The 141,514-nt window shown below is 55.7% G+C and overlaps 2 protein-coding genes and 1 pseudogene across 2 annotated transcripts; 2 read left to right on the top strand and 1 right to left on the bottom strand.

Annotated features, from left to right (window-relative positions):
* Window positions 1-1,741: 1,741 nt before the first annotated feature.
* Window positions 1,742-18,667, top strand: LOC139604541 (Fc receptor-like protein 3; annotated as a pseudogene).
* A 42,940-nt stretch (window positions 18,668-61,607) lies between these two features.
* LOC139604540 (low affinity immunoglobulin gamma Fc region receptor II-like) lies at window positions 61,608-63,962 on the top strand. Its single transcript, XM_071455673.1, has 6 exons — window positions 61,608-61,656; window positions 62,179-62,199; window positions 62,288-62,518; window positions 62,762-63,032; window positions 63,688-63,767; window positions 63,853-63,962. Exons 1-6 carry the CDS (start codon window positions 61,608-61,610, stop codon window positions 63,960-63,962), a joined length of 762 nt encoding a protein of 253 aa, XP_071311774.1.
* A 16,555-nt stretch (window positions 63,963-80,517) lies between these two features.
* On the bottom strand, window positions 80,518-135,225 carry LOC139604539 (Fc receptor-like protein 4). Its single transcript, XM_071455671.1, is given in 12 exon segments — window positions 80,518-80,521; window positions 80,992-81,119; window positions 81,121-81,230; window positions 81,517-81,543; window positions 81,661-81,747; window positions 81,826-81,991; window positions 132,872-133,008; window positions 133,097-133,366; window positions 134,118-134,372; window positions 134,581-134,811; window positions 134,900-134,920; window positions 135,195-135,225. Coding segments are annotated over 12 exon segments (1,467 nt in total).
* Between the last annotated feature and the right edge of the window lie 6,289 nt (window positions 135,226-141,514).

Genomic DNA, 141,514 nt, shown 5'->3' with positions numbered 1-141,514 from the left:
TTAACAGACAGGAACGCGCAGCATTCCATGTCTCCCGTTCTTCTAATGCTTTGCGTAGGGCTGCTTCTGCCTTCCCCCACGCTTTCAGGCTTTTGCTGCTGCCTGTGGCTTTTGTGTCCTCTGCTAGCGCGACAGTACATTTCTGCCACACCTCAGAGTGCAATATATCTATGGGTCAAGAAATGACCCCAAGCTCTAGGAGTCTCGTTAAAGCGAGATTAAAATTCCTGAGTTCACATTTGATTCCCCATTGCATATGTATCAAACTTACGACCTTCGCTATCGCTTCCATACGAATCGCGGGTCCCGGGGCGTCCCCCTGTTCCGGGGCTGTGAATGCTGTCCCCTGGCCAGGAGTACTCCCGTCGCCCGGACTTGCGTCGCTCCCGGTTTTCGGCACCACTATGTTGCCTTCTTGCGAAGGCCACGGCGACCTGGTTTCGGAGTCCAGCACTGCGATCTCCTCCTTGGGATCCTTCGTGACCAATAACAGACGCTAACACCAATGTGGTGGACGGTTAAAGGTGTTTATTGAGGGGTCTCGAGGGTATTTATGGACTAAGGGGTTTCTCTACGTCAGAAAGGGGTTTGGCTATACATTCTAGGGTTAGTATGGAGTGGAAAGTTACTGGCATCCATAGGTTAGGGGGGGCTACCTGTTTGGCTACATTCCAAGGATGATCCTTATCTATGGGGAGAGGGGCAGAAGGATTCCTGTAATTTTCCGTCACAGCCCGAAATCTTCCGAACACCTGTCTCTTACTACTACAAAACTCCTTCTAACAAACATACCCTTTGCCTTCCTGGTTATCCAGTAAGACTGGCTCAGCAATTCTTTTCTTCTATATAAAAACTTGTTCAGACTCTACATGTAAAAATCTTTCTGCTAAGCACACATATCTGTGAGACTTTCTGTCAAACTTTCATCCTTCCTAACACCAAGGTGTCCATGCCAAATGGATGTGGTGCATGGGTGGCTGTGACACAGACATGTCCCCCTGCCTCTCCAAATCATTTGGGGACCATCCAGACACACTTTCTCACAAGAACTGCTCTCCCCACGGGGACAGTTTTTGGGGACAGCCACCACATCCTGTACCCCGGGTGCCTTCCCTGTAGTGCCATCCTCACCCAGCCCTGTCCCTTCTCCCTTCCAGCCCAGACCCTCGGCCTCACTGGTGAGTCCTCAGGGGATGCTATGGCCCCACCCCGCTGTCCCCAGCCCCACGCTGTCCCTGGCAGGCTGGTGTCCCCTGTCACCCTCAGGTGCCCAGACCACCCAGCTCCTGGTAGAGCCCCCCTGGAGGCCGGCGGTGCTGTGGGACCGGGTGACACTGACCTGCTAGGGCTCGGGGACCACCAGTGCCACCACCTGATTCAAGGCTGTGCATCAATGGGGGCAGGAGGGATGTGACAACCTCAATGTCACTGGGAGAGGCACCTACATGTGTGACAGACCCGTCAGTGGTCTCAGCCCCCGCTGTGACAGTCTTAGATGCTGAGGGGGGATCTTTAATGATCAGGGTGGCCCCTGAGAGGTCAGGGTGGGCTCCACTCCCTGGGTGGCCTCACACCTCTCATGTGGCGAGAGCCTTTGCCCTGCCCAGAGGGACATCCCAGTGCACCCAGATGTCCCCGGTGCCATGGGGAAACACCTCGGACCTGTCTCGAGCCCCTCAGTGAGATGGGAACCTCCTGTCCATTAGATGAGCTGGTGCTGCAGGTGCCAGCATGGGCGCTGATGGAGTGGGACATGGTGACACTGCGCTGCTGGGGCCAGCAGGACAACATGGTCACCAGGGTGTGATGTTACAAGGGTGAGAAGGATCTGAGGGGGTCTGTCAATGGGACTGATCTGTCCCTGTCCCCCCTGCAGCTGCACCACAGTGGCTGCTACAGCTGCGGGGGCTTGGTGGAGTCCTTTATGCAATGGTCAGCAGCAGTGACAGTGCACGGTGAGCACCCGCGCGGCTGGAACTCCAATCTCCTGACACCTCCAAAGCCACTTCCCACCGTACTTAGAGTCACAGTCCTCACTTCCCTCTCCTTCCCAGAGCTCTTCCCAGAGCTCTTGTTGGTGCCAGTGCTGGAGGTTCCCCCTGAGCCCACCGAGGGGTCCTCCCTGACTCTCAGCTGCCTCAGCACCCCCAGCCCCCTGCAGCCCCGAGCCCCCCTCCTGCACATGTTCTACCAGTATGGCCAGGTGGTGGGGGGCCCACAGGGGTCCCCGCAGCTGCTGGTGCCCACCGTGTGGGTCTCCCACTCGGGGAACTACAGCTGCCAGCTGCACTCCAAGGCGGGGGGGGGAAGTGCGGAAGAGCGGTGCCTGGCTCCGCGTCACGGTGCACAGTGAGTGCGGGGATGGGCATGGGGAGCCCCCAAAGCCTCCTCAGGTGCCTTGCCTGGATATGTCCATGTCCCCCTGACACCTTTCTTGGGTCCTTTCATCACTCCCCTTGTCCCTGCACCCCTCCGTGTTGTGACCCCCGGGGGGGATGGTGACCCTGATGTGTCCCCCTCTGTTTCTTGCAGTGGCCACAGGAGTCGGTGGGGCCCTTTTGCTCCTGCTCCTGCTCGTGGCTGTCATTGTGGCCTGGCACTGGTGGAACTGTGTGTGTGGGTGACAATGGGGGGATGCGGGCCCCAGGGAGCTGGAGAGGCCCCCAGAGTTGGGGAACCATAGGGTGGCACCCACAGCCTCAGAATTGTGACCTTGGTTTGGGGTCCTGTAGGGATTGGAGAGGTGCTAGAGGGTCCTGTAGGGATGTTGCAGGTATATTCAGGGGACCTGGGGGTGTTAGGGGGATCTCTGTGCCTGCCTGGCTTTGGGTTTTTGAGGCTGAGGTGGTCCGGGGCACTGGGGAGGTTCATGAACTCTGGGGGACTCCAGGGGCACTTCGGAATCTTGAGGAGAATTGAGGGTCTGGTGGACCTTCAGGAATCCTGAGAGAGGTCATGGCCCAGGGACCCCACAGTCTCCCCGCCCCTCTTTCCTTTGAAGCTGCCAGGAAGCAGCAGGAAAGGTGAGTGGGGAGCTCAAACCAACCGCTCTCCTTTTACCCCAACCCCCAGAGACCTCCCATTCCCTCCCCACATCCCCTTTATTCCCTCAGTCGCCCCCGCATCCCCCGGCATCCCCAGAGGAGGGGGAGGTGCTGTACACCCATGTCATGGTCACCAAGAGGGCAGGGGGTGAGTACAGGGGGGACACACGCAGAGGGACACGTCACCCACCAGTGTCACCCCACCCAGATCCCACAGCCCGTGTCTCTCGCAGCGTCCCCCCGTGCCACCACCCTCCAGGATCCCCAGGTGACCAACGCGGAGCTGTGGGGACCCCAGGGGCGACCACGGGAACCCGGTGACATCTACGGGAATGTGCTGTGACACTGGGGGGAACTGGGGGCACTGGGGGTCCCCACCCATGGGCACCCACTCGTGTCTGTGCTGCCACTAAAAACTGCCCCAATCCCTCCCCATGGGGACACAAAGATCCCAAAGGGCTGAAAGAAAAACAATTTGCTGAAACAGCAATGAGAGAGAATAAAACCAACAGCAACAGCAACAAGGTTCAGAGTCCAAATGGTCACAAAAGGAGCAATTTCCAGGGAAAGGCCTGAAAAGGAACAGACCTCATACCTTTCCCCCAGACTGGCAGGGCCGTGAACCTTCCTTGACCTGATGGCAAAAGCAGCCTTCAGGAGGCTCTGGATTCTCTGGTCCTCTGTCCCTAACTCCTTCTCTGCTGTGTTCCCCACACGATGTTGTCACAAATGCCCTGTGGGGGTTCTGGAGCCTCCCCCTTTTCCAGAGCAGTCTTGATCACGCCATGGCACAGGGTGGTGTGTCAGAGACAGGAAAAGTTTGATGTCTGGAGACATTTTGGATCACCTGTGTGCAGCAGGGGTGGGTTAGTCCTTACTTTTCATGAGACAGGGCCCCATCTGTCCGACTGTCTTCCAGCCATGGCACACTGGGGACAGTGTGATACTCTGCCAAAGCCAGCTCCTGAGTGGCCGGGTTTCCAGAAGTGCAACATGGGGAGAGGACCCTTGCTGGCCCAACTGGCTTAAAAGGTAGAGCATGAGGTGGCCACTTCCATGACCCGGGCTCCTCTTGTGGTGTCTGTCCCATCGATGCTGGAACCCAGGAGTTGGCAACTCATTTAAATGGGCAATATCTGCCAAAGAAAGTGGGAACGTTCCTGGAATGGAAAGAAGACCCATGTCTAAAACTCTTTTTTCATTTCAAAAATGATTTGGCTTTCAGACCAAAATGTAGGAAAAGGAATAACAGCTCTTTACTGAGAAATTAATAAATCAGAACAGAACAAACAACACAAACCCAGAACTTTCCCTCCCGCTCAGCGCTGTTGGTTTTTGTGGCAGTTATAACCGCAGCCAGCAGGGGCCGCTGCAGGGAGCACTCCCGGCCAGCAGGGGGCGCCCCGCTCCAGCTCCATCCCCTCAGGGGCCGTGGCGGCCTCGGGTGGGAGGGAGGAGGGGAAATCGCTCCTTTTGCAAACTCACGGCCACCAATCGGTCCTGGCACCACCACCGGCAGCAGGCAGAAGCCGCCAAGGCAGCAGGTTGGATCCCAGTGCCCACTGGCAGCGTAGCAGTGTCCCGGGGCCAGGCACACGCCCTGCACAACACCCGTGACCGCTCTCCATGATGCCAAATGGAAGGAAGGTAGCGCCTGACCCCAGGCAGGTCTTGGGTCCACAGCAGCACCTCTGGTGGCTTTAAACCACAATTCCTGCAAACCCTCAGCCTTTCACTCAGGTGAGAAATGCAGGGATGGAGCAGCTTTGGGGACACCTGGAATCCAGACAGGGACACTCCCCAAAGCCCCACCATGGCCACGGGCAGAACCACTGAATGATATTTCCACACATTTCTGACTTATCTGGTGGCCACAATCCAAATTCAAGCATTCTTTCCATGAGGTTCCTGAAGGCCACTGGTTTTGTTCAAGAAGGAGGGTCCAAGTCAGGTTGTTGAGCAGATGGCTGTTCTCTTTGCAGTAGCTCTGGGGCTCTGTTAGTCCCTTACAAGGAGGAACAAATGATCAATTGCTGAACTGGTTCCCCCATAGCGGTCCCTGCGGTTGGCCTTTCCAGCTAGCCCTTCTCTGAAAACCAATAAAGTCCCTCACAGAGCCACTGCTTGGGTTCCTTTTGGTTTTGTGCTTGTTGCAGGGCTGAGCAAACCACAGGCAGGGCCTTTTCCCCCCACAGAATTCTCACCTCTGCAGCAGCTCTAAAGCTGCCAGAATCATAGCCAAGGGGGCAGGGGGGACCCTCAGGTCCTGGCTGCCCCCTGGGGCTGGGCAGAGCAGGGCTGGGCAATGGCCATCCCTGTGCAGTGGGGCTGGGTCATGGCTGGGCCCCACCCTTAGATGGCCACTGGCTTCAAGGAGCAGGAGTTTGGGAGCTCCTTCCTGCCTGGGGCTCCATTCCCAAGCTGCTCTTGATGGCTCAGATCCTGCAGGGTTTGAGCAAGAATGGAGAAGTCTGGAATCCCCCGGAGCTTCCATCGGCCAGACAGGAGACCCTTGTCCAGCATGTGCCCCCCCTGGGAAAGGATCCCCACAGGACAGGAGCCCCCCTTGATGTACCCCCCCAGGACAGAACCGGCCCCTAGTGTGACAAAGGTGTCAAACGGCCTCTTCCTTCTGCTGCAGGAGAGAGAAAGTGAAAGTGTTGGTGGGGGCACAGCCGGACACCCCCATCCCCCACAGCCTCCCCAGCCCTCCCTGCAGACCCCTCACCCCTGCTTCCCCCACCCTGGGCTTCCCCCAACCCATTTCCCCCTCAGGTGCCCCCAAGGACCATCAAGGCACGAACTGGGGGCTTGTGAAATTGAGGGGTAAAATGATGGAAATAGAAATAAAGAGAGGGAAAAGTCACTGCGAGCTGGGGCGGCACAGACCCAGAGCCCCATGAAATCTTTCTGGGGTGACCCCAGGCCACTGGCACCTTGTGGGGGCTGTGCTGGCTCTGGGTCACCCAAAAATATGAAGCACCCAGGGAAGGAGCTGCAGCTCATGGGCTCACCCAGCCACTGTCCATCCCTGGCACCCTCATTCCCCTGGGAACCAAAACATGGGACCCCCATTCCTTATGTCCCACCCTCTCTGTGGCCCCATTCCCAGTACTGACATTCCCAGTATCTCCATGGCCCAGGACCCCATTCCCAAGGAACCCTGTCCCATTCATTCCATCCCCTGAAATCCTCCTAGGACCCACCATTGCCCCATCCCATGAACTCAAATCCCTGGAGCCCACATTCCCCTGGGACTCCCATCCCTGAGTCCCCTTAGCTCTGGGGATGTTCATTCCCATGGCACCCCCATTGCCAGATATTCCCCCTCCTCACCACCGCCATTTCCCAGTGACCCCATTCCTGCCTCCCCAAACCCACCGAGCCCCCCACTTCAGGGAACCCAATGTCCCACTTTGTCCCACCCACCCATGTCCCCAGCCTGTCCCCACCCTGCGGCCACCAAGGGCCACCTACACATGAGGGTGAGATGTGACCTCGCTTCCTTCCCCTTCATCCGAAGAGCCGCCAGTAAGGGGAGCGGTGGCCACAGCAGCGAGTGACAGCCAGTGCACATGGCTGGGGACACCGGGATGGCCGGGAAGGTGGCGCTGCTCCTGTGGGGTGAGTGCCCTGGGCACGGGCCTGACACCCCAGGGATAGGGAGGGGAGGGGGCACAGGGGGCTGTGGGGTTCCCTGAGGTCCCCAATGCCAGCAGTGCCAGTCCATGTTACCCACAGTGGACCTTGGTGGGACTGGGGATGTAGGGTGGCTTTGGGAACAGGAACAGGGGGCAGGAATGGGGGGCAGGAATTTGGGGATGGGGATGTGGGAACAGGAATGTGGGGACTGGCACCTTTGGGCTCAGGTAGCTCTGGGCATAGGAACAAGGGAACTGGGATACAGGGACAGAAGGGGACAAGTACGGTGAGAATGTGGCCATGGGGATGGGATCATGGGGAGGGGATCATGAGCTGGTGGGGGCGACCTGGGCCAGCATGGGCTGTGTCTGTGGTGTCCTTAGGCCTGGGGTGTCCACAGTGTCCCCATGCTCTGCCCCAGCCCAGGGTGGCCACGGTGTCCCTATTCCCAAGGTGTGTGGTGCATGGGTGGCTGTGACACAGACATGTCCCCCTGCCTCTCCAAATCTTTTGGGGACCACCCCCATGCACTTTCTCACAAGAACTGCTGTCCCCATGGGGACAGTTTGGGAACAGCCCCCACACCCTGCACCCCAGATGGTGCTGTCCCCATGGTGCCACCCTCACCCAGCCCTGTCCTTTCTCATTCCAGCCCAGACCCTTGGCCTCGCTGGTGAGTCCTCAGGGGATGCTATGGCCCCACCCCGCTGTCCCCAGCCCCACACTGGCCCTGGCAGGCTGGTGTCCCCTGTCACCCTCAGGTGCCCAGACCACCCAGCTCCTGGTGGAGCCCCCCTGGAGGCCGGCAGTGCTGTGGGACCGGGTGACACTGACCTGCCAGGGCTCAGGGACTGCCGGTGCCACCACCTGGTACAAGGACGGGCAGCGCTGGAGGCAGCAGGGACCCAGCCACGTCTCTGTCACCGAGAGAGGCACCTACACATGTGACAGACCCGGCACTGGGCTCAGCCCCCCTGTGACAGTCTCAGATGGTGAGGGGGGATCTTTAATGATCAGGGTGGCCCCCAACAGGGCTGGGTGGGCTCCACTCCCTGGGTGGCCTCACACCCATCGTGTGGTGAGAGCCTCTCTCCAGGACACCTGGACGTCCCACTGCACCCCAGTCCAGCCACATGTCCTCAGTGCCATGGACATCCACCTCACTTGTCTTGAGCCCCTCAGTGAGATGGGACCCTCCTGTCCCATAGATCATCTGGTGCTGCAGGTGCCAGCACGGGCACTGCTGGAGGGGGACACGGTGACACTGCGCTGCCGGGGCTGGCAGAACAACCCTGTCGCCGGGGTGCGATTTTACCGGGACAAGAAGGATCTGAGGGGGTTCATCAATGGGACTGAGCTGTCCCTGTCCCCCCTGCAGCTGCACCACAGTGGCCGCTACAGCTGTGGGGGCTTGGTGAGGTCTTTTATGTCACAGTCAGCAGCAGTGAAAGTGACAGTTCACGGTGAGCACCTGCACGGCTGGAACTCCAATCTCCTGACACCCCCAAAGCCCCTTCCTAGTGGACTCAGAGTCACAGTCCTCTCCTCCCCTTTCCTGCCCTGAGCTCTTCTCGGTGCTGGTGCTGGAGGGTCCCCCCGTGCCCACTGAGGGGGTCCCTCCTGACTCTCAGCTGCCTCAGCACCCCCAGTCCCCTGTGGCCCTGAGCCCCCCTCCTGCACGTGTTCTACTGGGATGGGCAGGTGGGGGGAGGCGGGGGGGGGGGGTGTGCAGGTGTCCCCACAGCTTCTGTTGACCATCGTGGGGGTCTCCCATTCGGGGAATTATGGCTGTGAGGTGCATTCCAAGGGGGGGCCGTGCAGAAGAGCAGCACCCGGCTCCCCGTCACAGTGTGCAGTGAGTGCGGGGATGGCATGGGGAGCCCCCATAGCCTGCTCGGGTCTCCTGGTTGGGCATCTCCATGTCCCCCAGACACCATTCCCAGGTCCTTCCATCACTCCCCTTGTCCCCTCGTCACACCCCCATGGTGTGACCTCATCCCCGACATCCCCCCTCACACCCGTCCCCCACTGTGCCTATCCCCCCACACCGGCTGCCAGCCCCTCCCAGTGCTCTCAGCCCTGTCTCTGTCCCCACAGTGCCCGTGGCCAATGCCACCATCACCCCCGGTCCCCTGTCACACCAGGTGCGTGCAGGTGACAACGTGACCCTGCACTGCTCAGTGCAGGTGGGCTCAGCCCCTGTCACCTTCACCTGGCTGCACAATGGGCAGGAGGTGGCCCAGGGTCCCCTCCTGGAGCTCGGGACCGTTGATGTGGGACATGTGGGCACCTACCAGTGCGTGGCCACCAACCAGCTGGGACAGGACAGGCACCGCGTGTTCCAGGCACTCAGCCCTGAGCTGGCCCTGGAGGTGATACCACAGAACAAAGGGGCACAGAGGGACACAGGTGGGGGTCACACGGGGTAACTGTGGGGTGCAGGACCCCTGGGGTGATGGGTGACCCTGATGTGTGCCCTTCTGTTTCTTGCAGTAGCCGCAGGGGTCGGTGGGGCCCTTTTGTTCCTCCTCCTGCTCGTGGCTGTCATTGTGGCCTGGCACTGCTGGCATCATATGGGTGGGTGACAATGGGGAGACAGGCGTCCCACGGAGCTGTAGAGGCCCTCAGAGTTGGGAAGTGATAGGGAAGCATCCAAGCCTCAGAATTGTGACCTTGTCTGCGGGTCCTGTAGAGTTTGGGGAGGTGCTGGAGGATTGTGCAGGGATGTTGGGCGTTCTTTAAGGAGCCCTGGGGGTGTTTGAGGACTCTCTGTCCTTGGCAGGCTTTGGGTTTTTGAGGCTGAGTTGGTTGGGGGCACTGATGAGGTGCATAAGTTCTGGGGGGCTTCAGGGATACTTTGGGTCCTTATGGGAGTTCAGGAATCCTGACAGGCTTCAGGGCCCAGGGACCCCACAGTTACTCCTCCCCTGCTTCCATTGCAGTGGCTAGGAAGAACCAGGAAAGGTGAGTGGGAGGCTCAAACCACACTCTCCCCTTTTACCCCAACCCCCAGAGACCTCCCATTCCCTCCCCTACATCCCCTTTGTTCCCTCAGGGCCCCCCCCGGATCCCCTGGCCACCCCAGAGGAGGGGGAGGTGCTGTACACCCACATCGTGGTCACCAAGAGGGCAGGGGGTGAGTACGGGGGGGACACATGCAGAGGGACACGTCACCCACGAGTGTCACCCCACCCAGATCCCACAGCCCGTGTCTCTCACAGCGTCCCCCCATTCCACCACCCTCCAGGATCCCCAGGTGACCAACGCGGAGCTGTGGGGACCCCAGGGGCGACCACGGGAACCCGGTGACATCTACGGGAATGTGCTGTGACACTGGGGGGAACTGGGGGCACTGGGGGTCCCCACCCATGGGCACCCACTCGTGTGTGTGCTGCCACTAAAAACTGTCCCAATCCCTCCCTGTGGGGGCACAAAGATCCCAAAAACCTGCGAGAAGAACAATTTCCTGAAACAGCAGAGAGAGAATAAAACCAACAGCAACAGCAACAAGGTTCTGAGTCCAAATGGTCACACAAGGAACGATTTCCAGGGAAAACCCCCAAAAAGGAACAAACCCCAGACATTTCTCCCAGCACGTTTCCTCCACCAGAGGAACCTGGCAGGGCCTCAACCTTCCTTGCTCTGATGCCCGAAGTGGCCTTCAGGGGGCTCTGCATTCTCTTGTTCCCTGTCCCAAACTCATCCTCTGCAGTGTTCCCCACACAAGGATGTCACAAAAGCCCCATGGGGGTTCTGGAGCCTCCCGCTTTTCCAGGGCAGTTGGGATCAGGCCATGGCACAGGGTGGGGTGTCAGAGGCAGGAAAAGTTTGATGTCTGGAGACATTTTGGAACACCTGCGTGTGGCAGGGGTGGGTCACACTTTGCTATTGGTGAGACAGAGCCCCGTCTGTCCATCAGTCTGTTAACCATAGCATATTGGGGACAGCATGCCACTCTGCCAAAGCCAGCTCCTGAGTGTCCACGTGACTAGAAGTGGGCTCTTGGTGGCCCAACTGGCTTATAATGCAGAGCATGAGGTAGCCAAGTCCCTGACCCTGTCGCCTCTTGGGGTGTCTGTCCCATCCACACTGGAACCCAGGAGTTGGCAACTTGTTGAAACGAGAAATATCCGCCAAGGTAAATGGGAGCGTTCCTGGAATGGAAAGAAAACACATGTCTAAAACTTTTTTTAATTTCAAAAATGATGGGGCTTCCAGGCAAAAGTGTAGGAAAGGGAATACAGATGTTTCCTAGGAAATTAATAAAGCAGGACAGAAAAACAACACAAACCCAGAACTTTCCCTCCCACTCAGCGCTGTTGGTTTTTGTGGCAGTTATAACCACGGCCAGCAGGGGCTGCTGCAGGGAGCACTCCCGGCCAGCAGGGGGCGCCCCGCTCCAGCTCCATCCCCTCAGGGCCCCTGGTGGCCTCGGGCGGGAGGGAGGAGGGGAAATCGGTCCTTTTGCAAACTCACAGCCACCAATCGGTCCTGGCACCACCACCGGCAGCGGGCAGAAGCCGCCAAGGCAGCAGGTTGGATCCCAGTGCCCACTGGCAGCGTAGCAGTGTCCTGGGGCCAGGCACATGCCCTGCACAACACCTTCAACCACTCTCTATGATCCCAAATGGAAGGAAAGCTGCACCTGACCCCAGGCAGGTCTTGAATCCACAGCAGCACTTCTGGTGGTTTTGTGCCCCAATTCCTGCAAACCTCAGCCTTTCACTCAGATGAGGAGGGCAAGGATGGAGCAGCTTTGGGGACACCTGGAATCCAGACAAGGGACACTCCCCAGAAAGCCACTATGGCCACGGGCAGAGCCACTGACTGATATATCCACACATTTTTCTCTTATCTGGTGGCCAGAATCCGAATCCAAGCATTATTTCCATGAGGTTCCTGAAGGTTGCCGGTTTTGTTCAAGAAGAACGGTCAAGCTTAGGTTATTGAGCGGATTATTGTTGTCTTTGCAGTTGTTCTTGGGTCTCTCATTTCCTTACCAAGATGAACAAATTATTATCTCATGGACTGGCTCCCTCAAAACGGCCCCTGCAGAGGGGGTTTCCAGCTAGCCCCACTCTGAAAAACCATCAAAAGCCCTCTCATGTTGTCATCTTATTGCAAAGGTTCCCATACCTTCTTGGTGATTTCTTATGGGCAATTCCTAGCAGCACTGAATCTTTCATCTTCACAGCATAGCTAAAAAACACCAACTCTCTTTATCCAGCTAACTCACTCTTTTGTAGCACTCGTCTTCTCATTGGACACAGCTGTGGCCTGTTAAGGGCAGGCTTGTTCTTAATCTTTGGTGATTAGTACAGCTGCAACTCTTCAGGTGTGAGGCTACTTTCTGCACTATCTTTATTTTCTTACATTCTATCCTTCCACACTCTCAGAGCCACTGCTTGGGCTCCCTTGGGGTTTTGTGCTTCTTGCAGGGCTGAGCAAACCACAGACAGGTCTTTTTCCACCCACAGAATTCTCACCTCTGCAGCAGCTCTAAAGCTGCCAGAATTATAGCCAAGGAGGCAGGGGGGACTCTCAGGTGCTGGCTGCCCCCTGGGGCTGGGCAGAGCAGAGCTGGGCAATGGCCATCCCTGTGCAGTGGGGCTGGGCCATGGCTGGACCCCACCCTTGGATCGCCACTGGCTTCAAGGAGCAGGAGTTTGGGAGCTCCTTCCTGCCTGGGGCTCCATTCCCCAGCTGCTCTTGCTGGCTCAGATCCTGCAGGGGACGAGCAAGAATGGAGAAGTCTGGAGTCCCCCAGAGCTGCCATGCCCAAGGACAGGACACCCTTGTCCAGCCCGTGTCCCCTCTGGGAAAGGATCCCTACAGGACAGGAGCCCCCTGGATGTTCCCCCCAGAAGAGAACCCACCCCTGTGTGAGAAAGGTGTCAAACGGCCTCCTCCTTCTGCAGGAGAGAAAAAGTGAAAGTTGGGGAGGGGGTAAAAGCTGGACCTCCCCATCCCCCACAGCCTCCCCAGACCTCCCTGCAGACCCCTCACGCCTGCTTCCCCCACCCTGGCCTTCCCCAGCCCATTCCCTGCTCAGGTGCCCCTGAGGACCATCAAGGCATGAACTTGGGGTTGTGAAATTGAGGAGTAAAATGGTGAAACTGGAAATAAAGAGAGGGAAAAGTCACTGCGGGCTGGGGGAGCACAGACCCAGAGCCCCTTGAAATCTGTCTGGGGTGACCCCCAGGCCACTGGCACCTCGTGGGGGCTGTGCTGGCTCTGGGTCACCCAAAAATATGAAGCACCCAGGGAAGGAGCTGCAACCCATGGGCTCACCCAGCCACTTCCTATCCCTGGCACCCTCATTCCCCAGGAACCAAAACATGGGACCCCCATTCCTCATGTTCCACCCTCTCTGCAGCCCCATTCCCATTACTGACATTCCCCAGTATCTCCATGGCCCAGGACCCCATTCCCAAGGAACCCTCTCCTGTTCATTCCATCCCATGAAATCCTCCTAGGACCCACCATTGCCCCATCCCATGAACTCAAATCCCTGGAGCCCACATTCCCCTGAGACTCCCATCCCTGAGTCCCCCCATGTTGTGGTTTGTTATGTTAGTATGTTCAGTTCCCCCACTGTTGAGCTGTAATGGTTCTGCCCAGGTTCTCCTCCCCTCTTCAGTTATATGTCAATCACCCAGCTCCTCCCTTGTTACCCCGGTTACTGTTGTATCCCCTTCAAACCCCACCCCCAGCTGCCTATCAGTCACGCGGCACTCCTGCCTCCTTCTCTAGAACCTTCTAACAAGGGTGTCGGGTGATTGGCTAAGGGGCCAGGGTCCCTCCCTTGATTCCCCGCTGTTGGTTCTCCCCTCGTGCCAATCTTTTGTGTGTTACCCCTCCCTGGACTCCCATTTGTTCCCAAACTGTTACCACCCCTACCGCCCACTCCCTTTATAACATGATGTATCCCCACCCTCGGGGCTCTTCAGTTCTTGGCCTCTTTGGGGCTCTAATAAACCTGAACTTGCCACCAACTAAGAGTCCCCTCTTCTTTTCTCACGGATCGAAGCTTGTCTACGGCCACGTCTTATCTGAAGGAAGAGCTGTCACCGCAGCGTGAAGCACTAGCCTTAGGCGCTGTGCCCGACGCGTGAGTCGGGAGAGTGCCCTCACGGCTGCAAGCGGGCTGGCCAGCTAGCCGGGACATTCTCCACCAGCCAACCAGCTTCACCCCCAGCTATGGGGACGCTCATTCCAACGGCACCCCCATTGCCGGACATTCCCCCTCCTCACCACCTCCATTTCCCAGTGACCCCATTCCTGCCTCCCCAAACCCACCGAGCCCCCCACCCCTGGGAACCCCATGTCCTACTTTGTCCCACCCACCCGTGTCCCCAGCCTGTCCCCACCCTTCCCCTATCAAGGGCCACCTACACATGAGGGTGAGATGTGACCTCGCTTCCTTCCCCTTCATCCGAAGAGCCGCCAGTAAGGGGAGCGGTGGCCACAGCAGCGAGTGACAGCCAGTGCACATGGCTGGGGACACCGGGATGGCCGGGAAGGTGGCGCTGCTCCTGTGGGGTGAGTGCCCCGGGCATGGGCCTGACACCCCAGGGATGGGGAGGGAAGGGGGCACAGGGGGGCTGTGGGGTCCCCTGAGGTCCCCCATGCCAGCAGTGCCAGTCCATGTTACCCACAGTGGACCTTGGTGGGACTGGGGATGTAGGGTGGCTCTGGGGACAGGAATATGGAGGCAGGAGTTTGGGGATGGGGATGTGGGAACAGGAATGTGGGGACTGGCACCTTTGGGCTCAGGTAGCTCTGGGGATAGGGACAAGGGAACTGGGATGCAGGGACAGAAGGGAACAAGAGCGGTGAGGATGTGGCCATGGGGATGGGATCACAGGGATGGGACCATGAGCTAGTGGGGTGACCTGGGCCAGCATGGGCTGTGTCTGTGGTATACTTGTGCCCAGGGTGTCCACAGTGTCCCCATGTTCTGCCTCAGCCCAGGGTGGCCTAGGTGTCCCAGATCCCCAGGTATCTGTGCCACAGGGATGCAGTGCATGGGTGGCTGTGACATAGACATGTCCCCCTGCCTCTCCAAATCTTTTTGAGACCACCCACACACACTTTCCCACAAGAAATGCTGTCCCCACAGGGACAGTTTTTGGGGACAGCCACCACACCCTGTACCCTGGTGCCTCCTTGCCTGCAGTGCCACTCTTACCCGCCCTATCCCTTTTCCCTTCCAGCCCAGACCCTCGGCCTCGCTGGTGAGTCCTCAGGGGATCCCATGGCCCCACCCCACTGTCCCCAGCCCCACACTGGCCCTGGCAGGCTGGTGTCCCCTGTCACCTGAAGGTGCCCAGACCACCCAGCTCCTGGTGGAGCCCCACTGGAGGCCGGCAGTGCTGTGGGATCGGGTGACACTGACTTGCCTGGGCTCGGGGACCGCCGGTGCCAACACCTGGTACAAGGATGGGCAGCGCAGGGGGCTGGAGGGACAGGACCGCCTCAGTGTCACCAAGAGAGGCACCTACACATGTGACAGTCCCAGAACTGGGTGCAGACCCCCTGTGACAGTCTTTGATGGTGAGGGTGGATCTTTAATGATCAGGGTGGCCCCTGAGAGGTCAGGGTGGGCTCCACTCCATGGGTGGCCTCACACCCCTCCTGTGGTGAGAGCCTGTGCACTGTACACAGGGAAATCCCAGTGCAGCCCAGTGCACTCCAGAGCACCCAGATGTCCCTGGTGCTATGGGCACCCACCTCAGAATGGTCTCATCAGTAAAATGTGACCTTCCTGTCCCACAGACCCACTGGTGCTGCAGGTGCCAGCACGGGCACTGCTGGAGGGGGACACGATGACACTGCGCTGCCGGGGCCGGCAGGAAAACCATCTCAGCAGGATGCGATTTTACCGGGAGGAGAAGGATCTTGGGGGTCCCTCAGGGGAACCCATCTGTCCCTGTCCCCCCTGCAGCTGCACCACAGCAGCCACTACCAATGTGAGGGCTTGGTGGGGTCCTGGCAGCCACGGTCAGCAGCAGTGACAGTGACAGTGACAGTGCACAGTGAGCAACCCCACAGCTGGAACTCCAATATCTTGACAAACCCAAAGTCACTTCCCAGCAGATTCAGAGCCATAGTCCTCACCTCCTCTCTCCTTCCCAGACCTCTTCATGGTGCCAGTGCTGGAGGCTCCCCCCACACCCACCCTGGGGTCCCCCCTGACTCTCAGCTGCCTCAGCAGCCCCAGCCCCCTGTGGCCCTGAGCCCCCCTCCTGCACATGTTCTACCGGGACGGGCAGGTGGTGGGGGGCCCACAGGGGTCCCCGCAGCTGCTGGTGCCCGCCCTGGGGGTCTCCCACTCGGGGAATTATGGCTGTGAGGTGCACTCCCAGGGTGGGGCCGTGAGGAAGAGCAGCGCCCGGCTCCGCGTCATGGTGCATAGTGAGTGCGGGGATGGGCATGGGGAGCCCCCACAGCCTCCTTGGATCCCCCACACTGCCTGGCATCGCCCATCCCTCCCTGATGCCTGCTCTGGGGTATTCAACCTTTCCCGGATCCCTCCCTGTCTCTCACCATCCTTTCTTGGGTCCCTCACCAGGTTCCCCAGCCCCTACATGGGTACCCCCATGCTTCCCTGGCACTGTTTCCGTGTCCTGCCATTGCTGCCCCGGGTCCCTCCCCAGGTCCCCCCATTCCTGGCTCGTGTTTCCCTCCATCCCACACTGGGTCCCCTCACCCCTCCCTGGGTCCCATCCCCCTTCTCTGAGTTCTCTGCACACCCCCCAGGTCACACCATCCCCTCCCTGAGTCCCCATACCTGCCCTGGTGTTGCCCACCTCCCTCTCCAGGTGTTCCCTCCCTGACACCCCCAGCATCCCTCAAGGTTCCTTTCCAAGCACCCCCCCCAATGCCATCTCTGCGCCCGGTCTCCATCACTGGAGTTCCCCTGCCCCTCCATGAACCCCTTGGGTCCCTCACTGTCCCCTGGTTTCCCCCTCTCCTGCAGGGGCCCCGCCCTCGGCGGTGTCCCTGTCAGTTCAGCCCCCTGGGGCACAGGTGGCACTCGGGACCGCCTGGTGCTGAACTGCGCAGTGGCCATGGGGACAGGTCCCCTGTTCTTCTCCTGGCACCGGGAGGGCTCGGGGGCACTGCCTGGCACCAGCCCCCACCTGGAGCTTCACCACGTTGGCGACAATGACAGCAGCCAGTACCGGTGCCAGGTCAGCGATGGGGACAGCGTGGCTGAGAGTGACCCCTGAATGTCACCATCCTGATTGAGCAGGACCCTCGGGCTGGGGATGACCCAACCCAGAGCACTCCCATCCCACCCTGCCAGGTGCCAGCCCTGTCTGTGTCCCCACAGTGCCCGTGGCCAATGCCACCATCACCCCTGGTCCCCTGTCACACCAGGTGCGTGCAGGTGACCCCGTGACCCTGCACTGCTCAGTGCAGGTGGGCTCAGCCCCTGTCACCTTCACCTGGCTGCACAACGGGCAGGAGGTGGCCCAGGGTCCCCTCCTGGAACTCAGTAACATTGAAGTGGGACATTCGGGCACCTACCAGTGCGTTGCCACCAACCAGCTGGGACAGGACGGGCACCGCATGTTTCAGGCATTCAGCCCTGAGCTGGCCCTGGAGGTGACACCTGGCTCACCCTGGGTCACAGGTAGGGTCACACAGGTGGGGTCACCAGGGAGTACAGGATCCTTGGGGGATGAGGGACCCTGATGTGTCCCCCTCTGTTTCTTGCAGGGGCCCCAGGGGTTGGTGGGGCCCTTTCCTTCCTGCTCCTCCTCATGGCTGTCATTGTGACCTGGCACTGGTGGCATCGTGTGTGTGGGTGACAATGGGTGGATGGGGGGTCCCAGGGAGCTTTAGAGGCCCACAGAATTGGGGAACCATAGGGAACGACCCACATATCCACAATTGTGACTTTTGCTGAGGGTCCTGTAGGGTTCAGGGAGGTGCTGGAGGGTCCTGCAGGGATGCTGGGGGTTCTTTCAGGGGCCCTGGGGGTGTTTGGGCGTCTCTGTCCCTGCTGGGCTTTGGCTTCTTGAGGGTGATTTGTTTGGGGCCACTGGGGAGGTTCATGAATTCTGGAGGTGTGACCGTGGTCACAAGGATTTTCAGGATGAAGAAGAGACGAGAATGTTGACTCCATGATCAGAAGGCTTGATTTATTATTTTATGATATATGTTACATTAAGACTATACTAAAAAGAAATAGAAAGGAAAAGGTTTCTTCAGAAGCTAGCTAAGCTAAGAATAGACAAGAATGAATAACAAAGATCTGTGTCTCAGACAGAGAGCAAGAGCCAGCTCTGCCATGAGTGGTCAGTAAATCCAAACATCCACAGGAGACCAATCACAGGTCTGCCTGTTGCATTCCACAGCAGCAGATAACCATTGTTTACTTTTGGTTGCTGAAACTGCAGCTTCTCACAAGGAAAAATCCTAAGAAAGGATTTTTCATGAAAGATGTCTGCGACAGAGGGGCTTCAGGGATGCTTGGGGGTCCTGAGGGGAATTGAGGGCCCCATGGGGATACAGGATTCCTAAGAGGGTTCAGGGCTCTGGGGACTCCTCAATCACCCCTCCCCTCTTTCCTTTGCAGCTGCAAGGAAGCACCAGGAAAGGTGAGAAGGGGACTCAAACCTCACTCTTCCCTTTTAGCCGAAACCCCAGAGACCTCCCACGCCACCCCCCCACATCCCTGTTATTCCCTCAGGGCCCCCCCGGATCCTCCGGCCCCCCCAGAGGAGGGAGAGGTGCTGTACACCCACATCATGGTCACCAAGAGGGCAGGGGGTGAGTACAGGGGGGACACACGCAGAGGGACACGTCACCCACGAGTGTCACCCCACCCAGATCCCACAGCCCGTGTCTCTCGCAGCGTCCCCCCGTGCCACCACCCTCCAGGATCCCCAGGTGACCAACGCGGAGCTGCGGGGACCCCAGGGGCGACCACGGGAACCCGGTGACATCTACGGGAATGTGCTGTGACACTGGGGGGAACTGGGGGCACTGGGGGTCCCCACCCATGGGCACCGACTTGTGTCTGTGCTGCCACTAAAAACTGCCCCTCTTGCACCCCACTGAGGCACAAAGATGCCAAAGGGCTGAGAGAAGATCAATTTCCTGAAACAGCAACGAGAGAGGATAAAACCAACAGCAACAAGGTTCAGAGTCCAAATGGTCACTCAAGGACCGATTTCCAGGGAAAGCCACAACAAGGAACAAACCCCAGATATTTCCCTCAGCATGTTTCTCCACCAGAGGAACTGGCAAGGCCCTGGACCTCTCTTGCTCTGGTGGCCAAAGCGACCTTCAGGAGGCTCTGGATTCTCTTGTTCCTTGTCCTAAACTCATCCTCTGCTGTGTTCCCCTCACGAGGATGCGACAAAGGCCCTGTGGGTGTTCTGGAGCCTCCCCCTTTTCCAGGGCAGTCGGGATCAAGCCATGGCACAGAGTGGTGTGTCAGAGACAGGAGAAGTTTGATGTCTGGAGACATTTTGGAACACCTGTGTGTGGCAGGGGTGGGTCAGGACTTGCTTTTGGTGAGACAGGGCCCTGTCTGTCCATCAGTCTGTCAGCCATGGCACACTGGGGGCAGTGTGATGCTCTGCCAATGCCACCTCCTGAGTGGCCGCGTGACCAGAAGTGCCAGGTGGCGAGAGGGCCCTTGGTGGCCCAACTGGTTTAAGAGGCAGAGCATGAGGTGATGAAGTCCCTGACCGTGTCTTCTCTTGAGGGGTCGGTCCCATCCACACTGGAACTCAGGACTCAGCAACTCGTTTAAATGAGAAATGTCTGCCAAGGAAATGTCTACGCTGGGAACATTCCTGGAATGGAAAGAAGACCCATGTCTAAAACTCTTTTTTCATTTCAAAAATGATTTGGCTTTCAGACCAAAATGTAGGAAAAGGAATAACAGCTCTTTACTGAGAAATTAATAAATCAGAACAGAACTAACAACACAAACCCAGAACTTTCCCTCCCGCTCAGCGCTGTTGGTTTTTGTGGCAGTTATAACCGCAGCCAGCAGGGGCCGCTGCAGGGAGCACTCCCGGCCAGCAGGGGGCGCCCCGCTCCAGCTCCATCCCCTCAGGGGCCGTGGCGGCCTCGGGTGGGAGGGAGGAGGGGAAATCGCTCCTTTTGCAAACTCACGGCCACCAATCGGTCCCGGCACCACCACCGGCAGTGGGCAGAAGCCGCCAAGGCAGCAGGTTGGATCCCAGTGCCCACTGGCAGCGTAGCAGTGTCCCGGGGCCTGGCACACGCCCTGCACAACACCCGCGACCGCTCTCAATGATCCCAAATCAAAGGAAGGCAGCACCTGACCCCAGGCAGTTCTTAGGTCCACAGCAGCACATCTTGTGCGCAATTCCTGCAAATCGTCAGCTTTTCTCTCCCTTTTCCTCTTTCAGCCCTGTCATAGCCAATCTGGAAATGTTGAATTGATGCAGTGCGGTTTCCTGTTTGACCTGTCCCATCCCCCTCAGGTGCGCCAACCTTTGCCCCTCCCACTTTTGCCCTCCTGCCTAAGAGCTGTCCATCAATCTTAACCTTCCAACAAGGCATCGTGTGATTGGCAGATGCCCCCCAGGCCTGGGCTCATTGGTTTGTCCTAGTGTCCACATCCCTTGACCCCTCCCCTGCTCACACCTGGTTGGCCCTCACCTGTCCCTCCCCTCCCCCTGTCCCCGGGGCTTAAAAGGACACGAGACCATGCGGCCAGGTGTCTGTCTGGGAGCTGTTACCACATTCAGAACTCTACCATGCTGAAATAAAACTCTGGATTTAAGCTCTACGGCAGAACCTGCTCCTTTTCTCTTCACCGTTGCCTGAACCTTTTCCACCAAAGGTAAACGGAGTTCCTATTTTGCCTGGATTTGTTGTGAGTGCCCAGCTGCAGCACCCAGCCGGCCAAAGGTATCTCTGCGGTGAAAACACCACAGCTGCAGCCTTTGGTCCAGCAGCGAGGCCAGACGAAGCCAGGTAGGACACACCCGGAAGCATTTTGGGTCCAATATTTAATACTGAATTGCTCTGGAATGTTGAGGAAAGCTGATGTTCAGTGCTGACTCTGCCCGGGCTCCTCAGGGGGCTCCAGAGCACATTTGGAGTTCCTGCTCTTCCTGGGCCACTGCTGCTCCCAACACAGCATCTGCAGGGAAAGGAAGAGCAGATGGAGAGCAGAGCCACAATTCCAAGGGCTCTGCAGCTGCCGCTGGAGCACAGGGACAACAGCCCTGGCCGGGAGCAGTGCCTTGGGAGGGAAAAATGGGGAGAAATTGGATCTGGTTGTGCTAATGCCCCTGTTCTGCTCAGGGACTGGAAGAGCTTTAAGGAGGTGTTATAATTAGTTCTGGAGTTCCTAAAGTACAGCCATGCTCCTAAAATATCTCTGTGCACAAACACAGGGTTCTGGTGCCTCTCCTGGGGATTTTGGGATCCTGCGGCTGAGGCAGCAGCAGCTGGAGCAAGTGGGCCACTGGAACAGCACCTGGCCATGGAGAGGAGCAGGAGTGCCGGGAATTCCACAAGGTGCTCAGACGAGGGCCACAGGGCACCACTTGCCATTCCTGATCCCCCCAGATTTTGGGACAAAGAAGTGACACTCATCAGGCTCCCAAACCCCTCAGGGCTCGGGCACAGCCTCACAGGAGGTCCCAGCCCAGGCCTCGGGAATGATTTGGGAGTGCTCGGGCTCGTTCCCGACAAAGGGCAGCGCTCCGGGAGTGGTCGGCACATCCCAAAGGAGCAGCCCGGGGCTGCTGGAGCCCGAGTGCTGCGGGCAAGGACGGCGTGAGGGAGCCGGGCCCCGCTCAGCCGGCGCTGCCCCAGGAACGTCTCATCCTGCAGGAGCTCGGCAGCCTCTGCCAGTGCCGGCCCCGGGGCTGTCGGGGGGCGCGGCCGGAGGGGCCGGGGGGCAGCGGGTGGGAGGGGCCAGGATGGAGGGACCGGGACCCCCCTGGGGAGCCCCGAGCGTGGAGGGAGCGAAACGGCGGAGGGGAGACCCCGGGACAGGGGGGAGCAGAGACCCTGCGGTGGGGTCTGCGGAAAGGAGGGACCGAAATGGTGGTCCCAGAGCACTGGGAAGGGGCCCAGCTGCCATCACGCTGCGAGTGCCGGGACGGTCACGGGGTGTCCCAACCGACTGTGGCAGCGTGTCCGAAGCCACTGTCGCGATGTGTCGGGACCGAGCGTTGCCAGGGTAAGGCCCCAACAGCTCCGGGAAGTGGAGGGGTACCCTGGAAGGGGCGGGGCAGGGGCAGGGCAGAGCCCTGTCTATTCCCTGTGCCCTGTGCAGGTGAGGAGGGCAGGGATGGAGCAGCTTTGGGAACACCTGGAATCCAGACAGGGTCACTCCCCACTGCCCCGCCAAGGCTGCGGGCAGAGGCACTGCTCTGCATTCCCTCACTTTTCCCTCTTGTCTGGCAGCCAAGCCAGAACTCAAATATTCTTCCTGGGCTGTTCCAAAGGGCTGCAGGTTTGAGACAGGAAGGAGGACAGACCCGATCAGGTTGTTGTGCAGAACATTATTGTCTTTACAGGGATGTTGGGGCTCTCAGACCCTTGCTGCAACGACAAATGATCAATTGCTGCATTTCTGGGTGGGTTGCCTTGCAGCTGCCCTGGTGGGGGCAGGGAAGCATCAAAGGTGCTTGCAGAGCCACTGCTTGGGCTCCTTTTGAGTTTTGTGCTTCTTGAAGGGCTGAGCAAACCACAGGCAGGCCAGCCATTTTCCTCCACAGAATTCTCACCTCTGCAGCACTTCCACAGACCCAGAGCCCCTCAGAATCTGTCTGGGGTGACCCACAGGCTGCTGGCACCTTACAGGGCCTGTGCTGGCTCTGGGTCACCCCAAAATCTGAAGCACCCAGGGAAGGAGCTGAGACCCACAGGTCCATCCAGCCACTGCCCATCCCTGGGACCTCTATTCCCCTGGAAATCAAATCATGGGACCCTCATTCCTTAGGTTCTTCTCTCTCTGCAACACCTATCCCAGTACTCCCATTCCTCAGGATCTCCATGGCCCAGTACTCCATCCCCAAGGAACCCTCTGAGCCCCTAGAACCCAAGCCTGGCAAGGAGAGGCACCCTGAAAATCCCCAGGACCCCAAAAAGATCCCCCAACATCCCTGTACAGCCCTCCAGGAGCTCCCCAAACCCTCCGGGAGCTCCCAGTGCCAGCCCAATGTTCCTCAAAGCACAGCCAGGGATGGCCCTGGAGCCCAACCAAATTCTTCCCAAATCCCCCAGGATCCCCAGCTGAGGTCACTGTGGGCTCAATTTCCCCCAGCTCAGGGGCCCTGGGTGCTGCTGATCTCTGCCCCCACTCTGGGGGCTTCCCCTCACTCCAGGACCCCCATCCCCCCCATTGTCACCCATGCTGGTGTTGCCACCAGTGACAGATTTATTATAGCAACATGTTGCTTTTATGGTTTTTCAAGATATTTACATTTACTTAAGAGACACATTCACTGCCCATTGGTCATAAGAGAGAAACAAATTCTCAATAGGTGAACAAGGAGCCACATCATTCTGTGAGCCAGCTAGAGTTCGTATCTTTTAACTTTCTCTCCTTCGTCCTGTCTCCATGGTGACAGCCTTGGTGTCTTCCTCAGGAGAGATATGGGGCTTTCCTTATCTTTAGGAAGCCTTTGCTGGCTCACAAGAACAGCACAAAATGCCTGTCCTACAATTCCCCCTTTTTGTATTTGACCCACAAACACAACTGCTAAGGACTTTTGAAGGATCCTTGCAAAAATTCAAGCAGACAGAGGATCCATCCTTCATTCACTTACAGATAACCAACTTCTACCAACTCTACAACACACACCCTCACAATCCTAACATTCATATACAAACAAGGCACATAAAAACAGATCTTCAAATACCATTACAGACCTCGCAATTTCCAGATGACACATTTGTAGCAGAATGACACCTTCACCTCTAATCAAATAACTTTCTCCTACACAGAATCAGAGACCAAGTCATCTGCCTAGTCACCACTTAGAACCAAGTAGCATCCACTTAACTTTACAACTGGTTGCTGCTATCATAACTAACCTAGTTGCTCAAAGTGTGGACTTCAGCTACTAATTCAACCCCTATGCAAAGGCAACACTTCTCCTTAAGGTACATCAAATTCCCCTATATTAAATATTAGACCCCGATGTTTCCAGGTGTGGGGTGCCTAATTCTTCTGGCCATTGCTGCTGGACCAAAGGTGGCAGCTGTGGTGTTTTTCACCCCAGAGATACCTTTGGCCAGCTGGATGCTGCAGCTGGGCACTTGGAACAAATCCAGGCAAAGTAGGAACTCAGTTTACTTTTGGCGGAAAAGGTTCAAACGGCAGTGAAGAGAAAAGAAGCGGTTTCTGTCGTAGAGTCTTAGTCCAGAGTTTTATTGCAGCATGGTAGACCTCTCAACGTGGTAACAGCTCACAGACAGACACCCCGGCCGCATGGCGTCGTGTCCTTTTAAGCCCCGGGGACAGGGGGAGGGGAGGGACAGGTGAGGGCCAACCAGGTGTGAGGAGGGGAAGGCTCCAGGGATACAGACACTTGGACAAGCCAATGAGCCCAGACCTGAGGAGCATCTGCCAACCACACGATGCCCTGCTGGAATGTTAAGATTGATGGACAGCTCTTAGGCAGGAGGGCAAAAGGGGGAGGGGGAAATGTTGGCACACCTGAGGGGGTTGGGATGGGTGAAACAGGAAATCACACTGCAACACCCCTCTTTTTGGGATTGTCGGTGCCCTGCAAAAGGAAATGGTACAAGACACATTTCAGTACTACCAACCTCTCTATAAAAGAATTCAAAGAAAAGAAACAAAAGTAACATCCACTAACTTAAATTTTGGATTTTCAGCTAAAGCCTATAACTCCCTTTACTCTTTCTTGAATTACCATCTTTACCCCACATTCCTTTAGGATCCATGCTTCCATCCACCTAATAGCCAATGCAATTACCTACTCATTTTGCTTCCACTGTAGAATCACCTATCCTGCCCTTTTCTGTGTGCTCCAAATAAGGTTTAACACAATGGGCAGAGACCCAATGAGGTCCATTTTCTGTTAAAAGGCATGCATGTTACCATGTTACTAATTCCACTGGGCCAGTCCACCTTTCTGTGATTAAGTCTTTTACCCATACCTTAATACCTTTCTTAAAGTTTGGCTGTTTTGAATTCAAAGATGAAAAAGGATATAATATAGGAGACACTTGTAAGTCAGGTAAAGGATGCAGAAAGTTTAGGACATAGACGGCTTTGTCTAATCTCATTTGAGGCGATTCCCTCTGCATTCCCCCTTCTTGTTTTTGTAACTGGCGCTTCAACACATCATGATTATGTCCAATAATTGCTTGGCCTGTTGAGGCATGAGGAATACCAGTGGAATGATCAACACCCCAGACACAAAAAACCACCTGCAATTTGTTTGAAACATATGCCGGGCTGTTATCTGTCTTTACATGTGATGGAATGCCTAAGATGGAAAAGGCGTGGCAAAAATGATGAATAACATCCCGAGCTGTTTCACCTGCCAACGCTGAGGCAACCATGGCATGAGAAAAGGTGTCAATTGTAACATGAACATACTTTAGGTGGCCAAATTCAGGCATTTTTTGTAACATCTGTTTGCCATTCTTCCAAAGGGAGTAAGCCTCTAGGATTAGTACCGTAATGTTGTGAAACATGAGACATATGACGATCAGGGCAAGAAGAAATAATTGACTTTGCTTCACTATGTGATAATTTAAATTGCTGCTGTAGTGCCTGAGCACCCTGATGAAAAAATTGGTGAGATAGAACAGCTTGCTGTAACACATTAGGCACCGTTTTTACTGCTGAGGCAACCACAAGGGAATTCTCATAGGCGTTACCTTCAACAAAGAATCCAGGTAGCGATGTATGGCTATGAATATGCATAATAAAATAAGAATGCTTTTGATTACCAATAACAATCCACAATTTCAACAACATAACAAATAATGGTTTCTCCTTTACATTATACAACACAGCTTGATCCAACTATATTACTAAATTAGCAACATGAACAGAATCAGTAACTATATTTACGGAAGTAGGAAATAAGGTAAAGGCCAAGAGTACGGCACAAAGTTCAATTAACTGAGGAGACCCTTGTTAAACCATTACTTCCTATTCCTAGCGGCCATCTTTCTTCCAGGCTACAGCAGCTTTTCTAGTTCTTCCTGATCCATCTGTAAAAACTGTCTCACCTTCCACTGGCACAGAAGAGCAAAGTTGTTTCCCTTGAAAAGGAATCCTCTTAACAAAATCAAAATAGATGAGAAGGTAAATGATAGGCTATTTGACCTGTAAAGGAAGATAAAGCAGATTGTAGCTCATGATTGTTTTGGAAACACCACTCAAAATACCATTGTTGTACCAGTATGACAATAGTTACAGGATCATGGCCTAAGGTTTCATGGCAGTGTCTGTGACCTTTGATAATGATGTCTGCAAAAAACTCATACAGACCTGGAGCTGTTTTTTGGGACCTGAAAGATAAAAATATCCCCTCCAAAATATGCAATTTATTTTCCCATTTATCATTCTGTTGACACAACAATCTGCATGATATTTCATCATCTCTCAAAATAAAGAATTGCACACCAACAGAAACATCTACCCTGGTAACAAATTCAGATGTCAAGGCCAATTCAACTTCTTCTACAGCCTTTTTTGCTGCAGCGGTCAAATGTCTCTCATCAGTAGAGGAAGTTATCCCTGATAGTAAGTCATACAAAGGTTGCAGTTGGTGATTAGTTATCCCCAAGTATGGCCTAAACCAACCTATTGCAACAACCAATTTCTGTACGTCAGCAGCGGTTTTAATTTCAATGTCCAGTTTTACAGGTTGAGGCACAATTTGTGTATTGGCGATTATCAACCCCAAATATTTCCAAGGCATCTGTCTTTGAACTTCCTCTGGGGCAATAACCAAACCAACTTGAGTGTACACATCGTCCAGCAGTTTGAGGGCATTGGGTCTTCACATGCCCTGATTCTTCACGAGAAGAACATCTGGGTGAGGACTTCATGACTTTTGCCAAAGCAGCCATTTCATGTACAACCAAACAAACTTTTGAGCAAGCAACTACAAGATCAGACAGCAAGGGATCTCCCAGTAAAGAATCAATAATTCCCCTGCAATCATCGTTTGCATTTTCCCATGCTAGCTGTCTGCATAAAATTTACCTCAACTTATCATCTTCTACTTGCTTCTCAAGGGCTGCAGCAACCCTCTCCAAAAACTGCAGAAAAAGTTCCTTCACCCCTTGCTGGATGGTAATATAACTTGGTTAGGAGCTGCCATCTCCATTGTTTTAAGTAAGGCACTCATACCCAGCTGCTGGGCCTGTGCCAGAGCCAGGGGGTCCCATCTTGCCTGCAAATCTGGGTTAGAGAACGGTCCATTGCCCAGCAAGGCATCAACTCCCACAGTGTGACGTGGATCCTGCTGAGGTAACTGCATATTGTCCAAAGCTACTATTTCAACCATTTGTTTCCAAGTAGCCTGAAATACACCATACTGCACTGCCTGAAACAGAATCGTAGCAAGGTGAACAATTATCATAAGGTGCAAATACATCAGCATTTAGAACATGAATCACTTGCATCACCTGTGAAGAGTTAACACCATACTGATCTACTTTTGACTGAAGGTCCTGTACAACCCTCCCTGCAAAAACCTGATGACTATCTTGTTGTCCTGAATTAGGAGCAGCTTTGAAAACAGGAAAAGCCACAGGCCCAACAGAAGCAGCAGCAGCAGCCATCTCCATCCTTTTAGGTGGACCTATTTTCTCTAACAAATTCCAATCTCCCACTTCAGCTGCTTTCATTCTCACATGCTCCCAAAATTGCAAAGGATGTTGAGGAGTCACAGCCACCTGGCAGGGAGGCAGAGTCCAAGAAACAGCTGGCCTGGATCTGCTATGATGTCTAACAGATTCCTGTGTCTTTTTAGGTGTACTTATAACCGGCAGTTCATTGTCAGAACTATCACTAGATGAAGGACACAATGTTAAGGATTGCATTTGTTCAACCAGTTCAGGAGGGAGGAGGGGGGCAGATGGCTCAACAGGGGATTGGGCAGGGGCAGACGACTTGAAGGGGGGCAGAGAAGGGGTGGATGGCTCTAGGGAATATGGAGAGGAGGCAGACAACTCAAAGGAGGGCAGAGGAAGGGTGGACAGCTCAAGGGAAAGGAAAGCAAGGAGAGGGGGGAGCAGCTGACCGAGGGGAGGGTGAGGGGGGAGCAGATGGCCCAGGGAGAGACAAAAGGGCCGATGACCCAGCCTGTTTTTCACTTTGCTTCTTCTGTAACTTCATTTTTGCTAACTGCTGTGCAGGTGTAAGATACTTTGGTTTCGTACTCAGTTCAACTAACCACTGAGCAGGCGAAGTATACACAGGTTTAACATGGTCTTTTGGAGATAAACACCAAGCAACAGTCTTAGCCTGTTGTTTGATTCTCACAATAGCAAACCCTGGGACAACCTCCACAGCAGCTGCAGCAGCCTCCTCAGGGGGAGATACATTGACAGGCTCAGCCTCATCTTCTTCCTGTTCCTCTACTTCAGTTTTTTGCTCTAATTCCTGCTCCTCCAATTCCTCCCCTCTATCTTGTTCTGCTTTCCATTCCTTCAATGCCTCATACAACAGTCTCCAGGTAGTAGCCAAATTGACAACCGTCTTATCCCCCTTAGATATCACTTCCTATAGTCCCTTCCCAACCTTTTTCCATGCCCGGACACTGAAGGCAGTGTCGGCATCAGCTTCAAAGTCCTGTGATTTACACCATATCAGTAAACTACGAAGAGCATAATCAGAAGCTTGAACATTTTTCCTTTTCAATAAAGTTTTCCACATGGACAAAATAGTCTTTGCCTCGTTTGATAAATTATGTCCCATTATTTTTCCCAATTGCTCACCTCGGATCAGATGTCTGAATTAGGTCTGGACCTCTGCAGCGTCCTTGCTGCCTTCACTCATTTTTCGGGTACCCTTCAACTTTTTTCTCTCTTTTTTCTTTCCCTTTTTTACAGTCCAGTTGCAATCACGGCGGGCGGGCACCAGATGTTGCTGTAGAGCGCGACACAGCGCAAAACACCACGACTCCATCAGAAAGGAGTAAAAGAAAGATTTATTATAACAACATGTTGCTTTTATGTTTTTTCAAGATATTTACATTCACTTAAGGGACACATTCACTGCCCATTGGTTATGAGAAAGAAACAAAGTTCTCAGTGGGTGACCAAGGAACCACGTCATTCTGTGAGCCAGCTAGAGTCTGTATCTCTTAACTTCCTCTCTTTCATCACGTCTCCATGGTGACAGCCATAGTGTCTTCCTCAGAAAAGATATGGGGCTTTCCTTATCATCAGGAAGCCTTTGCTGGCTCACAAGAAGAGCACAGAATGTCTTTCCTATACTAAATTATAATATATTTATCACAATAAAATATATTTTCTAAACAGGGATTAGGGTAAAAAGGCTGACAATTTGTAGTGTATCAAAAGCAATTAAAAAGTGATTACAAACTGTATTATATCAAAATAATTAGCAAAAGCCAATATAATAGTGAAAGCCAATAGTCCTTCATAACAGGGACAAGGTGTATTGAAGGGTTTATTTGACTTGTTCTTATCCTGCTCTGATTTTGTCAGCAATAAATTCAAGTCATATATCTAAATCCAAGGCACTTGTACCCATGACAGGATTTGATGAGTGATCTTTCCTGGTCCTTGTCTCAACCCAGGAACCTTTCATTCAATTTTCTCTCCCCATCCAGGTGTGGAGGGCAGTGAGAGAGCGGCTGTGGTGGGTGCGGGGCATCCGGGCACTGTCCATCCACGGCAAGGCAGGGAGGAGGAGGAGGGTCCAGGTCAGGTTGTTGAGCAGAGTGTTGTGAGATTTGCAGTAGATCTGGGGCTCTTTCAGTCCCTTGGGGACAGGGACAAAGTGATCAATTGCTGCATTTCCAGAGTGGTTGCCCCAAAGCTGCCCCTGCAGGGGGGGTTTCCAGCCAGCCCTGCTCTGAAAACCATCAGAGGCCCTCACAGAGCCACTGCTTTGGCTCCCTTTGGGGTTTTGTGCTTCTTGCAGGGCTGAGCAAACCACAGGCAGGGCCTTTTTCCACCCACAGAATTCTCACCTCTGCAGCAGCTCTAAAGCTGCCAGAATCAAAGCCAAGGGGGCAGGGGGGACCCTCAGGGCCTGGCTGCCACCTGGGGCTGGGCAGAGCAGGGCTGGGCAATGGCCATCCCTGTGCAGTGGGGCTGGGCCATGGCTGGGCCCCACCCTTGCATTGACAGGGGTCCCCAGGATGTGCCACCCCTGGGACAGGCACTGGGCCAGGAATGTGCAGGGACATTTCCCGAACTGCCACCGACTGGGACAGGAGCCCCCATGCCAGGATGTGTCACCCCCTGGGACAGGATCCTCCCAGGACAGGAACTCCCTGGATGTGCCCCCCCCGGACAGAACCCCCCCTTTCCCATCTGACTCTCAGCACAAACGGCCTCTTCCTTCTTGTCCAGGAAAAAGAAAGTGTTGAGGGGGCACAGCCCAACACCTCCATCCCCCCCAGCCTCCCCACCCTTCCCTGCACCCCCTGCTCCGCATTTTCCCCCTCCCCTGTCTCCCCCCAACCCATTCCCTGCTCAGGTGCTCCCTGGGATTGCTGAGCCAGGAACGGGGGGGGAGGGGACCTGGCACAAAAGTAAGGAAAATAAGGAGAAAACAAGGGAAAAACAGAAATAAAGAGAGGAAAAAGTCAAGGGCAGGGGAGGGCACAGAGGCAGAGCTACCCATGACGCCCATGTGATGCTTTCCCAGGAAATCAGCACCCCAGGGGGGCAGTGCCGGGCTCTGGGTCACCACAAAATCTGAGGCACCCCATGAAGGAGCTGTGACCCCCGTGCCCACCCAGCCACTGCCCATCCCTGGCACTCCCATTCCCCTGGGAACCCAACCATGGGACCCCCATTGCCTTGGTCTCTCCTCCCTGGAGACCCCCAACCCAGGACTGCCATCCCCCAGCACCACCATTGCCTTGATCCCATCCCATGGGCTCTTTCTTCCCCCAAAACCCCTATTCCCCTGGTCCCCTTTTTCCCCTTGCACCCCCAACCCTGAATGCCCCCAGGCATGGAAACCCCAATTCCCCTGGAGCCCCATTCTGTTGGACACCCATCCTTGGTTCCCCACATCCCTGGAGCCCCCCCACTCCTGGCAACAGCATCCCCCACCATGTCCCCCGGTCATCCCATCCTGTGCCCAGCTTGTGGCCACCCTTCCCCCACCAAGGGCCACCTACACATGGGGACGGACATGACCTCGCTTCCTTCCCCTTCATCCAAAGAGCCACCAGCGGGGAGCGGTGGACATAGCAGGAAGTGACAGCCAGCGCACATGGCTGGGGACACCGGGATGGCCGGGAAGGTGGCGCTGCTCCTGTGGGGTGAGTGCCCCGGGCATGGGCCTGACACCCCAGGGATGGGGAGGGAAGGGGGCACAGGGGGGCTGTGGGGTCCCCTGAGGTCCCCAATGCCAGCCAGTCCATGTTACCCACAGTGGACCTTGGTGGGACTGGGGATGTAGGGTGGCTCTGGGGACAGGAATATGGAGGCAGGAGTTTGGGGATGGGGATGTGGGGACAGGAATGTGGGGACTGGCACCTTTGGGCTCAGGTAGCTCTGGGGATAAGGACAAGGGAACTGGGATGCAGGGACAGAAGGGAACAAGAGCGGTGAGGATGTGGCCATGGGGATGGGATCATGGGGTTGGGATCATGAGCTGGTGGGGGTGACCTGGGCCAGCATGGGTTGTGCCCATGGTGTTCTTGTGCCTCGGGTGTCCACAGTGTCCCCATGTTCTGCCCCGAGCCTGGGGTGGCCTCAGTGTCCCAGTTCCCAAGGTGTCTGTGCCACATGGGTGTGGTGCATGGGTGGCTGTGAAACAGACATGTCCCCCTGCCTCTCCAAATCTTTCGGGAACCACTCAAACACACTTTCTCACAAGAACTGCTGTCCCCATGGGGAGAGTTTGGGAACAGCCCCCACACCCTGTGGGGGGACACAGTGACACTGCACTGCAGGAGCTGGCAAGAAAACCCAATCACATCGGTGTCCTTCTACTGTGAGAAGACAGAACTGGGGGTGTTCCCAAAAGGCACTGACCTGTCCCTGTCCCCTCTTCACCTGAGCCACAGTGGCCACTACAGCTGCAGGTGCCAGGTGGGATCCTGGGGGTGGAAGATTCAGTGCCGGTGACAGTGACAGTGCACAGTGAGCACCCCCCTGCCCCCACCCTGACACGCCCACAGTCCCTCCCAAGGGAATTGGGCTCACAAACCCCCTCCTCTCTCCCTCCCAGAGCTCTTCACTGTGCCGGTGCTGGAGGGTACCCCCGAGCCCACCCTGGGGTCCCCCCTGACTCTCAACTGCCTCAGCACCCCCAACCCCCTGTGGCCCCGAGCCCCTCTCCTGCACATGTTCTTCCAGGACAGGCAGGTTGTGAGGGGCCCACAGGGGTCTCTGCAGTTGCTGGTGCCCACTGTGGGGGTCTCCCACTTGGGGAATTACAGCTGCAAGGTGCACTCCAAGTGGGGGGACCGTGTGGAAGAGCAGTGCCTGGCTCCATGTCACGGTGCACAGTAAGTGCGGTGATGGGCACAGGGAGCCCCTACAGCCTCCTCGGGTCCCCTGTCTGAGCACTTCCATGTCCCCCAGACACCTTTCTTGTGTCCCTCCCCCTCTGCCCTGTATCCCCTCAACACTCTGCGGTGTGACCCCATCCCCGACAGCCCCAATACACCCATCCCTCCTCCCTATCCCCCCACACCGGCTGCCAGCCCCTCCCTGTGGCCTCAGCACTGTCTCTGTCCCGGCAGTGCCCATGGCCAATGCCACCATCACCCCTGGTCCCCTGTCACACCAGGTGCGCACAGGTGACAATGTGACCCTATACTGCTAAGTGCAGGTGGGCTCAGCCCCTGTCACCTTCACCTGGCTGCACAATGGGCAGGAGGTGGCCCGGGGTCCCCTCCTGGAGCTCAGGGCCATCGATGTGGGACATTCAGGCACCTATCAGTCTGTGGCCACCAACCAGCTGGGACATGACAGGCACCACGTATTCCAGGCACTTAGCCCAGAGCTGGCCTTGGATTTGACACCTGGCTCACCCTGGGTCACAGGTGGGGTCCCGTGGGGTCACCAGGGTATGCAGGGCCCCTGGGATGATGGATGACCCTGATGTGTCCCCCTCTGTTTCTTGCAGGGGCCCCAGGGGTTGGTGGGGCCCTTTTGTTCCTGCTCCTGCTCGTGGGTGTCATTGTGGCCTGGCACTGGTAGCACCACCTGAGTGGGTGACAATGGGAGGATGAGGGTCCCAAGGAGCTGTAGAGGCCCCCAGAGTTAAGGAGCGATAAGGCTGCACAAACAGCCCCAAAATTGTGACCTTGACAGGGAGTCCTGCAGTGTTTGGGAAGACACTGGAGGGTCCTGCAGAGATATTGGGGGTTCTTTCAGGGGCCCTGGGGGTGTTTAGGTGTCTCTGTCCCTACAGGGCATTAGGTACTTCAGGCTGAGTTGGTCAGGGCCACTGGGGAGTGAATTCTGGGGGGCCTCATGAATTCTGGGGGGCTTCAGGGATGCTTGGAGGTCCTGAGGGGAATTGAGGGTTCCTTGGGTGTTCAGGAACCCTGAGAAAGTTCAGGGCCCTGGGACCTCACAGTCACCGCTCCCCTCTTTCCTCTGCAGCTGCCAGAGAGAGGGGACTCAAGCCACACTCTCCCCTTTTACCCACCCCCAAGATCTCCCATTCCCTCCCCCACATCCTCTTTATTCCCTCAGGGCCCCCCCGGATCCCCCGGCCCCCCCAGAGGAGGGGGAGGTGCTGTACACCCATGTCGTGGTCACCAAGAGGGCAGGGGGTGCGTACGGGGGGGACACACGCAGAGGGACACGTCACCCACAAGTGTCACCCCACCCAGATCCCACAGCCCATGTCTCTCGCAGCGTCCCCCCGTGCCACCACCCTCCAGGATCCCCAGGTGACCAACGCGGAGCTGTGGGGACCCCAGGGGCGACTGCGGGAACCCGGTGACATCTACGGGAATGTGCTGTGACACTGGGGGGAACTGGGGGCACTGGGGGTCCCCACCCATGGGCACCGACTTGTGTCTGTGCTGCCACTAAAAACTGCCCCTCTTGCACCCCACTGAGGCACAAAGATGCCAAAGGGCTGAGAGAAGATCAATTTCCTGAAACAGCAACGAGAGAGGATAAAACCAACAGCAACAGCAACAACGTTCAGAGTCCAAATTGTCAAAAAAGGAACAATTTCCTTGGAAAACCACAACAATGAATAAACCACACACATTTTCCCCAGCACATTCCCTCCACCAGAGGAACCTGGAAGGTCCCTGAACCTTCCTTTCTCTGATGGTCAAAGTGGCCTTCAGGAGGCTCTGGATTCTCTTCTCTCTTGTCCCAAACCCTTCCTCTGCCCTGTTCCCCACACGAGGATGTCACAAAGGCCCTGTGGGTGTTCCAGAGCTTCCCCCTTTTCCAGGGCAGTAAGGATCAGGCCATGGCACAGGGCAGGGTGTCAGAGACAGGAAAAGTTTGCTGTCTGGAGACATTTTGGAACACCTGTGTGTGGCAGGGGTGGGTCAGTCCTTGCTTTGGGCACAACAGGGCCCTGTCTGTCCATCAGCCTGTCAGCCATGGCACACTGGGGACAGTGTGATGCTCTGCCAATGCCAGCTCCTGAGTGGCCACACGACCAGAACTTGCACCTGGGGAGAGGGCCCTTGGTGGTCCTACTGACTTAAAAGGCAGAGCATGAGGTGGTAAAGTCCCTGACCGTGTCTGCTCTTGGGGCGTCTATCCCAGGCACTCTGGGACCAATGAGCTGGCAATTCATTTAAATAAGAAATATCTGCCAAGGAAAGTGGGAACATTCCTTGAATGGAAAGAGGACCCTTGTCTAATACTATTTTTAACTTCAAAGATTATGGGGCTTCTAGGCCAAAGTTCAGGAAAAGGAATAACAGCTCTTTACTGGGAAATTTATAAAGCAGAAGAGAACAAACAACACAAACCCAGAACTTTCCCTCCCGCTCAGCGCTGTTGGTTTTTGTGGCAGTTATAACCGCGGCCAGCAGGGGCCGCTGCAGGGAGCACTCCCGGCCAGCAGGGGGCGCCCCGCTCCAGCTCCATCCCCTCAGGGGCCATGGCGGCCTCGGGCGGGAGGGAGGAGGGGAAATCGCTCCTTTTGCAAACTCACAGCCACCAATTGGTCCCGGCACCACCACCGGCAGAAGCCGCCAAGGCAGCCCTCAGCAATGCAGCCAGCAGCAGACAGGCAGGAGGACACCGATGGCCCTTCCTGCCTGGCACAGGGCTTGTGGCCATCTCCAGGCACTGCTCTGGCAGGGATCCCTGCAGCTCTGGCCCCTGCCCAGCCGCTCTGTCAGCAGCACAAAGGCTTCAGCAGAATCACCAAAGGCCAAGGTGCTTCTGGCCATTTTTCCTGCAACACTGCATGCCTAGGCAGCTGGCTGAGCACAAGCACCCTTTTCCTCCTCTTCTCCTATGCCCTATGGACCCTGTGCAGGAAAAGAAAGATCCTGGGACTCTGTGTATCGTAAGATATTCTATATTTACATACTCAACAACAAGGAAAATACAAAGACAAAAATCTTGAAGAAGAAAAAGAAAATCCCTGCTGGCTCAAATGGCCCCAGCAGACAGAGTCTTTCAGATCATCTCTCCGGGGCAGCTGCAGCAGAACAGCAAGGCAGTGCCGAACAGACGAGGCTGTTTCTTCCATGCACTGCGGAACTGATCTTGCAGCTTACGCCATGGGGAGTAGGGAGCTCTCTGTACGGCCGGAGAAATAAACAAGATTCAATTGCAGTATTTCTGATTGCAGGACTGCTGTCATATGCCATTTCTTCAAGGGTTGCAAGAGAGCCCTTGGGAGTTCTTTCAGGGACCCTGGGGGTGTTTGGGCGTCTCTGTCCCTGCCGGGCATTCGGTACTTGAGGCTGAGTTGGTCAGGGCCACTGGGGAGGTTCAGAGGAACAGAGCCAAGGTCAGATCCCGGATGTGCAGGGAGCTGAGGAGAGCCCCCTGCCAGGGCCATCCTGGCCAGCTCTGGCCATGGCCTGCAGGGAGCAGGGAGCAAGGGGATCAGCCTGAAGCTACTGGCCACGAATGCCACACATGGCCCTGAAATCTCTGTGTGCTCTGCCCACAGGAGCAGAGCCCTCCACAGCCGGGGCAGGGCTTGCAGCTGCCCCTGCCAGCCCCTGTGGTCAGCCCGCTGCCCTGACTCACTCACCAGTGCAGATCAGCTGCAGCTCTTGCTGCTGCCCCCTCAGGTGCCGCCCGGCCATGCCTGTGAACACAGTGCCTGTCACGGCCCCAGCGGCACAGCTCCCTGCCGGCGCTGTGGCCACATGGGCTGCTGGCCCGGCAGGGCTCAGCCCAGGCCCTTGCACACGCTGCCGCCCCAGGGCACGACTGCCAGAGGGCGGCAGCAGCGCCCAGCCTGGCCGGGGCTCCACGGCGCCGGGCCCGGCCGGCGCTGCCAGGGCAGCAGGCAGGGCCCAGGCCGAGCTGCGGCGGCCCGGGGAGAGAGCTCGGGATGTGAGATGCAAAGCTGTGTTTTCTGTCAGGTACAAACAGGCGAAGTGTGTACCTACAAATGCAAAATGTGTGGATATCGACAATGGGATAGTTGCGAATTCTAATAATAACTGATGAAAATAAAGCATGGAAAAAGGCCTTTGAACCTATCTTTTGTTTGCAATTAACCCTGGTTGATTTAGGAGCATTGGAATTAAGGTGTTAAGCATGTTGCTTTTTGCTTGCATTTAATCCATAAAAAAGCTCTGCCTTTTGAAGTATAATTTTAGAATATTACTTGTATCCTTGAAACTATAGCTTTAGAATATATATAGGAAATATGCTTATCTCACGCCTTATTGAAGCAGAGAAAAACAGTTTGAGAAAGGAAGATGAACATCACCTCAAGGATTTATGGTTTCGACCAAAGGGAAGCTGGACATCACTGTTAGGAGATTTATAGCCTCTGCAATTAAAAGGTGGACACATCTGGGGAGCTGAACTCCACCAGATGGGATTAGTCTTTCTTCTTTTGGAAACTGCACCATCACCATCGGGGGATACTCCTTTGAAAATACAACCTGAGAAATTAAAATTACAATAGTGTATAGAATTGTGATGTAATAATTTGGAAATAGAAACTGTTGAAAAAACTGATGAGTACCCCTATAAATACCGGTAACCATCAATTATCGGCGTGCAGTTGGAGGGAAACTTCCCCCTCTGTACCCAGCGCTGTATTGCTCATATTTTACCATATTAAATAATAAATTGATTGCTGCTTGAATATTGGCCTAGTCAAGCTTTTTATTCTTAACAGGGACTCACCGATGATCCTGACGGCCGCCTCTTGCAGGGGCTCCTGTGGGCTCTGCAGGTAGCGCAGGGCCCCGCGCAGGTGCTCGGCCGCTCGGCTCCTGTCCTCTGCCAGCTGCAGAGAGCGGCAGGAGGGAAGTGTTGGCGCGGGCTCAGTCCCTGGGCCGGGCGCTGCCTGTGCCCAACCCCGGCCTCCCCTGCCTGCACCACCCTGAGGCGCGGCCACAGCAGCCACCGGCCAAGGGCTCCCGAGGGGAGGGGGCTCCCCTGCTGCCCGGGGAGCCGCCGTGCCGCCCCGCAGCCCCGCCGGGCCGGGGCTCCATGGGCACCAGCCTCGGGCCCACGGGAGCCTGGAGAAGAGCCCACGCGGCCTCTGGCTGCAGCAGGGGCCACAGCTGCCAGCCCCGCACCCTGAGCACTGCCCTCAGGGGCCTTCTCCAGGCTAAGGCTGGGGGTTCTCGGCTGCTCTTACCAGGCACTCGCCAAAGCTCTGATCCACGTGTAGCATTTGTTCGATATCCCTCCTCTTCAGGAATCGGGCTGAAGAATGCAGCGTTTCCCAGGAGGCCTGGAGAGCAGCAGAGAGGCACAGATGGCCCCACAGGCCAGGGCACAGGAGCATCCCAGTGCCACAGGCTGGAGGAGGCTGCAGCCCGCAAGGTGCCAGGGCAGGAGACAGCCCAAGCCCCTTCCAGGGGGACAGCAGCTGGTCACAATTCCTCACCTCAGCAACAATCTGATTCTCATCATGGCAGTGGAAGTAGAGTGGGAGCAGGCTCTGGCACACGTGGGACTTCAGGGCCTTTCTTCCCTCTTCTGTTAATATGTCCAGCATCTCTTGAAAGACAGACATGGAGCTCAGCTGCACCTGGATATCATCCTGTATGAAAGGAAAGGGCAAAAGACTTGAGCATCAGCTGCTTCAGGGCCCCTGGGGCACAGGCCTGCATCTGCACAGGGCACCAAGTGTCCGGGCAGCAGCCAGTGGCCGTGGCTGTGGGCACAGAGTCTTATGCGGTCAAAGAGTGGCAGGAGCGCCTCAGCCAGCTGCAGGGCCATGGGGGTGGCTATTGGGGCACCATTATGCAGGAGCAAATATCTGAGTAGAAGAATGGTCATCCTGATCATGTCATTATCATTTTCGCCCAGGAGCTCCACAAGACTTTCAGTCAGGCTCCGCATTTTTTGGGCCTGTGCGGAACACGACTTTGTGAAAGGCCGCACTGCTGCCGCAGGGCCCAGAGGCCAAAGGCCTGTCCCGAAGCGCTGGGGCAGCTGAAGCGGGAGGCAGGGGAACTGGGAGCAGCTGCCCCAGCGCCCAAAGCCCAGCCAAGGCCAAGTGACTGCGTTGCCCAGCCCCGGGCTGCCTGCACGGCTTCAGCCACTGCACCCTCCTCACCATCAAGGGATTCTTGCCCAGCACTACAAGGCCTCAGAGTGCCAAGTAACGCCTGGCCATGTGCTCACTCTGCAGGTTCTGTGCCAGGATCTCCAGAACACTGTCACTGCATTCCCTCAAGTCCAGGCACTCGAGGACCTGAAAGGCACTGGGCAGTGACAGGGAGGGGAGCCGGCCGGCAGGAGCCCAGAAGCGCACAGGGCCGGGCCCAGTCAGCAGCACAGGGCACGGGCACTATCCTGGCAGCCGTGGCTACGAGAGGCCAGAGAGCTGGGAGGCAGCTCAGCCAAGGAGCGCTGGCCTTGAGGCTCACCTCCACAAGGAATGCCAGGGCAGGGAAATCCCAATATGGCATCACTTTGCCGAGCAGGGCGAGCAGGTAGAATGCAACCACAGAACAAAAGTGGATGGCTAAGTGGCGAATTTCTCTGAAGAGGGGAAAAAGGAAACAAGACCCTGAGCCAGTGGGGCAAACCTCTCCCAGGAGTGACTCACCCAGTTCTCATCTTTCCCCAGCACCCTTCCAGCAAGGGGACGTGGGCCATTTGGGAGTTGGTTGCTCATGGGCACCCTCCTCTCCCAGTATTTTCCAGTCTGCTTGGCCATCCCTCAGTGACAAGGCCCTCTGGCCCATGACCACGGGCACTTTGTGGGGCACCTGGGCACAGAGCACCGATGTCAGAGACAGTGGGGAGACAGAGGTCTCACCTGGCAAGCAGAGCCACAGCAAAGTGGTAAGTGTTAACAGAGAGCAGGGTGTCCCAGGCACACCTGCCTTCCATTGCCACCTCCACATCCTCGCAACGGAGAAGGCAGAGCAGGGACTTCAGGGTCTGCACTGCAAAGCTGTGTGCAGAGCAAAGCCCAGGTCACACCGGCAGCACTGGCTCCTTGGCGGGCCACGTGGCAGGGACAGGAGGACTGGCACGGAGCACCTGTTGCGGCTGGTGGCAAGGCCATGCTCTTCCTGGCATCCGTTCCAGAAGGCATCGACCTCCTCCGGCATATCCAGAGTCCTGAAGAACACTTGGAAGAGCAGATGTACAAATAAGCTGGGGAAATACTCCTTCAATATCCGTGGGAGACAGGGCACCTGCGGGATCTTCCACATCACCACGGTTGCCTGCAAAGGACAAAGCCCCCCGAGACAGTGCTCAGTGTCGAGGTGTCCCTGTTGCAGGGCCCAAGCCTGGCAGGGAGAGGCCAGGAGAGACCTTGGCAGGGGGAGCGCGGGGCCTGGTGGCCCTGAAGCTGCCCCTGGGCCAGGTTTCAGGCCAGCGCCTGAGGCAGGCAGATGCAGTGGGGGAAGGAGGATGGAGAGCTGCTGGAGAGGCAGCCTTGGGGCCAGCAAAGGCCACTTGCAGAAACTCACAGCCAGGGCAAAGACACCCGTTTGGTCCCCATTGGAGGTGCAGGCGCTGTGCTCTGGCCAGCTCCCCAGCACATCCAGGAGGATCAGCTGCGCCAGCTCCGCAGTCCTGGCTGAGCCCATGATGGTCTTCCACATGGCCATGGCAGCTCTGCGGAGTTAGAGCTGTGTCTCAGGGGGTCTCAGACACAGCAGCGGGGGGAGCTGAGCTGGCTGCCAGTTCTGCCTGTGCCCACTGCCCACCTGCCAGCAGCAGCCAGACAGCCCAGCCCTGTGGGGACAGAGCCCTGAGAGGCAGCAAGGGAGCATGGCAGCAGGCTCAGGGGCTGACATGCCAGGGCTGGGAAAGGGAGCAGCCCAGAGGGCCCTGGAAGTCTCTGTTGCTCAGACACCTGGGGCAGGCTGTACAGGGTGATGGGCTGGGGAGGCCTGAGCCCTCTGGGCAGGTGGGCCCCATACCTGTCACAGGACGGGGCCAGATGCAGCAGCGTCATGACTGAGTCATTTGGCTGTGCTTCGGTGAGATCCAGCAGAGTCTTGTCCAGCCTGTGCTCAGCAGAATCATTGGCCAGGAGCCACTGGTGGATGTAGCTGACCATGGCAGGCACCTGGAGAAGGCACGGGGAGACTTGGAAAGCTGCCAGAGGGAGCAATGTTCCCAGCTTCCCCAGAGAAGTGCTTCCCTTGCCACCACACTGCCATGGGGCCTGAAAGGCTCACAGCAACCAGCATGCATGGCTTGGGAGGCCAAGCAATTGCTGGGAGGATCAAAGCCTGGCCACAGGCTGCTTACTTGCTTTGGATTGTAAAAATCTTCCTCTACAAGCATAGACAGCAGGGCAGCACTGTTCTTCCTTTGGAAGATGGGCGAGTATGGTCTGAGGCCTGAGCCCATGGCGATGGCATCTTCCTCCTCCATTCTCTTGAGGAAGTTGGAAACGAACTGTAGGAGAAAGGCAAGAAGCTGGGGATGTTGCATGGAGTGCTCCATACGCGGTGCTGGGCTGAGCAGGGACAGCAGGCCCAGCCCAGCTGGGGGTGGCTGCAGGTACCTGCGCTGTCCTGTGGAAGTGGCCGCGGCTGTACTCCTGCTCTTGTGTCTTCTCCAGGGCTGCACCTGGCAAAGAGCGAGCGCAGCCAGAGCTGAGGGGCTGCGGGAGAGGCCAGAGAACACAGCCCAGCCCTGCGCTCCCCAGGCAGAGAGAGCCCCGGCATGCCCCAGGGGATGGAGCACGGCCACTGCGGGGTGTCTGCTCTGCCCCTCTTCCGTCCTGTCCGTGGGCATGTCCCCAGGAGATAGCATGGCACAGCATGGCACGGCACAGCACGGCATGGCGTGGGGCCAAGCTGGCAGCAGGCACCAGTCCTGTGGCCCAGCTCTGCCACTCACCCTCCTGCGGTGGCTGGAAGGGCACCACCTCTTCAGTCTGCTGTGCCGGGGCAGCTCCAGGGCCTTTCTCCTCCTCCTCCACCCAGGCCAGCTTGGGCACTCTCGGGGGTCTCTGCTCCATGTCTCTGACTGGATTTGTGGCAATTTGCAGGAGAGATGCCTTGGAAAATCTCCAAGTCACCAAGTCGTGCAGTCGTGCCTGGAAGGCACCTTCAATAAAGAAGCCTCAGGAAGAGTACAGGACAGCAGGTCGTGCACTTGTTCTCCTGCCACAAGGACAGGAGACTCCTGTCAAGGACTGTGGTCTGGCCTCGAGCTCAGCTGCAGGAACAACGCCTCCGAAAAGCTCCAGGTGGGACACGAACGAGTGCGCTGTGCAGGGGCTCCTCACGGCACCGCTCTGTCCCGTCCTGTCCTGTCGCGTGCTCCGAGCACTGTGGCATGCTCTTGTCACCACCAGCTCCTATGCCACCACGTGTCGCAAAGGGCCCTTGGACACCTGGTTCCATTCCGTGCCAGGGTGACCGAGCTGCACCGTGTCACCAAGGGCCCTTGCACAAACTGCCGCCTGCCTTGGGGCCGCCCCCAGCCCAGCCAAAGTGGCCCAGGTTGGAAGGAATGCCTGGCCCCAGGTGTCTAAGGCAGGCTGACAGGATCTTTAGGAAGGGCTCGGAGCATCAGCAAACGCTGCCCTGCTCTGCCCATCTCCTGCCCCAGAGAACTGTGCCCCCGGGGGGCTTCTGTGCCAGAAGGAGCCAAAGCTCACGTGCCTTGGGGGCTGTGCTCCTTCCTGCGGGGGCTGATGGCAGCAGCACCTGGAGCAAGTGCTGGCACACTTGGTCTCTGTCAGATGATGTTGCTCCTTCCTGAAATGAATTTTTCTCATGGAAGGCATTGGCAGTAGCACCAGAGCAACATTCATTGCTGAGTTTTCCAGGGCAATTAGATTGCAAAGTAACAGTCTGAAATTTCCTTGTGCTTTACTCACTCTCTTTCCCGCATTCTGAAAAAAACAAAATCTGCCCAGCCTCTGCTGTTCTCGGCTTCAGTTGCTGCATATCTTGCTCTGGCAGCTCATGTCCAAACAAAACTGTGTCCCTGCTGAGCACAGCAATGAGCGGCCACAAAGTGGCAAGTTCCCCAGTGAACATCAAGGCAGAGACGTGGAAGTGCGGAGGATAAGGATAACTCTGGGAGGAGAAGCTGTTCTGTGTCTCTGATGGTGGTGCCCACACCCTGAAGCAGCAGCCAAGAGAAGCGCTGGAAGCAGACGGGCGCAGTTTTGGGCGGCACAATAAAAAAAGATATGAAGCCATTAGCCAGAATGCAAAGGAGGATTGCAAGGATGGAGTGTGGTCTGGAGGGGAAGCCCTAGATGCAGCTGAGGCCACTTTGTTCAGCCTGGAGGAGAGGAAAGGGCGTCATTGTGGTCTTCAACATCCTCCTGAGGGGAACCAGAGAGGCTGCTGCAGCTCTCGTCACTGTTGGGACCAGTGACAGGACTCAAGGATGTTGCCGTTACGGCGTAGCGACCTGGTTCGGGAGGTCCGGCACGGTGACCCAAGGCCCAGGGTCACTCGGTCCAATGCTACATACACCAATGTGGTGGACAGCAAATGGCATTTATTGAGGGGTCTCAGGGGTATTTATGGACTGGGCAGTCTGTGTCACTTCCCTCTGCTCATGTCCGGCCGGGTGTGGCCGGGTACGGAGCAACGGTCAGACTGCAGGGTGAGGGGGGCCTTCTTATCTACCCGTACAGCCCGAGATCTTCCGCACGCAGGTCCCTAGCTCTCCACATTTCCCCCCCCCCCCCCCCCATGATTAGTAAAAATCTTATAAAATGTAAAGGTTACAAAATTTCATGGGTTAGTAGAATTAGCATAAAATCGTAAGTGTGTTAGTAAGTGGCACGCCTTAAATTAATTGTCGGCGCTCGAGAAACAAAATGCTAGCCGTTTCCAAACGCTTTTTAACAAATAGCACCAGTTTGTTTAATATGCAAGGCCCGAAGATTAGGGTTAGTAAGATTATAGTGACTGGGCCTATTAGGGTAGAAATCAGGGTGGTGAGCCATGGAGATCAATTGAACCAGGATTCGAACCAGCCCTGTTGGGCTTCCCTGTCTTTCTGTCTCTGAGCCAGTCTGTTTCGGAGTTCTGCCATGGAGTCTCTAACGACTCCGGTGTGGTCTGCATAAAAGCAGCATTCCTCTTTCAAGGCAGCACACAGGCCCCCTTGCTGCATGAATAAGAGGTCCAGTCATCTCCTGTTTTGGAGGACAACCTCTGAGAGTGAGGAAAGGGATTTTTCCAGGGAAGAGATGGATTTCTCGATCCTTTGCAAGTCCTCATCAACTGTCATCTGCAGTTGTGCCAGTCCCTGATGTTGTGTTGCAAGGGCTGAGATGCCTGTGGCAGCGCCGGTAGCCCCTAAACCAAGGAGCATTGCGATGGTGGCGCCTGTTATCACCTCTCGTTTGTAGTGCTGGTTGGGTTCCTCGAACAAGCGGTACACCTCTTCTTCTTGGCGATACAGGACTCTGGGGACAATTAGAACTTGGACACAAAAGTCAGTAGAATGGTCGAATTTGTCAAGGAGTACACATGGGCTTACCCCGGATCCGTGACAGACCCACATTCCCAATGCAGCTGGGATCACCCACTGGAACTTCCCTCCCTTAAGTTTGACGAATTCCTTGCAGACGTTGCCCATCTGCTTTGCCAAGGTTGCATTGCCAAAGCATTTGCCCTGGCCCGTAACCTGACTTAGGGTGATACCTCTCCGGGGGGTGTCCTATCTGCATTGGCGTGGATTGTTTGACTTAGAGAAGATGAATGGGAGATGGAAGGCAACACCTTCGTAAAAAGGGGGTTGTGCATCATAGAACCTGAACTCGAAAGATGGGATGTTGGCTGTAACAATTTCTTTGATGACCCCCTCACCTGAGAGATGGCGTAGAACCCACCTGAATGGCTGGTGAGGGTAATGTTTTGTGTCTGCTTGTCCTCCACCTGCTAACCCTAGAAACAAGATTACACAGAGATACCATTGCTGCTTTAATTTTGATGGCGCGAGCTTCTCAGGTGATGTCGGGTTGCTCGATGGCCTCTCTCTCTTTCCCAGTAGTGGGGCATATGAGTTTCGGGGATGTCCAATGATCCAGTCCTGCAAACAAAGTCTCACAATTCTCATGAGTTTCCCTGTGAAGGTCTGGTTTGATAGATTTGAGTGGACACCATTTAATGTCTTTTTTAACGGCCGCATATCCCCACCCCGTGAGCACTAATCTCCAACCCTGTTCCCACTCCCCTAGTTCATTTTTGATCACCACCCGTGGGCCTTCCTCTAGCGCCTGAGTGGCCCAGTGTCTCTGAGCAGGACTGTTTGTTTCGTCCCCCCTAGGGAATTGATTTAACGCTAGCAGCGCAGTTGCCAGCATGCACGCCTGGTCACCTGGGGGAATGGCATTGGTGAAGCCTTCTGCCTTTGCTAGCACTTCCAGCTTAGTTTTCAGAGTCTGGTTTGCTCTTTTGACGATGGCTTGCCCGGTGCTGTTGTATGGGATGCCATGCACCAAGGCGATGTTCCATTTCGAGGCGAATGCTTGGACTACCTTTGAGATGAAGTTTGGGCTGTTATCTGTTTTGATCTGTTTTGGAACTCCAAGTCATGCCATGGCTGTTAGCCAATGTTGGATGGTCGCTTTGGAATCGGTCTTGAGATGCTGTGTGGCCACAATCATGCCGCTGTACGTATCTACGGTAACCGCGAGCCACGCTCGGGGTTTCAACAGCTGGCATTGTGTAAAGTCTGTTTGCCATATTTCTGAGGCTTTGAGGCCTCTGGGGTTGACGCCACTCGACCACAGTGGCGACTTCTGGCAGTGGGGGCATGTAGCGACGACGTGCTTTGCGTCCACGGTAGAAATCCCGCACCTTTTCACAAGCGCTTTAGCTCCGATGTGAAGGGATTCGTGCAACTGACGAGCTTCTTTCAGTGTCTATACGCCCTTTGCGGCGGCGTCAGCTTTGTCGTTGCTTATTTGGTAGAATCTTTTGACTGGGTCGTGGCTGTTGATGTGGATGACTGATATGGTGCCTTTCCGTGAATAGAGTGCTTCCTCCATTGGAAGCGTAGGTTGGGCCGCTGGCTGTTTGGGAAGACGATGGAGAAGGCGAAACGCTTCTTGTCGTCTTCGTGCAGGGAAATAGAAAAGAAGCAGTCTTTGATGTCGAGCACTGCACAGGGTTGTCTTTTTGGTATCACAGAGTTCATGGGCAGTGAAGTTTGCACAGGGCCCATAGGCTGGATTCTCTTGTTCACTTCTCGCAAGTCGTGCAGGAGTTGAAAGCCTTCACCAGACCGCTTAGGTATTACGAAGATAAGAGTGTTCCATGGACTCGTGGAGGGTTCTATATGATTCTTGTGTAATTCACAGCTAACTAACTCAATGAGGGCAGTCATTCGAGGCGTTGACAAGGGCCACTGTTTGACCCACACTGGGTCGGCTGATTTCAAAGTCAACTTGATGGGCAATGGCGGGTACGCGACAGTGGCCCTTAGAATAAATTTGTCACCCTAACATCCAGCAGGGCTAGGGCATCCCTCCCTAGCAAGGGTGGGCAGTCCGACATCACATATGCAGTGAGGGTGATAGTTCTTCCTGGTCCTCTCTCGGTGCAGAGGGTTATTGCCACTGGTTGGGTGCTCTTGCAGGCTCGGGACAGCCCTCCAACTCCGCCCACCATGGGGGCTACTTCTAGCTTCCATGGTCGAGGCCAATGTATGTCTGGGATGACGGTGACATCTGACCCTGTGTCCACCCAAAAGGGAAGGCAGATGGCCGAGTTGTCGGAGCTGTTGTGGAGACGACACACTGCCCACACGATCAGTGGGTGTTTCCCCACCTTCGCGGCGAAGGCCACCCATGGGTCCTGTTCCCATGCTTTCATGGCCAAAGCCACCCAGGGGCCTCGGCCCCAGGGAGCTGTTCTTGGTATTCCTGAGGTGTAGATGGGTTCGATCGAGCCATTGGCTGGGCGACAAAGTTGGTCATTCCCTGAGAGGGTGGAGGTGGTGTGCATGAAAGCCCTGTGCCCCATTGGGGGTTGCTGTAGCTGGGCCGCTGCATGTTCCAGGTGGGAGGGGGCTGGATACGGCCCGGCTGCCCCCTCCCTCTCCCGTTTCCCTGATGCCTGGATCTGCATTCCTTAGCTAAATGCCCTTTCTTTCCACATGCCCAGCATGGTCCCCTAGGTCTCCCCTGGCGTGGTGGAGCAGCTGCTGGTGGGTGCCCTGACTGGGGGCAGTTTGTTGCCATGTGCCCAGCTTGGCCACACTTAAAGCATGCCATGACACTCATTATTGCAGTGTGAACTGCTGCCTGAATGGGAGCTAGGTGTTCTTCCTTTGCAACGTGTCTGATCATGGCAGCTAGATTAGACCCTTGCGGCAGTGATCTTAAAATGTCTTTGGTGGCTGAGTTGCATTGCTGGCGTAGGCACTCTGCCAGCACAGGACCCTTTGCCTCTGAGGGTAATGTTGAGGAGTCCAAGGCAGCCTGTAAACGATCCACAAACTGAGTGAAGCTTTCACTCTCACTTTGCTTTATTGTGGACCAAGGCGACGGTTTGGCTATTACTTTGGAAGCAACACGGATGGTTTCTCGGGCAGCACGGGTTGTTGTCATAACCTCATGTGCCCGCAAGCCCTCAGCCTGTGCCTGGGGGGTGATCATTGTAGGGTCTGTGCCCATTAGCCTCTGTATGCTGGAGCCGTGCAGTGGATGGTCTGCCCCTGTTACCAGGGCCAGCTGCTTAATACAGTTATCCTCCCATTCCTGCTTAAAAACGATCATTCCTGCCCCATCAAAAATCATTCTGCAAGTCTGCTTAATATCAAAAGGTGACATGTCATCCCCTCCAAAAACGCTGTCAATGAGTGTGGAAACCATGGCAGAATTAATTCCCCTATCTGCAATTGCTTTAATAATTGCCTGCACGTCTTTCGGGTTTACCGGGGAATAGGTCCTTTGATTCCCGCCGGCTCCCCCCACCCGAACGGGGAACACTAGTTTCGCCGACGGAGTCCATTCAGCACACGCTATTTTTATTTTCTGCCAGTCTGTAAGCGGAGTTCGATCTTTCTCCAATATCCCCTTCACCCATGCAGGAGCGCTGTGGCTAGTGACCTTGTATGCCGCTGCTCTCCTTCTGTTAAAACCCGAATCCGAGTCAGAACTCCCCGATCCCCTCTCGAGCTCGGAGCTCGAGTCCGAGTCCGAGCCGGAAGTCGACTGTCCGGACTTTTCCGGGCTGCTCTGCCTTTTTCTCGGGCTCCGACCCCGCCCCTTCTTGCGGGGGTCGGGCTGTTCCTTCCCCCTGGGGTCCCCCCGCCTCCTGCTTGGGGAGGTCCTTGCCCTATAAGGACCTAAAGTGAACTGAGCGCTCTGATTGGCCTTACGCTCCTCCGGGGGGGCCGCCCCGTTCCCCCGCTCGCCCGCGCATGCGTTGTTAAGCAGGCTGACTGCATTTCCGCCCCCCGTGTTTCCCTTTCTGCCCTGAACACGCGGTTCGGCGCCATTTTCAAATGGATATGGAGGGGGTGCGCTTTTATCCACCCCTTCGGGGTCTGGCAATTTCACCGCCTCTCGCGCTTCCTCCATTAACCCTCGCCAAAACGCCCGCGCGTGTTCCCCCTCCTCTGATGGTGAAGCGGTCTGCTCGGGGGAATCCGGCACTCGCGGTTCCGCGGTGCCGATCTGATCGAAGCCCTGCGCGGTCTGCGTTGCCGCGCCCACCCCCAACTGCAGCGTGGCTAATAACGAAGCCTGCGCGGCTTTCCAGATCTCCTGCTCTTCTCTAGCTTTCTGCAGAGCCTGCACGACTCTGCCCCATGACTTTAGAGCTTTCCCTGAGCCTGAGGACATAGTCTCCTCAGCTAAAACCTTTATACAAGTATCCCATATCTCCGAATGGAGAATATCCACTGGGCTGTCTATCGCCCCCAGCTTAATAAGTCTCGGTATAGCAAGACATAAATCTTTTAGCTTACAATCAATCCCCCATTGAGCATGCATCTGACTTACGACCTTCGCTATGGCTTCCATGGTCCACGCTGGTCCGGGGGCGTCCCCCCCGCTGCACTATGCTTGCTGTGCAGCCGCCGGTCCCCTGTCGAGGCGAAATCCCGAACTCCGGGCGCTGCGATTTTCCCGGGTTTCGGCACCAGATGTTGCCGTTACGGCGTAGCGACCTGGTTCGGGAGGTCCGGCATGGTGACCCAAGGCCCAGGGTCACTCGGTCCAATGCTACATACACCAATGTGGTGGACAGCAAATGGCATTTATTGAGGGGTCTCAGGGGTATTTATGGACTGGGCAGTCTGTGTCACTTCCCTCTGCTCACATCTGGCCGGGTGTGGCCGGGTACGGAGCAACGGTCAGACTGCAGGGTGAGGGGGAGCTTCTTATCTACCCGTACAGCCCGAGATCTTCCGCACGCAGGTCCCTAGCTCTCCACACGAGGAAAGGGCAGGGAGCTGAGACAGTGCAAGTTTCATTTCCATAGCAGGAAAAGGATTTTCACCCAGAGCACGGTTGGGCACTGGGACGGGTTCCCCATTGATGCAGCCCAGCGGAGCCATCTTTCCCAAGATGGCTCTTGGGAAAACTGCGGCACTGCGCCAGGAGCGGGGAACGGCCAAGGCGTGGGATCTGCCTGCGGCTGAACCTGCTGAGCTACTGCTCAGTGGTTCAGGATCTACTAACTGTGGCACGGAGCAGGCAAAAGAGAAGGAGGAGGCTTCTCGACTGTGAGCTTCTACAGCCAAAGGGTTATCCCAAGGGAAGGATTCAGCAGCAAAGAGCCGCCAGCACTTCTGTGCACGGGATTGCATCAGGGTGCAACTCAGGGGGTGGATACAAACGATTGACAATAAGGAATCTGCAGGGGAGGAGCGAGGGGATTACATCCCTTGCTTGGGACTAATTAGGACAGATGGGAGCAGAGGGTGGGTCACATGGGCCAGTGGGGCTTCCAGCAATCGGGGAATTCCTAAGGGGTGGTGCAGACAGGGATTGGTCCAAGGCAAAAGTGACAGGGAAGGTTCAGGAAGAAAGAACTGGATTATACTGACAGGCAGGGAAGGAGCTGGAACAAAGAGTGGGGAATGGCATGAGGGACAGCTTTGAGGGAGGGCAAAACCTAGGGGTAAACCAACTTGGGGAAAACACAGGGTACATGAAAACAAACCATGATACGATAACTGATAAATAAACATGAACCAGAACGCCCCAGGGAAATGGGCACAGCACCAAGCCCGTCTGAGTTTGAGAAGTGTTTGAACAACATTGAGCAGTCACCCAAGCTTTTAGACACTACATCAAAAGTCAAGGGTTGTGACGTCTAGGTTTACATGAGTATATACTCCTGAGTATGACTTTAGGCAGTGTTTTATGAAACTCGTTTTATGTCCGATCATACCCCAATTCCTTGTAGACCAGGGGTCCCCAATTCCAAGATGGGGTTCTCCACTCAGGGATGCTCTGGGATGTCCCCAGAGCAGGGGACAGGCTCTGGTTACACAGGAGGAAACCCATGGAGTGGAGGCTACCCAGAGCCAGAGGTCCCTGTGGGTGCCAGCCTGGGGACACCCAAATCCCCCTCACGGTCTGTGACTTTCACAGGGGGGCTGAGCCCGGTACTGGATCTGTCACACATGTAGGTGCCTTTCACAATGACACTGAGGTGGTCCTGTCCCTCCTGCCACAAGCGCTGCCCATCCTTGTACCAGGTGGTGACACCGGCGGTCCCCGAGCCCTGGCAGGTCAGTGTCACCCAGTCCCACCATAATGCCAGCATCCAGGGGGGCTCTACCAGGAGCTGGGTGGTCTGGGCACCTGTGGGTGACAGGGGACACCAACCTGCCAGGGCCAGTTTTCGGCAGGGGACAGCGGGGTGGGGCCATGGCATCCCCTGAGGACTCATCAGCAAGGCCGAGGGTCTGGGCTAGAAGGGAGCAGGGACAGGGCCGGGTGGGGGTGGCACCATGGGGACAGCAGCATGAGGGCATGGGTTGTGGTGGCTGTCCCCGAACTGCCCCCATGGGGACAGCAGTTCTTGTGAGAAACTGTGTCTTGGTGGTTCCCAAAAGATTTGGAGAGGCAGGGGGACATGTCTGTGTCACAGCCACCCATGCACCACACCCATGTGGCACAGACACCTTGGGAACAGGGACACTGAGGCCAGCCTGGGCTGAGGCAGAACATGGGGACATTGTGGACACCCCGGGCACAAGGACACCACAGACACAGCCCATGCTGGCCCAGGTGACCCCCACCAGCTCATGATCCCATCCCTATGATCCCATCCCCATGGCCACATCCTCATGGTTCTTGTCACTTTATGTCCCTGCATCCCAGTTCCCTTGTCCCTACCCCAAGAGCTACCTGAGCCCAAAGGTGCCAGTCCCCACATTCCTGTTCCCACATCCCCATCCCCAAATTCCTTCCCCCTGTTCCTGTCCCCAAAGCCACCCTAAATCCCCAGTCCCACCAAGGTCCACTGTGGGTACCATGGACTGGTTCTGCTGGCATTGGTGACCTCAGGGGACCCCAGAACCCCCCTGTGCCCCCTCCCCTCCCCATCTCAGGTGTGTCAGGCCCATGCAGCCCGGGGGCACTCACCCCACAGGAGCAGCGCCACCTTCCCGGCCATCCCGGTGTCCCCAGCCATGTGCACTGGCTGTCACTCACTGCCGGGGGTGGCTGTCCCCTGGGTGGTGGCTCTTTGGCCAAAGGGGAAGGAAGCGAGGTCAGGTCTTGCCCTCATGTGTAGGTGGCACCTGGTGGGTGTAGGGTGCCCACAAGCTGGGCACAGGCTGTGAGCAGGGTGGGGACAGGATGGGGACAAGGCTGGGTGGGACACAGTGGGACATGGGGTTGCCAGGAAAGGCAGGGGAGCTCAGGCGTGTTTGGGGACACAGGGAGGCGGGTTCAGGGGAATGGGGTTCCCTTGGGAATGGGGCTCCTAAAGAGGGGATGTCACTGGGGATGGGTGTGCCATGGGAATGGGGTGCCAAGGGCTGGAGGGACTCAGGGATGGGAGTCCCCGGAGAGTGTGGGCTCCAGGGATTTGGGGTCATGGGATGGGGATGCTGGGAGAAAGGGGGGTCCCATGGGAATGGGGGTCCTGGGAGAATCAAGGTCCTTGGGGAAGGAGGATTGCAGGGAATGAAATGAACAGGAGAGTGTTCCTTGGGAATGGGGTCCTGGGCCGTGGAGATCCTGGGGAACGTCAGTATTGGAATAGGAGTTCCACAGAGGAGGGGACATAAGGAATGGGGGTCCCATTATTTGATGTCCAGGAGAATGCAGGTCTCAGGGAGGGGCAGTGACTGGGTGGGCCAGTGGGTCTCAGCTCCTTCCCTGGATGCCTCAGATTTTGGGGTGATCCAGGGTGCAGCACAGCCCCCAAAAGGTGCCAGCAGCCTGGGGGTCACCCTTGACAGATTCCAAGGAGCTCTGTGCCTGTGGAGCTGCTGCAGAGCTGAGAATTCTGTTGGTTGAAAAAGGCCTGCCTGTGGTTTGCTCAGCTCTGCAAGAAGCACAAACCCTAAAGGGAGCCCAAGCAGTGGCTCTGGGAGGGCCTTTGATGGTTTTCAGAGCAAGCTGGCTGAAAAACCACCCTCTGCAGGGGCAGCTGTGAGGGAACCAGTCCAGAAATGCAGCAATTGATCATTTTGTCCCTTTGCCCAAGGGACTGAGAGAGCCCCAGAACTACTGCAAAGACAACAACAATCTGCTCAAAACACTGACCTGGACCCTCCTTCTTGAACAAAACCTGCAGCCTTCTGGAAAACCTCATGGAAAGAATGTTTGGGTTCAGTCGGTCACCAGATAAGAGGGAAAAGTGTGGAAATACTGAGCAGGAGCTCTGCCCACTGTCATGGTGGGGCAGTGAGGTGTGACCCTGTTTGGATTCCAGGTGTCTCCAAAGCTGCTCCATCCCTGCCCTCCTCACCTGAATGAAAGGCTCAGTGTTTGCAGGAATTGTGATGTAAAGCCACCAGACATGCTGCTGTGGACCCGACACCTGCCTGGGGTTCGGGCACTGCCTTCCTTCCATTCAGGATCATGGAGAGCGGTTGCGGGTATTGTGCTGGATGTGTGCCTGGCCCCAGGACACTGCTATGCTGCCAGTGGGCACTGGGAACCAACCTGCTGCCTTGGCGGCTTCTGCCCGCTGCCGGTGGTGGTGCCGGGACCGATTGGCGGCCGTGAGTTTGCAAAAGGAGCGATTCCCCTCCTGCCTCCCGCCCGAGGCCGCCATGGCCCCTGAGGGGATGGAGCTGGAGCGGGGCGCCCCCTGCTGGCCGGGAGTGCTCCCTGCCACAAAAACCAACAGCGCTGAGCAGGAGGGAAAGTTCTGGGTTTGTGTTGTTTCTTCTGTTCTGGTTTATAATTTTCCCAGTAAAGAGCTGCTATTCCTTTTCCTGAACTTTGGCCTAGAAGCCCCATCATTTCTGATATTAAAAAAAGTTTTAGACATGGCTCGTCTTTCTATTTCTGGAATGTTCCCACTTTCCTTGGCAGATATTTCTCATTTAAACAAGATGCCAACTCCTCTTGCAGCGTGGATGGGACAGACACCCCAAAAGGAGACAGGATCAAGGACTTGGCCACCTCATGCTCTGCCTTTTAAGGCAGTTGGGTCACCAAGAGCCATGTCCCCAGCTGGCACTTCTGGTCACGCAGCCACTCAGGAGCTGGCTTTGGCAGAGCATCACACTGCCCCCAGTGTGCCATGGCTGACAGACTGATGGACAGACGGGGCCCTCTCTCACCAAAAGCAAGGCCTGACCCACCCCTGCCACACACAGGTGTTCCAAAATATCTCCAGACATCAAACTTTTCTATCTCTGAAACCCCACCCTGTGCCATGGCCTGATCCTGACTGCCCTGGAAAGAGGGGAGACTCCAGAACCCCCACAGGGCCTTTGTGACATCCTCGTGTGGGGAACAGGGCAGAGGAGGGTTTTGGGACAGGGGACAAGAGAATCCAGAGCCTCCTGAAGGCTGCTTTGATCATCAGAGCAAGGAAGGTCCAGGGACCTTCCAGGTTCCTCTGGTGGAGGAAATATGCTGGGGACAGCATCTGGGGTTTGTTCCTTATTGGGGGTTTCCCATTGCTTGTGTGACAATTTGGACTCTGAACCTTGTTGCTGTTGCTGTTTGTTCTATTCTCTCTCGTTGCTGTTTCAGGAAATTGTTCTTCTCTCAGCCCTTTGGGATCTTTGTGCCTCCACTGGGAGGGTGAGGGGCATCAGCCCCTGGGTTTCAGTGGCAGCCCAGAACTGGAGAATCCCATTCCTAAAGCCCAACAAAGCTGAACAAACACCATCTCTGCCAGTTTAACCAAAAAGCTGCATTTTGGACCAAATAAGAAGGAAATGGCTCCTGTGCCCCCTGGCACTGGGAGGAGCCTGGGGGGCCATGGGTGTACTGGGGGAACTGGGAGAGGGAAAGGGGAGCACTGGGGGCCCTGTGCAGCCCCCCCTGACCCATGGTCATCACCCCAGGCAGGATGGGCCACAACGGGAGCCATGGGATGGGGACTCCCAGTGTCCGCCAGTGTCACAGCACGTTCCCATGGATGTCACTGGTGTCCTGCAGTCGCCCGTGTGGTCCTGGCAGCTCTGCCTGGGTCACCTGGGGGTCCTTGGGAGGGACAGTAAGGGACACCTGGCTGGGGGTGACACCCATGGGTGACATGTCCGTGTCGCCACCCATCCCCCATACTCACCCCCTCCCCCCTCAGTGTCCAGCCCCTCCCCCTCCTCCAGGGGATAAGGGGGTTCTGGGGGGGCCCTGTGGGGATAAGGGGGGGTCTGAGGGGTGTCTGGGGAGGGGGTCAAGGAGAGCCATGGCTGGAGCTCCCCACCGACCTGTCCTGGGATTTCCTGGCAGCTGCAAGAAAAAAAGGACGGGGTGATCATGGGGTGCCCAGGGCCCCAACCCCACCTGGGACCTTTAAATGCCCACTGTACCCCTGAGCCCCCACCAGACATTGATTTCTACTGGACTCCCAGGCCCCTGCACCCCAAACCACCCCTGAGGAGCCCCAGAACACCTCAGCCACCCAGGTACTCCAACCCCCTCCCCAGGATCCCTGAACTGCCTTGGGACCCTGATTCTTCACACGGCCTGAGCACCCCTCAAGCCCCCAAAAACTCCAAGAATGGAATGCAGGGAAGCCTCCAAATGGCTCCACGATCCCTGAAGAGCTCTCAACATCCCTGCAAAGCTCTCCAACACCTCCCTAAAAGCCCCCAGGAGATCCCAGTGTCATCCCAATATTCCTCAAGGCCCTTCCTGGGACAGCCCAGGACCCTCCAAAATGCCCCAAACCTGTGAGCACACGAAGCAAATGTCACTGGGGCTCAGCTTCCTGCAGGTCAGGGGCTTTGGGTGATGCCCCAAGAGTCCCCCAAGTGTGTGGGGCTTCCCCCCAGTTCCTGTAGGACCTCGTCTCCCCCCATTGTCACCCACCCCGGTGGTGCCACCAGTGACAGCCCCCGATGACAGCCAGGAGCAGGAGCAGGAACAGGAGGGTCCTGCTGACATTCACAGCCACTGCTGGGGACAGAGGGGGAGACATTGGGGCCACCCTGAACCCTGGGGGTTCTGAACACCCCAGTGACCCCGCGTGACCCCCACCTGTGTCCCTCTGTGCCCCTTTGTTCTGTGGTATCACCTCCAGGGCCAGCTCAGGGCTGAGTGCCTGGAACACGCGGTGCCTGTCCTGTCCCAGCTGGTTGGTGGCCACGCACTGGTAGGTGCCCACAGGTCCCACATCGACGGTCCCGAGCTCCAGGAGGGGACCCTGGGCCACCTCCTGCCCATTGTGCAGCCAGGTGAAGGTGACAGGGGCTGAGCCCACCTGCACTGAGCAGTGCAGGGTCACGTTGTCACCTGCACGCACCTGGTGTGACAGGGGACCGGGGGTGATGGTGGCATTGGCCACGGGCACTGTGGGGACAGAGACAGGGCTGAGAGCACTGGGAGGGGCTGGCAGCCGGTGTGGGGGGATAGGCACAGTAGGGGACGGGTGTGAGGGGGGATGTCGGGGATGAGGTCACACCATGGGGGTGTGACGAGGGGACAAGGGGAGTGATGGAAGGACCTGGGAATGGTGTCTGGGGGACATGGAGATGCCCAACCAGGGGACCCAAGCAGGCCATGGGGGCTCCCCATGCCCATCCCCGCACTCACTGCACACTGTGACGGGGAGCCGGGTGCTGCTCTTCTGCACGGCCCCCCCTTGGAATGCACCTCACAGCCATAATTCCCCGAATGGGAGACCCCCACGATGGTCAACAGAAGCTGTGGGGACACCTGCACACCCCCCCCCCCCGCCTCCCCCCACCTGCCCATCCCAGTAGAACACGTGCAGGAGGGGGGCTCAGGGCCACAGGGGACTGGGGGTGCTGAGGCAGCTGAGAGTCAGGAGGGACCCCCTCAGTGGGCACGGGGGGACCCTCCACCACCAGCACCGAGAAGAGCTCAGGGCAGGAAAAGGGAGGAGAGGACTGTGACTCTGAGTCCACTAGGAAGGGGCTTTGGGGGTGTCAGGAGATTGGAGTTCCAGCCGTGCAGGTGCTCACCGTGCACTTTCACTGTCACTGCTGCTGACTGTGACATAAAAGACCTCACCAAGCCCCCACAGCTGTAGCGGCCACTGTGGTGCAGCTGCAGGGGGGACAGGGACAGCTCAGTCCCATTGATGAACCCCCTCAGATCCTTCTTGTCCCGGTAAAATCGCACCCCGGCGACAGGGTTGTTCCGCCAGCCCCGGCAGCGCAGTGTCACTGTGTCCCCCTCCAGCAGCGCCCGTGCTGGCACCTGCAGCACCAGATGATCTATGGGACAGGAGGGTCCCATCTCACTGAGGGGCTCAAGAAAAGTGAGGTGGATGCCCATGGCACTGAGGACATGTGGCTGGACTGGGGTGCAGTGGGACGTCCAGGTGTCCTGGAGAGAGGCTCTCACCACAGGATGGGTGTGAGGTCACCCAGGGAGTGGAGCCCACCCAGCCCTGTCGGGGGCCACCCTGATCATTAAAGATCCCCCCTCACCATCTGAGACTGTCACAGGGGGGCTGAGCCCAGTGCCGGGTCTGTCACATGTGTAGGTGCCTCTCTCGGTGACAGAGACGTGGCTGGGTCCCTGCTGCCTCCAGCGCTGCCCGTCCTTGTACCAGGTGGTGGCACCGGCAGTCCCTGAGCCCTGGCAGGTCAGTGTCACCCGGTCCCACAGCACCGCCGGCCTCCAGGGGGGCTCCACCAGGAGCTGGGTGGTCTGGGCACCTGAGGGTGACAGGGGACACCAGCCTGCCAGGGCCAGTGTGGGGCTGGGGACAGCAGGGTGGGGCCATGGCATCCCCCGAGGACTCACCAGCGAGGCCGAGGGTCTGGGCTGGAAGTGAGAAAGGACAGGGCTGGGTGAGGGTGGCACCATGGGGACATCACCATCTGGGGTGCAGGGTGTGGGGGCTGTTCCCAAACTGTCCCCATGGGGACAGCAGTTCTTGTAAGAAAGTGCATGGGGGTGGTCCCCAAAAGATTTGGAGAGGCAGGGGGACATGTCTGTGTCACAGCCACCCATGCACCACATCCCTGTGGCACAGACACCTTGGGAATAGGGACACCGCGGCCACCCTGGGCTGGGGCAGAACATGGGGACACTGTGGACACCCCAGGCACGAGGACACCACAGACACAGCCCATGCTGGCCCAGGTCGCCCCCACCAGCTCATGATCCCATCCCCATGATCCCATCCCCATGGCCACATTCTCACCGTACTTGTCCCCTTCTGTCCCTGCATCCCAGTTCCCTTGTCCCTATGCCCAGAGCTACCTGAGCCCAAAGGTGCCAGTCCCCACATTCCTGTTCCCACATCCCCATCCCCAAATTCCCGCCCCCCATTCCTGCCCCCTGTTCCTGTTCCCAAAGCCACCCTACATCCCCAGTCCCACCAAGGTCCACTGTGGGTAACATGGACTGGCACTGCTGGCATTGGGGACCTCAGGGAACCCCACAGCCCCCTGTGCCCCCTCCCCTCCCTATCCCTGGGGTGTCAGGCCCGTGCCCAGGGCACTCACCCCACAGGAGCAGCGCCACCTTCCCGGCCATCCCGGTGTCCCCAGCCATGTGCACTGGCTGTCACTCGCTGCTGTGGCCACCGCTCCCCTTACTGGCGGCTCTTGGGATGAAGGGGAAGGAAGCAAGGTCACATCTCACCCTCATGTGTAGGTGGCCCTTGGTGGCCGCAGGGTGGGGACAGGCTGGGGACATGGGTGGGTGGGACAAAGTGGGACATTGGGTTCCCTGAAGTGGGGGGCTCGGTGGGTTTGGGGAGGCAGGAATGGGGTCACTGGGAAATGGCGGTGGTGAGGAGGGGGAATATCTGGCAATGGGGGTGCCATGGGAATGAACATCCCCAGAGCTAAGGGGACTCAGGGATGGGAGTCCCAGGGGAATGTGGGCTCCAGGGATTTGAGTTCATGGGATGGGGCAATGGTGGGTCCTAGGAGGATTTCAGGGGATGGAATGAATGGGACAGGGTTCCTTGGGAATGGGGTCCTGGGCCATGGAGATACTGGGAATGTCAGTACTGGGAATGGGGCCACAGAGAGGGTGGGACATAAGGAATGGGGGTCCCATGTTTGGGTTCCCAGGAGAATGAGGGTGCCAGGGATGGGCAGTGGCTAGGTGAGCCCATGAGCTGCAGCTCCTTCCCTGGGTGCTTCATATTTTTGGGTGACCCAGAGCCAGCACAGCCCCCACAAGGTGCCAGTGGCCTGGGGTCACCCCAGACAGATTTCAAGGGGCTCTGGGTCTGTGCCGCCCCAGCTCGCAGTGACTTTTCCCTCTCTTTATTTCTATTTCCATCATTTTACCCCTCAATTTCACAAGCCCCCAGTTCGTGCCTTGATGGTCCTTGGGGGCACCTGAGGGAGAAATGGGTTTGGGGAAGCCCAGGGTGGGGGAAGCAGGGGTGAGAGGTCTGCAGGGAGGGCTGGGGAGGCTGTGGGGGATGGGGGTGTCCGGCTGTGCCCCCACCAACACTTTCACTTTCTCTCTCCTGCAGCAGAAGGAAGAGGCCATTTGACACCTTTGTCACACTAGGGGCCGGTTCTGTCCTGGGGGGGTACATCAAGGGGGGCTCCTGTCCTGTGGGGATCATTTCCCAGGGGGGGCACATGCTGGACAAGGGGCTCCTGTCTGGCCGATGGAAGCTCCGGGGGATTCCAGACTTCTCCATTCTTGCTCAAACCCTGCAGGATCTGAGCCATCAAGAGCAGCTTGGGAATGGAGCCCCAGGCAGGAAGGAGCTCCCATACTCCTGCTCCTTGAAGCCAGTGGCCATCCAAGGGTGGGGCCCAGCCATGGCCCAGCCCCACTGCACAGGGATGGCCATTGCCCAGCCCTGCTCTGCCCAGCCCCAGGGGGCAGCCAGGACCTGAGGGTCCCCCCTGCCCCCTTGGATTTGATTCTGGCAGGTTAAGAGCTGCTGCAAAGGTGAGAATTCTGTGGGGGAAAAAGGCCCTGCCTGTGGTTTGCTCAACCCTGCAAGAAGCACAGAACCCAAAGGGAGCCCAAGCAGTGGCTCTGGGAGGGCCTTTGATGGTTTTCAGAGCAGGGCTGGCTTAAAAACCACCCTCTGCAGGGGCAGCTGTGAGGGAACCAGCCTGGAAATTCAGCAACTGATTATTTGTTCCTGTCCCCAAGGGACTGAGAAAACCACAAAACAACTGCAAATCCCACACCGATCTGCTCAACAAGCTGACCTGGACCCTCCTTCTAGAACAAAACCTGCAGCCCTTTGGAACCTCATGGAAAGAATATTTGGGTTCTGGTTGTGCACACCTGAAGAGGGGGAAAAGTGTGGAAATATTGAGCAGGGGCTGCACACGAAGGGCTGGGGAACAGGGGTGTCACAGCAGGAGCAGGAAGTGCCCGGGCAGGGGAATTCAGGGCAGGCTGGAGTGGATTTACCAGGGAATCAGACCCTGAGGAACACAGGGGCATTTCCACAGATTCCTGTGCACTGTCCCAAGCATTGACAGAGCTTCTCCCCTTCCTCCAAGGGAAGTCAATCAAGTTTCACGGTAGGAATGAGAAAAATGGGGAGAGTTCCTAAATATGGGCCAAGAAAAGGCTTCCTTAGGGGCTGGGTTGCTGCCCAGCAGGCAGGGAACAATCCCATGGAGCTGGTGGACACTCAGGGAGATTCCACACTCTGTGTTATCCACAAGCAAATGCTGCTGTGGGATGCAGCAGGGGGCTGCTAAAGGGAACCAAAAAGTCTCATTTCGTTGTGATTTTTTTGTGTTTTTATTGTGAGGGACTTGTTGGGAGAGAAAGCGTTATAAGGATTCTACACACCAGAGCATTTTATACTTGGCCAGTATGATTTTTGCTGAATTTGTTCTTTATTGGGAAAATAATGGTGTGGGGAAGATTTTTTCTTTTATTCTATAGATGTGTAATTTTGTCTGAACCAGTTGGGGATCAAGTGTTACCTGAGATGGCTGAGCCAGGAAATGGGGGGACCTGACCCAGGGGTGAGTGGGGCAGGGACACAGAGACTCACAGGACAGCCCTGGGGTGCCCCAGGGTGGGGGCTGTGCTGGGCTCTGGGTCACCCCAAAATCTGAGGCACTCCATGAAGGAGCTGTGACCCCTGTGGCCACCCAGTCACTGCCCATCCCTGGCACCCCCATTCCCCTGGGAACCCAACCATGGGACCCCCATTGCCTTGGTCTCTCCTCCCTGGGGACCCCCATCCCAGGACTGACATTGCCCAGCACCACCAGTGCCTTGATCCCATCCCATGGGCTGCTTCTTCCCCCGGAACCACTATTCCTGAGGGTCCCCTTTTTCCCCCTGCACCCCCAATCCTGGCACCCACACACCATGACCCCAAATCCCTGGGGACCATGTTCCCACAGCACCCCCATCCCTGAATGCCCCCAGGCATGGAGACCCCAATTCCCCTGGACCCCCATTCTGCTGGACACCCATCCTTGGTTCCCCACATCCCTTGAGCCCCCTCAGTCCTGCCAAGACCATCCCCCACCATGTCCCCAGACTATCCCACCATGTCCCCAGCCTGTGCCCAGCTTGTGGCCACCCTGCCCCCACCAAGGGCCACCTCCATGTTGGGACAAGATGTGACCTTGCTTCCTTGCCCTTCATCCGAAGAGCTGCCAGCCAGGGGAGCGGTGGCCACAGCAGCGAGTGACAGCCAGTTGTCACAAGCCGTCCTCACGGATGGGTTTTGTGATGGTTCATGATCTCAGAGTGCAAGAAGAACCAACACAGTTGAAGAGGGTTTGCAGTGATAATCAAAACAAATGCTCCTTTAATGAAATAAGCACAGTGAAAATGCCTTGGGGAGGAATTGGGGGAAAGGGAAAAATAAGAGAAAATAGGGAGGAAAAAGAAAAAGGTATGTAGCTACCAAACGTAGTAATGCGGAGTCCTTTGGTGTCCAGCTGATGGAGTTCACCAGGTCACGTCCAGGGAGATCTCAGGGGTGCAGTCCATCTGCACTCTAATAATACCCTTTTTTGATGGGGGAAGGGGAATAGATCTTGAAACCGAATCAAAGGTAGTCTATTGTATCCTCGGGGAAAAGAATGGTATTTGGAAAGGGTACACACAGTCCATATTCTCTGCAGTGGGTGAGAGCCATTGTCTTCGTGGTCCAATGCTCCCACCTGCAACATCCATCTTGCTTTGGTCAGCTTGCCTCCCCCTGCACACCTCCCCAGGGTTGGGGGTTTCAGTCCCAGGCCTTGGAAAGTATGAGAGGGGGGCCTTCTCACATAGGGGTTTCATGTCTCGGTTTTTCTCTGGTGAAGAGGCTTCTTACATTTCAGTTTGTCTGTCACGGTGATTGCAAACGAGCCAGTGGGGTCTTCTTAGGAGGACCACCCAGAACTCAGGAGAAGTTCAGCCAGGCCAAGAGAAAAATCCCACAGTTATTGTTGCAAAAGGTCAGAATGTCCTTCTTTCTTCTTGTTGACCTCAGTGTAGCATATAGTAAATACACCTGTGAAAACAAAAATTTAGCAATGGTCTCAGGTCTTGTGGCCTGGCTGGCATATGACTTTCTCCTACAGGGCTAGACAGGGGGGTCTTTTCTTCAGTGTTCCCCCAATGATGATCGTGAGGCAGATGAGGGATATTTCAGACAGACTCTCACACCAGTCCACATGGCTGGCAACACTGGGATGGCCAGGAAGGTGGTGCTGCTCCTGTGGGGTGAGTGCCCTGGGCATGGGCCTGAAAGCCTGGGGATGAGGATGGGAGGGAGCAAAGGGGGGCAGCAGGGTCCCCTGAGGTCCCAAGTGCCAGCAGTGCCAGTCCGTGTTACCCACAGTGGACATTGGTGTGACTGGGGATGTAGGGTGACTCTGGGGACAGGAACAGGGGGCAGGAATTTGGGGATGGGGATGTGGGGACAGGAATGTGGGGACTGGGACCTTTAGGCTCCGCTAGCTGTGGGGATAGTGTGGGGGACAACGGAACTGGGATGCAGGGACCGAAGGGGACAAGTTCCTGTTCCCAAGGTATCTGTGCCACACAGATGTGGTGCACAGGTGGCTGTGACACAGAAATCTCCCCCTGCTTTGCCAAATCTTTTGGGGGCCACCCCCATGCACTTTCTCACAAGAACTGCTGTCCCCATGGGGACACTTTGGGGACAGCCCCCACACCCCATTCCCCTGTGCCTCTGTCCCCGCAATGCCATCCCCACCCAGCCCTGTCCCTTCTCCCTTCCAGCCCAGACCCTCGGCCTCGCTGGTGAGTCCTCAGGGGATGCCATGGCCCCACCCCACTGTCCCCAGCCCCACATTGGCCCTGGCAGGCTGGTGTCCCCTGTCACCCACAGCTGCCCAGACCACCCTGCTCCTGGTGGAGCCCCCTTGGAGACCTGTGATGCTGTGGGACCGGGTGACACTGACCTGCCAGGGCTTGGGGACGGCTGGTGCCACCACCTGGTACAAGGATGGGCAGCCATGGGGGCAGCAGGGACCTGACCATTTCACTTTCACCAAGAGTGGCACCTGTGAGTGTGACAGACCCGGCACCAGGTTCAGCCCCCCTGTGATTGTCTTAAATGGTGAGGGAGGTTTGGGTGTCCCCAGCCTGGCACCCATGGGGACCCCAAGGGCTCTGGGTGGCCTCCACTCCATGGGTCACCTCCTGGTGTGACCTGAACCCATCCCCTGCTCTGGGGACATCCCAGAGCATCCCAGACCGGGGGGATCCCAGTGTTGGCATCGGGAACCCCGGATGCACTGGGTGTGACCCAGTGGGGAGGTCTTGGTGCCATGGGATGTGACAGGATCCCTCTGTCCCCCAGACGGGCTGGTGCTGCAGGTGCCTGCGCAGGCGCTGCTGGAGGGGGACACGGTGACCCTGCGCTGCTCAGTGCAGGTGGGCTCAGCCCCTCTCACCTTCACCTGGTTGCACAATGGGCAGGAGGTGGCCCGGGGTCCCCTACTGGAGCTTGGAGAGATTGAAGTGGGACATTCAGGCACCTACCGGTGTGTGGCCACCAACCAGCTGGACCTGCACTGCGTGTTCCAGGCACCCAGCACTGAGCTGGTCGTGGCTGTGACACTTCAACAAAGGTGGGGCCACACGGGGTCATCAGGGAGTGCAGGACACCCAGGGTTCAGGGTAACCCCAATGTTACTTGCAGTGGCCACAAGGGTCGGTGGGGCCCTTTTGTTCCTGCTCCTGCTCGTGGGTGTCATTGTAGCCTGACGCCCATGGCACCACCTGGGTGGGTGACAATGGGGGGACAGGGGTCCCAGGGAGCTGTAGAGGCCCCCAGAGTTGGGGAGCGATAGGGCAGCACCCACAGCCCCAGAATTGTGACCTTGGCTGGGGGTGCTGATGGGGTTTGGGGAGGTGCTGGAGGGTCCTGCGGGGATGCTGGGGGTTCTTTCAGGGGCCCTGGGGGTATCTGGGGGGGGTCTCTCTCCCTGCTGGGCTTCGGATATTGAGGCTGAGTTGGTTGGGGGCACTGGGGAGGTTCATAGATTCTGGGAGCTCCGGAGATGTTGGGGGTCCTGAGGGAATTTGAGGGTCCTGTGGGGGTTCAGCAATCCTGAGGGGGGTCAGGGCCCTGGGGATCCCCCAGAGTCACCCCTCCCCTCTTTCCTTTGAAGCTGCCAGGAAGCAGCAGGAAAGGCGAGTGGGGAGCTCAAACCACACTCTCCCCTTTTACCCCAACCCCCATTCCCTCCCATTCCCTCCCCCACATCCCCTTTATTCCCTCAGGGCCCCCCCAGATCCCCCGGCCCCCCCAGAGGAGGGGGAGGTGCTGTACACCCATGTCGTGGTCACCAAGAGGGCAGGGGGTGAGTACGGGGGGGACACATGCAGAGGGACACGTCACCCACGAGTGTCACCCCACCCAGATCCCACAGCCCGTGTCCCTCGCAGCGTCCCCCCGTGCCACCACCCTCCAGCATCCCCAGGTGACCAACGCGGAGCTGCGGGGACCCCAGGGGCGATCGCGGGAACCCAGTGACATCTACGGGAATGTGCTGTGACACTGGGGGGAACTGGGGGCACTGGGGGTCCCCACCCATGGGCACCTACTCGTGTGTGTGCTGCCACTAAAAACTGCCCCTCCTGCTCCCCATTGGGGCACCAAGATCCCAAAGACCTGAGAGAAGAACAATTTCCTGAAAGAGCAATGAGAGAGAATAAAACCAACAGCAACAGTAACAAGGTTCAGAGTCCAAATGGTCACACAAGGAACAATTTCCAGGGAAAGTCCCCAAAAGGGACCAAATGTCAGACATTTCCCCCAGCATGTTTCCTCCGCCAGAGGAATCTGGCAGAGCCATGGATCTTCGTTCCTCTGAGTGCCAAAGCAGCCTTCAGGAAGCTCTGGATTCTCTTGTCCCCTGTTCCAAAGCCCTCCTCTGCCGTGTTCCCCCCACGATGATCTCACAAAGGCCCTGTGGGCGTTCTGGAGTCTCCCCTCTTGCCAGGGCAGTCGGGACCAAGCCATGGTACCAGGCGGGTTGTCAGAGACAGGAAAATTTGATGTCTGGAGATATTTTGGAACAGCTGTGTGTGGCAGGGTTGGGTCAAGACTTTCATTTAAATGAGAAATCTCTGCCAAGGAAAGTGGGAATGTTCCCAGAATGGAAAGAAGACCTGAGATGAAGGACTACATTTTGTTCATCACGAAAAAGAGACCAGTGTGTTACAAGAGTTGTCTGCTGACTATTTCTGTACTACTTCATGAGATATGAGCTACAAGGATACCAGGGAAGGGGTTGCAGGAGCCCACACATAGTCCCACCCAGCAAATGGTACAAACAGATAACTAACAGAAATAACGACCAGGGAAAGGCTGGGGAAAGGGCAGGGGCAGATTAACACCCAGCAGGGAAACCTTTCCCACTGACAAATGGTACAAGCAGATAACTCACAGAGATAACGACCAGGGAAAAGCTGGGGAAGGGGCAGGGGCAGATAAACAGTGTGCAAGGCAGGATATTTGCTTGCTGAAACTTGATAGGGCACATATTGCGTTAATCATAAGATTTTGGTAATTTTCCACGGAGAAGTCACCAAATAAAGACATAGGGTGAAGAAGACGCAGCTGAGGAAGACTCCGCAGCCTTTTATCACCGACCACCAGGAGACAGAAGGATGACCCTCTAGCAACAACCAGCGCAGGCACAGAGAACTCCGAGATAACATGGACTCCTGAAGGATGGAGAGGATAAAAGGACTGAATCAGAAACTAGTTGGTGCGGCAGTAGGTGGAGCTGAGACTCCCCTGTCGCCCAGCGCTGAGCCTTTGCTTACGTAGTATAACTGCTTCAATAATTAATAAATTCTTTGATTGGAAATTGCTCGTTTTGAGTCAATTTTATAACAAGACCCATGTCTAAAATTATTAAAATTTGAAAAATGATGAGGCTTGCAGGCCAAAATGTGGGAAAAGGAATAACAGCTCTTTACCGGGAAATTTATAAAGCAGAAGAGAACAAACAACACAAACCCAGAACTTTGCCTCCCTCTCAGCGCGGTTGGTTTTTGTGGCAGTTATAACCGCGGCCAGCAGGGGCCGCTGCAGGGAGCACTCCCGGCCAGCAGGGGGCGCCCCGCTCCAGCTCCATCCCCTCAGGGGCCATGGCGGCCTCGGGCGGGAGGGAGGAGGGGAAATCGCTCCTTTTGCAAACTCACGGCCACCAATCGGTCCTGGCACCACCACCGGCAGCGGGCAGAAGCCGCCAAGGCAGCAGGTTGGATCCCAGTGCCCAGTGGCAGCGTAGCACTGTCCCGGGGCCTGGCACATGCCCTGCGCAACACCCGCAACTGCTCTACGATCCCAAATCAAAGGAAGGCAGCTCCTGACCCCAGGCAGGTGTCGGGTCCACAGCAGCACCTCTGGTGGCTTTAAACCACAATTCCTGCAAACCCTCAGCCTTTCACTCAGGTGAGAAATGCAGGCATGGAGCCGCTTTGGGGCCACCTGGAATCCAGACAGGGTCACTCCCCACAATGTCCAGAGCTCCTGCTCAATATTTGTACACTTTTCTCTCTTATCTGATGACCACAGCCTGAGGCCAAAAATTCTTTCCAAGAGGTTTCAGAAGGCCGCAGGTTTTGTTCAAGAATGAAGGCCCACTTCAGCTTGTTGAACAGAGTGTTGTTGTCTTTGCAGTAATTCTGGGGCTCTCTCAGTCCCTTGCCAAGAGGGACACAATGATCAATTGCTGCATTTCCAGACTCGCTCCCTCTCAGCTGCCCCTGCAGGGGCAGTTTCCAGCCAGCCCTGCTCTGAAAACCATCAAAGGCCCTCTCAGAGCCACTGCTTGGGCTCCCTTTGTGATTTCTGCTTCTTGCAGGGCTGAGCAAACCACAGGCAGGCCTTCTCCCCCACAGAATTCTCACCTCTGCAGCAGCTCTAAAGATGCCAGAATCAAAGCCAAGGGGTCAGGGGAGATCCTCAGGTGCTCGCTGCCACCTGGGGCTGGGCAGAGCAGGGCTGGGCAATGGCCATCCCTGTGCAGTGGGGCTGGGCCATGGCTGGGCCCCACTCCTGGATGGGCACGCCAAAAACATCAGCCACTCCACAATACACATCACTGTCCCAACACTAACAACATCACAATATTTAATCAACAATATCATCAATAATGTAATATCAATTCATATAATATCCAGCAAAAGACAACTTCCATTTGCTTGTTTCTCACAATACAAACCAGTAAAGAGCTCTTATTCCTGTTCTCACATCTTTGCCTAAAAGCCCCATAATTTCAATGTTACAATAGTTCAGAGAGATGGGGGTTGTATTTTCCATTCCAAGGGAGGTTCCCACCTTGTTCAGCTTCCTTGACAGAACAGAACAAAGAAACACCATTTCTGCCCGTTTAACCAAAGACCTGGATTTTTGTCTCTGGAGCAGGGAACCAGGTCCTGCACCCCTTTGGAACTGGGACGAGCACCAGTAAGCCACCTTAGTGGGAGCACTGTGAGGGTGATTGCAGGGCCACTACGCACACTGGCGGTAAGAGGAACAATTTCATTTATGTCCTAACATATGCTACACATGACTGAAAAATGACTCTGTGGTTGTCTATGTGCTGGGAACCCTGTCCCTGGCAAGGCTTCACACAACAGAGAATGAGGGGAGAAAAAGCTTCAGTGATCTGGCTGTCAGTGTCCCCCACTGGCTGGTGGGACAGATGCCCGGGAAAAATGTCTGGGAAAAAATGCTTGGGACATCGGGCTGTGGGAGGAGCCTTTGCAAATCAAAGCAGCAAACTGTGACACAACAGGAGTGTTTTGCTTTGGGTTTCTTGGAGGGATCAGGGGCTTGCTCGGAGGGTCAGCTTGGCCCTCCTCCCCTGTGGGATTCACATTCTCTGAACCTGGGAGAAGCAGTGAGACAAAGAATGATCCAAAGAGTTCTTAGTTACTGCTCCTGTGTTTTTCACAAGTGGAATGCATTGTGGAAGATTGTTTACTTGAAGGGAATTGGTAATTGGATTCTGCTGTGAGTGTTTTGATTCACTGACCAATTGAATCCAGATGTGTGCATGTCAGAACTGTTGGCTGACAGTCATGAGATTGTGTGCAGTGGAGTGCAGTTGAGTGCTTGGCAGATTCAGTTTGGATGTAATGTAATATGATATAGAATAATATAGTATAATAAAGTACTTAATTAGCCTTCTGAAAAGATGGTTTCAGATGCATCATTCCTCCCAGTTGTCAGGCAAAAATATCACCAATACTCCCCCGCCCCTCACCTTTTCCTCCCAGTGGTCCTTCTTCCCTGTCCGCACCCGTTCTTCCCTGCTTCGCTGCTTCCCCGAGGCAGCTCATACCTGCTCCCCCTGGACGTTCCTTCATTGCTTCCCCGATGGAGGGATGCTGCCTGCACCCACCCGCCGCCTCTGCCGCGTTTCCCACACTGCCCACAGCCCCGAGCCTGCTGCACCTGCCCACGGCAGCCCCAGCCCGCGGCAGCCAGCCCAGAGCCACCAGTGCCCAGCACCAGCCCGCAGCCAGCCCGCAGCAGCCCCTGCAGCCATCGCTCACAATGCCAGAGACACGCAGGTGCCGTCCTTGGAAATCACGCCCAGCCACTCACAAAAGCCATGTGGGCTCGCCCTGGCTTGCAGCACACACACTCCATCTGCCGAGCTGATGCCCACAGAGCGCCCGAGCTTCTTGCGGTAACGCTGTCCCTGTCTTCTGTTTCTCTTTCTGTCCTTTTCCCTTTCTACTCCCTTCTCTCCCCCTTTGGTAAGAACACTTACCCTCCTTTACCAATAAACAGTTCTCAGATATAATATTGCCGTGTTTGTGCTTCATTTTCATCTGACAAACCTTTCAGCAAGAATCCTCCCCAACTCTCCCTTTTACAGTGGGATGGGACAGGGGTAGTGGGAGGGGGAATGGGGAAGCCTTGGGTGTACTGCAAGCACTGTGAGGAGAGAATGGGGCAGTCCCTGAGGGTACTTGGAGCACTTGGATGGGGCTGGGGAGCCCCTGCAGGTATGAGGAAAGGGAGCCCTTTGGGGGTACTGGGAGAGGAAATGGGGAGCACAGGGTGCCCTGTGTAGCCTCCCCCTGACCCATGACCACCTCCCTTGGAAGGATGGGCAACCACAGGAGCCATGGAGGGAGCACCGCCAGTGTCACCCAGTGCCTCCCGCTTCCCAGAGCATCACAACTTTTGGTGTAGATTGTCATAGATGTCGCTGGGTTCTCACGGTTGCGTGTGCAGCTCCATGTACGTCGCCTGAGGATCCTCCAGCGGGGGTGCCAGGGGGTCTTGGGGGGCCCTGTGGGAATAAGGGGGTGTGTGGAAGGGGATGGGAGGTGCTGGGGGTTTGGGTAAAAGGTGTATCATGGCTGGAGCCTGCCCTCACCTTTCCTGGTGCTTCCTGGCATCTGCAAAGGAAAACTGGAGGGGTGACTTTGGAGACCCAGGGGCCCCCCTCCACCCTTAGGAGTGCTGAACCACCACCAGACACACAATCCTCCCCAGGCCCCCCCCAGTATCCCTGATGCCCCCCCAGTATCCCTGAACCCCCCCACTTGCACCAACAGCCTGAGCCCCCAGAACCCCAAGCCTGGCAGGGAGGGGAACCCCTGATAGAACCCCCAACATCCCTGCAGGACCCTCCAACAGCTCCAAGGGCTCTGAGCCATGGACACTGAGGGCTCAGCCTCTCCCAAGTCAGGGGCTGTGGGTGCCACCCTATGGCCCCCCTTCTGTGGGGCCCTTTCCACCTCTCTCCATGACCCCTGTCCCCCCATTGTCACCCACCCACACGGTGCCAGCGGTGCCAGGCCACAATGACACCCACGAGCAGGAGCAGGAAGGAAAGGGCCCCACCGACCCCTGCAGCCACTGCAAGAAACAGAGGAGGACACATCAGGGTCACCCTGTAATAAAGCCTCTTATTTGGCCTTATCATAATGCAGAGCACTAGGGCTCAGGAGCTCAGTCCCTGGGTAAGGACCGGGTGCCTGAAGCTAGCTCGCTCATGCCAAGGCCGCAGGGCTACCATCTAGCAAGCATGGTGATTATCAGCTCTATAGTGATTGCAAGCTCTCAGGATTTCAGCTCTGCTTGCTAGGTAGTGGTGCCCTGGGCTGGAGGCTGCAGCCGACGGAGAGAGAGAGGAGAAGGAGAAGGCGCAGGCTGTTCCACGGAGATGGCTTTATTTGGGGAGGTCCGTGAAGGGTCTCTGCTCTTCTTCTTTCTCTCCTAATGGGGTACAGTATGCTTCTTTTATAGGGTTGGAAAGGATCCAAGCTTGACCAATGGGTAAGGGGTTAACATGACATTGCCTTATAGGGTTACAGAGGTAGGTTAGGGGATGGAGGACAGAAAAACAGGAATTTTCTTTTGCTGTTTCAGCATTCCTATTGTTCATATCCTCCATGGTGCTTTTCCTAAATCTATGGGGTTTACTACAACTCCACTTTCTGTTTTTACAAAAAAGGCGTTCATTATAGTTCTTTTGAAACAGTGAACAAGGCACGAGAACATAGCTAACACAATAACAACTACAAGGAGAATCAACAACATTCCCTTGACCAAGGATGCAGCCCATCCTGTTAATCCCCATTGCCCGAAAAGTTCATTGACCCAGTCTGGGATTCTTTCTACTTTCAAGTCCTTCACGAGATCTTTCAGTTTCTGGATGTTCGCATGGATGGATTCCGAGCGTGAAGAGAGGTTGAAGCAGCACATCCCTTTGAAGTCTTCACAACCGTGTCCATGGGCAAGCAGCAGGAAGTCGATTGCTGCTCGATTTTGGAGCGAAGCCTGTCTTGTGGTTTCTTCTTCCTTTAAGAGATCACTCAAGGCTGCAGATGTAGCGTTAGCTTGTTTACTGAGCCAGCACCCAAGGTGATTGATTTCACCGAGGGCTTTAGCTGCAGCTACCCAGGGTAAAAACAGGGAGACAGCAATCTTTTTTGGTTTGTTCCAATCGTATAATTTAGGATCGCAATTTTCATCAAATTCAGTGTAGGACCTTTTTTGTCGTTTTGATTTGCTTTCTTTTTTCCAATTATGTAACAGGGTGATGTTTGGAGTAAGGGTAGAAAGTTTTCCAAGGGTACAGGGACCTCCCTGGAGTCGGGAGGGGATCCCAGCCCATACTCTGTCACCACAGATGAGAAACATTCCCTTGGGTAATACTTTGGGATGGAGAGAGGACACAGAAATCACATGAGCCGTGTAATTGCACCAATCGTGAGAGTTACAGGCTTTGTTAATTGGTGATATCTCTTTTCGATATGTGTTTTTGTTCTGGTCAATTTCTGGCCAATTGTTTTTTGGACGTCTAAAGTAAAATTTGACACAGTATGTGGCCTTGGAGGACCCCAACAGATCCAATTCTTGGGGTTCCTCTCAAGCATCAGGCAGCATTTTCGTCCACTCGTCCCAAGTATCAACCACATTGGGTCTTTTACCTGTGGTGCGGAGGATCTCTGAGTTATAGACAGGCCAGTCATCTGCTACAAAGGGAATTCCTACTAGACATGTGGAAAGTGGGTTATCAATGCTTCCCATGGACAAGCACATGTTGTCCTGTTTTAATGTTTTTGCTAAGGTTACCCAAACATTATGGCTAGGCTGTGGGCTAATCCAGCCGAAGGCATGCGGTATGGTGAAGAACATCCAAGCAGCAATGAGGACAGCAGCAACGGAGATATTTTTCATCTTTGGGCAGGAATAGGGCTTCTGATAGGGAATATAAGCAGAATTTGTTATCTTTATGATGAGAGGGTTTTCTGCCTTGTTCTTTTCTGTGTTCCCCTCCTCCCCCCCTTTTTCTTTTAATTTCTAAACTACACTAAGGGAGGAGGAGTGGGTAGAGGGTTAAGGGGTTTTAAAAGGTTAGGGAGAGGGAATAACAGCGGTCTTTTTCTTTTTTCTTTCTCTAAATAAAAAAAAAAAAACAGTGTAACAAGATATAGTTCAGAGAACACTTTTGTGTTAAGGCTATCTATGGTCTGATGCAGCAGACTGTTGTTTAGCTTTTCAGTTTTGTCTGCTGTCTTGTAATGGGGCGGTCTGTTCTTGTGTTTGTGGGTATTTGGCGACATCTTCGTCTCCAGGCAGAGCTGGTTTGGTTTTGAGGTGGTCTTGTGTTTGCCTCAGGAGCGTTCTTGTCCCTGTTTGCAGGAGTAGTGTTCGCAGTGCCTAAGTATGGCTTTATGTTTTTTCCTGGGTACCACGCACACATATCCTCTACCCCAGGTAATCAACTGATGAGGCCCAGAAATTTGGTGTGTTTCAGGGTCCTTCACGAGCACAGGTGGTTTCTCAGTGAGCTTTGCTTAGGTGGTATTCGCAAAGTGGCGAAGTATTGGTGGGTCAGGCTCTGATGCTGTACAGTTCAGGAAGTTGATGACGTAGAGAGCCTTGCAAAGTCTTTCCACTGGAGATGTGATTCTCGTGTCTCTGTTCTGTTGATCGAGGACTCTTTTGAGGGTTTGATGTGTCCTTTCCACGATGGATTGTCCTGTGGGGTTTACAGGTATGCCGGTCTTGTGTGCTATTCCCCATTCATTGAAGAACTCCTTTAACTTGCGGGAAGTGTAGGCTGGTCCATTATCTGTTTTAATCTCTTTTGGTACACCCAGGGCGGCAAAAGCGAGGAGGAAGTGTTTTTTGTGTGCATGGTATTTTCTCCTGCATGTGATGATGCAAATACTGCTCCTGAAAACGTGTCGACCGATACATGCACGTATTTTGACCATCCAAAAGGTGCGAAGTGAGTTACATCTGTCTGCCACAGCTGGCAGCTATTCAGACCTCGGGGATTGACTCCCATCCCCATGGATGGTATCTGATAATTCTGACAGTTCGGACACGTAGCCACGATAGCCTTTGCCTGATCCTTTGAGAGCTTAAACATTCTCATAAGGGCAGGTATATTTTGATGAAAAAACGCGTGTGACAACTTTGCCTGGGCAAAGATGTTAGGAACATTGGCAGTTTCTGCTGCCATTGCTAATGCATCCGCTTTTCTGTTCCCTTCTGCAACAAAACCTGGGAGGTCTGTGTGTGACCTCACATGCATTATATGGTAAGGTTGCTTTCTGTGGGAGATTAGGTATATTAATTTAGAGAGCAGTTGGTACAACTTTGGATTAGAGACCTCTTTGAGAAGAGCATGTTCTGCTCTCATCGCTATCCCAGCGACATAAGCTGAATCTGTGACCAGATTGAAAGGCTCGTTTTTAAACTTTTCAAAGGCTCTGACAACAGCTGCTAATTCTGCATTCTGTGGAGATCCCTCCACTATTTGTATGTCAGAGTGCCAATCTTGTGTTTGGGGGTCTCTCCATGTAACCACCGACTTGTGGGAAGACCCTGAGCCATCTGTAAAGAGGGTTAGAGCCTTAAGAGGTTTTCTACTTTGGATTCATTTTGGAATCAAATGGAAGGTTACATCAGGGTTAAAAAGTTTGTGTTTTGGGATCTTAACTGAAGTTTGGCCCGTGTAGCTATCCAGGGCAAACTGGAGGCTTGCATTGGTCTGGATCAAATCCTCAAAGTCTGTAAGAGTTATTGGTAAGTATATGCATTCGAACTCACAACCTGAAAGAGAGCGAAGGCGAGTCCTTGCCTTTTTTATTAAATGTGCTATGACCTCCTGGTAGGTGGTGAGTGTCTTTGTGGGCTGGTTATTTGTAAAGACCCATTCCAGTATCAACAAAGGGTCTCGAAGCTGTGAGTCCCATTGGAAAATCAGTCCATGGAATCGAGGTGCTTTTCCCAGGATGATGAACTGGAAAGGCAGGCTGGGCTCGAAGCGATGGGCTTTACGTGAAGACAGGGCTTCCTGGACATTGGTGATGGCACCTCTGGCTTCTTCTGTGAGAGTGCAGGGAGAGTCCAGGTCCTTAGGTCCGCGAAGAAGGTCGAATAAGGGAGCAAGGTCCTCTGTTGTAATTCCTAGCAGTGGACGTACCCAGTTGATGGATCCGCAAAGGCTGTGTAAGTCCCTGAGGGTTTTTGGGTCATCATTTATGGTGAGCTGCTGAGGTACGATGGTCCTTTCCCAGATCTGGACTCCAAGGTAAGTCCATGGCTTGGTGTACTGGATTTTATCCTCACGAATCTCCATTCCTGCCTTTTCTATGGTTTCAATAGTCTTTTTAACTGTATTGTCCAAGTAAGCTTTGTCTGAAGCACACACCAGGATGTCATCCATATAGTGATGGATGATAGCATCGGGGAATGATTTCCGAATGGGAGACAGGATGTGAGCCACGTACCACTGGCAAATGGTGGGCAAGATTTTTAGTCCTTGAGGAAGATAACACCAATGATATCTTTTGGGCGGGGCCTCCTTGTTAAGAGAGGGAATGGAAAAAGCAAACCATGGAGCCTCCTCAGGGTGCAGAGGAATGCTGAAGAAACAGTCCTTAATGTCTATGATAGCAAGTGTCCAGTCTCTAGGCAGCATCGATGGGGAGGGCAGGCCAGGCGGGAGAGGGCCCATGTCCTCAATGACCTCTTTGATACTTTGAAGGTCATGGAGGTCGTGGACCTGTTTGTCCCAGGCTTTGGTAGAACAAAGACTGGAGAGTTCCAAGGGCTGTTGGACTCCACTATGTGGCCTTTTGCGAGCTGTTCTTCCACGAGGGTGTTTAGGGCGCGCAGTTTGGCTTTATTAAGGGGCCACTGTTCAATCCAGAGGGGCTTGTGACTTTTCCAGGTGAGATGAGGTGTTTCTGGCAGCACGCTTAGCTCAGTGGCCCCGATTAGAAATCCTGAGTGGGAATACGTAGGGAAGCTCCCCACTGGGATAGAACGTCTCTGCCCCAAAGGGTGATGGGGGCCCTTACCACAAATGGAGGAATGGTTGCCAGCTTGCCTTCAGGCCCTTCCACAAGGATGTTGCTCTTGCTTCGCATGGACACTGTAACTCCGCCAATCCCTGAAATCACGCCTGCAACAGGTTGTAGATCCCAGTGTGCTGGCCATTCTGAGCGGGCAATGATGGTCACATCAGCACCGGTGTCCAGCATCCCTGGTAGGTGGGTCTTCTCTCCTTTGCAGGTGAGGCCACACTCGATGGTAGGCTTGGATGGTCCCACGACTTGTGCCCACATAGCTGTAGGGTTGAGAGGAATCTGTTCCCTGTGATCCTTTGGGAGTAAAAAGGCTTGTGCTATTGGAGTTCCCTTTGAAAGAAAAAATGGTAAGTCTATGCAGTATACCTGGACGAGAATCTCTTGTCCTGGCTGCACTGTCAGCACTTCTGGAACAACGAAGATCTCCTTTGGGCTATTAAGAGAGTCACCTATAATTAAAATGTGCGAAGGACCACCTTTTGGCCCATATTTGCCTGTGGGAACACGGTGAACATTCTCATTTTTAAAGTCAATGGACAAAGCAGTTACCAGTTGATGGTGGGTTCCCATCTGTGTTGCCCTGTGGGTTGGATCCTCTTCTTGTGGTCTGGAACGTCCTGGGATGGTGCGGGGTTGGGTCTGGGTGGCCTTTTATTTGTTGTCAGCGCCTGGGGCTCGACCGGGATGCGCAAGGAGTTTAACGGACGCTGCTGGTAGAGCTGCTGATTCTGGGGTCTTTGGTAATTGGTACGGTGGTATCGGGGGTGCAATCTCTCTGGGCAGTCCTTTATATAATGTCCAAGATCCCCACAGTGATAGCATTTAGCTTGGTCTTTAGAAGCTATTACTGCATATGCACCAGAAACTCCTTCAGCAATACCTTTGGTAGCGGCTTGGGCCACTGTATTTTCAGTGGACATGTGACGTGTACAGCATTCCAGCATTTGCTCTATAGTGGGGTCTGTATCCATGGGTAGAGACCTCAAAATGGCTTTGCATTTTTCATTTGAGTTACACAAGGCAAGTTTACATAAGAGTTCCTTCTTTGCCTCTGTGCTCTCTGTTTCTCCAGAGCATCTCTAAGTCTGTCCACAAATTTGATAAAACTTTCATCTATCCCTTGTTTAATAGTAGAAAAATGCATTGTTGGCATTGACTCATCATGCACGAGAAGTAAAGAGGTTTTTGCTGCAAGAGCGACGTCCTGCAGTGCCTCTTTATTCAAGGTTTCCAATTGGTCTGCTGGTTTCTGTAAGTCACCTTCACCAGCTAGTTGGGCTACCGTAAAATTCGTCTTATTAGCATCCGCAGAATATGAATCTGATAATGTTTTTAAATGTCTTTTCCAATGCCTGTCCCATAACAAATATTCTGCTGGAGACAGGAGGCAGTGTGAAATATTTTTTACATCGTGGGGAAGTAAGACATGTACTGAGAACATGGCTTCTAAGAAATTTCTAAAAATATGTGAGCTTTGCCCATGTTCTTTGGCTATATTTCTTAATTGCACTAGTTCCTTATTTGAGTTAGCCTTCCATGTCTTTATAGTGGACTCACCACCATTCCGTCCTTGCTTAATTTTCTGTGCCAGCTCCCAGTCCCCAACTTTGGTTGCTTCTACTTTAATAAGAGCCCATGGGTCCGTGTGGATCGTATCAGAATCAGATGCACTGCAAGAGCTCTGGTCCTCTGAGGAGGACTGGGGGGGAGTTGCTATCCGTGACTTACGCTTTTTTCGTTTAGAAGCATTTTTCAAAGGTTTCAGTGGCTGGGGGGGGAGACATGGCATGACCTGGCTAGGGGGAGGCGCCAATGGAGCTGGGACGGCAGCACAGCAGGCACAGGACCGGGTGGGGGGGGGGGGGTAGCACCATGGGGGGTGTCTGGGACTGTGCTTGTGTGAGGTGTCCCTGCTGTGGCAGGCAGGGAGCAGGGGAGGCGGCGGGGATGGACACGGGCTCGGGAGCGGCGGGGGTGAGGCTCGGGGAGCCCTCGGGAGGGGCCAGGCCGGTCGGAGCCGGGGCGGGGGGAGTGGGGGCGGCGGGCGCAGCGGCGGGAGGGACGGTGGGGGACACCAGCGCGGGGGTGGGGGGGGCCGCAGCGGAGGGGGGCAGAGCCGACGCAGGGGTGGAGGGGGCGGCAGAGGCAGGAAAAGGGACCCCCGGGACCAGAAGCAAGGAGGAAGCCGAGCCGGGGGTAGGGGGGATGTGTGGAATTACAGACAAGATAGGATCCGCGGAGTTGGGCAGCGCAGGTCCCGCAGGGGTGGAGGATGTGGGAGGGGGAACTGTGGTGGGCAGCGTAACCTCTGCTTTAGGAGTAACGGAGGCGAGAGGGACTTTAGGACCGAAGGGGTGGTGTGAGATATGCAAGTGACATTCCTCTGAGTCCTTATCAATCTCATTAGTATTTGAAGAGGAAGTGTCTGTTAAGCCCTGCAAGATTTTTTCTCTGTTACATCTTTCAACGGTTTTAGTTATTATATGGAATAAAGGCAAATAGTTAGTTACAGAGAAATTCTGGTTTGTTTGGGAGATATATATTGTGTTCCCGATCATATCCCAAAACGAATTTTCAATGACTGCTTTCTTATCAGTATCAGGGTATTGTGAAATAATCCAAGTTACAAATTTTTTAAGGTTAGTTTTTGAGAGCTTGCCTTTAGAAAAGGAAAAGTTGTTAGCAGATAAGATTTCTAAAATAGTTAAATATATCTCTCTCTCAGTTTTACTTAGTTTTAATGTAAAAATTGTACCCATGTTAATGGTTAGCCCTTCCAGCAGAAAAAAACGTGAAAAAAAAAGGAAAAAAAACGAAAAAAAGTTTTAGAGCCCCGAAGTTATGCGTGCAATATTAGCTAATACTTACAGTTCCTGGGGTCCAAGATCTGTGGAAGGGGTCTGCTGCGTCAGTTCTTCTCGGAACTTTCTGTCGTTCAGATGTAAGTTTTGAGTGTCGAACTGACCCTCCTGGGGAAAGGATTTTCTAAAACGAAAAGTCCCTTCACAGAAGGAGCGGCTCCCCGAACAGGCAATCACAGAAAACCCCGGGGGGCTTCGTTGCTCAACCAACAGGTATCGCCTCTGGGGGTTCGAAGTAGTTGGGCCACCACTTTAATAAAGCCTCATTGGCGTTATTATAAAGCAGAGCACTAGGGCTCAGGAGCTCAGTCCCTGGGTAGGGACCGGGTGCCCGAAGCTGGCTCGCTCATGCCAAGGCCGTGGGGCTACCATCTAGCAAGCATGGTGATTATCAGCTCTATAGTGATTGCAAGCTCTCAGGATTTCAGCTCTGCTTGCTAGGTAGTGGTGCCCTGGGCTGGAGGCTGCAGCAGACGGAGAGAGAGGAGAAGGAGAAGGCGCAGGCTGTTCCACGAAGATGGCTTTATTTGGGGAGGTCCGTGAAGGGTCTCTGCTCTTCTTCTTTCTCCCCTAATGGGGTACAGTATGCTTCTTTTATAGGGTTGGAAAGGATCCAAGCTTGACCAATGGGTAAGGGGTTAACATGACATTGCCTTATAGGGTTACAGAGATAGGTTAAGGGTGGAGGACAGGGAAACAGGAATTTTCTTTTGCTGTTTCAGCATTCCTATTGTACATATTCTCCATGGTGCTTTTCCTAAATCTATGGGGTTTACTACACCCTGTTATTGTCCCCACATTCCTGTCCCACTTCCCCTGCCCCCCCAGCCACCCCATGGCTCCAGTGACCTCATGCTCTGGCACTGGTGGCCTTGGGGACCTCTGGGGACCTCGCAGCCCCTCTGTGCCCCCTCCCCATCCCAGGGTGTCAGGGCCGTGCCCAGGGCACTCACCCCACAGGAGCAGCACCACCTTCCCAGCCATCCCGGTGTCCCCAGCCATGTGCACTGGCTGTCACTCGCTGCTGGGGGTGGCTGTCCCCTGGGTGGTGGCTCTTTGGATGAAGGGGAAGGAAGCGAGGTCAGATCTTGTCCTCACATGTTGGTGGCCCTTGATGGGGGCAGGGTGGCCACAAGCACAGGATCATGGGGATGTGGCCATGGGGACAGCTGTGGGAAGGGTGCAAACAGTCTGGGGACAAGGCTGGGTGGACAAAGTGGGACATGGGGTTCCCACGAGTGGGGAGCTCAGGGGTTTGGGGAGCCAGGGATGGGGTCCCTGGGAATGGGGGTCTTGAAGTGGGGGAGTTACTGGGGATGGGGGTGGCCATGGGAATGGGGGTTCCCAGAGCTGGGGGGACTCAGGGATGGGAGTCCCAGGGGAACATGGGCTCCAGGGATTTGGGGTCATGGGATGGGGATGCTGGGGGAATAGTGGATCCCGTGGGAATGGAGGTCATGGAAGAATCAAGGTCCTGGGGAAAGGAGGATTTCAGGGGATGGAATGAACTGGAGAGGGTTCTTTGGGAGTAGGGTGCTGGGCCATGGAGATCCTGGGGAATGTCAGTACTGGGATGGGGGTTGCAGAGGGGAGGGACACAAGAAATGGGGGTCCCATGATTTGATTTCCAGGTGAATGGAGGTCACAGGGATGGGAAGTGGCTTGGTGAGCCCGTGGTTCACAGCTCCTTCCCTGGGTGCCTCAGATTTTGGGGGGACCCAGGGCCCAGTCCTGCCCCCACAAGGTGTGGGCAGCCCGGGGGTCACTCCAGACAGACTCTGAGGTGCTCTGGGTCTGTGTCCCCCCAGCCCCCAGGGACTTTTCCCTCTCTTTTTTTCCATTTCCATCATTTTACCCCTCAATTTCACAAGTCCCCAGTTTGTGCCCTGATGATCCTGGTGGGCACTTGAGCAGGGAAGGGGGTGGGGGAAGCCCAGGGTGGGGGAAGTAGGGGTGAGGGGTCTGCAGGGAGGGCTGGGGAGGCTGTGGGGGATGGGGGTGTCCAACTGTGCCCTCCCCAACACTTTCACTTTCTCTCTGCTGCAGAAAAAGGAGAGGCTGCTTGTGCTGAGTGTCACACAGGGTGGGGGGCAGGTTCTGTCCTGGGGGGGCACATCCAGGGGGCTCCTGTCCTGGGGGGATCCTGTCCCAGGGGGGACACATGCTGGACAAGGGGCTCCTGTCCTGGGGCATGGCAGCTCTGGAGGGGTCCAGACTTTTCCATTCTTGCTCGTCCCCTGCTGAATCTGAGCTGGCAAGAGCAGCTGGGGAATGGAGCCCCAGGCAGGAAGGAGCTCCCAAACTCCTGCTCCTTGAAGCCAGTGGCCATCCAAGGGTGGGGCCCAACCATGGCCCAGCCCCACTGCACAGGGATGGCCATTGCCCAGCCCTGCTCTGCCCAGCCCCAGCTGGCAGCCAGAACATGAGGGTCCCCCCTGCCCCCTTGGCTTTGATTCTGGCAGCTTTAGAGCTGCTGCAGAGGTGAGAATTCTGTGGGGGAAAAAGGCCTGGCTGTGGTTTGCTCAGCCCTGCAAGAAGCACAAACCCCAAAGGGAGCCGAAACAGTGGCTCTGAGAGGGCCTTTGATGGTTTTCAGAGCAGGGCTGGCTGGAAACCCCCACTGCAGGGGCAGCTGTGGGGGAACCAGTCTGGAAATGCAGCAATTGATCATTTTGTCCCTGTCCCCAAGGGACTGAAAGAGCTCCAGAACTTCTGCAAATCCCACACCAAGCTGCTCAACAACCTGGCCTGGACCCTCCTCCTCCTCCCTGCCTTGCCATGGATGGACAGTGCCCGGATGCCCCGCGCCCACCACAGCCGCTCTCTCACAGCCCTCCACACCTGGATGGGGAGAGAAAATTGAATGAAAGGTTCCTGGGTTGAGACAAGGACCAGGAGAGATCACTCATCAAATCCTGTCACGGGTACAAGTGCCTCGGAATTAGAGATATGAATTGAATTTATTGCTGACAAAATCAGAACAGGATAAGGAGAAGTCAAATAAACCCTTCAATACCCCTTCCCCCTGTTATGAATAACTGTGTAGTCATTGCCTTTCTCTATCATATTGGTTTTTCCAAATTATTTTGATATAATACAGTTTGTAATCACTTTTTAACTGCTTTTGATATACTACTATTTGTCATAGATTACTATTTGTAATCTATGTGTCCAATATATATTTTAGTGTGATAAATATGTTATAGTTTAGGCTTTTAAAAAATATCAAGATAGAGACAATGTGCTGTGTCTTATAGCATTAACTGTTGTAGAAGTAGCTAATGCCTTTATTTGTGTGACTAATTGACAATGGTGAGAATAATTCAGATAATTTTGTGAAATTGATAATGTTGATTTAATGTACTGGTGGAGTGTCTCATCTGTAAGAGAAGAACACATTGAAAAGTAGCAAGTGAATAAACATCAAAAGGAAGTATGCAAAGAGGAATTTACCACTGACCCTTCGTTTATCAAGAACTGTCAAACCACAGAACAGGGGGGCCTTGTGAGGACATAAAATACATAAATTTAATCTGCAGTATGGCATGTACTTTATGAAAATGAATCAAGGGCCAAATCCAGCAAAAGAATTCCCAGAACATGTAAACTGGAAAGAATGTTTGAATATGTATAACCCTCCTGAGTATGTATTTACCAATACAATGAAAAGGTATGTAGGAAAAATTCCTGTAGTTATCCCTGTGCCTCTGACAGTTGCCAAGCATCCAGCCCACTGTTTACTGACCCTTTTATCCCTTATTAAACATTTACAAATTTTAAAGAGTGAGCCTTGCTTCTCACACAGTTCAACCAAAAAACTGAATTTTGGGTACAATAAGAGGGAAAAAACGTCATGTGCCCCCCTGGCTCTGGGAGGGGGAATGAGGAGCCCTGTGGGGTGCTGTAAAGAGGAAGAAGGGACCTCTGAGGGGAATCGATGCCCCCAGTACCCCCCAGTGCCCCCAGTGTCACAGCAAGCACATTCTTGTAGTCACAGGGGTCCCACTGTCCCTCGTGGGGTCCCGACAGCTCCGTGTTGGTCACTTGTTGATCCCGAGGTGGGGCAGGGCTGGGGGACACCCGTGGGGGCTGTGAGAGTGACACCGGTTGTGGGGACCTGGGTGGGGGGTGACACCCGTGGGTGACGGTCCCAGTGTAACCTACTGTACTTACCCCCTGCCCACTTGGTGCCCATAACATGGGTGTTTAGACCAGCCCCCTCTTCCAGGGGGGTCTTGTGGGGATAAGGGGGGGTACGGGTGATATCTGGGGAGGGGGAAAGGGGAGTCCCAGTCCGAGCCCCCCACTCACCTGTCCTGGAGCTTCCTGATGGCTGCAAGAAAAGGGGAGGGGGTGACTGAGGAGACCCTGGGACCACTGAACCTTCCTGGGACCTCAGCAGCTACAACCACCCATGCAGCTCCCAAATCTCCATTACAGCCCTGATTCCCTTATCTCTGCTCCCATTTTGGGGTCTTCCCTTCATTTCAGGACCCCCATCCCCCCCATTGTCACCCACCCCAGTGGTGCCACCAGTGACAGCCCCCAATGACAGCCAGGAGCAGGAGCAGGAACAGGAGGGTCCTGCCGACATTCACAGCCACTGCTGGGGACAGAGGGGACACATTGGGGTCACCCAGAACCCTGAGGCTCCTGAACACCCAGTGACCCCATGGGACCCCACCTGTGACCCAGGATGAGCCTGGTGACACCTCCAGTGCCAGCTCAGGGCTGAGTGCCCGGAACATGCGATGCCCGTTCTGTCCCAGCTGGTTGGTGGCCACGCACTGGTAGGTGCCTGAATGTCCCACATCGATGTCCCTGAGCTCCAGGAGGGGACCCCGGGCCACCTCCTGCCTGTTGTGCAGCCAGGTGAAGGTGATAGGGGCTGAGCCCATCTGCACTGAGTAGCACAGGGTCACGTTTTCACCTGCACTGATCTGGTGTGACAGGGGACTGGGCTTGATGGTGCCATTGGCCACAGGCACTGCAGGGAAAGAGACAGGGCTGAGGCCACAGAGAAGGGTTGGCAGCCGGTGTGGGGGGATAGGGATGGGGGGGATGGGTGTGGTGGGCGATTTCAGGGGTGGGGTCACAACAGGGAGGGTTGAGGGGATGCAGAGCACAGGTGGGGGGGTCACAAGAAACGTGTCAGGGGGACATGGAGGTACCAAGGCAGGGGACCCAAGGAGGCTGTGGGGGCTCCCCGTGCCCATCCCCACACTCACTGTGCACCGTGATGCGGAGCCGGGCACTGCTATTCTGCACGGGCCCCCCCTCAGAGCGCACCTGGCAGCTGTAATTCCCCGAGTGGGAGACCCCCAGGGTGGGCACCAGCAGCTGCAGGGACCCCTGCGGGCCCCCCACCACCTGCCCATCCCGGTAGAACACGTGCAGGAGGGGGCTCGGGGCCACAGGGGGCTGGGGGTGCTGAGGCAGCTGAGAGTCAGAGGGGACCGCAGGGTGGGCTCGGGGGGATCCTCCAGCACCGGCACCGAGAAGAGCTCTGGGAAGGAGAGGGGAGGTGAGGACTGTGGCTCTGAGTGCACTGGGAAGTGGCTTTTGGGGTGTCAGGAGATTGGAGTTCAAGCCATGGGGGTGCTCACCCTGCACTGTCACTGTCACTGCTGCTGACCGTGACATAAAGGACCTCACCAAGCCCTCGCAGCAGTTGCTGCCACTATGGTTCAGCTGCAGAGGGGACAGGGACAGCTGGCCATAGAGGGGCCACCCCAGATCCTTCTCATGCCAGTGAAATCGCACCCTGGTGACCAGGCAGTCCCACCAGCCCCGGCAGCGCAGTGTCACTGTGTCCCCCTCCAGCAGTGCCCGTGCTGGCACCTTCAGCACCAGCTCATCTAATGGACAGGAGGGTCCCATCTCACTGAGAGGCTCGAGACAGGTCTGAGACAGGTCCCCATGGCCCCTGGGACATCTGGGTGCACTGGGATGCACTGGGATGTCCCTATGGGCAGGGCAAAGGCTCTTGCCACATGAGAGGAGTGAGGTCACCCATGGAGTGGAGCCCACCCAGCCCTGTCGGGGGTCACCCTGATCATCTAAGATCCCCCCTCACCATCTGAGACCATCACGATCACAGGGGGGCTGGACCCAGTGCTGGGTCTGTCACACATGTAGGTGCCACTCTCAGTGACACTGTGACCATTGTCCTCTCTCATCTGTCCCCACAGCCACCCCATGGCTGTGGTCACCTCATGCTCTGGCTCTGCTGGCATTGGGGACCTCAGGGAACCCCACAGCCCCCTGTGCCCCCTCCCCTCCCCATCCCCGGGGTGTCAGGCCTGTGCCCGGGGCACTCACCCCACAGGAGCAGCGCCACCTTCCCGGCCATCCCGGTGTCCCCAGCCATGTGCACTGGCTGTCACTCGCTGCTGTGGCCACGGCTCCCCTGGCTGGCGGCTCTTCGGATGAAGGGGAAGGAAGCGAGGTCACGTCTGTCCCCAGGTGTAGGTGGCCCTTGGTGGGAGCAGGGTGGCCACAAATTGGGCACACAAAGGAGACAAGGGTGGGTGGGACAAGGTGGGACATGGGGTTCCCAGGAGTGGAGGGATCAGTGGGTTTAGGGACCCAGGTATGGGTGTCCCTGGGAATGGGGAGTCCCAGGGATGGGGGCCATGGGAATGGGGGTCCTCAGGCTGGAGGGACCCAGAGATGGGAGTCCCAGGTGAACGTAGGCTCCAGGGATTTGGGGTCATGGGATGGGGATGCTGGGGGAATGGGGGTCCTGGGAGAATCAAGGTTCGGGGGGAAGGAGGATTGCAGGAGATGGAATGAACAGGAGAAGGTTCCTTGGGAATGGGCTCCTGGAACATTGAGATCCTGTCAGTACCGGGTTCGGGGTCCCAGGCAAGGTGGGACATAAGGAATGGGGGTGCCATGGTTGGGTTCCCAGGGGAACGGAGGTGCCAGGGATGGGCAGTTGCTTGATGGACACAGGGATCTCAGGTCCTTCCCTGGGTGCCTCAGATTTTGGTGTGACCCAGGGCCCAGCACTGCCCCCCCTGGGGTGCTCCTTTCCTGGGCCGGCATCACATGGGGGTCCTGGGCAGCTCTGCTTCTATGTCCTCCCCTGCCTTTGATTTTTCTTCTCTTTATTTCTCTTATTTCCTTATTTTACTCACATTTCTGCCATGTACCCTCACCCCCGGTTCCTGGCTCACCAATCTGGGGAGATATGAGTAGGGAATGGGTTGATGGGACACAGGGGAGGGGGAAAATGCAGAGCCGTGGGTTAATGAAGGGGTGGGGAGATATTGGGGATGGAGGTGTTGGGCTGTGCCCCCTCAACACTTTCACTTTCCTTTTCCTGGAGAAGAAGGAAGAGGCCGTTTGTGTTGAGAGTCAGATGGGAAAAGGGGGAGTTTCTATCCTGGGGGGCACATCCAGGAGGGTTCTGTCCTGGGGGGATCCTGTCCCAGGGAGTGACACACCCTGGCATGGGGGGTCCTGTCTTGGGTATGGCAGTTCTGGAAATGTCCCTGCACATTCCTGGCCGGGTGCCTGTCCCAGGGGTGGCACATCCTGGGGACCCCTGTCAATGCAAGGGTGGGGCCCAGCCATGGCCCAGCCCCACTGCACAGGGATGGCCATTGCCCAGCCCTGCTCTGCCCAGCCCCAGGTGGCAGCCAGCACCTGAGGGTCCCCCCTGCCCCCTTGGCTTTGATTCTGGCAGCTTTAGAGCTGCGGCAGAGGCGAGAATTCTGTGGGTGGAAAAAGGCCTGCCTGTGGTTTGCTCAGCCCTGCAAGAAGCACAAAACCCAAAGGGACCCCAATTGTTGTTGTCTTTGCAGTAGTTCTTGGGCTCTCTCAGTCCCTTGGGGACAGGGACAAAAGGATCAATTACTGCATTTCCAGACTGGTTGCCTCTCAGCTGCCCCTGCAGCAGAGGTTTCCAACTAATCCTGCTCTGAAAACCATGAAAGGCCCTCAAAGAGGCACTCCTTAGGCTTCCTTTGGATCAAGGGGGCAGGGGGGACCCTCATGTCCTGGCTGCCACTGGGGCTGGGCAGAGCAGGGCTGGGCAATGGCCATCCCTGTGCAGTGGGGCTGGGCCATGGCTGGGCCCCACCCTTGGATGGCCACTGGCTTCAAGGAGCAGGAGTTTGGGAGCTCCTTCCTGCCTGGGGCTCCATTCTCCAGCTCCTCTTGCTGGCTCAGATCCTTCAGGGGATGAGCAAGAATGGAAAAGTCTGGACCCCTCCAAAGCTGCCATGCTCCAGGACAGGAGCCCCTTGTCCAGCATGTGCCGTCCCTGGGACAGGATCCCCCCAGGACAGGAGCCCCCTGGATGTGCCCCCCCAGGACAGAACCTGCCCCTCTTCCCCCGCCTCTCCCCCGTGACAAACATTTCAAACGGCCTCTTCCTTCTGCTGCAAGAGAGAGGAACTGAAAATGTTGGGGGTGGTAAAAGCTGGACTCCCACATCCCCCACAGCCTCCCCAGCCCTCCCTGCAGACCCCTCACCCCTGCCCCCCCCACCCTGGGCTTCCCCCTGCCCATTCCCTGCTCAGGGCTTCCACAGGATCATCAAGGAACGAAATTGAGGGTTGGGAAATTGAGAGGTAAAATTATGTAAATAAAGAGGGGAAGACTCCCTGAGGTCTATGGGGACACAGACCCAGACCTTCTTGGAATCTACCTGGGGTGATGCTCCCAAACCACAAGCACCTTGAGGGGACTTTGCTGGAGCCAGCCAGGGAAGGAGCTTTGACCCAGGGGCTCACAAGGCCACTGCCTATTCCTGGCACCCTCATTCCTCTTGAAATCAAATCATGGGAGCACCATTCCTTATGTCCCACCTTGCCTGGGACCCCCATCCCAGTAATGCCAGTCCCCAGGATATCCATGGTCCAGGACCCCATTCCCAAGGAACCCTCTCCTGTTCATTCCATCCCCTGAAACTCTCCTTCCCCCAGGACCTTGATTCTCCCTGGACCCCCATTCCCACAGGAACCCCCATTCCCCCAGCATCCCCATCCCATGACCCCAAATCCCTGGAGCCCACGTTCCCCTGGGACTCCCATCCCTGAGTCCCCCCCCATCCCTGGAACCCCCCCATTCCCCTGGACACCCATACCTGGGTCCCCAAACCCACCAAATCCCCCACTCATGGGAACCCCATGTCCCGCTGTGTCCCACCCAGCCTTGTCCCCATCCTGTTCCCAACTTTCCCACAGCCTGTCCCCACGGCCACATCCCCACGATCCTGTGCTTGTGGCCACCCTGCCCCCACCAGAGGCCACTAAAATGTGAGGACAAGACCTGACCTCACTTCCTTCCCCTTTGGCCAAAGAGCCACCACCCAGGGGACAGCCACCCCCGGCAGCGAGTGACAGCCAGTGCACATGGCTGGGGACACCGGGATGGCCGGGAAGGTGGCGCTGCTCCTGTGGGGTGAGTGCCCCGGGCACGGGCCTGACACCCCAGGGATAGGGAGGGGAGGGGGCACAGGGGGGCTGCGAGGTCCCCTGAGGTCCTCAAGGCCATCAGAACCAGTGCATGAGGTGACTGGGGTATTTGGGTGGCTTTGGGGACAGGGGAAGGGGGACAGAATGTGGGGACAATAACAGGGGGTCAGGGACTTGGGGAGGAATCATGGGGCAGGTGGGGGTGACCTGTGCCAGCACAGGGTGGCTGTGACATCCCCAGTTCAGGGGTGCCCACAGTGTCCCCATGTCCTGCCTGAGCAAGGGGTGGCCGCAGTGTCCCTGTCCCCAAGGGGTCCCTGTCACACAAGGACACTTTGGGCACATCCCCCACACCCCATTCCCCTGTGCCTCTGTCCCCATGGTGCCACCCCCACCCAGCCCTGTCCCTTCTCACTTCCAGCCCAGACCCTCAGCCTCGCTGGTAGGTCCTCAGGGGATGCCATGGCCCCACCCCGCTGTCCCCAGCCCCACACTGGCCCTGGCAGGCTGGTGTCCCCTGTCCCCCACAGGTGCCCAGACCACCCTGCTCCTGGTGGAGCTCCCTTGGAGGCTGGCGTTGCTGTAGGACCGGGTGACACTGACCTGCCAGGGCTCAGGGACCGCTGGTGCCACCACCTGGTACAAGGACGGGCAGCACTGGGGGCAGCAAGGACGTGACCACCTCATTGTCACTGAACTGAAGGTGGCACCTACACGTGTGACAGACCCAGCACCGGGCACAGCCCCCCTGTGACAATCTTACATGGTGAGGGGGCTTTGGGTGTCCCCAGGGTGGCACCCACGGGGACCCTGAGGGCTCTGGGTGGGCTCCGCTCCACGGGTCACCTCCTGTGTGACCAGAACCCGTCCTCTGCTCTGGGGACATCCCAGAGCATCCCTGTGCAAGGACACTTCTCTCTCAAATGGGCGGCTCCTGGTGCCTCCTGGTGCCATCATGACCCTCCTGATGGCCCTGGTGTGACAAGACCCCTCTGTCCCCCAGACTGGCTGGTGCTGCAGGTGCCAGCACGGGCAGTGCTGGAGGGGGACACGGTGACACTGTGCTGCCGGAGCTGGCAGAACAAACCACTCACGGATGTGTACTTCTACCGCGATGGGAAGAAACTGGAGGGCCTCCATGATGGGACTGAGCTCTCCCTGTCCCCCCTGCGGCTGCACCACAGTGGCCGCTACCTCTGTGGGGGCCGGGTGGTGTCACAGTGGAGAGAGTCAGAGCGGGTGACAGTGACAGTGCACAGTGAGTGCAGGGATGGGGACAGGGAAGCCCAACAACCTCTGAGGGTTTCCCCAGCACTGCCTGAATCCTTCACCCTCCCTTTACTCCTCCCTGGGTCACCCCAAAATTACCCAAGTCCCTCTTGGTTTCCCCCATGACTGCCCAGTTCCCCCTTCAGATCCCTCATCCCTCTGTTTGTCCTCCCCGGCCCTCCCTGGATTCCCCACCCTTTCCAAGGTCCCTGCTCCACCCTCTGGTCTCTGTGCCTTCCCTGGGTCCTCCCGCCCATCTCTAAACCCCAAATCATTCTCTGAGGCTCCTCAGTCTCTGGTCTGGTTCCCCATCCCTGCCTGGGTCTCTCCCCCTTTCCATGGGGTCTCGCCATTGTCCCCAGGTCCCAACGTGCCTCCCAGGGTCCCCTTCTGCTCACTGGGATCCTCTCTGCTCCCCTCCAAACCCCTTCTTTCCCCTCCCGTGTTCCCCACCCCTCCAAGGTCCCCAATCCCTCCTGTGTCCCCCTGCAGGTGTCCCACTCTTGGGGGTGTCCCTGTCAGCACAGCCCCCTGGGGGACAGGTGGCACTTGGGGACAGCCTGGTGCTGAGCTGCATGGTGGCCATGGGGACAGGTCCCCTGTCCTTCTCCTGGCATGAGCAGGGCTCATGGGCACTGCTGGGCTCCCGCCCCCTGCCTGGAGCTGCACCACGTTGGGGAAAATGACAGCGGCCAGTACCAGTGCTGGGTCAGAGACGGGGACAGCGTGGCCGAGAGTGACCCCATGAATGTCACTGTCCTGGCTGAGCAGGACCCTCGGGCTGGAGGTGACCCCACCCACGGCACCCTCATCCCACCTTTCTTTGTGCCAGCCCTCTCTCTCTCCCCACAGTGCCCGTGGCCAATGCCACCATCACCCCCAGTCCCCTGTCACACCAGGTGCATGCAGGTGACCCCATGACCCTGCAATGCTCAGTGCAGGTGGGCTCAGTCCCCTGTCACCTTCACCTGGCTGCACAATGGGCACGAGGTGGCTGGGGTCCCCTCCTGGAGTTCGGGGATGTCAGTGTGGGACATTCGGGCACCTACCAGTGCATGGCCACCAACCAGCTGGGACAGGACAGGCACTGCGTGTTCCATGTACTCAGCCCTGAGTGGTCCTGGAGGTGACACCAGGCTCACCCTGGGTCACAGGTGGGGTCACACAGCGTCACCAGATTGTTCGGGATCCCCGGGTTTCCAGGTGACCCCAATGTGTCCCCTCTGTCCCCAGCAGTGGCTGTGAATGTCGGCAGGACCCTCCTGTTCCTGCTCCTGCTCCTGGCTGTCATCGGGGGCTGTCACTGGTGGCACCGCCAGGTTGGTGACAATGGGGGGGGATTGGGGTCCTGGAGTGAGGGGAAGCCCCGGAGTGGGGGCAGAGATCGGCAGCACCCAGGGCCCCTGAGCTGGGGGACACTGAGCCTGCAGTGACCTCGGCTGGGGGTCCTGGGGGATTTGGGGGGAATTTGGAGGGTCTTGGTTGGGCTCCTGGGTCATTGCTGGGTGGGCTTTGTGGCACATTGGGGTGGCACTGGGAGCTCCTGAAGGATTTGGAGAGATCCTGGATGTCTGTGCAGGGATGTTGGGGGATCTTTCTGGCGTCCTGGGTGAGTTGTGGGTTGCCCCTCCCTGCCAGGCCTGGGGTTCTGGGGGCTCAGAGGGTTGCAGACACTGAGGGGGTTTGGGGGCATTGTGGAGGTGCAAAAGTTCCAGAGGGTTCAGGGGCGCTCAGAGTGTCTGGGGAGAATCAGGGATCTGGTGGGAATCACGGGTGTAGTGGGGATTTGGGGGTCCCCTGGGTGGTTGGAGCTGCAAGGTCCCAGGAAGGTTCAGGGGTCCCGGTGTCCCCTCGGTCACCCCCTCCCCTTTCCCTTGCAGAACCCAGGAAGCTCCTGGACAGGTGAGTCGGGGCTTGGGCTGGGACTCCCCTTTTCCCTTCCCGAGATTACTGAGACCCCCCCCCTTATCCCCACAGGACCCCCCACTGGAGGAGAGGGCTGTGCTCAACACCCACATCATGGGCACCAAGTGGGCAGTGGGAGAATTCGGGGGGGGGACAGGGACACGTCACCCACGGGTGTCACCCCCGCCTCACCCAGGTCCCCACAACCGGAGTCACTCTCACACCGGTGTCCCCCAGCCCTGCCCCACCTTGGGATCCACAAGTGACCAATGCAGAGCTGTCGAGACCCCACGAGGGACAGTGGGACCCCTGTGACTATGAGAACGTGGTGTGACACTGGGGACACTGGGGGCACTGGGGACACTGGGGGTCCCTGCCCTAGGGCACTCCCTGTGTGCCCCCTTCCTCTGGATCCTGTGGTCTCATACTCGGGGGTTGCCCACAAGTGGGGGGCTCCCATGTGAGGCTGCCCAGAGCTCCTCGTTCCAGTGCTCCCAGTGCTTCCAGTACCCCCAGGGGCTCCCCATTCCCTCCCCCAGTGCCAGGGGGCACAGCACCTCTGTCCCTCTTATTGGACCCAAAATGAAGCTTTGTGATTAAACTGGGAGAAATGGTTTTTGTTTGTTCAGCTCTGCCTGATGAGCTCGGGATTGAGGAGGGTCCCGGTCAGGTTGTTGAGCAGATCCTTGTTGGATTTGCAGGATTTTTGGGGCTCCCTCAGTCCGTTGAGGACAGGAACAAAATGATCAATTGGGGCATTTCCGAACTGGTTCCCTCACCCCTGCCCCGCAGCCGGGAAGGAGCTGCCGCTCCCTGTTTGTCCCCTCTCAGTGACACCGACCGAAGGCTCGGGCAACTGTGGCGGTGCCGCCCCATTACCTCGGGCACCGATCCGGCAGCTGCCAAGCCCCTCGGGCCCACCCCAGCTCAGCCCATCCCCGCCCGGTGCCCAAAGCCCGCACCCGGCGCTCCCCGAGCGGTGTCGGAGCCCCGGAGCTGCTGCGGAGCCCCAGCCGGGGGCACCGGGAGGGCGGAGGGGCCCGGGGACCCCGGGGAGGAGCCCCCGGCGCTGCGGGAGCGGAGTCCCGGCCTCGGGTCACTGTCGCCGGTCACAGCTGCCATCGCACTGCGAGAGCCGGGACTGTCCCGGGCTGCGGGGACCGACGGTGTCGCTGTGTCCCGAGGGGGGATTTTGGGGTCTCACCCCATCCTTTCCAGGACCCCCCAATCCCCCATCCCCCCGCGCCTCCGGGGCTGTTGGGGACGTTGGGGACAGCACCGCTCGCGCTGGGGGCCGTTGGGGACATCTCGCGACAGCCGCTGCCACTGCCCACGGCCGGGCCTGGCGACAATCGCGACATCCGCATCCGCCAATGGCGACACGCGACAGCCGCCCCTGCCCGGGATCCGTCTCCCTCCATCCCGGGGACACCCCGGGGTCCCAGGTCCCCAACCCCAGTGGGTCCCAAAACCCTCCTGGGGATACCTCGGGTCCCCCTGACCCCCCCGGTCCCTCCTGTCCCCCCCGGGCTCGGCAGAGGCTCCACAGAAGCTCCAGGGCTCGGAGCCCGCCCGGGGAGCACCGGGTGCGGGGTCGGGCACTGAGGGGGCACCGGGAGGGGAACCAGGCATGGCTCGGGAGGGGGGATCTGGGCACCGGAGGGATTTTGGGAGGATTTGGGGAGATTTTAGGGTGATTTGGGGGATTTGGAGGGCATTTTGAGGTGATTTGGGATTATTTTGGGGGCCATTTGGGGGATTAGGAGGGGTTTTGGGGTGATTTTAAGGGATTTTGGGGGTGATTCAGAGGTGATTTTGGGGCAGTCTGGTGAGATTTGGGTTGATTTTGGGCAGATTTTGGAGAGTTTGGGGTGATTTGGGGGATTTAGAGGATATTTGGATATTTTGTGCAGAATTTGGAGGATGTTGGGGTGATTTGGAGGATTTTGGGGCAATTTGGGTTGTAGGGATTTTGAGGAGTTTGGGGTTGATTTTGGTGGATTTTCAGGGGATTTTTATGGTATTTTGGGGGTGATTTTTATGGGAGTTTTTGGTGGGATTTTGGGAGAATTTGGGGGGGGATTTTGGGGTCTCAACCCATCCTTTCCTGTAGCCCGAGGGCCGCTCCAGTCCCATCGTGCTGCTCCATGGTGTCACCAATGTCACCGCCACCCCCGGAGCACTGCCTTCGCTGTGGGACAAACCCAAAAGCATCCAAGTCATCATCAGGGACCTGATCCAGGAGCTCATGTGAGGCTCCCAAAATCCATCATTTTCCCCCCAACATCTGCTATTTCCCCCCTCCCCCGCCAAAATCCGGGATTTTTTGCCCCAAAATTCATGATTCTTTCACTGAAAATTCAGGATATTTTGCCCCAAAATTTAGGAATTTTTTACCCAAAATTCAGGATTTTTTCATTCAAAAGTCAGGGGTTTTTCCCTCCAAAATTCAGGATATTAAAAAAAAACAAACAGAATTTTTTGGCTGAAAATCTGGTCGTTTTTCCCCCCAAAATCTGGGATATTTTTCCCCTGTCACTGATCTTGGCCCATGTCCCCCAGAATTCCCAGGGATCGACCCCTAGCCTCGCACATCATCAGCACCGAGGAATTCCAGCGGATCCAGGAGGAGGCTCAGCCTCCGCGGCAGCTCGTGGATCAGCTGCGGATCTTCAAATCCCACCAGGACGTGGCTTTTGTGGGTATCTCCTGATTCCCTGAACCCCAATTTCCCAATCCCAAATTTCCCGATCCCCCTTTTCCTGATCTCAAATTTCCCGATCCCAAATTTCCTGATCCCAAATTTCCCAATCCCACTTTTCCTGATCCTGCTTTCCTGACCCCGCTTTCCCTGACCTGTTGCCTTCTTGGGAAGGCCGCGGTGACCTGGTTTCAGAGTCCAGCACGGCGATCTCCTCCTTGGGATCCTTCAGGGCCAATAACGAACGCTAACACCAATGTGGTGGATGGTTAAAGGCGTTTATTGAGGGGTCTCAAGGGTATTTATGGACTAAGGAGTTTCTCTACGTCAGAAAGGGGTTTGGCTATACTTTCTAGGGTTAGTATGGAGTGGAAAGTTACTGGCATCCATAGGTTCGGGGGGCTACATGTTTGGCTACATTCCAAGGGTGATCCTTATCTATGGGGAGAGGGGCAGAAGGATTCCTGTAATTTTCCGTCACAGCCCGAAATCTTCCGAACGCCTGTCCCTTACCTACCACACTTCCCCCCCCTCTTTCACAAATGAACGAGGTAGTCCTATACATAGGCACTGAAATGAGGTAGGAGATTGAGGTCTGACTAGGGAAAAGGGTCTTGGGAAACCTGAGTAAGTTTCTGCCAGGCAAGTCTCTCGTGACTGGCAGTGCTCCCTGTTGAATTCACAGTAATTGTTGCTGTCCCACGAACAGGATGCTAGCCCATTCTAGGCGGGCCTGAACGAATGAGACTAGCTTGTTCAGCAGGCATGGCCCGAAGGTAATAGCTAAAAACAGCATTGCCAATTGACCTATTAGGGTAGAAATTAGGGTGGTTAGCCATGGTGATCGATTGAACCAGGATTCGAACCAGCCCTGTTGGGCTTCCCTGTCTTTCTGTCTCTGGGCCAGTCTGTTTCAGAGTTCTGCCATGGAGTCTCTAACGACTCCTGTGTGGTCCGCGTAGAAACAACATTCCTCTTTCAAGGCAGCACACAGGCCTCCTTGCTGCATGAACAGGAGATCCAGTCCTCGCCTGTTCTGCAGGACCACTTCTGAGAGCGAGGAGACTGACTTTTCTAGAAAGGAAATGGATTTCTCGATCCTCTGCAGGTCCTCATCGATGGTCATCTGCAGCTGGGACAGTCCTTGGTGTTGAGTTGCTAGGGCTGAGACACCCGTTGCCGTTCCAGCCGCCCCTAGGCCGAGCGGCATTGCGATAGTTATACCTGTTAATATTTCTCTCTTGTGGAGTCGGCTGTTATCTTCAAAAAGGTGGTACACCTCTTCGTCTGAGTGGTACAGGATCCTAGGGACGATCAGAACTTGAACACAAAAGTCGTTAGAGTTATCGAATTTGGCAAGAAACACGCAGGGACTCACTCCAGATCTCTGGCAAACCCACATCCCAGATGCGGATGGGACTACCCACTTATTATTCTTCCTGTCGGGCTCTTCGGTGGAGACGTCGCCTTTCCGCTTAGCTAGGGTTGCATTGCCAAAGCATCTGCCCTGACCTGTGACTTGACTCAGGGTAATTCCTTTGCGGGGTGTGTCCCATCTGCACTGGCGAGGGGCATCGGCTGTGGAATAGCTGAAGGGGGTATCTAAAGCGACTCCTTCGTAAAAGGGGGGTTTAACATCGTAGCAAAGCCAGCAGGAGTCGGTTAGGTTAGGGTTAGATTCATTCAGGGATAGAAAGGTAGCTTCTAACATGCGAAGGATTGGGTCCGAGCCTGACCTGGCTGAGCGGCTTATCTGGAAGGCTTCCTCATCGCCAGTCGGGACGTCGGTGACCCTTGTGGGCAAGGCTTTGGGGTAGGTCATGTTTCTCCCTTTCTGTGTGCTTTTGATCACTTTGTTGGGCCCAACTGCTCTGGGTGCTGACGGTGGGAGTCTGGTAATTCGCACATTCACCCACTTTCCTGACCCTTGAAGGACTACTGTCCATGCTTTGCCCACGGCCCAGCTAGGGTGATTCGGCTGCAAAACTGTCATGTTATAGTGAGTGCATTTCCGGAATTTGGGGACTTTATGGTGGTTTCGATAGAAACTTCCCTGAAGGAAGATGGGTGTTTTGCAGCCTGCGGGTGCCCAGGTGAACTGTAGAAATCTGTCGGGCTCTTGTGGGTCCCACCCAGGTCCTGATGGCCTGGCGTCTGTAACTATTGTTTCGCAGCCCCAGTGCCCACAGTATCCCCACCCTGGGCGATTGCAATAACCTTTTCCTGGGTTTGAGGCTGGGCACCAGTAGGATAGGTACATGTGTGTGGCGTGTGAAGAATAGGGGTCTACCTTTTGTTGTTCTGGAAACAGGTCGGTGACGTGAAGCACGAAGGACGGGGCGTTCGGCGTGGTGATGTCTCTGAGCATCTTGTCACCAGCAAGAAGTTGCATGACCCACCTGAAGGGCTGATGCGGGTAGTAGTCTGGGCTGGCTTGCCCTCCGGCGACAAGCCCCAACAGCATAATCACACAGAAACACCGTTGTTGCTTGGGTCTCACCCGTGCGGGTCTCTTGGGCGCTGTCCGGCGGCTTGGTGGACTGTCACTTTCCTCTGGAAGGGGAACGTACGTGTCCCGGGGACGACCCATAAGCATGTCCTGTAAATAGAAACTCACAATTTTCATCAGTCTTGTCCCGCCCACTGTGAAGGTCGGGCTTGATTGACCTAAGTGGACACCACCTAATTTTGCCGTCCTTTTTGACAGCTGCGTACCCTCGTCCCGTGAGCATCAACCTCCAGCCCTGCTCCCATTCGCTTAGCTCATTTCTAATTGCAACCTGCGGGCCTTCCTCTAGCGCTCTGGTGGCCCAGTGTTTTTGGACGGGGCTGTTTGTTTCATCCCCCCTAGGAAATTGATTCAGTGCTAGCAAAGCGGTTGCTAGTATGTGTGCCTGATCTCCCGGGGGAATAGAATTGGCAAAGCCCTCTGCTTTTGCCAACACCTCCAGCCTGGTTTTCAGGGTCTGATTCGCCCGCTCAACTATGGCCTGCCCGGTACTGTTATACGGGATACCCTGTACTAATGTGATGCCCCATTTCGAGGCGAATTCTTGTACTGGTTTGGAGGTGAAATTGGAACCGTTGTCAGTTTTGATCTGTTTGGGGATGCCAAGCCACGCCATGGCTGTCAGCCAGTGCTGAATTGTGGCTTTAGAGTTAGTTTTGGGGTGCTGTGTGGCCACGATCATTCCGCTGAAAGTGTCCACCATCACGGCAAGCCATGCTCGGGGCTTCAGCAGTTGACACAAGGTGAAGTCCGACTGCCAGATTTGTGAAGGCTTGAGACCTCTCGGGTTGATTCCACTGGTCCACAGGGGTGACTTCTGGCAGTGAGGACAGGTAGCCACCACATGTCTTGCGTCCGCTGTTGAAATCCCGCATATCTTCGCCAGAGCCTTGGCCCCGATATGGAGTGATTCATGCAGCTGACGAGCTTCCTGCAACGTCCATACGCCTTTTGCTGCGGCATCCGCCTTGTCGTTGCCTGTCTGGAAGTAACCTTTGATTGGGTCGTGGCTGTTGGCGTGAATGATGGATACAGTGCCCTGTCGTGAAGAGAGCACTTCTTCCAGCATTAGGGCTGCTGTAGATGTTGACACACCTGGTCCTGCCGTGGCTAGGCAAAGCCTCGCCACCAATATGGAGTCCGTTACTGTATTGAGGTGTTCATCTTTGAAAAGTCCGCACGCTAAGACTGCTGCTGCTTCCAGTTGCTGCACTGACAGTGTGGGGTCACATGCTTTAATGCAATGCCATTGCTCTCCTGCCTGCCACACTGCCGTTGCAGTAGAAGTCGTGGAGGAAGCGTCCGTGAAGACCGTTGGTCCTGGTTGCGGTCGGTCCTTGACCTTTAGTGGTATGTCTATGTCGACGATGGTCAGCAGCCGAGTCCAGGGTGGTTTTGCAGAGTAGGAGATTTCTCCTCCGAAGCCGGTGAGAGCAAGGGCTAGGTGCTCTGAAATTGCGGGTGACTCCGCTGACGGTTGCTTGCGAAAGGGAAGGTGTATTCTCGTTGGCTCAGTTCCTAGGTGTCTCAAGGCGAGTTTCCTGCCTTTCCTGATGAGGTTGGCGACGCATTCGATTCCTGGGGAGAATGCACGAGCAGGTCTCCCGAGGACTACCCATTGGATCAGCCGGGACTTTTCGGAAGGCCCTTGTGCTAGTGCTCCCACTCCGCCCTTTGGCGTGAAGTGGACATATAAGTCCAGGGGCATGGCCGGGTTCCACCTGGCTAGCGTGCTAGTGGACATCTGCTGGTCGATGAAATCGAGGGAGCTCGCCACTTGCGGTGTCAGCTCCTTGGGTTCCCAGGGGTGTTGTCCCTTCAGGAGGTCATATAAAGGGTCCATGACCTCGGGGGGGATCAGGACGACGTTGCGACCCCACCAGGCATTGCACATCGTGAAGTGTCTTGATATCTCGGTTGATCTTTACCTTGGGAGGAGTCACGTAGGAGCTTGTGATTCCTACTCCCAGGAAGGTCACGCAGGGCCCTCTCTTGAACTTTGCACTTGCGATCTCGAAGCTGTTGGCCTGGAGGGTTTCTGTGATTGCAGACACCAGGTGGTCCACCTGGCTCGTCGATGGTGCAGCGACTAGGATGTCGTCCATGTATTGAATGATGGTTGCAGCAGGGTAGGAATGTCGGACTGGCATCAGTGCTCTGTCCACGGTGATCTGGCAGATAACAGGACTGTCCACTAGGCCCTGTGGAAGCACCCTCCATTGGAAACGGAGGATAGGCCGATTACCGTTTGGAAACGCAACAGAAAAGGCAAAGCGTTCTCTGTCGTCCGGATGCAGGGGTATCAAGAAGAAACAGTCTTTGATGTCCAGCACTGCGCACGGCTGTCCTTCAGGGATAGCTGAATTCATGGGTAGCAGTGTCTGGACTGGACCCATGGGTCAAATCGTCTTGTTCACTTCTCTCAGGTCGTGGATGAGATGATAACCCTCTCCGGACCTTTTGGGGATTACAAACACAGGAGTGTTCCATGGACTGGTGGAGGGTTCTATGTGACCCTTTTGCAGTTCACGGTTGACCAGTTCCAGCAAAGCTGCCACTCGAGGCTCTGACAAAGGCCACTGCTCCCTCCAAATAGGATCTGACGTTTTCCAAGTCAATTTGATTGGCAGCTGAGGGTGTACAGCAGTGGCCTTTAAGATAAATTTGTAATCTTGACTCCTAGCATAGCAAGGACGTCCCTTCCTATTAGTGGCGGAGAGTTTTGCAAAATGTAGGGGTAAATTGCTACTGTCTGTTCTGGTCCCTTGTTCGTGTGAAGTGTTATAGCCACCAGCTGGGTGCTTTTCCACGCTCGGGTTTGTCCCCCCACCCCGTTCACTGGAGGGACTTCCTTAAACTGCCAATGTCTGGGCCAATGCGACTGGGGGAGAATCGTGCAGTCTGATCCCGTGTCTACCCAAAACTGAAGTCCTACGATGTGGGGGTCCTGACTGCCATAGAGGCGGCATGTCCCCCTCATCACCAGGGGTTCCTTCCCTATTTTCATGGCCAGGGCCACCCAGGGGTCCCGGTCTGGGGTGTCCCCTGCTGGTCCTGTAGCGCTTGCCCGGCTTGTGGTGGTGAAGGGTGCGAGGGTATGGTTGGTGGTACTGCATAGCCCTGCCATTGTATCGCTGGTGGGGGTGCAATACTGACCGCCTCCTGTGGGAGCATAGGGTATGAAGGTCCCCTGCCCCACTGTGGGTTGTCATAGATGGGCCGTCTCGCATCCATAGCGGGAGGGGGCTGAATATGGCCCGCACGCCCCCCCCCCTCCCTTTTCCCCGGGGCTGGGATCTACAGTCCCTAGCGAGGTGACCTCTCCTCCCACAGTTCCAGCAGACCCCTCTGGGGTGCTGCTGGGGCGAGGGTGTTGCCTGGGGAAGCTGTGCCGGCTGGGGGCAGCTGGCCGCGACATGACCTGACTGACCACATCTGAAGCAGGCCATCGCACTGGTTAGGGTGTGGACGGCTGCTTGAAGTGGGGTCAGCTGCTCTTCTCTCACAACATGCTTAATCATGTCAGCCAGGCTGGCCCCGGCTGGGAGGGAACGCAATATATCTTTGGTTACGGTGTTACATTGCTGCCGAAGGCAGTCGGTTATCACCGGGCCTTTTGCGACAGCGGGTAAATTAGAAGAGTCCACCGCAGCCTGAAGGCGGTCAACAAATTGTGTAAAGCCTTCACTCTCCCCCTGTTTGATGGTCGACCATGGTGTCGGTCTGGCCACAACCCTGGATGCGGCGCGTATAGCTTCTCTGGCCACCCGGGAAGTCGCCCTGACTTCCTCAATCCGAAGCTGCGCAGCTTGTTTCTGGGGTGTGGCTACTTCGTCATGCTTCCCCAACAACCTAGATAAACTTGACCCGTGGAGTGGCTGCCCTTCTCCTGCTGTCTGAGCGAGCATGGTTGCACATTGGTCTGTCCATTCCTGTTTAAATATTATCAAACCCACCCCATCAAAAAGCATACCGCTTATTTGCACTATATCAAAAGGGAGTAAATCATCATTGCTAAAAAGACCGTCCACGAGAGTGGAAACCACCCCTGAGTTAATTCCTTTTTCTGAAATAGCTTTTACTATTGTCTGAATGTCTTTGGAATTAACGGGAGTATACGTTCTTTGCTGGTTCCCCTGGGGTCCTGTAATTCTCACCGGGAAGGCATGCACCGATGCTGCGGGTGCCCATCCCGCGCATTAGATTTTGATTTTACCCCAATCGGTGAGTTCGTATTGGGGCTGGTTCCCGACTGTGTTAAAAGTTTTATTTGGTTTCGTCCGAAACTGCATTGATTCTGTTTTCTCTGCTTCCGAGTCGCTGCTGGACTCGGTGGGCTCCGCAGGGCGGTCTGGGGAGCTGTGGCTCCCTTCAGAGTCGGAAGTCGACTGCCAATATACTTCCGGTTTCCCCTGCCGTTTTGTTCGGCTTCAGCCCCGCTCCTCCCCTCGGGGGCGGTGCTGCTCCCGCCCCCTGGGCTCGCCCTGCCTCCCGCAGGGAGGGATCTCTCCCATATATGGTGGCAGCAGTGGGCGCGGCTCCCGAGCGAGTGCCCGCCCTCTGTCGCACCCCCACGCATATGTGTCTGCTGGGATCCGCAGCTCTCGGCTGGGCATGGGCTCAGCACTGGTTTCCCGCGCATGCGTGTCCGCGGCTGGCCACGTTTTTGGGTTCTTCCCGCCACGGGCTGACAGCCTCCACCCCTCTTCCCGGCCACCCGCGCCATATTCGAACGGGAAAAGCGGCGGATCCCCTCCGCCACCCGCTCGTGCGCTTGCCTTCTCGATATTTCGGGCTTCTGCCGCCAATCCCTCCCAAAAGGACTGCGCTTCTTGCGCTTCTGCTTCTTGCACTAAGTCGGCTATCGGCGGGGAAGGGATAGGCGAGGGGCCCACGGGCACTCCGGGGGGCTCCGAAGGGGGTCTGGGCCCCGGCGGGTCCCCCAAAAGGGTCAGGAGGTCCCCCGGGGGCTCCAGGGGCTCTGGGCTCGGGGAGGGATGGGATGCGCCCGGCCCCCGCGTCTCCCCGCTTTCAATCGGGTCGCCACCAGGAGGGGTTCGCGTTATTGCCCCCTCCCCCTGCTGTGGCGTGATTAACAGACAGGAACGCGCAGCGTTCCACGTCTCCCGTTCTTCTAATGCTTTGCGTAGGGCTGCTTCTGCCTTCCCCCACGCTTTCAGGCTTTTGCTGCTGCCTGTGGCTTTTGTGTCCTCTGCTAACGCAACAGTGCATTTCTGCCATGCCTCAGACTGTAATATATCTATGGGTCAGTCAATGACCCCGAGCTAGAGGAGTCTCGTTAAAGCGAGATTAAAATTCCTGAGTTCACATTTGATTCCCCATTGCATATGTATCAAACTTACGACCTTCGCTATCGCTTCCAGACGAATCGCGGGTCCCGGGGCGTCCCCCTGCTTCACCACAGTCGTTCCGGCGCTGTGGATGCTGTCCCCTGGCAAGGAGTACCCCCGTCGCCCGGACTCGTTGTCCCAGTTTTCGGCACCACTATGTTGCCTTCTTGGGAAGGCCGCGGTGACCTGGTTTCAGAGTCCAGCACGGCGATCTCCTCCTTGGGATCCCTCGTGGCCAATAACGGATGCTAACACCAATGTGGTGAACGGTTAAAGGCGTTTATTGAGGGGTCTCAAGGGTATTTATGGACTAAGGGGTTTCTCTACGTCAGAAAGGGGTTTGGCTATACTTTCTAGGGTTAGTATGGAGTGGAAAGTTACTGGCATCCATAGGTTAGGGGGGCTACATGTTTGGCTACATTCCAAGGGTGATCCTTATCTATGGGGAGAGGGGCAGAAGGATTCCTGTAATTTTCCGTCACAGCCCGAAATCTTCCGAATGCCTGTCCCTTACCTACCACACTGACCCCACTCTCCCTGATCCCACTTTTCTGATCCCAATTTTCTCAATCCCGATTTTCCCAATCCCACTTTTACTGATCCTTATTTTCTGGATCCCGTTGCTCCTGATCCTGATTTTACTCATCCAGAGAATGCCCTGGGATGTCCCTGTGAATGTCGCCAGGACTGGCTCTGGGAATGTCCCTGAGAATGCCTCGGGATGTCCCAGGGCTGTCCCCAAAATGTCTGCGGGCTGTCCCAGGGATATCCCTGGGAATGACCCCCAGGAGGACACTGGGAATGCCCTCGGCTGTCCCTGCGATGTCCACGGGCTGTATTAACATTGTTTGTGATTCTCTTTATGGTACAGGAATCATTGAGAGAATTCAGCACTCATTCCTGAAGGAAGTCTCTAACAAAGTTCTTTTTCTGTTATTACCCTCTCTGTACAACTTTTCACTTCCCAGGTCTCAACCTTCTGCACTTTGGATCACACACCCCTCTGCCTGGACCTGCACTGGAAGGTGATGTGAAGGCGGATGGCCTCGCCATGACAGTCACTATACCACAAAAGTTAGGGCGGGCCAAACTTTCTCATGATTTCTACCATCAAAATGCCCGAGCACTGGGAAAACAATTCCATCTGACTTTGCCACAAGCACGGGATGTAGCGAATCCTTGCTCACAGTGTCAGCAGACTCTTTCTTTGCCACAAATGTCAGGTACAAACTCACAAGGGTTGAAACCTAATGACATCTGGCAAACAGATGTAACACACTTTTCGAGCTTTGGGACTTTTAAATATGTCCATGTTTCTCCTGAGACCTTTTCTGGATTGATAGTAGCAACAGTACACAAGGGTGAGAAATCCATGGGAATTTGATGGGAATTTCCCATTCCATGGGAATTTGATAGGAATTGAGGAGGGGAACTGAAGGATTCTAAATGCCTGGAATGCTTTCATTCCTTGGGAATATTGGAGGGAACTGCAGGATTCAAAATTCCCAACGTCTGGAATGCCAGTATTCCATGGGAGTTCCATGGGGAATTTGGGAAGGGAGCTGAATCATTTGAAATTCCTGATGCCCAGAATGCAATTATTCCATAGTTTTGGTGGGAATCTGGGAAGAGAACTGGAGCATTCTAAATTCCCGACACCCAGAATACCCTTATTCCTTGGGAATTTGGGAGGGGAACTGAAGGATTCCGAATTCCCTGTGCCCCGAATGCCATTATTTCATGGGAATTTGGAAAGGGAGCTGCAGGATTCAAAATTCCCAATGCCCAGAAGGCAATTATTCCATAGTATGGGGGGAATTTTGGATGGGAACTGGAGGATTTGAAATTCCCAATGCCTGGAATGCAGTTATTTCATGGGAATTTGGGAAGGGAACTGGACAATTCTAATTTTCCCATGCTCAGAATGCAATTATTCCATGGGAATTTGGGAAGGGAACTGAAGGATTCAAACTTCCTGATGCCCAGAATGCTGTTTTTCCATGGGAATTTGGGAGGGCAGCTGGAGGATTTGGAATTCCTGGTGCCCGGAATGCAGTCATTCCATTCTCCAGTTTTGGTGGGAATATGACATTGGAGCTGGAGGATTCAAACTTCCTGACACCCAGAATGCTGTTATTCCATGGGAATTTGGGAGAGGAATGGGAGGATTTGAAATTCCTGACACCCAGAATGCTGTTATTCCATGGGAATTTGGTGGGAATTTGGGAGAGGAGCTGGAGGATTTGAAATTCCCAGCACGTTGAATGCCATTATTCCGTGAGCATTTGGGAGAGGAGCTGGAGCATTCAAAATTTCCAATGCTCGGAATGCCATTATTCCATAGTTTTGGGGGGAATTTTGGAGGGGAACTGGAGGATTTGATGCCTGGAATGCCATTATTCCATGGGAATTTGGAGGGAGAGCTGGAGGATTCAAATTCCTCATGGCCGGAAAGCCATTATTCCATGGGAATTGGGGAGAGCAGCTGGAGCATTCAAAATTCCCGATGCCTGGAATGCCATTATTCCATGAGAATTTGGAAGGTAAATGGGGGGATTGAAAATTCCTGACATCTGTGCCTCTCATGTGCCTTTGCAACTGCCAAAAGCGCAGTTTTGATCTGTGCTAATCATGCTCATGCCAAACATTGGCACCAGTGCTTGTGCATTTTGATGGAAAAAAGCATGACTCAGTTTTGCTTATTCAAAATGTTTGGCAAAGTGTTTGAAAAAACCATTGTCAGTTTGTCAGCTCTCGCATTTCCTTCTGCCATGAATCCTGGAAGCGAGGAGTGAACCCTGATATGAGAGACAAAATATTGGTTAGTTCTGAGTGTCAAAATTGTAGAAAGACATGAAAGCCAACAATATCATTTGTAACATCCTTTAAAACTGATGCTTCTATTCTTTTAACAATACTAGCAACATAAGATAAATCTGTAATTAAATTCAAAAGTTCTGAAAAGAGCTGAAACGCTCTAAACTACTGCAGCCAGTTCAGCAATCTGAGGAGAGCCTTCTATTGTTTGAACATCTGACTCCCAAGTTTTGGTTGTTTGATTTTGCCATACTATTACTGATTTGTGTGTTTTCCCTGCTCCATCAATGAGGAGAGTTATAGCACTTAAAGGCTCCTCACTTAGCATGGGTTTTTCTCTAAAACTTAATTTAGCTTGCAACAATTTGTGGCCTGGGTAATGAATAGAACAAACACCTGAATTATTTGGTGATGTACTTTGCAAGTCTGAATTTTGCAAAGCCCAATCAACCCTTTTCACAGGTAAATAAATAATTACAAAATCTTGGCTTGCCATAGTTAGCAATCTCGTTCTGGCTCTAATTATGATTTCAGCTGTCATCTCCATTGTTGTAAAAATTGGTTTTGGAGACCTATAAGGAAGAAAAACCCACTGTGTGATTAACAAAGGATCTTTTTCAGAAGTGTTCCATTGAAAAATGAGACCATAAGGTTGCACTTTTTCTCCTAACACTGCAAGAAATGCAGTATCTACGGAATTCTAGAAGATTCCCTTACTTTTATTTCTAGCTTTACAAGAAAAGAGTAAGATGTTGGAGTCAACCCACCTAAAACATAGGGTCAGCTGGACTTCACACCAAACAGACCAAGCCTGATCTTCAAGGTCTGGGAAACATTCATCTAAATCAGGGCAAGCCTCAGATCTCCTCCCAAGAGCCTTTGGAGTAGTTATGTTCATTAGTCCAAGTTCCACTCCCCTATTGGTTACATGTGTTCCATATATGGTATGGTTTCTAGAATGTTCCACCCCAAGACTATATATTGTTACCTCTTGCTTGTTTGTGGCCCTTGGAGCTTCTCCCTATGTTGTGTTCTGTTCCTAAGCATAGTTCCCATTTTTATTTCTCATTAAAAGTAATTTCCTTGTTGGGCACTCCATTGTTCCCTCTCCTTCTCTCCTATTTTGCACCACGTTCACCCTGAAGTCAGGGGCCCCAAAGGTTTGTCACAGCCACCCTCACTGCGACAGGCAGTGCCCAGAGCGCTGTCAGGCAGTGCCGGGATCCCAACTGTGGTTCTGGTCCCCACAAGTGAGGAATGGCAGCCTCAGGTTCAGACCCAGGCAGAAAGCCAACCAAGGGAGAGCAGAGGGAGGGCACCCTTCCGGTCTCTCTTGGGCATGGCCGCAAAACAGCCCCTGCTGCTTCTTCCTCCACCTGTGTTTGGGCTGTGCAGGTGGCAGAGCCAGCCAGGTTGTGCTCTGTGTTCCAAAGCCTGTTGGGAGCGGGCATGAAAAGCGCTGTGTGCACAGTACAGAGTCCTGGAAGGTGCTGGCAAGAGCATCCTGCAGGAACAGGGCTCTGGTCCCTGGCCAGGAACAGCCTGGTTTTGGTGATGTGAGCGCAGGCAGGAGCTGAGGCAGGTGAAGAGGCAGCAGGCAGCTTGTGTTTGTAGAGGGCCTGGGGCTGCACGTCTGAACCTGCACCTGGAAACACACTTGGGGGAATAGGAGCTAGAGCTGGAGTGCCTGTCCTGAAAGGACCTGGAGTCATTCAGCCTTGCCAGCATTTCTAAAGGGTGTGTTGGTGTTCCCTAGGAAAGCTGCACATTTGGGGAAATGCCTTTGGAGGAAAGGGGCTTGCTTCTCAAGGAAAGAGCTTCCCAGGGAGCTCCCAGTGAGGCAAGTGCAAGTGTCCCCCTTTGGGTCTCTGTGATCCTTTCAGTCCTTGAGGTCTGTTGCACTTGGCAGAGGGGCAGGGAGAAGGCAGTGAAGAGCAGGTTTGGCATCTGCCTGGACCTGTGGAAACCAACCCAAGCACCTGCAGCAGGGTGTGTTACCCCCTTTGGACAGAGATGTGAGCAGGAGCATCTCTGTCCAGCCACGAGCCCCAAAGCTCTCTGTGAGAGCTCTGAATCAAAAGGCCTTTACACACACACTTTTCACATCTTTCCTGTCTGCTGTGTTTCAACTCTTGGCAATATGCATTTGCCTCCTGCTTGATGGGAGCTGCTGTGGCCCAGGGCAAGCACAGAGCTCAGATGTGTGGGCCAGGGACATGGAGAGTCATGGCTGATCTTGGTGTGTCCCTGGCCTCAGAAAAGTCCTCCCAAGGTGTCCTGCTCATTGGCTCACCCTTTGCATCTTGGAGAAAACAAGGTTGGCATTTCTGGTAGCTGGGCACCAGCTGGCCTTAAAATGGGGGCGTGTGATGGAGTGATCCCAGCTGAGATAGCCTGAGAGCAGCCCAGTGCTCCTTGCTCCTCTCTGCTGAGCCAGGAGCGTTTGTCTGCTTTCAGGATGGTCCTGGCTGAGTCAGGGCTGCTGCGTCCTGAGACAGAGAGACAGCCGGTCCTGTCCCACTGGGTCCCAGCGGTGCCTGGCAGCAGCCCTGCATCCACATCAGGATGCTGGCCAAGAGAGGCCCTGGAAGCTGAGGCAGCTGATTTGAAGCTTTTGCGGATACGCACAGGGGATGGCCAGCAGCGTTCCCTCAGGATACAGCAGTGCTGAGGGGTCTCCCCAGAGCTGCCTGATGCCACCCACTTCTTGTGGCAGCAGTGTCTTTCCTGTGGGATGTTCTAGCTCCCCCAAGAATGAAGAAGGAGCTGGAGAAAGAGCTTGCCAGGCTGCTCTGGATCCTTTCCCAGCAGGCCTGCCAGAGTGGAGAAGTGCGAGCTGAGCGCAGATGTGCCCATGGAAGAGCCGTGCACAGGAAGGCTGGCTGGCAAGGATGACCCAGGAACCATAGGCCTGGCAGGCTGGCTTTGCTCCAAGCCAGGGAAGGCCTTGGAGCAGATCCTCCTGAGTGCCATCCCACGGCAGGTGCAGGGGAGCAGGGGCTCTGCTGGAGGCTGGGAAAGCTCTGCGGAGGGATGGGCAGAGCTGGGGATCCTGGCAGGGTGTTGAGGGCTTCTGTGGGGCTGTTTGGGGGCTGGGTGTTGGGGGGCATGTTGGGGAAGGAGTTGTCTGGAAGGTGAGAGCTCTGGGCTGGAATTTTAGTCCCTTTGAAGGCAGCATCTGTGCTTTGGCACAGCTTTGGTTCTGGAGGGCAGAAAGAATATCTGTGACTATTTCTTTTCCTGGTCCTGTTTCTCCTGCAGGGAACAAGAGGGGAGAGCTGTACTTTCTTGGCCACTTAGATATCTGTACCGGGGGAGGATTAGCCCTTTTGCCATCTACTCATTTGTTTGGCTTACTCTTGTAACACTGAGTGGTCTTTCATTCCTTGAGAGCTTTTATTCCTTAAGAGAATGAGGAGATTATAATCCCTTCTTGGAAAACCACTTGCCAATCAAAGAACGGCCTTCTTTTTGGCTCTGTGTAGTGTTATGTTTGGTCAAGTGACTTCCAGTGGATGATGTTAAGGCAAAGGAGTTGCTGCTTTGAGATGGAAACAAACTTCCAAAGCATTCCCATTCTCGTGGCTATTAATTGGAGAAGTTTGCAACTTTTGGAAGTCCTGGAGTTGAGCAATGGGAAGTAAAGCTTTCCTGAAGTGAGGATTCTCAAATGGCCCGAGCCCACAGAGCAGGGCAGCATTTGCTGATGTTTGGAGCAGTTGCAAGAGATCCTGTGGGGCTGCCTGAGACACGTGGGCGCAGGGATTCCTTCCAGCCTGGGCCCCTTTGGCTGGGCTGAGGGCGGCCCCAGGGCAGGCGGCAGTGTGTGCAAGGGCCCTGGCTGGCACGCTGCAGCAGGGTCAGCGTTGCATGGAATGGAAGCCGGTGACCAAGGGCCCTTTGTGACATGTGGGAAATAGAAGCTTGCCCGGGTGCTCAGAACAGGCAACGGGACAGAACGGGACAGAGCGATGCCGTGAGGAGCCCCCGCACAGCGCGCTCCTTCCCGTCTCAGCCGGAGCTTTTCCGCAGCATCATTCCTGCAGCTGAGCTCGAGGCCAGCCTGTGGGACTCTGTGACTCGGAGCTTTTCGGAGGCATCTGCCATTCCTGCGGGCAGTGCCATCAAGTCCAGACGGTGGGATTTGGTCACCTGAATGGCTTAGGAGGAGTCTCCTGTCATTGTGGCAGGAGCCCTCAAGAGCAGAGTGCAGGACTTGCTGTCCTGCAGCCTTCCTGAGGCTTGTCTGTCACAGGTGCCTTGAAGGCACAAGTGCAGTTGTTGACTTGGCGATATCCTGAGGCATCTCTCTTGAAGGCGCCCTCAAGAACAGACTCTGGCATGGCAGCCAGATTGCCCGGCTTGTTGAAAGTGTTCAGGGGGGAAAGAAAGAGAAGCCCTGGAGCCGCCCCAGCACAACAGCCTGAAGACCTGGAGCAGATCCAGACGCTGCAGGATGGTGAGTAGCAGAGCTGGGCCACAGGGCTGATGGCTACAGCCAGCTTGGCCCCATGCCATCCCATCCCCTGCCCTGGGGACATGCCCATGGACAGGATGGAAGAGGGGCAGAGCAGACAGCCCACAGTGGCCGCGCTCCATCGCCTGGGTCATGCCGGGGCTCTCCCTGCCTGGGGAGCGCAGGGCTGGGCTGTGTTCTCCAGCCTCTCCTGCAGCCCCTCAGCTCTGGCTGCACTCGCTCTTTGCCAGGTGCAGCCCTGGGGAAGACACAAGAGCAGGAACCCAGCCACGGCCGCTTGCGCAAAACCCTGAAGGTACCTGCAGCCACCCCCAGCTGGGCTGGGCCTGCTGTCCCTGCTCAGCCCAGCAGCACGCTTGGAGCATGCCACGGAGCATGCCTGGCTTCCCTGCCCTTTATTCTCCCGCAGATGTTGGGGAAATTGCTGCGCATTCGACGACGTAGAAAGATCAGCCCCACAGCAGCTGAGGGCACAGCCCAGCCTGCCTCGGGGCTGACCGAGCTCCAGGCAGAGCCTGATGTCAACCCAGATTGGGCTGAGCGCTCGCAAGACTCTGAGGCTGCAATGAATGAGGATAGGGCAAAGGCAGACAAGGCAGTGGCTGAGGGTGTGGCCGTGACAAACACCAACACTGCTGAGACTGAGGACATCTCAAATACTGGCAGCGGGCCCACTCTCACTGGGATTCATGCTCCCACTAAGGATCTTTTGGAGGACAGTGCTGCTCCTTCTCAGGAGCAGGTAAGCAGCCTGGGACCGGGCCTGGAGGCCTGCCAGGATGGTGTGTCCCCTCAAGCCATGGTCCCTGGGCCCCTCAGCCTTTGAGGCCAGCAGAGTGTGGCGGGAAGGGAAGCACTTCTTGGGGGAAGCTGGGCAAGTTGCTCCCTTGGACAGCACTCCAAATCTCCCCCATGCCTCCTCCAGGTGCCGGCCATGGTAAGAAACATCCACCAGACTCTACTGTCCCATGGCACTGTGGATGCCAGGCTGCACAGCCACATTGTGAGGCTGGCTGAAGAGCACCCTGCCGACGTGGTGCTGACCCTCCTGCGCTGTGCCCCAACATGTGACAGGTACGGGGCCCACGTGCCTGGAGAGCTCAGGGCTCAGCAGCCTTTAGGGCCCGTGGCCCTGCGCAGCCTGTGCTATGGGGTCTGCTGGACAGGCAGAGAGGTCCAGGAGCCTCGGGCCCCTCTGTTTCCCGAGCCTGCTGCCAATGCTCCCCCCTGCCCCCCAGGGCACCGGGGCTCTTTCACCTGCACTCACACAGCTGCACAGGGCACGGTACTTTGACTGAGATGCCCCTGACACAGAGATCTGATCCCACAGAGCTGCTGCGAGGATATGGAGAAGCATTGGCTCGTCAGGAGTAACAATGGGGAAAGTGCTGCCAACACTGGTCCGTGTAATGGAGGATTGGCCACTGCACAGCCCATGCGCCTCTGATGGGGACGACAGGGTCGTTTTTGCCCTAGCTGTGAGTTTCTGGGCCCATGCTCGCCGCCAGGTGGCCTCTGCAGTAGCTCTCAGTGCTCTCAGTGCCGGAGTCACTGGGCTGAAAGCTGGGCTAGGGGCAGGCTCAGGGGGCACCAGGCCCACTGCTCCTCCTGCATCTGCCTTGGGCCCTGCCCCATGGACACCTTGGCACTGAGCGCTGTCTCTGGCTGCTTCTTTTGCAGGCAGCTCTGGTGACTGTGCAGGTGCCCGGGTTGCTCAAGGCCATGATCCCTTATTGTGAGCAACTCTTTCTGGCACTGCTCTTCCATATTGTCATCACTACACAGCAGACACCACCAGAGGAAGTTGATACTTTCTGGAGAGCATGCCAGGAGGAGCAGCGCCTTCCCATCATGCTTAACAGGTGCCAGTCCTCCTGTCCTTCCCATGCCCTTGTGGCCAGCGCCAGCACTCCTAGTGTGACCTGGGCTTTGCTCTGCACACAGGTTTTCAGTGCAGGCCACGAAGGTTCTGCTCTGCCGACTGCGGTGTGACCATGTGGTGATGTCTATGGAGCACAAGTGTGCCTGGGAGACGCTGCTGTGTGCTGACAGCCAGCACTATGCCATGGCTCTGCTGGCCAGGTGAGACCCCCTTGTCCCCGCTGTCCCTGGCATTTGTGCCCTGTGCTCCAGGCAGTCCCTGTGGTCATGGGCCACAGAGGCTCGTCACTGAGGGACGGCCAAGGAGGCTGAAAAAGGCTGGGAGAGGAGAGTGCCCAGAAGGGGCCGCCTCCCAGAGCAGCCACATCCCCTGCAGGGATGCTGGGGAAAGACCAGACCTCTGTGAGTCAGTTCTGGGAGAGGTCTGTCCCCCACCTCAGGGTCTCGGTGCCTTTGTTCCCCCTGCCAGGGAGATGCGTTATGACTTGAGCCCTCTGTGCTCCCATGTGGCATATGGCCTTCTCCTGCTGCTCAGCAGTGAAAAGCCAAGCTGGGATCTGCCCTTGCTGGCATTCCTTGTGGAGGTGAGCCTGGTGGCCAGCAGTGCCTGGCTGAGCTGCCTCGCAGCTCTCTGGCCTCTCAGAGCCAAAGCTGCCTGGGCCAGTGCCCACGCCCTGTGCTGCTGCCTGGGCCTGGCCCTGTGCGGTTCTGGGCTCCTGCTGGATGGTTGCCCTGTCACTGCCCCGTGCCTTTCAGGTCCTCGAGTGCCTGCACTTGAGGAAATGTGCTGGCACTGTTGTGAAGATGATGTCAAGTTGCCTGCAGATGGAGTGCAGGGAGTGGCGGCGCCTGGCGCTCAGAGGCCTGGTGGTGCTCAGCAGGGAGCCCTGGATGGTGAGAAGGGGGCTGCGGCTGAAGCTGCGCTGTGGAAAGCAGCCCCTTGGGCGTGCAGGGCTTCAGGAGCTGAGGCAGCTGCTCCCAGCTCTCCTGCCTCAGCTGCCCCAGTGCTTTGGCTCAGGCCTTTGGCCTGTGGGCCCTGCAGCAGCAGCAGCAGCAGCAGCAGCAGGGTGGGCTTGCAGTGCCAGGGCGGTGTTGGCGGTGCAGCCGTCCATGGCTTTGCAGCGCAGCCTTGTGTTCCACCCAGGCCAGGAGAATGTGCAGCCTGTCTGCGAGCTTTCTGGAGCTGCTGGGTGAGGCTGATGGAAAGGTGGTCAGCATGTCCATGCAAGTGTTGACAAATGTGCTCCAGGCAGACATGCTGGTATCCAGCACCACTGCCCCCAAGCTGGCTGAGGCACTGCTGCTGCTCTTTGACCACATAAGGCTCTGTGTCCCCAGCTGCAGGCACTGGCTGCTGCCCAGAAACTTTGCCCAGGTGAGCGTGGAGTATTTGGTGTAAAGGCCTCATTCTCTTGCATTCCTCCAGGACATCAGCTATGTGCAAGTGCTCTCCCTTGAGCTCTTCTTCAGGGTGATGGAGTCGGTAGTGGATGAGGGAAAAAAAGCCCCTTGCGAAGGTTTTGAGCCAAAGCCTCCTTCCACTCTTCTTCCAGTGCCATGATGAGAAGCGGTGTGTGGCAAAGTTGAGGTTTTGTGTGATGCTGTTGGATCTTGGGGAGGGGGCTGGGCTGCCTCCTGCCCTGGCACCTCCAGGAGTGCAGCCTGGTGCAGGCCTTGGCACAGGGATGTGGGTCCTGTGCCTTGGCCCGTGGGGCCACCTGTGGGTGTCTGGTGCCCTGCAGGCCTCTCGGGACGCGCTGCTTGGTGTGGCCAAGTTCCTGAAGAGGAGGAAGCTGAAGCAGCGGGTGAAGAAGGGGCAGCTGTCAAAGTTCAGCGAGGTGCTGGTAAGGAGGGCCTAGAAGCCCCAGGCTTGAAGCTGGAGAAGGCCCCTGAGGGCGGTGCTCAGGGTGCGGGGCTGGCAGCTGTGCCCCTGGCCGCTGCTGCAGGCAGAGGCTGCGCGGGCTCTCCTCCAGGCTCCCGTGGGCCCGAGGTGGGTGCCCATGGAGCCCCGGCCCGGCGGGGCTGCACGGCGGCTCCCCGGGCAGCAGCCGTCCCTCTGCCCTCTCCCCTCGGGAGCCCTTGGCCAGCGGCTGCTGTGGCCACGCCTCAGGGCGGTGCGGGCAGGGGAGGCCGGGGCCGGGCGCAGGCAGCGCCCGGCCCCGGGGCTGAGCCCGCATCAATGCTTCCCTCCTGCCGCTCTCTGCAGCTGGCAGAGGACAGGAGCCGAGCGGCCGAGCACCTGCGCGGGGCCTTGCGCTACCTGCAGAGCCCACAGGAGCCCCTGCGAGAGGCGGCCGTCAGGATCATCGGTGAGTCCTGAGCCCGGGCTCCCTCCCCGGGCCGCCGCAGCTCGGCCCCGGCCCCGCCTGCTGCCCCGGCAGCGCCGGCCGGGCCCGGCGCCCTGGAGCCCCGGCCGGTCTGGGCGCTGCTGCTGGCCTCTGGCAGCCGTGCCCTAGGGCGGCAGCGTGCGGCAAGGGCGCGGGCTGAGCCCTGCCGGGCCAGCAGCCCGTGTGGCTGCGGTGCCGGCAGCGGCACTGGCAGGGAGCTGTGCTGCTGGGGCCGTGACAGGCTCTGTTTTGGCAGGGATGGCCGGGATGGTCCTGAGGGGCCGCAAGGAAGAGCTCCAGCTCCTCAATGAGGGTGAGTGCGGGCAGCGGGCTGACAGCGGGGGCTGCCGCTGGGGGAACTGCAAATCCTGGCCTGGCTGCGGCAGGCTTCGCTCCCTGTGTGGACAAGCACAGAGAGATCTCAGGGAGACGCGCAGGGGAGATTGGTGGCCAGCACCTTCTAACCCATCCCATTGTCTCCTGCTGCCTCCTGTCCATGGCAAGAGGTGGGAGCTATGGCCCTGGCAGGAAGGCCTCCTTGGCTACCTGCAGATCCAGGCTCTGACCGTGGCTCTGCTCATCTCTCTTGCAGCCCTTCAAGGCCTGAGAAGAGATGACAGCCCTTCCCAAATGAACATAGCCCTTCAGCAGAGAATCATGGAGAGATCTGCAGAACTCCGTTTATCTGGCGGCTCAGAAGAACCATTGCTGCTAAAAGGCCTAAAGACACCATGGAAGAGGAGATCACCTGGAGAGACCAGAAGAGACCAGCTGGAGCTTCAGGCACAGCTGATGATTGACACAGCTGAGCCTGTGGGAAGCTGCCATAGCTCCTGCCTTCTCCCTGCCTGTTGACAACTGCGTGCCTCCCCAGCCCTCAGACCCTGCCTGTCCCCTTTTTCCCTCACCACTCCTCCCTTTGCTTGGCCTTCCGTGAATAAACAGTTTGGCTTCTTCACTTTGCCTGCATGCCTGTGGAGGTGAAGCAAATCCGGGGCCCTGGGACACACAGGCCCCTGCTGCCGTTCTCTGCCATGCTGTGTTCTGTGCACAGAGCCAGAGGAACAAGGGCAGGCCAGGCTGGAAAGGTCCCTGTGCTGAAGGTGCAGTTGCAGAGCACTGTGCAGTTCCAGATCTTGCTGAGCACACTGGAGGCCAGCAGTGGGACAAGGAGCCTGTGTGTCAGGACCAAAGTGGTGTCTAAGGCCCTGCCATATTTGGTACGCTGTTGTGTGTGTCAACAAGATAATGAAGAAGAGACAATGAAGGAAACCTTATGGTTTAACTGGTGGGAATTTGACCCTTAAGGGAAAAAATGGACTGGTCAATGGATGGGAAGCTGTGCCAAAATGGAGCAGTGGTTGGCATGGAGGGGGTTTCACAAGTCATTGCAGCCTCATCTCACGCCCTGGCCAAGCGTTACAAACGGGGGTCTAAGTATCTTTAACAGCTGAAGGGTGGGGTTCTGTCTGCCCATACAACGCGATATCTTCTGATCGCCTTTCCCTAACTTCCCAAATTTCCCCCCTCCCTCATGATTAATTAAAAACATACAAAGTGGAAAGGTTATAAAAATGCAAAGGCTCTTAAACCGATGTTTGGTAAAACCGACAAATGGTAAAAGACAGTGCAACATGTCTGCAACAAGTGCGCCTCAAAGCAATTGCTGGTGGCCAACAAATAAAATGTTAACATTTCCCAAACAGTTTTTAACAAACAATACTAATTTGTTCAATATGCAAGGCCCAAAACACAATGTCAGGAGTATCTGTGGAGAGCTAGGGATCTGCGTGTGGAAGATCTCGGGCTGTACGGGTAGATAAGAAGCTCCCCCTCACCCTGCAGTCTGACCTTTGCTCTGTACCCGGCCACACCCGGCCAGACATGAGCAGAGGGAAGTGACACAGACTGCCCAGTCCATAAATACCCCTGAGACCCCTCAATAAACGCCATTTGCTGTCCACCACATTGGTGTATGTAGCATTGGACCGAGTGACCCTGGGCCTTGGGTCACCGTGCCGGACCTCCCGAACCAGGTCGCCACGCCGTAACGGCAACATCTGGTGCCGAAACCCGGGAGGTTGCAGCGCCCGGAGTTCGGGATTTCGCCTGGACAGGGGACCGGCGGCTGCACAGCAGGCCTAGTGCAGTGGGGGGGACGCCCCCGGACCAGCGTGGACCATGGAAGCCATAGCAAAGGTCGTAACTCAGATGCATGCTCAATGGGGGATTGATTGTAAGCTAAAAGATTTATGTCTTGCTATACCGAGACTTATTAAGCTGGGGGCAATAGACAGCCCGGTGGATATTCTCCATCCGGAGATATGGGATACTTGTACAAAGGTTTTAGCTGAGGAGACTATGTCCTCAGGCTCAGGGAAAGCTCTAAAGTCATGGGGCAGAGTCGTGCAGGCTCTGCAGAAAGCTAGAGAAGAGCAGGAGACCTGGAAAGCTGCGCAGGCTTGGCTATTAACCACGCCGCAGTTGGGGGTGAGCGCGGCAACGCAGACCGCAGAGGGCTTCGATCAGATCGGCACCACGGAACCGGGAGCGCTGGATTCCCCCGAGCAGACCGCTTCACCATCAGAGGGGGGGGAACGCGCACGGGCGTTTTGGCGGGGGTTAACGGAGGAAGCGCAGGGGGCGGCGAAATCGCCGGACCCCGAAGGGGTGGATAAAAGCGCACCCCCTCCATATCCATTTGAAAATGGCGCCAAACTGCGTGTTCAGGGCAGAAAGGAGAACACGGGGGGCAGAAATGCAGTCAGCCTGCTTAACAATGCATGCGCTGGTGAGCGGGGGGATGGGGCGACCCCCGCGGAGGAGCGTAAGGCCAATCAGAGCGCTCAGTTCACTTTAGGTCCTTATAGGGCAAGGACCTCCCCCAGCAGGAGGCGGGGGGACCCCAGGGGGAGGGAACGGCCCGACCCCAGCAAGAAGGGGCGGGGTCGGAGCCCGAGAAAAAGGCAGAGCAGCCCGGAAACATCCGGCCAGTCGACTTCCGACTCGGACTCGGACTCAAGCTCCGAGCTTGAGAGGGGATCGGGGAGTTCCGACTCGGATTCGGGTTTTAACAGAAGGAGAGCGGCGGCATACAAGGTCACTAGCCACTGTAGTAAACCCCATAGATTTAGGAAAAGCACCATGGAGGATATGAACAATAGGAATACTGAAACAGCAAAAGAAAATTCCTGTTTTCTTGTCCTCCACCCCTTAACCTACCTCTGTAACCCTATAAGGCAATATCATGTTAACCCCTTACCCATTGGTCAAGCTTGGATCCTTTCCAACCCTATAAAAGAAGCATACTGTACCCCATTAGGAGAGAAAAGAAGAAGAGCAGAGACCCTTCATGGACCTCCCCAAATAAAGCCATCTTCGTGGAACAGCCTGCGCCTTCTCCTTCTCCTCTCTCTCCGTCTGCTGCAGCCTCCAGCCCAGGGCACCACTACCTAGCAAGCAGAGCTGAAATCCTAAGAGCTTGCAATCACTATAGAGCTGATAATCACCATGCTTGCTAGATGGTAGCCCCACAGCCTTAGCATGAGCGAGCTACCTTCGGGCACCCGGTCCCTACCCAGGGACTGAGCTCCTGAGCCCTAGTGCTCTGCATTATGATAAGGCCAAATAAGAGGCTTTATTAAGCCACAGCGCTCCTGCATGGGTGAAGGAGATATCGGAGAAAGATCGAACTCCGCTTACAGACTGGCGGAAAATAAAAATAGCGTGTGCTGAATGGACTCCATCGGCGAAACTAGTGTTCCCCGTTCGGGTGGGGGGAGCCGGCGGGAATCAAAGGACCTATTCCCTGGTAAACCCGAAAGACGTGCAGGCAATTATTAAAGCAATTGCAGATAGGGGAATTAATTCTGCCATGGTTTCCACACTCATTGACAGCGTTTTTGGAGGGGATGACATGTCACCTTTTGATATTAAGCAGACTTGCAGAATGATTTTTGATGGGGCAGGAATGATCGTTTTTAAGCAGGAATGGGAGGATAATTGTATTAAGCAGCTAGCCCTGGTAACAGGGGCAGACCATCCACTGCACGGCTCCAGCATACAGAGGCTAATGGGCACAGACCCTACAATGATCACCCCCCAGGCACAGGCTGAGGGCTTGCGGGCACATGAGGTTATGACAACAACCCGTGCTGCCCGAGAAGCCATCCGTGTTGCTTCCAAAGTAATAGCCAAACCGTCGCCTTGGTCCACAATAAAGCAAAGTGAGAGTGAAAGCTTCACTCAGTTTGTGGATCGTTTACAGGCTGCCTTGGACTCCTCAACACTACCCTCAGAGGCAAAGGGTCCTGTGCTGGCAGAGTGCCTACGCCAGCAATGCAACTCAGCCACCAAGGACATTTTAAGATCACTGCCGCAGGGGTCTAATCTAGCTGCCATGATCAGACACGTTGCAAAGGAAGAACACCTAGCTCCCATTCAAGCAGCAGTTCACACTGCAATAACGAGTGTCATGGCATGCTTTAAGTGTGGCCAGGCTGGGCACGTGGCAACAAACTGCCCCCAGTCAGGGCGCCCACCAGCAGCTGCTCCACCACGCCAGGGGAGACCTAGGGGACCATGCTGGGCATGTGGAAAGAAAGGGCATTTAGCTAGGGAATGCAGATCCAGGCATCAGGGAAACGGGAGAGGGAGGGGGCAGCCGGGCCGTATCCAGCCCCCTCCCACCTGGAACATGCAGCGGCCCAGCTACAGCAACCCCCAATGGGGCACACGGCTCTCATGCCCACCACCTCCACCCTCTCAGGGAATGACCAACTTTGTCGCCCAGCCAATGGCTCAACCGAACCCATCTACACCTCAGGAATACCAAGAACAGCTCCCTGGGGCCGAGGCCCCTGGGTGGCTTTGGCCATGAAAGCATGGGAACGGGACCCATGGGTGGCCTTCGCCGCGAAGGTGGGGAAACACCCACTGATCGTGTGGGCAGTGTGTCGTCTCCACAACAGCTCCGACAACTCGGCCATCTGCCTTCCCTTTTGGGTGGACACAGGGTCAGAGTTCACCGTCCTCCCAGACATACATTGGCCTCGACCATGGAAGCTAGAAGTAGCCCCCATGGTGGGCGGAGTTGAAGGGCTGTCCCGAGCCCACAAGAGCACCCAACCAGTGGCAATAACCCTCTGCACCGAGAGAGGACCAGGAAGAACTATCACCCTCACTGCATATGTGATGTCGGACTGCCCACCCTTGCTAGGGAGGGATGCCCTAGCCCTGCTGGATGTTAGGGTGACAAATTTATTCTAAGGGCCACTGTCGCGTACCCGCCATTGCCCATCAAGCTGACTTGGAAATCAGCCGACCCAGTGTGGGTCAAACAGTGGCCCTTGTCAACGCCTCGAATGACTGCCCTCATTGAGTTAGTTAGCCGTGAATTACACAAGAATCATATAGAACCCTCCACGAGTCCATGGAACACTCCGATCTTCGTAATACCTAAGCGATCTGGTGAAGGCTTTCGACTCCTGCATGACTTGCGAGAAGTGAACAAGAGAATCCAGCCTATGGGCCCTGTGCAAACTTCGCTGCCCATGAACTCTGTGATACCAAAAGGACAACCCTGTGCAGTGCTCGACATCAAAGACTGCTTCTTTTCTATTCCCCTGCACAAAGACGACAAGGAGCGTTTCGCCTTCTCCATCGTCTTCCCAAACAGCCAGCGGCCCAACCTACGCTTCCAATGGAGGATGCTTCCACAAGGAATGCTCAACTCCCCGACTATCTGCCAGATCACCGTGGACCGAGCGCTAGCACCAGTCCGGCAGAGCAATCCGACTGTAACCATTGTGCAGTACATGGACGACATCCTGATCGCCGCACCATCCACGAGACAAGTGGACCAGCTGGTGTCTACCATCTCCGAGACCTTAAGGACAAATGGCTTTGAGGTAGCGAGTGCAAAAATAAAAAAGGGACCGTGCATAACCTTCCTAGGAGTGGGAATCACAAGCTCCTACATAACTCCTCCCCAGATGAAAATCCGCCGAGACATCAAGACACTCCACGACATGCAACAGCTGGTAGGGTCCTTACAGTGGCTCTGCAACATCGTCCTGATTCCTCCCGAGGTCATGGACCCTCTAAATGACCTCTTGAAAGGGAAGAACCCATGGGAGCAAAAAACCCTGACACCGGAAGCGGTAGGCTCGCTCGACTTCATCGAACGTCAGATGTCAGAGAGCATGCTCACCAGATGGGACTCAAGTGTTCCAGTCGATCTGTATGTCCACTTTACAAAAAAGGGGGGAGTGGGAGCCTTAGCCCAAGGACCCCCCGACAAGGCCCAACCAATACTATGGGTGGTTTTGGGGAAACCGTCGCGTGCCTTTTCCCCGGGAGTCGAGTGCCTCTGCAGCCTCATCATGAAAGGCAGGAAACTCGCCCTAAGACATCTGGGCATGGAACCTTCCAGGATAAGCTTGCCTCTCCGCAAACAGCTCTCTGTGCAGTCAACAACAATATCGGAATATCTAGCCGTGGCCCTTACAGGCTTTGGAGGAGAGATTCGCTACGCGGAAAAACCCCCTTGGACTCGGCTGCTCACGGTCATCGATATCGACCTCCCACCAAAAGTACTTGACCGACCGCAGGCGGGACCAACCATCTTCACGGACGCATCATCACAGACCTCCACCGCGGCGGCAGTATGGCAGTCAGGAGAACAGTGGCAATGTGTCAAGGCAACCGACCCCACGCTTTCAGTCCAACAGCTTGAAGCAGCAGCTGTAGTGCTAGCGTGTGGACTGTTCCCAGAAGAACACCTTAACATTGTGACTGATTCCATATTTGTGGCCAAGCTCGGCCTAGCCATGTCCGGACCAGGTGTGTCAGTGTCCACAGTGGCAACGATGCTGGAGGAAGCACTCTATTCACGGAAAGGCACCATATCAGTCATCCACGTCAACAGCCACGACCCGATCAAGGGATTCTACCAAATAGGCAACGACAAGGCTGACGCTGCCGCAAAGGGCGTATGGACACTGAAAGAAGCTCGTCAGTTGCACGAATCCCTTCACATCGGAGCTAAAGCGCTTGCGAAAAGGTGCGGGATTTCTACCGTGGACGCAAAGCACGTCGTCGCTACGTGCCCCCACTGCCAGAAGTCGCCACTGTGGTCGAGTGGCGTCAACCCCAGAGGCCTCAAAGCCTCAGAAATATGGCAAACAGACTTTACACAATGCCAGCTGTTGAAACCCCGAGCGTGGCTCGCGGTTACCGTAGATATGTACAGCGGCATGATTGTGGCCACACAGCATCTCAAGACCGATTCCAAAGCGACCATCCAACATTGGCTAACAGCCATGGCATGGCTTGGAGGTCCAAAACAGATCAAAACAAATAACGGCCCAAACTTCATCTCAAAGGTAGTCCAAGCATTCGCCTCGAAATGGAACATCGCCTTGGTGCATGGCATCCCATACAACAGCACCAGGCAAGCCATCGTCGAAAGAGCAAACCAGACTCTGAAAACTAAGCTAGAAGTGCTAGCAAAGGCAGAAGGCTTCACCAGTGCCATTCCCCCGGGTGACCAGGCGCGCATGCTGGCAACTGCGCTGCTAGCGTTAAATCAATTCCCTAGGGGGGACGAAACAAACAGTCCTGCTCAGAGACACTGGGCCACTCAGGCGCTAGAGGAAGGCCCACGGGTGGTGATCAAAAATGAACTAGGGGAGTGGGAACAGGGTTGGAGATTAGTGCTCACGGGGTGGGGATATGCGGCCGTTAAAAAAGACGGGAACATTAAATGGTGTCCACTCAAATCTATCAAACCAGACCTTCATAGAGAAACTCATGAGAATTGTGAGACTTTGTTTGCAGGACTGGATCATTGGACGTCCCTGAAACTCATATGCCCCACTACTGGGAAAGAGAGAGAGGCCAACGAGCAACCCAACATCACCTGAGAAGCTCGCGCCATCAAAATTAAAGCAGCAATGGTATCTCTGTGTAATCTTGTTTCTAGGGTTAGTAGGCGGAGGACAAGCAGACACAAAACATTACCCTCACCAGCCATTCAGGTGGGTTCTACGCCATCTCTCAGGTGAGGGGGTCATCAAAGAAATTGTTACAGCCGACATCCCATCTTTCAAGTTCAGGTTAAAAGACATTTTTCCCATGCATACAGGGCACCCCAGATTTCAGGAGACAACAGTATTTGGGATGTACTGGGCCCTGCTTCCAACCCAGGAAAAAGTTATTGTAATTACCCAGGGCATGGATATTGTGGATATTGGGGGTGTGAAACTATTGTGATAAGCAATAGATGGACACCTCAACAGCCAGATAAGTTCCTGCAAATTAAGTACACTCCACACGGCTGTATCAAACCCAGGGCATGGAAACAGCACACTTGCACAGGTTTCCAGTGGGTGATCCCAGCTGCATCGGGAATGTGGGTCTGTCATGGATCCGGGGTAAGCCCATGTGTACTCCTTGACAAATTCGACCATTCTACTGACTTTTGTGTCCAAGTTCTAATTGTTCCCAGAGTCCTGTATTGCCAAGAAGAGGTGTACCGCTTGTTCGAGGAACCCAACCGGCTCTACAAACAAGAGGTGATAACAGGCGTCACCATCGCAATGCTCCTCGGTTTAGGAGCTACCGGTGCTGCCACAGGCATCTCGGCCCTTGCAACACAACATCAGGGACTGGCACAACTGCAGATGACAGTTGATGAGGACTTGCAAAGGATCGAGAAATCCATCTCCTCCCTGGAAAAATCCCTTTCCTCACTCTCAGAGGTTGTTCTCCAAAACAGGAGAGGACTGGACCTCTTGCTCATGCAGCAAGGAGGCCTGTGTGCTGCCTTGAAAGAGGAATGCTGCTTTTATGCAGACCACACCGGAGTCGTCAGAGACTCCATGGCCGAACTGAGAAATTGGCTAAACCTAAGGAAAGCAGATAGAGAAGCTCAACAGGGCTGGTTCGAGTCGTGGTTCAACCGGTCTCCATGGCTCACCACCCTGATTTCTACCCTAATAGGCCCAGTTACTATAATCTTACTAACCCTAATCTTCGGGCCTTGCATATTAAACAAACTGGTGCTATTTGTTAAAAGGCGTTTAGAAACGGCTAACATTTTGTTTCTCGAGTGCCGACAATTACTTTAAAGCACGCCACTTACTAACACACTTACAATTTTACACTAATTCTACTAACCCATGAAATTTTGTAACCTTTACATTTATAACTTTATAAGATTTTTACTAATCATGACGGGGGGGGGGAAATGTGGAGAGCTAGGGATCTGCGTGCAGAAGATCTCGGGCTGTACGGGTAGATAAGAAGCTCCCCCTCACCCTGCAGTCTGACCTTTGCTCTGTACCCGGCCACACCCGGCCGGACATGAGCAGAGGGAAATGACACAGACTGCCCAAGGCATAAATACCCCTGAGACCCCTCAATAAACGCCATTTTGCTGTCCACCACATTGGTGTATGTAGCATTGGACCGAGTGACCCTGGGCCTTGGGTCACCGTGCCGGACCTCCCGAACCAGGTCACCACGCCGTAACAGCAACAAGTATCATATTAAGAGGGCCTATTAAAGTGGAAACAAGGGTAGTCAGCCATGGGGACTGATTGAACCATGACTCGAACCATCCTTGTTGAGCTTCCCTTTCAGTCTTTCTCTGGGCTAGCCTTTCTCTTAGTTCGGCCATCGAGTCTCGTATGACCCCGGTATGGTCTGCATAAAAACAACATTGTTCCTTCAAGGCAGCATACAGGCCTCCTTGTTGCATGAGCAAGAGGTCCAGTCCTCGTCTGTTCTGCAGGACAACTTCTGAAAGTGAGGAGAGGGATTTCTCTAGAAAGGAGATGGATTTCTCAATTCTCTGTCTGTCCTCATCGATGGTCATCTGCAGTTGAGAAAGTCTTTGGTGTTGAGTTACAAGGGCCGAGACACATGTGGCTGCACTGGTGGCTTCTAGACCGAGGAGCATTGCAATGGTTATGCCTGTTATTACTTCCCTTCTGTGGAGCCAGTTAGGTTTTTCTAAAAGGTGATACATTTCTTCTTCTTGGTGGTACAGGACTCTAGGAACAATTAGAACTTGGACACAAAAATCAATAGAGTTATTGAATTTATCAAGGAGTATACAGGGGCTTACTCCAGATTGCTGGCAGACCCACATTCCTGATGTAGACGGGATCGCCCACTTATAGATCCCTCCATTAGGCTCAATAAATTTGGTGCAGTTGTTGCCCATCTGCCTTGCTAAAATTGCATTGCTGAAGCACTTGCCTTGGCCTGTGACCTGACTCAGGGTAATTCCTTTCCGGGGGGTGTGCCACCTGCACTGGTGTGGATTCTCTGCCATTGAATAGGTAAAGGGGACATTAAAGGCAACACCCTCATAAAAAGGGAGCTTTGCATCATAGCATAACCAGCATGATTTAGTGAGGTTCGGGTTAGATTGGGTCAGTGATAAAAAGGTAGCATTTAATATACCAAAAAATGAGTCGCAAGGAGCTGGTGTATCTAAAAGACCAGATGGGGAGGAGGTAGAATTTACTACCTGTGCATTAAGGGTAAAATTGGCGCTAGTTGTGATCCCCCTCTTGGGCCCGCTTGCTGTAAGAATTAGATTGGGTCTGATTGATCGGGATACTGACGATAGGAGCCTGATAATTTGTATGTTCACCCAAATGTTGTGAAAGGCGTGGACAAACACCGACCACACCTTACCCGTGGTCCAATTCTCATTGCTCGGCTGCAAAATTGTCATTGTGTACCTCATACAATTGTGTTTTCTCCTGTCTTGGGGCACGTATATTTGCTTGTCACTTCCAAATTTTGGTTCGAGACAGCCATGGGGAGCATACCTGACTTGCAGGAACTTATCAGGTTGCTGTGGTTGCTATCTATTGCTTGTCACGATAGTTTCATAACCCCAATATCCGCAATATCCGTACCCTGGATAGTTTCAGAAACTTTTGCCTGGGTTGGAAGCAGGTCACCAATAGGTCTGGTATAGTGATAAATTTCCAAAACTGGGGAATCCTAGTTGTGGGGAAAAAATGTCCCTTAGCTTAAACTCAAAGGATGGGCTATCCGGTGTGATGATTTCTTTAAAAATGTTATCACTTGAGAGGTGACGTAAAACCCACCTGAATGGCTGGTGAGGGTAATGCCCTGCAACGGCCTGCCCTCTGCCAACTAACCCTAAAAGAAAGATCACACAGAGATACCGTTGCCGCTTGGATCTCACTGGTGCGGGATTCCTGGGAGCTGTCGGGGTGCTTGATGACTTTTCCTCAGGTACCGGGGTATATGGGTTGCGGGGGCGTCCAAGGGTCCAGTCCTGTAAATAAAACTTCACAATTCTCATTAGTTCTACTATTAAGGTCTGGTTTGAGACTTAAGTGGGCACCATTTAACTCTACCGGCTTTTTTAACAGCTGCGTACCCTCGCCCCGTAAGCACCAGTGTCCAAACTTGTTCCCATTTGCCTAGTTCATTTTAAATTATAATTATTTAATTACAATTATTTGTTTATATTATTTAATAATAAATATTATTTAATTATAATTATTTAATTATAATTATAATTTAATTATAAACCTTCCTCTAATGCTCGGGTGGCCCAGTGCCTCTGGGTGGGGCTGTTTGTCTCGTCCCCCCTAGGGAATTGATTTAATGCTAGCAGAGCAGTTGCCAGTATGCGCGCTTGGTCTCTTGGGGGAACGGAATTAGTAAAACCCTCTGCTTTGCCAATACCTCTAACTTGGCTTTCAGAGTTTTATCTGCTCGCTCAACAATGGCCTGCCCGGTGCTATTGTATGGGATGCCATGTACTAAAGTGATACCCCATTTTGAAATGAATGCTTGGATCGATTTTGAAACAAAATTTGGGCCGTTATCTGTTTTGATCTGGTTTGGAACACCAAGCCATGCCATGGCCATTATCCAATGTTGGATGGTTGCTTTGGAGTCAGTTTTTTGATGTTGTGTGGCCACGATCACTCCGCTAAATGTATCCACAGTCACTGTAAGTCACGCTCGGGGTCTAAGCAGCTGACATAATGTAAAGTCTGTTTGCCATATTTCTGTGGCTTTGAGGCCTCTGGGGTTGATGCTGCTAGACCACAGTGGTGATTTTTGGTAGTGGGGACATGTGGCAACAACGTGCTTTGCATCAGCGGCCGAAATCCCACATTTTTTGTGAATGCTTTAGCTCCAATATGAAGGGACTCATGTAGTTGACGGGCATCTCTCAGCATCCACAGTCCTCTTGCGGCAGCATCTGCCTTGTCGTTGCCAATTTGAAAGAATCCCTTAACCGGATTATGGCTGTTAATGTGGATGATAGATATGGTGCCTTTTTGTGAAAAAAGTGCCTCTTTGAGCATCATCACCACTGCAGACACTGACACGCCAGGCCCAGACATGTCTAGGCAAAGCTTAGCCACAAATATAGAGTTGGTTACGATGTTGAGGTGCTCTTCTGGGAACAGTCCACATGCTAGTACTACAGCGGCTGCTTCGAGTTGCTGGACTGAAAGCGTAGGATCGGTCATTTTGATGCATTGCCACTGTTCTCCTGACTGCCATACCGCTGCTGCGGTAGAGGTTAGCAAAGATGCGTCCGTGAAAACCGTTGATCCTGCTTGTGGCCGGTCAGTTATTTTTGGCGGGAGATCAATGTTGACAATCACAAGCAGCTGAGTCCAAGGGGGTTTTGCCGCATAGTGAATCTCTCCTCCAAATCCAGCAAGGGCTATGGCTAGATGCTCTAATATTGTCACTGATCGCATGGAAAGCTGCTTGTGGAAGGCCAGGTATATCTTAGCAGGTTCAATGCCCAAATGCCTTAGGGCGAGTTTCCTGCCTTTCATGATAATGCTGCTAAGGCACTCAACTCCCGGGGAAAAAGTGCATGATGGTTTTCCCAAGACCACCCATTGTATCGGTTGGGCTTTGTTGGGGGGCCCTTGGGCTAGGGCTCCTACTCCCCCTTTCTTTGTAAAGTGGACATACAGGTCAATCGGTGCACCTGAGTCCCATCTGGTAAGCGTACTCACTGACATTTGATGTTCAATAAAATTGAGCGAACTTATCACTTCTGGTGTCAGAGTTTTTCATTCCTCTCAGGAGGTCGTTTAGGGGGTCCATGACCTCGGGAGGGATCAGGATGATATTGCTGAGCCATTGTAGGGATCCTACCAGCTGCTGCATGTCATGGAGTGTCTTGATGTCTCGGCGAATTTTTATCTGGGGAGGGGTTATATAGGAGTTTGAGATTCCCACTCCTAAAAAAGTTACGCACAGTCCCTTTTTTATTTTTGCACTTGCAATTTCGAACCCATTTAATTTTCAAGGTCTCCGAGACTGTCAACACTAGCCGGTCTACTTGGCTCGTTGATGGCGCGGCGATCAGGATGTCAATCATGTATTGAATAATGGTCGCAGTTGGATCATTCTGCCGGACTGGCGCTAGTGCTCGGTCCACCGTGATTTGGCAAATGGTAGGGGAGTTGACCATTCCCTGAGGCAATACTCTCCACTGGAAGTGCAGGTTTGGCCGCTGGATGTTTGGGAAGGTGATGGAAAAGGCAAACCGCTCTTTGTCTTCCTTGTGCAGGGGAATGGAAAAGAAGCAGTCTTTAATGTCAAGCACTGCACAGGGCTGTCCTCTTGGTATTATTGAATTCATTGGCAGCAAAGTTTGTGCAGGACCCATTGATTGAATTCTTTTGTTCACCTCTTGCAGGTTGTGCAGGAGGTGGAAGTGCTCACTGGAACGTTTGGCTATTACAAAGATCGGAGTGTTCCACGGGCTTGTGGAGGGTTCTTTGTGGTTCTGCTGTAGCTCACGGCTAATTAGCTCAAGAAGGGCAGTCATTCGAGACTTTGACAAGGGCCACTGCTCAATCCATACTGGGTCTGCTGATTTCCATGTTAGTTTGATGGGTAGTGGCGGGTACGGGTCAGTGGCCCTTAGAATAAATTTGTCATCCTGACATCCAACAGGGTTAGGGCATCCCTCCCCAGCAAGGGTGGGCATTCTGACATAACATATGGGGAAAGGGTGATGGTTCTCCCTGATCCTCTTTCGGTGCAGAGTGTTATCGCTACCAGTTGGGTGCTTTTTCGGGCCCAAGACAGCCCTCCAACCCCGCCCACCATGGGGGCTTCTTCCAGTTTCCACTGTGAAGGCCAGTGTATGTTTGGGATGATGGTAACTTCTAAACCCATATCAACCCAAAAGGGGATGCAGATAGCAGAGTCATCAGAGTTGTTATGGAGACAGCAAACTGCCCACACTATCAGTGGATGTCTGCCCACCTTCACAGTGAAGGCCACCCAGGGGTCCCGCTCCCACACTTTCATGGCCAGGGCCATCCAGGGGCCTCGCCCCCAGGGAGCTGTTCTTGGTATTCCTGGGGTGTAGATGGGTTTGGCTGAGCCATTGGTTGAGTTGAGAAATTGGTCACTGGAGGGGGCCATGGGTGCAGGAGCTCTGTGCCCCATTGAGAATTGGCATAACTGGGCCGCTTCATGTCCCAGGTGGGAGGGAGCTGTGTGTGGCCTGGGTGCCCCCTCCCCCTCCCGTTTCCCTGATGTTTAGATCTGCACTCTTTGGCAAAATGCCCCTTTTTGCCACATGCCCAGCATGGCCCCCTAGGTCTCGTCTGGCATGGGGGAACAGATGTTGGTGGATACCCTGACTGGGGGCAGTTCATTGGAACATGACCTGCCTGGCCACACTTAAAGCATGCCATCACACTAGTTATTGCAGTACAGACAGCTGCCTGGACTGGGGCTAGATGTTCTTCTTTTGCGACATGCCTAATCATGTCCACGATGTTAGACCCGGGTGGTAATGACCGTAAAAGGTCTTTAGTGGCTGAATTGCATTGTTGGCGCAAACACTCCGCTAACACAGGGCCCTTCGCTTCTGAGGGTAGGGCTGAGGAATCAAGTGCTACCTGGAGGTGGTCCACAAATTGTGTAAAACTTTCACTTTGCTTATAGTAGACCATGGTGATGGTCTAGAAATGACCTTAGAAGCAGAGCGGATAGCCTCTCTAGCGGCACGGGTAGTTGTCATAACCTCATGGGCCCGGAGGCCCTCGGCCTGCACCTGCGGGATGATCATGGTTTGGTCTGTACCCATTAACCACTGTATACTAGAACCGTGCAGTGGGTGGCCTGCCCCAGTCACTAAGGCTAGTTGCTTTGTGCAGTTGTCCTCCCATTCCTGTTTGAAAACTATCATCCCCGCCCCATTTAAAATTAATCTGCAAGTTTGTTTAATATCAAATGGGAGCACTCATCTCCTCCTCTATCAATAAGAGTGGAAACCATAGCTGAATTAATCCCTCTGTCTGCAATTGCTTTAACAATGGCTTGAACATCCTTAGGGTTTACCGGCGAGTAGGTTCTCTGATTTCCGCCTTGCCCCCCCACTCGGACCCGGAAAGCTAGCATGGCTGATGGGGCCTAATTGGCGCATGCTATTTCTATTTTCCTCCAGTCTGTAAGTGGAGTTCATCCCTTTTCTAATTTCCCCTTAACCCAAGCAGGTGCATTATGATTACTAATCTTATATACTCTCGCTCCCTCCTTGTCGGAGTCGGAATCAGAGTCGGCTATAGACCGCTTGTCTAACCACTCATCCCAGCTTGAGTCTGACTCAGGTCCGGCAGTTGACTGACTGGATACTTCCGGACTCCAGAGCCTTTTTGTCAGGCTTTGACTCCGCCCCTTTTTTCTAGCATTGGGCCGCTCCTGCCCTCTAGGCTCGCCCCGCCTCCTGGTGGGGGAGGCTTGCGTCTTATAGGAATATGTTTCCAGATGAACACTCTGAGGGGCTCTGATTCCCCCTCCACATCTCTGCCCTCTTTCCTGCTCACGCATGTCTGTGCTGTCCTGCAAATCTTCTCTATTCCCGCTGACCGCGTCCGTGTCCCCCCCGTCTCTCTGGGGTTCAGCACCACCCTGCGGTGCGTAAGGCGGAGGTCCCTCCCAGGCACCCTCAGACTCCAAGTTAATGATGGCGCTCCTCGCCTCCCCTGACAGCCCGTCCCAAAAAGACCCCGCCTGCTCTTATCCCTCAGCCGGTGGGCTTGGGCTTGCGAGCTGTGAAGAGGGTCCCCGTGGCTGCAAATCCTTGCACTCGGCAGAACCACAATCACCCATAGTCTGCGGAGTTGCCCCAACACCCAGCCAGGGCACCGCCAGCAAACAGTCCCACGCGGCTTTCCAAGTTCCCTGCTCTTGCCGAGCCTTTTGCAGAGCCTGTACCACTTTTCCCCATGATTTAAGATTTCTCCTTGAACCTGAGGACATTGTTTCCTTGGCTAGAGCCTTGGTACATTTATCCCATTTTTCTGGGTGGAGTATGTTCACCGGCTGGTCAATGACCCCAATTTGCAGCAGCCCTCGACACTGTGAGGGTAAAGTCTTTTGGATTACAATCAATACCCCACTACTTATGGATCTGAAATATGACCTTCACGAGAGCTTCCATCCTCCTCGCTGTTCCAGGAGCGTCCTCCCTGCCGAGCTGGCACAGCCGCTATGGCCACCGTTCACCCGTCCAGGAGATTCCCGTTTCCCGGCTAATTTCCTGGCTTTTGGCACCAATTGTTGCCTCCGCTGAGGTGTAGTGACCTGGTTCAGGAACGGCACAGCAGCAAATCTCCAGCCGCTTGAGCCATGTGCTCACAGACACTAATATGGTGGATGGCAAAATGGCGTTTATTAACTGGTTACGTGGGGTTATATAACCTCGTTTCTGCTTGCATCACAAATGGGGGTCACTGGCCAACAAACAGGGGGCTAAATAACTTTAACAGCTGAGGGGAGGGGTTCTGTCTGCCTGTACAACGTGATTGCCTGTCCGATTGCCTGTCCCTAACTTCCCACAGGTATCGACATCCTCTGGCATATCCAGAGTGCTGAGGAACACTTAGAAGAGCAGATGCATAAATAGGCGGGGGAAATACACCTGCAGGATCACCCCAGAAAGATTCCAAGGGGCTCTGGGTCTGTTCCCACAGCCCCAGTGACTTTTCCCGCTCTTCATTTCCATTTCCATCATTTTACCCCTCAATTTCACAAGCCCCCTGTGACCCTGGTCACAAGGGTTTTCAGGATGAAGAAGAGACGAGAATGTTGACTCCATGATCAGAAGGCTTGATTTATTATTTTATGATATATGTTACATTAAGACTATACTAAAAAGCAATAGAAAGGAAAGGGTTTCTTCAGAAGCTAGCTAAGCTAAGAATAGAAAAGAATGAAATAACAAAGATCTGTGTCTCAGACAGAGCAAGAGCAAGCTCTGCCATGAGTGGTCAGGAAATCCAAACACCCACAGGAGACCAATCACAGGTCTACCTGTTGAATTCCACAGCAGCAGATAACCATTGTTTACTTTTGGTTGCTGAAACTGCAGCTTCTCACAAGGAAAAATCCTAAGAAAGGATTTTTCATGAAAGATGTCTGCGACAGTCCCCCAGTTGCTGCCTTGATGATCCTTGGGGGCAACTGAGCAGGGAACGAGTTGGGGGAAGCCCAGGGTGGGGGAAGCAGGGGTGAGGGGTCTGCAGGGAGGGCTGGGGAGGCTGTGGGGGATGGGGGTGCCCAGCTTTTACACCCCCAACACTTTCACTTTCTCTCTCCCGCAGCAGAAGGAAGAGGCTGTTTGACACGTTTGTCACACGGAGGGGGGGTTCTGTCCTGGGGGGGTACATCAAGGGGGCTCCTGTCCTGGGGGGATCCTGTCCCAGGGGGGACACGTGATGGACAAGGGGCTTCTGTCCTGGAGCATGGCAGCTTTGGAGGGGTCCAGACTTCTCCATTCTTGCTCGTCCCCTGCAGAATCTGAGCCAGCAAGAGGAGCTGGGGAATAGAGCCCCAGCCTGGAAGGAGACACAGACTCCTGCTCCATGAAGCCAGTGCCCATCCAAGGGTGATGCCCAGCCATGGCCCAGCCCCACTGCACAGGGATGGCCATTGCCCAGCCCTGCTCTGCCCAGCCCCAGGTGGCAGCCAGCACCTGAGGGTCTCCCCGGCCCCCTTGGCTTTGATTCTGGCAGCTTTAGAGCTGCTGCAGAGGTGAGAATTCTATGGGGGGGAAGGCCTGCCTGTGGTTTCTGCAGCTCTGAAAGAAGCAGAAACCCTGATGGGAGCTCAAACAGTGGCTCTGAGAAGACCTTTGATGGTTTTCAGAGCAGGACTGGCTGGTAACTGCCCCTGCAGGGGCAGCTGTGAGGGAACCAGTCCAGAAATGCAGCAATTGATCATTTGTTCCTCTTGGTAAGGGACTGAGAGAGCTCCAGAAGAAGAGCAAATCCCGCACCAATCTGCTCAACAAGCTGCCCTGGACCCTCCTCTTGAACAAACCCTGAAGCCTTGAGGTACCTCATGGAAAGAATGTTTGTTCTCAGGCTGTGGCCATCAGATAAGAGGGAAAATGTGGAAATACCGAGCAGGGGCTCTGGCTGCGACCATGGTGGAGCTCTGGGGAGTGACCCTGTCTGGATTCCAGGTGTCCCCAAAGCTGCTCCATCCCTGCATTTCTCACCTGAGTGAAAGGCTGAGGGTTTGCAGGAATTGTGGTGTAAAGCCACCAGAGGTGCTGCTGTGGACCCGAGACCTGCCTGGGGTCAGGTGCTGCCTTCCTTCCATTTGGGAACATGGAGAGTGGTTGCGGGTGTTGTGCAGGGCGTGTGCCTGGCCCCAGGACACTGCTACGCTGCCAGTGGGCACTGGGATCCAACCTGCTGCCTTGGCGGCTTCTGCCCGCTGCCGGTGGTGGTGCTGGGACCGATTGGAGGCCGTGAGTTTGCAAAAGGAGCGATTTGCCCTCCTCCCTCCTGCCCGAGGCCGCCATGGCCCCTGAGGGAATGGAGCTGGAGCGGGGCGCCCCCTGCTGGCCGGGAGTGCTCCCTGCAGCGCCCCCTGCTGGCCGCGGTTATAACTGCCACAAAAACCAACAGCGCTGAGCGGGAGGGAAAGTTCTGGGTTTCTGTTGTTGGTTCTGTTCTGGTTTATAAATTTCCCAGTAAAGAGCTGTTATTGCTTTTCCTACAGTTCTGCCTGGAAGCCCAATATTCTTTAAAATTAAAGAAAATTTTAGGTATGGTCTTCTTTCCATTCCAGGAATGTTCCCACTTTCCTGAGCAGATTTTTCTCATTGAAACAAGTTGTCAGCTCCTGGGTTCCAGCATCGATGGGACAGACGATGCAAGAGGAGACATGGTCGGGGACTTGGCCACCTCATGCTCTGCCATTTAAAAGCCAGTTGGGCCACCACGGGCCCTCTTCCCAGCTGGCACTTCTGGTCACCCGGCCACTCAGGAGCTGGCTTTGGAAGAGCGTCACACTGTCCCCAGTGTGCCATGGCTGACAGATTGATGGACAGGTGTGGTCCTGTCTCACCAAAAGCAAGGCCTGACCCACCCCTGCCACATGGAGCTGTTCCAAAATACCTCCAGACATCAAACTTTTCCTGTCTCTGACACCCCGCCCTGTGCCATGGCCTGATCCTGACTCCCCTGAGAAAGGGGGAGGCTCCAGAACCCCACAGGGCATTTGTGAGATCCTCGTTTGGGGAACACGGCAGAGGAGGGGTTTGGGACAGGGAACAAGAGAATCCAGAGCCTCCTGAAGGCCGCTTTGGCCATCAGAGCAAGGAAGGTCCAGGGCTCTGCCAGGTTCCTCTGGTGAGAGAAATGTGATGGGGGAAAGGTCTGAGGTTTGTTCTTTTTTGGTGGCTTTCCCAGGAAATCGTTCCTTGTGTGACAATTTGGACTCTCAGCCTTGTTACGGTTGCTGTTGGTTTTATTCTCTCTCATTGCAGTTTCAGCAAATTCTTCTTCTCTCAGCCCTTTGGCATCTTTGTGCCCCCACGGGGAGGGATTGGGGCAGTTTTTAGTGTCAGCACAGACACGAGTGGGTGCCCATGGGTGGGGACCCCCAGTGCCCCCAGTTCCCCCCAGTGTCACAGCACATTCCCATAGATGTCACCGGGTTCCCGCAGTCGCCCCTGGGGTCCCCGCAGCTCCGCGTAGGTCACCTGGGGATCCTGGAGTGTGGTGGAACGGGGGGACACTGCGAGAGACACGGGCTGTGGGATCTGGGTGGGGTGACACTGGTGGGTGACGTGTCCCTCTGTGTGTGTCCCCCCCCATACTCACCCCCTGCCCTCTTGGTGACCACGACATGGGTGTACAGCACCTCCCCCTCCTCTGGGGGGGCCGAGGGATCCGGGGGGCCCTGAGGGAATAAAGGGGATGTGGGGGAGGGAATGGGAGGTCTTCAGGGGTTCGGGTAAAAGGGGAGAGTGTGGTTTGAGCTCCCCACTCACCTTTCCTTGAGCTTCCTGGCAGCTGCAAAAGAAAGAGAGGAGGAGTCACTGTGGGGTCCCAGGGCCCTGACCCCTCTCAGGATTGCTGAACCCCCATGGGATGCCCAAGCATCCCTGAAACCCCCCAGAATCTGTGAACCTCTCCAGTGGCCCCAACCAAGTCAGCCTCAAGCACCCAAACCCAGCTGGGACAAAGACCACCAAACACCCCCAGGGCCCCCGTGAAGAACTCCCAATATCCCTGCAGGACCATCCAGACACTGCCCAAACCCTACAGGACTCCCAGCCAAAGTCACATTTCTGGGGCCGTGGGTGCCGCCCTATCGCTCCCCAACTCTGGGGGCCTCTACAACTCCCTGGGACCCCCGTCCCCGTTGTCACCCACCGACACGGTGCCACCGGTGCCAGGCCACAATGACACCCACGAGCAGGAACAAAAGGGCCCCACTGACCCCTGTAGCCACTGCAAGAAACAGAGGGGGACACGTCAGGGTCACCCATGACCCCAGGGGTCTTGCATCCCCGAGTAACCTTGTATGACCCCACCTGTGACCCTGTGTGTCTCTGTGTCCCACGCTATCGCCTCCAGGGCCAGCTCAGGGCTGAGTGCCTGGAACACGCGGTGCCCGTCCTGTCCCAGCTGGTTTGTGGCCATGCACTGGTAGGTGCCCAAATGTCCCACATCGATGTCCCTGAGCTCCAGGAGGGGACCCTGGGCCACCTCCTTCCCGTTCTGCAGCCAGGTGAAGGTGACGGGGGCTGAGCCCACCTGCACTGAGCAGTGCAGGGTCACGTTGTCACCTGCACGCACCTGGTGTGATGCGGGACTGGGGATGATGGTGGCATTGGCCACAGGCACTGTGGGGACATAAAGAAGGCTGGCACTGGGTGAGGTGGGATGGGGGTGCTGCGGTTGGGTCACCCCAAGCCAGAGGGTCCCACTGACCCAGGATGGTGACATTCAGGGGGTCACTCTCGGCCACGCTGTCCCCATTGCTGACCCGGCACCGGTACTGGCCGCTGTCATTGTCCCCAATGTGGTGCAGCTCCAGGTGGGGGCTGGTGCCCAGCAGTGTCCCTGAGCCCTTCTGGTGGCAGGAGAAGGACAGGGGACCTGTCCCTGCGGCCACCGTGCAGCTCAGCACCAGGCGGTCCCCGAGTGCCACCTGTCCCCTGGGGGGCTGTGCTGACAGGGACACCCCCGAGAGCGGGACCCCTGTGGGAGGGGGTGACAGAAGGAGACAGTGAGGGACCTGGGGGGTAAGGGAGGGGAAGAGGGATCCCAGTGAGGGAAAGGCTGTGAAGAGACTGGGGGGTCTTGAAAGGGACTCCGAGGAAGGATTGGGGGGTCAGGGAAGGGACACGTGGTGAGGGAGGGGGCTGAATCCAGGGAGGGTACAGGGACCCAAGGGAGGGGATGGTGAGAGCTGGGGAATGTGATGGGACTTCAGAGAGGGGGGAGGGAACCTAGGAAGGGGTGAAGGGACCCAGTGAGGGATGGGGTTTCCTGGCACTGATGGAGGTCCCCAGACAGTGATGGGGGACCCAAACAGACCGTGAGGGCTCCCCATGCCCATCCCCGCACTCACTGTGCACCGTTACACGGAGCCGGGCTCTGCTCTTCTGCACGACCCCCCCTCAGAGTGCACCTGGCAGCTGTAATTCCCCGAGTGGGAGACCCCCAGGGCGGGCACCAGCAGCTGCGGGGACCCCTGCAGGCCCCCCACCACCTGCCCGTCCCGGTAGAACACGTGCAGGAGGGGGGCTCGGGGCCTCAGGGGGCTGGGGGTGCTGAGGCAGCTGAGAGTCAGGGGGGATCCCTCGGTGGGCATGGGGGGACCCTCACGCACCAGCACTGAGAAGAGCTCAGGGAAGGAGAGGGGAGGTGAGGACTGTGACTCTGAGTCTGCTGGGAAGGGGCTTTGGAGGTGTCAGGAGATCAGAATTCCAACTGTGGGGGTGCTCACCGTGCACTGTCACTGGCACTGGTGCTGACCGTGAATGAAAGGGCTTCACAAAGCCACTGCAGCTGTAGTGACCGCTGTGGTGCAGCTGCAGGGGGGACAGCAACAGCTCGGTTCCCCTGAGGGACCCCCACAGATCCTTCTCCTCCCGGTAAAATTGCACCCTGGTGACCGGGTTGTCCTGCCAGCCCCGGCAGCGCAGGGTCACTGTGTCCCCCTCCTGCAGTGCCCGTGCTGGCACCTGCAGCACCAGCTCATCTGTGGGACAGGAGGGTCCCATCTCACTGAGAGGCTTGAGACAGGTGCAAGGAGAGTCCCCATGGCACTGGGGACATGTGGGTGCACTGGGATGAACTGGGATGTTCCTGTGTGCAGGGCACCACACAAGGGGTGTGAGGCCACCCACAGAGTGGAGCCCACCCAGATCTATCAGCGGCCACCCAGATGATTTAAGATCCCCACTCACCATCTAAGACTCTGACGGGGGGGCTGTGCCCAGTGCCAGGTCTGTCACACGTGTAGGTGCCACTCTCAGTGACACTCAGGTGGTCGAGTCCCTGCTGCCCCCAGCGCTGCCCATCGTTGTACCAAGTTGTGGCACCAGCGGTCCCCAAGCCCTGGCAGGTCAGTGTCACCCGGTCCCACAGCACCGCCGGCCTCCAGGGGGGCTCCACCAGGAGCTGGGTGGTCTGGGCACCTGTGGGTGACAGGGGACACCAGCCTGCCATGGCCAGTGTGGGGCTGGGGACAGTGGGGTAGGGCCATGGCATCCCCCGAGGACTCACCAGCAAGGCCGAGGGTCTGGGCTGGAAGGGAGAAGGGACAGGGCTGGGTGGGGGTGGTACCATGGGGACAGAGGCACCGGGGGCACAAGGTGTGGGAGATGTCCCCAAACTGTCCCCGTAGGGGACAGCAGTACATTCCTGTCCCCCTTCCTCTATCCCCACAGCCACCCCATGGCTCTGGTGACCTCATGCTCTGGCACTGCTGGCATTGGAGACCTCAGGGGACCCCACAGCCCTCCTGTGCCCCCTCCCCTCCCCATCCCCGGGTTGTCAGGCCCATGCCCGGGGCACTCACCCCACAGGAGCAGCGCCACCTTCCCGGCCATCCCGGTGTCCCCAGCCATGTGCACTGGCTGTCACTCGCTGCTGTGGCCACTGCTCCCCTGGCTGGCGGCTCTTTGGATGAAGGGGAAGGAAGCGAGGTCACGTCCGTCCCCATGTGTAGGTGGCCCTTGGTGGGGGCAGGGTGGCCACAAACTGGGGACAGGCTGGGGACAAGGCTGGGTGGGACAAGGTGGGACATGGAGTTCCAAGGAGAGGGGGGCTCAATGGGTTTGGGGAGTCAGGGATGTGTGTGCAGGAGAATGGGGGGTCCCAGGGATGGGGTCCCTGAACAATGGGGGTCCTGAAGAGGGGGAGTCACCTAGGATTGGGGTGGGGGGCATGGAAATATGGATCCTAGGGCTGGGGAGACTCAGGGATAGGAATCCTAATGGAATGTGAGCTCCAGGGATTTGGAGTCATGGGATGGGGGTTCTTTGGATGTGGATGATGGGTGAATGGGGGAGCTGAGAGGATGAAGGTCCTGGGGGATGGGAGATTTCAGGGCTTGGAATGAACAGGAGAGGGTTCCTTGGGAATGGGTTCCTGGGCCATGGAGATCCTGGGGAATGTCAGTACAGGGATGGGGCTCCCAGGCAATGTGGGACATAAGGAATGGGGGTGCCATGGTTGGAGTCCAGGGGAACGGAGATGCCAGGGATGGGCAGTGGCTTGATGGACACAGGGATCTCAGCTCCTTCCCTGGGTGCCTCAGATTTTGGTGTGACCCAGGGCCCAGCACTGCCACCCCTGGGGTGCTCATTTCCTGTGCAGGCATCACATGGGGGTCCTGGGTAGCTCTGCCTCTGTGCCCTCCCCTGCCCTTGACTTTTTCCTCTCTTTATTTCTCTTTTTTCCTTATTTTCCTCACTTTTGTGCCAGGTGCCCTCTGCCCCCGTTCCTGGCTCAGCAATCCCGGGGAGCACCTGAGCAGGGAATGGATTGGGGGGAGCCAGGGGAGGAGGAAAATGGGGAGCAGGGGGTGCAGGGAATGGTGGGGAGGCTGGGGGGAAGGAGGTGTTGGGCTGTGCCCCCTCAACACTTTCACTTTCCTTTTCCTGGACAAGAAGGAAGAGGCCGTTTGTGCTGAGAGTCAGATGGGAAAGGGGGGGTTCTGTCCTGGGGTGGCACATCCAGAGGCTCCTGTCCTGGGGGGATCCTGTCCCCGGGGGTGACACATCCTGGCATGGGGGCTCCTGTCCCAGGGATGGCAGTTCCGGAAATGTCCCTGCACATTCCTGGCCGGGTGCCTGTCCCAGGGGTGGCACATCCAGAGGCTCCTGTCCTGGGGGGATCCTGTCCCAGGGGGTGACACATCCTGGCATGGGGGCTCCTGTCCCAGGGATGGCAGTTCCGGAAATGTCCCTGCACATTCCTGGCCGGGTGCCTGTCCCAGGGGTGGCACATCCTGGGGACCCCTGTCAATGCAAGGCTGGGGCCCAGCCATGGCCCAGCCCCACTGCACAGGGATGGCCATTGCCCAGCCCTGCTCTGCCCAGCCCCAGGGGGCAGCCAGCACCTGAGGGTCCCCCCTGCCCCCTTGGCTTTGATTCTGGCAGCTTTAGAGCTGCTGCAGAGGTGAGAATTCTGTGGGGGAAAAAGGCCCTGCCTGTGGTTTGCACAGCCCTGCAAGAAGCACAAAACCCCAAGGGGAGCCCAAGCAGTGGCTTTGTGAGGGCCTTTGATGGTTTTCAGAGCAGGGCTGGCTGGAAACTGCCCCTGCAGAGGCGACTGTGAAGGAACGAGTCTGGAAATGCAGCAATTGATCATTTTGTCCCTTGCCCCAAGGGACTGAGAATACCACAAAACAACTGCAAATCCCACACCAATCTGCTCAACAACCTGACCCGCGCCCTCCTTCTAGAACAAAACCTGCAGCCCTTTGGAATCTCATGGAAAGAATGTTTGTGTTCTGGATGTGCACAGCAGAAGAGAGGGAAAAGTGTGGAAATATTGAGCAGGGGCTGCACACAAGGGGCTGGGGAACAGGGGTGTCACAGCATCAGCAGGGAGTGACCAGGCAGGGGAATTCAGGGCAGGCTGGAGTGGATTTACCAGGGAATCAGACCCTGAGGCACACAGGGGCATTTCCACAGATTCCTGTGCACTCTCCCAAGCATGGACAGAGCTTCTCCCTTTCCTCCAAGAGAAGTCAATCAAGTTTCAGGGTGGGAACGAGCAAAATGGGAAGAGTTCCTAAATATGGCCCAAGGAAAGGCTTCCTTAGGTGCTGGGTTGCTGCCCAGCAGGCAGGGAACAATCCCATGGAGCTGTTGGACACTCAGGGAGATTTCACCCTCTGTGTTATCCACAAGAAAACGCGACTGTGGGATGCACCAAGGGGCTCCTAAAGCGACCCAAAAAGTCTAATTTCTTTGTGATTTGTTTGTGTTTTTATTGTGAGGGACTTGTTGGGAAAGAAAGCGTTATAAGGATTTTACAAACCAGAGCATTTTATACCTTGTCAGATTGATTTTTGCTGAGTTTGTTCTTTATTGGGAAAACAATGGTGTGGGAAAGATTTTTGCTTTTATTCTATGGGTGTGTAATTTTGTCTGAACCAATTGGGCATCAAGTGTTGCCTGGGATGGCTGAGCCAGGAAATGGGGGGACCTGACCCAGGGGTGAGTGGGGCAGGGACACAGAGACTCCCAGGACAGCCCTGGGGTGCTGCAGGTTGGGGGCTGTGCTGGGCTCTGGGTCACCCCAAAATCTGAGGCACCCCATGAAGGAGCTGTGACCCCCGTGCCCACCCAGCCACTGCCCATCCCTGGCACCCCCATTCCCCTGGGAACCCAACCATGGGACCCCCATTGCCTTGGTCTCTCCTCCCTGGGGACCCCCATCCCAGGACTGACATTGCCCAGCCCCACCATTGCCTTGATCCCATCCCATGGGCTGCTTCTTCCCCGGAACCCCTATTCCCGAGGGTCCCCTTTTTCCCCCTGCACCCCCAGCCCTGGCACCCACTTGCCATGACCCCAAATCCCTGGGGACCATGTTCCCACAGCACCCCCATCCCTGAATGCCCCCAGGCATGGAGACCCCAATTCCCCTGCACCCCCATTCTGCTGGACACCCATCCTTGGTTCCCTACATCCCCTGAGCCCCCCCAGTCCTGGCAAGACCATCCCCCACCATGTCCCCAGGCTGTCCCCACCATGTCCCCAGGCTGTGCCCAGCTTGTGGCCACCCTGCCCCCACCAAGGGCCACCTCCATGTTGGGACAAGATGTGACCTCCCTTCCTTGCCCTTCATCCGAAGAGCCGCCAGCCAGGGGAGTGGTGGCCACAGCAGTGAGTGACAGCCAGTTGTCACAAGCCGTCCTCACGGATGGGTTTCGTGATGGTTCGTGATCTCAGAGTGCAAGAAGAACCGACACGGTCGAAGGGGGTTTGCAGTGATAATCAAAACAAATGCACCTTTATTGAAACAACCACAGTGAAAATGCCTTGGGGAGGAAATGGGGGAAAGGGAAAAATAAAAGGGAAAAGAGGGACGAAAAAGAAAAAGGAATGTAGCTACCAAACGTAGTACTGCGGAGTCCTTCGGTGTCCAGCCGATGGAGTTCACCAGGTCACGTCCAGGGAGATCTCAGGGGTGCAGTCCATCTGCACTCTAATAATACCCTTTTTTGATGGGGGGAGGGGAATAGATCTTGAAACCGAATCAAAGGTAGTCTATTGTATCCTCGGGGAAAAGAATGGTATTTGGAAAGGGTACACACAGTCCATATTCTCTGCAGTGTGTGAGAGCCATTGTCTTCGTGGTCCAATGCTCCCACCTGCAACATCCATCTTGCTTTGGTCAGCTTGCCTCCCCCCGCACACCTCCCTGGTTGGGGGTTTCAGTCCCAGGCCTTGGAAAGTATGAGAGGGGGCCTTCTCACATAGGAGTTTCATGTCTCGGTTTTTCTCTGGTGAAGAGGCTTCTTACATTTCAGTTTGTCTGTCACGGTGATTGCAAACGAGCCAGAGGGGTCTTCTTAGGAGGACCAGCCAGAACTCAGGAGAAGTTCAGCCAGGCCAAGAGAAAAATCCCACAACTATTGTTGCAAAAGGTCAGAATGTCCTTCTTTCTTCTTGTTGAGCTCAGTGTAGCATATAGTAAATACACCTGTGAAAACAAAACTTTAGCAATGCTCTCAGGTCTCGGGGCCTGGCTGGCATATGACTTTCTCCTACAGGGCTAGACAGGGGGGTCTTTTCTTCAGTGGTCTCCCAATGATGATTGTGAGGCAGATGAGGGATATTTCAGACAGACTCGCACACCAGTCCACATGGCTGGCAACACTGGGATGGCTGGGATGGTGATGCTGTTCCTTTGGGGTGAGTGCCCTGGGCATGGGCCTGAAAGCCTGGGGATGAGGAGGGGAGGGAGCAAAGGGGGGCAGCAGGGTCCCCTGAGGTCCCAAGTGCCAGCAGTGCCAGTCCGTGTTAGCCACAGTGGACATTGGTTGGACTGGGGATGTAGGGTGACTTTGGGGACAGGAAGAGGGGGCAGGAATTTGGGGATGGGGATGTGGGGACAGGAATGTGGGGACTGGCACCTTTGGGCTCTGGTAGCTGTGGGGATAGGGTGGGGGACAAGGCAACTGGGATGCAGGGACAGAAAGGGACAAGTTCCTGTTCCGAGGGTATCTGTGCCACACAGATGTGGTGCACAGGTGGCTGTGACACAGACATAGCCCCCTGCTTTGCCAAATCTTTTGGGGGCCACCCCCACGCACTTTCTCACAAGAACGGCTGTCCCCATGGGGACACTTTGGGGATAGCCCCCACACACTGTGCCTAATGTGCCTCTGTCCCCGCAGTGCCACCCCCACCCAGCCCTGTCCCTTCTCCCTTCCAGCCCAGACCCTCGGCCTCGCTGGTGAGTCCTCGGGGGATGCCATGGCCCCACCCCGCTGTCCCCAGCCCCACGCTGGCCCTGGCAGGCTGGTGTCCCCTGTCACCCGTAGGTGCCCAGACCACCCAGCTCCTGGTGGAGCCCCCTTGGAGACCTGTGATGCTGTGGGACCGGGTGACACTGACCTGCCAGGGCTTGGGGACGGCTGGTGCCACCACCTGGTACAAGGATGGGCAGCCATGGGGGCAGCAGGGACCTGACCATTTCACTTTCATTGAGAGTGGCACCTGTGAGTGTGACAGACCCGGCACCAGGTTCAGCCCCCCTGTGACTGTCTTAAATGGTGATGGAAGTTTGGGTGTCCCCAGCCTGGCACCCACGGGGACCCCAAGGAGTCTGGGTGGGCTCCGCTCCATGGGTCACCTCCTGTGTGACCAGAGCCCATCCCCTGCTCTGGGGACATTCCAGAGCATCCCAGACTGAGGGGATCCCAGTGTTGGCATTGGGAACCCCTGGTGCACTGGGTGTGACCCAGTGGGGAGGTCTTGGTGCCATGAGATGTGACAGGATCCCTCTGTCCCCCAGACGGGCTGGTGCTGCATGTGCCTGCGCAGGCGCTGCTGGAGGGGGACACGGTGACACTGCGCTACTCAGTGCAGGTGGGCTCAGCCCTTCTCACATTCACCTGGCTGCACAACGGGCAGGAGGTGGCCCGGGGTCCCCTCCTGGAGCTCAGGGACATCGATGTGGGACATTCAGGCACCTACCGGTGTGTGGCCACCAACCAGCTGGACCTGCACTGCGTGTTCCAGGCACCCAGCACTGAGCTGGACGTGGCTGTGACACTGCAACAAAGGTGGGGCCACACGGGGTCATCAGGGAGTGCAGGACACCCAGGGTTCAGGGTAACCCTGATGTGTCCCCTTCTGTTACTTGCAGTGGCCACCAGATTTGGTGGGGCCCTTTTGTTCCTGCTCCTGCTTGTGGGTGTCATTGTAGCCTGGTGCCCGTGGCACCACCTGGGTGGGTGACAATGGGGGGACAGGGGTCCCAGGGAGCTGTAGAGGCCCCCAGAGTTGGAGAGCAATAGGGCAGCACCCATAGCCCCAGAACTGTGCCCTTGGCTGGGGGTGCTGATGGGGTTTGGGGAGGTGCTGGAGGGTCCTGTGGGGATGTTGGGGGTTCTTTCAGGGGCCCTGGGGGTATCTGGGGGGGCCTCTCTCCCTGCCGGGCTTTGGATATTGAGACTGAGTTGGTAGGGGTCACGGGGGAGGTTCATGGATTCTGGGAGCTCCAGAGATTTTTTGGGGTCCTGAGGAAAATTGAGGGTCCTGCAGGGTTTCAACAATCCGGAGAGGGGTCAGGGCCCTGGGGAACGCCCACAGTCACCCCTCCCCTCTTTCTTTTGAAGCTGCCAGGAAGCAGCAAGAAAGGTGAGTGGGGGGC

The sequence above is a fragment of the Agelaius tricolor genome, unplaced genomic scaffold, assembly GCF_023055355.1.
Source record: "Agelaius tricolor isolate 1412-34295 unplaced genomic scaffold, bAgeTri1.0.p SCAF_52, whole genome shotgun sequence".
NCBI lineage: Eukaryota > Metazoa > Chordata > Aves > Passeriformes > Icteridae > Agelaius > Agelaius tricolor.
This window is presented reverse-complemented; position numbering and strand designations above follow the sequence as displayed.

What these genes read in the sequence shown, in the direction of transcription:
- LOC139604540 (XM_071455673.1), top strand. Translation starts at nt 61,608, where the DNA reads ATGGCTGGCAACACTGGGATGGCCAGGAAGGTGGTGCTGCTCCTGTGG. An exon ending in CCAGACCCTCGGCCTCGCTG is followed by an intron (nt 62,200 to 62,287) that starts GTGAGTCCTCAG and finishes TGTCACCCACAG; the next exon opens with CTGCCCAGACCACCCTGCTC. An exon ending in GCTGTGACACTTCAACAAAG is followed by an intron (nt 63,033 to 63,687) that starts GTGGGGCCACAC and finishes TTATTCCCTCAG; the next exon opens with GGCCCCCCCAGATCCCCCGG.